Below are 144,179 nucleotides of genomic sequence, written 5' to 3' on the forward strand. Positions count from 1 at the left end.
ATCCACTCCCCACATCACTTGAAGGATCTTTTAGCTTAAAAGGGCCTTCAAACTCTCCCTACATCCAGATTTCTGTCGCCCCTCACTTCCTTTCTGGAAAACCCTAATATTATTTTCCTCCCCTGCTCTGCACTGAACCCTGCCTCACTGCTCCCAATGACTCCCATGTCTCACATACCAACTCATAATTGCTTGGAAACCCTAGATGATTTCCTCCCCTGTCATTCTTCCATTTCTGAGAGACCACTCAGCAAGCCTGACCTTATCTGGTTTACTGACAGCAGTTCCTTTAGGGAGAACGGAACTCATTACTCTGGATACGCTGTATTTTCAGCCACTGAGATTATAGAGGCCAAAGTTTTGCCTTCAGGAACTACAGACAAGTAGGCTAAACTTATAGCATCCACTCGTGCCTGCCTTCTAGCACAAGGCAAATCCCTCACCCTCTAAACTGATTCAAAATATGTCTTCCATATCTTATTATCCCATGCTGATATTTGAAAGTAGCGAGGCCTACTTACCACCAAAGGTAATGCGATCACTAATTCAGCTTTTATAACCAATCTAATAGAGGCCACTTACCCACCCAGTTGGGAGTTGTCCATTGTAGGTCCCATCAGAAGGAGGGCTTTCTTATCACTGAGGGCAATGCCAAAGCTGACCAGGCGGCACGAATGGCTGCTACCACTTTCAATTATGGCCTCCATGGGGGACATATAATGGCCACTTTAGACAGCTCATCTGAAGCCCCTACGTCTTTCAGTAAGAACAAGCATCTTTTCAAGTTCCTTCATACTCTATTCCTTTCCAATTCTCAGTCTTTGACCCTCTTTTTACAGAGTTTCTTTTCCCTCACCCCCTCTGACAAGCCATGCTACAGAATATAGCCTCTAATTGTCAGATCTGTCAGCGGACCAACCCTCATACTCCTTTAAGGCCCAAACCTTTCCCTTTCCACCAAGCCCGGGGACACATTCCCGCTGCTGACTGGCAGGTAGACTTCACCAACATGCCCACAGTATGGCGCACTAAATACCTCCTTGTCTTTGTGGACACTTTCTCTGGTTGGGTTGAGGCATTTCCCACTTCCAATAAAAAGGCTTCCACTGTAGCTTCAATCTTACTGACAGACATCATTCCCAGGTTTGGTATGCCCACTTCCCTACAATATGACAATGGCCCTGAGTTTACTTCTAGGATCACACGAAAGGTCTCTCAAGCCCTCTCCTTCAAGTGGCATTTCAACTGTCCATATTTCCCCCAGGCTTCAGGGAAAGTGGAAAGGGTAAATCGTACTCTAAAGAAGTCCTTACCAAATTGACAATGGAATTAAACATAGACTGGTTCAAACTCCTTCCCTTGGCTTTGCTTCGAATCAGAGCTCTCCCTAAGAAACCATCTTTACTGTCTCCTTTTGAGATAATGTATGGAAGACCTCTTATAACCCCTGGGTTGGTCATTTCACAAGGACCTCTCACCCGAGATTTGTCTTTGCCTCTCTTGCTCCATCTCCGCTCGGAACTCTGGAAATATCAGGGCTGGCTTCTTCCGGACCCAGTCTCCTCTCCAAACACTCCTCCCTTAACACCTGTTAGTCTAGTCTATTATTATACCCCAGAGGAGAAAGGGACTCTTACCGCAAAATGGGAAGGCCCCTATCCTGTCATTCTCTTTACCCTTACCGCCGCCAAACTCTCCTTACCAGACAACTGTCTCACTCCCTGGATTCACATGTTTAGGTTGAAGCCACATCACCAGGAGGCCCCACCTGCTGAAGACAGGGCCACCCCAGAGAAACTCCAAGAATCACCTACTGAACCTCCCCTTTACTCCTGCTCTCCACACCCATCTCACCCATTTTAGTTGTGGCTCACACGGTTTTCCTTGCAGCCCAATTCCTCTTAAAGAAGGCACAATGAGCTCTCCCAACACCCTAGTCTTCTCTAACTGCTTGTTTTTTGTGCTCTGCTTATTTTCTGTGCTCTGTCAGGACTGGTCTTTACCCTCCTCACCTACCATGCATTTATTCACTTTTCGGGAATGATACTCAGAACATGGCATGCAGAAGGTCTGCGCAGTGGATGCAACTACTTGCTTCATCCACAACTGCACCTCTATTTCCCTAAAATTGTCACCTTCAAGGACCTTCGCCCTGGTAGCTGGAACTGGCCTTTCATTTGCTTCCTTTTTGATCAAACAAAAGACTATTGTCATTGGTGGCCTGAGATATATAATGGGTGCCCCTATTGGTCATGCATGTTCCATGATGAACGTGGTAGCTATTCTTACCACTCATTTGGTTACCCTGAAGGGTGGACTTCTAGTTACATAAAGTGGCATAAAGGCTCTTCAACCAGTAACAATGGATGGTATACTTTAGATAAACCTGACCCCAAGGCCAAACGATGGGGCTATGTTGAGTTTGCTGTCTATGCTCGGACAACCTCAGTCAGACCCACAGGGTGCATGACTATTGGCCGCACCCTGATTACGCAACCTAAGGCAACCATCCAGGTAGTCGAACACATTAAGGACTCAGAATCAAAACTTCGAGATCATATCCATAGCTCATCCAAAGAGGATTCAGAGCCTTCAACCCTCTCAGGTCCCCCTCCCACATGGCTCAATTTGCTACACCAAACTTTTTGATTATTAAACTCCACCCCTCTTTCTGTGCCTACTTCTCAGTGCTTTCTCTGTGCTTCACTTAGTCGTCCACTTCTAGCAGCAGTCCCATTAGCTGCAGGAAATATTCCAGCAAAACCCTACAATTTCTCTAAAAAGGACAACCCCTACATGTGACACGTATCCCACTGTGGGAAAGTTATTCCACCAATACTTTATTTCCTTTCATCTGTTTCCACCTGCCAATAATGAATCCTTTACCCATTTGTTCCTTGAGCTACAGCACCCCATAGAGCCCTGTGTTTATGCAACCTGGACATTTCCTCTGGTGTAATGGTTCTTTAAGTACCTCAACCATCAATGTCTCTGGCGCCTGTTTCTTGGTTACTGTAGTTCCTCAGCTATCTTTGTATACTCCCACCGAATTCTGACAGTTCGCCCTACCTTCCCGCACCCGTAGGGTAGTCTTTCTGCCGGTTCTGGTAGGCCTCATTTTAACAACCTCAGTGACGGGTCTCAGACTCTCTGGTGGAGCTATAGGTCATGCTCTATGGGATCCAATGACCTTCAACAAAAACTGCAGGAAACACTCAATACCATGGCTGAGTCTCTGGGTTCCTTGCAGCGGCAGGTTACTTCATTGGCACAAGTGGCTTTACAGAACCAAAGGGCAATTGATCTTCTCACTGCAGAAAAAGGGGTTACATGCCTATTCCTCAGAGAGGAATTTTGCTATTATGTTAATGAATCTGGGCTAATAAAAAAAAATGTTGTTAAATTGCAGGAATTATCGACCCAATTGCTCAAACCTACCTCCTCCAATCCCATAACGGGGTTCTTCCTATCCTATCTTGCCATGTACTTACTACATATCTTGGGTCCCCTTATTTGGATGCTCCTTTTTTGTGCTCTCTTGCCCTGCATAATGAAGTGCCTTCAAACCCAACTGCATAAAATTCCTAATCAAACTTTCAACCAGCTTTTGCTTAGTCACTACCAGCCTCTGATGACCGATGAATCCCCAACATCTCCAAGAGAACAGTTCACTCAGTGATGAAGCTCACTACCAGGCACGATGGAATGCAACGGGTATTAGACAGCGGGAGACAACGAGCTCGGAGAACCTCTTAATCTGCCATCCTGGATTCATAGTCTTTACCACCTTCTAAGCTTTCTCATGGCCCTTGGCCTCTTCTATGTCAGTCCCCCCACATGGAACTTCTGCCAAAAATTGACATTTGCTTTAATTTTTATCTTCATTCTGTTTTTATTCGCTCTGATCTTCTTCAGGTGCTGGCGACACCATGTTCAGGCAACGCTTCCAGTATTTCCTTGAGTCTCTGTTACAGGACCAGTGGCTGATACCAACAATCTCTTCCATCCAGGACTGGTTCCATGCCATCGACATCTTTGGCTTCAGGGAACATTCATTGACTTCACCCCTATGAAAATAGCTGTCTATAGCCACTGGGTTTTATTTCTGGCTGCCATGATATCCCCATACCTGCCCCCTGAGCATTCCTCCACTTCTCTTTCTAGGCCCCACACCACCCCCACACAGCAGGAAGCAGCCAGATCTGACAAACGACGCCCCACTTCCTAAGAAAACAAAAAGAGTGGAATGTTGGGAAAAGAATAAATGGCAGCCATACCGCAGAGAAAAACCCCAACATGGCGCCTAAGGACTTCTTCTTCCTACCTTCTTCATTTCTGCAGTGGCGCAAAACGTTCCCACCCTTGTGAACTCTCCCGCCAGCGAGAATTTCAAATCTCGCATGTGGGGAACCTTAGCCCCAATTAGAACTAATTCCTGGGCTCTGGAGCTGATATTTGAAAGAACTTGTCAATAAACGGGTTGCTGCCATTTATCTAAGCCATACCATCTCCCCCTTAGTTCTATATAAGCACACAGCTTTTAGCAATAAAATTGGAATTCTCCCGGTGAAGTGTCATTGCGTGGGGAATTATTTCACTCATGTTCAGCAACAGGATATACAAAGGTTCTCCAGTGCCACCTGGTAATGGGAATTTCAGAAATTTGATAGTATTTATTTAGCCATTTTTGAAGGATGAAGTTGGAGTCACTGTGCGTTTCAATTAATGCAGGAACCATTATGTGGTGAGGAAGCTCATTTAAATGAAATCTCTGGAGAAATCTCACAGGCAAGGCTTCCCAAAAAGTGGCCAAAAGGTCACATGAAGCCAGGATCATTGAGGTCTACAATATGAGTTCCATTTGTGTTTAGACTCTCAATTATGGCTGCCAAGTCTTTCAAAATAAAATCATGTGATATCCTGGCTGAGATTCTCACTGCACTGTGGAAAGACACCCTGGCCCTCGATCTCAGTTTTCAAGGGCGCATCTCATGCGTGGCCTCCTAAAATCCCAACACATTTCATGGCAATACTTCTTTGAGGTAAATTCCAGAACTCAGTCTCTAAGAGGAATCATGGCAGAATTCAAACCCAGGTGGATCCTGTTATCTCTTCCAACCGCCAAACAAATGACCACAATTAAAACCAAACACTCCCACATGGCCCTCATCTTCTTCCATATAGACACTTATCATAACCTCTGGCTGGAGTTTTTCATGAGGGGTGCAGCCCAAGACAGTGTCAAAAATAAGCTCCCTTGCCCCTCATTTGCCTAAAGTCAAGGTGGCCTGGACACCCATCCGGTGAACCAGGAGTGATCAGATAGGCCAGCTGTTAATACTGCTCTGCATCTCCAATTTGAGGCCTACTGACTGTCAGGTATAGATTCTTTATATGATTTGGAGCCATGAGAAAACCCAAAAACCTATGGGTTAGCCTCTGCAGGGCTGTGCATAACTCATTTGAACCAAAGGATCCGTATTCTCACTTGATGGTGGTCAGGAACCTTACAAATGAATGCGAGAGACTTCATTCACAATAATTGCTCTTTTGGCCATTTTGGTTTTGGATGCACACATGGGATCTCTCTTTACATCCATCAGGTGCTGAGAATCTAAGCCACAACCTCACACAGGGCCAAGAGGCTGATTCAGACACATCCCTTTCCAAAGCAATTAAGCAAAGAGCCACAGGTGATGCCCATTCATTTTCATTTGAAAACTGTTTTCTTCAGGCTTCACAAAGGGGTGGCCTGAGGCAAAGACCTTCCTGACATTCAGGGAAACAGAACAATTGATAAGCAAAAGGCCGAAAGCATGGTTTCTCCACTGAGACTTTCTTGGTCACACTGATATCTGAGTTTTCTGAGATGCTCGCCATTCCCTTCAGCTATCCAGGACATGGCAATGTCACAGAGCTTGGAGGTGGTACATATTTTGGACACAAAACCATGAGACTATTCTGGAGAGTGGTGAGAATTCTGGAAGAAACAGGAACTTAGGAAGGTAGCAGGTGTTGCCCATGGATAAGGCAAGCTGCAGTCCATTCATAAATTGGGCAGGATGAATGCCGGGAATCTTTCTACTATACAGGACATATCAATTGTTGCATTCTATTTTCTAATGTCTACAACCACGGACACAGTGGGATACACAGAAATAGAAACACTTGCCTTGTCCAACGACTTACTAGAAGAAGACCACTCCAAATCAAACAAACCTTCTTTCCTACCTATTATCAGATCATGAGACAAAACCACAAAATCACACCCACCCCACAAAGACACCTCCTTCCCCCATGTAACTCTGTGACTATCCGGAGTTTCCTCTGAGTGGTGGGCCATACTATGTTCCCCCAAAATGGCCTGTCCTATCTCAGATCTGGTCTCCTTGGCCAACTCTGTGAAGTTGTCAGGAGCCTGCGGTGAACCACTACCTACTTTCTCAGGAAAGGCCCCTATTCAGAGCTCTCCTGGTATTTGGCCATCCTCACATATGTAGGTACCAAGAAAGACTGACACTCTCCTTGGTAAATTCAAACAAGTCAGCCTACTGGGTCTGGGACTGGACTGGCTCTGGGTGCCTGGATTCCTGGATCCCAAGTTAAGAGAGTTCCATCACCAAGGAAGTGAGGTAGATCACTTCTTCAGGAACTGAATGAGGTCATTGCCTTGACAACCACTTTGTCCTAACAGTTGCTTTCAAGAGTCCCATGAGATGGAGGCTGCCCCTACTTCCTGTGACACTTTCACAAGTTAGAATGGTATATAAACCATGGGCACCCGGGAACAGCTCTCCACCTAGGACTGGTTTGGTCCATCTTCTCTACATTAAGAAGAGAGAGGCTGATTCATACACATCCCTTCATGCTGACAAGGTTGTTTGCCATAGAAGATGACTTTTCTCTCTCAGGTCTTTCGTAGCTGCCTACATCTTCTCAAGGGATCATTTCTGCATGGACCTTTGATGTTCTCAACAGCTGGAACATGCCCTACATTCCTGTATTTTAAGAGCAACCCTGTCCCTGCTGTTCTGTAAAGTTCGATTGAGAGAACAGTGTATGGTTTGGGTTAGTAACATGTTCAATTTGGGGTTAGGAATCCTTCTGAATGACGAATAATGGTATTGGGAAACTATGATATTTACAAGAATATATAGGTGAAATATAAGTATAAAAACAGAAATCTAGGGAAGATATGAAGTCCAGAAGGGCATTGGGCCCTTAATTGGTACACTTAGCTTTGAATTATTTTCTGCAAAAATGTCTCAGATAAATCTATATACAATGGCATAGGAGCTTGTACCTTGGATGATTGAATGTCGAATAGAACACCCACTCAAAAAGGGATTGTCGGTAGGATTAGAAAGATAGTCAGTAGGTTTACAAAGAAGAGTGAGAATAGGATTTAGACCAAAAGTTCTTAAGCAATAGGGTTTCAGGTAGACAGTGAATGTAAATGTCAGCACAAGTGAAGAGTCAGTCACAATGATGAACAGGGGAAAATATGTAGGAAAATAGATATAAATAGAGACATTACTAAATCAGGCAAAGTATAAAGTGAGTGATAGGATTAGACATTTTCAACAGGCTTGAGGTTGAATATATAATCTTAGGAAGAAACAAAAATGTAGTCACCAATAAGATTGACATTTGAGAGCATTAGGCCACCTGGACATGGAAGGTTTTAGTAATCCATGCTCACTTTCCATTTAGGCTTTGGTACAAACTTAAGGGTGACCTTTGATTTTTTTGTCCAGAATATTACTGTGATAAAATGTATATATAGATCAGGTGACATGAGTAATTCTTCCACCATTTTTTGAGGAATATTTTGAAAACGTATAAATTAGTATTGAGGGTAAAAATAGGTGTACCCTGTGTCTATGAATATAGAGATAATGCATGAATAGACCATACAGTTAATAAACAATATAACTGGCTCCACTTTAAATAATGTATTGAATTGATATCTGAAAATACATAAGAAATCATATATTGATATATAATCATTCATAACAACTAGTTATACGTCTAATTATAATCCTAGGGTTATGGTTTATCATGAAGAGTGTGTGAGTTTTGCTTCAAAAGTGATTATGGAAATCAAAAATAATGTGTTTGGAAAGAAGTCTCATGAAAAGACCAGTTTGAAACATGGCGGAACACCTGTTTTCTGAAGCAGAAAGTGATTGAAAGTGAAATAAATGCCTATAAATTTGTGAACTTGTGGATGAAATATATATCCAATAATGTGCATAAACTGAAGAAATAGTAATGTACTAGTTTTCAATAAAAATGAACTTCAAAATACTTATCATGTCCCATAGGAATCTACTTGCATTGATGTGAAAATGGATCAGTTACTGTAGAAATATTAGGATTTATATGCACCATTCACTGAAGTTAGTTTTCAATACTAGGAAAAAAATACGTATATCAGGTGAATGAATATTTCTGAGAATAATCTTGTGAAAAGTTGATTATAAATCCACATACATAATCATGAATGAATTTAGGGAGTGTATAATAAGACACATATATTAAATATTTTGAAATATCTGGAGAGAATATATATATATATATATATATATATATATATATATATATATATATCCACACACAGATTTTAAAAATTAGCAATATATATGCCAATCGAATTACACCGTGAAATATGAATCATCCACAGATCCAAAAATATTCATTTTACTGGATATGGATTTATGTATAACTTTTTTCAACTAGGAAGCTCACCCATAGGTTGAATTTTCAGGTCAAACAGCGTTTAAGAGGAGTGATCTCTTCTCACACTTTGTATCTGCCAAGTCATGTAACTCACAAGAATGTACGTGTGATACCAGGTAGGATTCTATATGTGCATATAAAACTACATGTGCTGAATAGAATACAGAGAAAGGGAGACAGGAATTCACATATTTGTTAACTTTAAAAGCACATGGAAAACTATTTCAACAAAAAATTGACTAGATTTATAACTCCTACCCTATATAATGCAAAAGGCAAGTCCAAGTATACAACATGCCTCCTCTGAACTGCTTGTATTTCTATTCTGTTTCCGTTATTTTTCTCCATCATATTAGGATTAGTATTCAGAATCTAGCAGGGCATGTGTTAGTGTCAGGGATTCAGTATTTCAAATGTAAAATAGAAAAATGAATCCAATGTGTATGCAAATATGTGCTAAACAAAATCTTCCCACTCTCATCCAGAACAATTCCTTGACATTTTTTTCGCCCAAAGTAAGACACAATTAGAGGAGAAGAGTAATAAAATCTGTGAATAATATGCTCAGGAGTTTACAACCTTGGAAGTGGTAGAGGAGTTTCCCTAGTATGGGACAGGGTAAACACTCCATAAACATGGAGCTCTGCTGGCCTAAATACTTCTTGAGAAACTGCCTCTGAGTTTGGGCACTTGAAATATATGTTGTTGTCAGGAGCTTTAGCTTCTTTTTAGTGAGACTATCAAAGCTGTGTCTGCATCTATGTGACCTGGAGGACATGGTTTCTTATTTTCCAATGAACATGAGGCAGCAGTGCTGAATTCTCTCTTTGTAAGTAAACTGTGGCCACTGGGGGCTAAGGGTATTCCCATGTGGACTGGGAAGCCATTTGGTCATCCTCCACTTTTCGTGGTGTTTCTTGCTGCTGCACTGGGACTTTGGCATTTGCTTTATGAAATAAAAGAAGTTCAACTGGGACACAGTTCTGGAGGCAATTCTTTCATGTGTGGTTGGTCAGGGTCTGCAGGAGAATGCACCAACCAGGCTCCTATCCCACATAGCTTGGCCCCATGTCCATAGTAACCTGATTCTAAACATTGCCCGGAAACATCTCCATATAACCAGAAGCCTTTACATGGAAGGGTTTGCTGGCTGCACCATGTAAGTCACAAGCCATTTGGGATCCAATGGCAGATCCACATGGCCCCACCACAAATTTTTTATCACACACCTGCCTACCACTGCTCTAGGCCCACTAGTCAGCAGGTTCCAACATACTGGCATCTCTGTTCTACACCATTTTTATGAAACCCACTCAATCAAGGCACTGTCTTGCATATTTACGATCAGCAACAGGACATCCAAAGTTTCTCCAGTGCCACCTGGTCATGGGAATTTCAAAAATTTCATGGTATTTATCTAGGCATTTTTCAAGGATGACGTTGCAGGCACTGTGGGTTTCAATTCATTCAGGAACCTTTAAATGGTGAGGAAGCTCATTTCAATGAATGCTCTGTAGAACTCTCACAGGCAAGGCTTCCCAAAGAGTGGCCAAAATGTCACATGAAGCCAGGCCTATTGAGGTCTACAATGTGACGTCCATAAGTGTTGTGACTCTGAACAATGGCTGGCAAGTCTTTCAGAATTAAATCATGTGATCTTCTGGCTGAGATACCCAGGGCTCTGTGGAAAGCCACCCTGGGCCTAGATCTCAGTTTCCAAGGGTGATTCTCATGGGTGGACTCCTAAAATCCCAACAAAATTCATGGCAATACTTCTCTGAATTCAGTCTCTAAGGGGAATCACACCAGAGTTCAAGCCCAGGTGGTCCCAGTCATGTCTTCCAACCGGACACAAATGACCAAAATTAAAACCAAAACCCTCCCATATGTCCCTCATCTAATTCCATATAGACACTAATCACAACCTCTGGCTGAAGGTTTCCATGAGTGGCGGAGTCCAAGAGAGTGTCCAAAATAACTCCCTTGCCCCTCATTGGCGTAAATTCAGGGTGGTCTGGACACCCTTCATGTGAAACAGGAGTGATCAAATATGCTAGACGTTAATACTTCTATGCTTCTCCAATTTGTGGAAAACTGAGTGTCAGGTATATATTTTTATGTGATTTGCAGTCATGAGAAAACACAAGCTCCTCTGCAGGTCTTTGAAGAACCCATTTGACCCAAAGGATCCCTATTCTCACTTGATGGAGTTCAAGAACTTTAAAGAGGAAGGCGACAGACTTCATCCACAAGGACTGTTTTTTGGCCATTTTGGTTTTGGATGCACACATGGGATCTCTCTTTACATCCACCACGTGCTGAGTATCTAAGCCACAACCTCACACAGGGCCAAGAGGCTGATTCAGACACATCCCTTTTCAAAGCAATTAAGCAAAGAGCCACAGGTGATCCATATTCATTTCCATTTGAAAACTGTTTTCTTCAGGCTTAACAAAGAGGTGGCATGAGGCAAAGACCTTCCTGACATTCAGGGCAACAGAACATTAGGTTAGCAAATGGCCCAAAGCAGTGTTTCTCCACTGAGACTTTCCTGGTCACACTGATATCTGAATTTTCTGAGACGCTCGCCATTCCCTTCAGCTATCCAGTACATGGCCATGTCACAGAGCTTGGAGGTGGTACATAACTTGGTCACAAAATCATGAGCCTATTCTGGAGAGTGGCCAGAATTCAGGAAGAAAACAGGAACTTAGGAAGATAGCAGGTGTTATCCATCCATAAGACAAGCCGCATTCCTTTCATACATTGGGCAGAAAGAATTCTGGTAAGCTTTCTACTAGCCTGGACACATCCTTTGATGCATTCTCTTTTCTAATGTCTACAACCATGGACACAGTGGGATACACAGACATAAAAACACTCGCCTTGTCAAATCACTTGTTAGAAATCGTCCACTCCAAACCAAACAAACTGCCTTTCCTACCTATTCTCAGAACATGAGACAAAATCACAAACACACACTCACACCCACAAATTCACCTCCTTTCCCAAAGTAGGTCTCTGACTATCGGGTGTGACCTCTGACTGGTGGGCCGTACTATGTTCCCATCAAATGGCCTGTTCTGTCTCAGATCTGGTTTCCTTGGCCAACTCTGTGAAGTTGTCAGGAGACAACGGTGAGCCACTTCCTGCTTACTCAGCAAAGGCCACTCTTCAGAGCTTTCCTGGCATTTGGCCATCCTCACATCAGTAGATACCAAGAAAGACTGACTCTGTCTTTGGTAAATCAAAAGAAGTGAGACCACTGGGACCGGGCCTGGGACTAGATTTGTGTGCCTGGATGCCTGGATCCCAAGTTCAGAGAGTTCCATCACCAAGAATGTGAGGTGAGGTCACTTCCTTCAGTAACTGAATGAGGTCAATGCCTTGGCAAGCACGTTGTCCTAACATTTGCTTCCAAAGGTCCCATGAAATGGAGGCTGTCCCTAATTCCTTTGACACTTTCACAAGTTAGAATGGTATATCAAACATTGGTAACCGGGAACAGCTCTCCACAGAGGCCTCGTTTGGTCCTTCTTCTCTACATAAAGAAGAGAGAGGCTGATTCAGACACATCCCTTCATGCTGACCAGGTTGTTTGCAATGAAAGGTGAATTTTGCTCTCTCAGTTCCTTCATAGGTGCCTACAACTTCTCTAGGGATCATTTGCGCATAGACCTTTGAGTTTCTCAGCAGTTGGAAGATCCCCTAAATTCCTGTATTTTAAGACCAACTCTGTCCATGCTCTTCTCTAAAGTTAGATTGAGGGAACAGTGTATGGTTAGGGTTAATAACAGGTTTGATTTGGAATAGAAATCATTCTGCTGGATGAATAATGGTATTGGGAACCTGCGATATTTTCAAGAATATATAGGTAAAATATATGAATCTGAAAACAAAAATCTAGGTAAGATTTGAAGCCCAGAAGGGCATTGGGCCCTTGATTGGGTATTAAGCATAGGACCTTGTAACTTGCATGATTGATTTTCAAAGAGAACTTCCAGTCAAAATGGATAGTCAGTAGTATTAGGAAGATAGTCGGTATGTTTATAAAGGAGAGTGAGTATAGGATTTGGAACAAAAGTTCTTTAGCTATAGGGTTTCGGGTATTGAATGAATGTAAATGTCAGCACATGTGAAAAATTAATCACAATGATGAACTGGGGAAAATATGTAGGAATGCAGATATCAATAGAGACTTTAGGAAATCTGGCAAAGTATAGTCGGTAGTGAAATGTTAATAAAATAGATTCTTGTCACTTCCTGTTTTTCTGTATGCTTAATAAAACACTGTTGAAATCTTGAGAAGTGATTTCTAATCTTTTTCCCAGAATGTGCTGTCCCCAACTGCCAAACTTCAGAATGTACTCCCTCACCCAGTTGCACGCAAACTGCTCACCCGCCCAGGCCCATCAATAAACTTTCCTCCCTGCCCTCTTCAAGGAAAGTATATAAGCTCTGCATAAGCTGTTCTCAGGGTTCTCTGCTCTATTCAAATGAGCTCTGAGCCGCAGCATGCTGGACCCCCAATAAACCCTTTGTTTTTGCATGAGAGAGTCTCTTGGTGGTCTCTTCCCCCAATGCTCTTCCGATATTTATATATGGAGGTTCCACCGAAATCCAGCAGTGGTGAACGAGAGACCCCAATGGGCTACTCTCAGGGTAAGTAAGGCACCTCTTTCTGGTTTCAGGTTTCAGGTTAGGGCTCGGCAAAATGGCTGTCGATGAAGTGTGTGAGCTCTCTTTGATGGTGGCTGGCAGACGTGTCACAGAGCCACAAACCAAGTCCCTGGGGGATGCCACAGAGGACTCGGGAATCGAGGAATAATAGTCTCCTCGACTCAGTGATACTTTGTTTCAGATTCGGTATTGCCAGCCCATCGGGTTTTGCCACCTGCTCAGTCTTGGTCTCAGTGTTGGACGTCCATTGCCTGTCTTTATTGTTTTCTCTTGTCTGTGTCCTGTGTCGTTGCTTTTACTGTTTGTGTATCTTTCATTATGGGACAGATCACTTCAATGCCTCTGTCCCTGACCCTTGATCTATGGACCAAAGTCCGCTTAAGGGCTCAGAATGTTTCTTTTTCAGTAAAACGCTGGACCTGGCAGACTCTGTGTGCCACAGAATGGCCCACCTTTGGATTCGGATGGCCCCTAGAAGGATCTTTCTACTTCCCACTAATTTAAAAAGACAGAGATATTGTCTTACAGCCAGGGCCACATAGCCATACTGATAAACAGGAATATACCTTAACTTGGCAGGACCTCTGCAAATCTCCTCCTCCGTGGGTGAAGCCTTTCCTTGCTGTGTCCCCGTTCCTACTCCTTCCCCCTGGATCTCTCAACCCTTCTGCTCCTCCTCCTCCTCCACCCTCTGTTCTCCCTGAGTCACAAGATTTGACTCTACTGGACTCTCGTCGCCCTCCTTATATTCTACCCTTGTCCCACAACCCCCAACACCCTCTAAGTGATTCTCCAGCTGCTGACTCAGCCTCTCCGCAATTGGAGGAACCTAAGCCAGCCCAGGGGCCTCCAGATAACTCCCCTGCGTCACACACAGCCCCTCCTCCCCTGGAGGAAGCTGGACTTGCTAAAGGAACTCGCCGGTGGCAAATGATTGAAAACCCTGGAACTCCCGTGTTGCTTCCCTCCATTCCTAAGGACCAATGATTGACGATGGCCATAGGGAAAAAATGCAAGCCTACCAGTATTGGCCTTCTCCTCTTCAGACCTATATAAATGGAAAAATAACAATCCCCCTTTTACCGAGGACCCAACCTGGCTCTCAGGTCTGGTGAAGTCATTGATGTTTTCACACCAACCTACTTGAGATGACTGCCAACAACTCCTAGGGACTCTCTTCATGACAGAGGAACAAAAGAGAATCCTCCTGGATGCTAGAAAAAAGTATCCTCGGACCAAATGCGTGACCGACAAAACTTCCCAATATATTCAAAGCCGGCTTTCTCTTGAAACGACCCAACTGGGACCCCAACACCTTTGAAGGTAGGGAGCATCTGTCCACTTATCGCCGGGCTCTAATAGTGGGTATCTTAGTGGCCGCTAGGTGACCAACTAATTTGGCCAAGGTAAGAGAGATTATTTAAGGGCCTGATGAATCTCCCTCTATGTTCCTAGAGATAATTATGGAGGCATATAAGAGACATACTCCTTTCAATCCTCAGGCAGAGGATCAAAAGGCATCTGTCACAATGGCCTTTATTGGGAAAGCTGCCCTGGATATTAAAAGAAAGTTACAATGCTTAGATGGATTACAAGATATGACTTTGAGGGATTTAGTCAGAGAACCCGAGAAGGTATACTTTAAGAGAGAAACTGAGGAAGAGAAGGGAGCTGAGTGAGGATAAAAGAAACAAAAGACAGACTAAGGCATTGACTAAGGTCCTGGTCACAACAACAAATAGGCCAGAAATTAAGAAACAGAGAGACAGGAAGGGATACCTGGGCACACACTAGAGGCCACCCCTGGCCTCAGATCAATGTGCCTACTCTAAAGAAAAAGGACACTGGGCCAAAGAGTGCCCTAGAAAGAGACAGCCATGGCAGCCAGATATTCTGACTCTGGAGGAATACTAAGAAAGTCCGGGCTCAGATCCTCTCCCTGACCTCAAGGTAACTTTTGAAGTGGAGGGGAACACAATAAACTTTGAAGTAGATGCAGGGGGAATATACTCAGCCCGTAAGGTGCATTGGGCCCTCTACCGAATAAAAGGTCTCTAATTCAAGAGTCTAACAGAAGTAAATATCGGGCTTTGACAACTACGAGGACCATGGACCAGGGAAAAGGAAAAATCCATCACGCCTTCCTAGTAATCCCTGGCCACATTGATGGGCAGAGTTCTGCTCACCAAGCTCTGGGCCAAAATAACTTTTAACCCTGAAGGCCCCCAAGTGGAATTTTTTAATCCTTCAGTAACTACTCCTATAATCATGGCTCTAACTATGTCAGTAGCAAATGTTCATCAACTCACTCACCTTTGTTCAAAGAAACTGCATTCATTCGTGAAGGATCAAGAACACAGTTTTCCACTAACCTACTCACAGCAAAAGGAAATAACTGAATGGGTAACAAAAGCCTGTCAGGTCCATTAATTGGTTAAAGCTTACACTTCCAAGCTTCCTGCAGGAAAGCACCTATGAGGAACCAGACGAGGACAATTCTAGGAAGTGGACTTTACTGAAATTAAGCCAGTAAGGTATGGACTTAAATAACTCCTAGTCTTTGAACATACATTTTCAGGATGTATTGAAGCCTTCCCCACACACACAAAAAAAAAGAAATAAAAAAGAAGAAAAAAGAAACATTGCAAATGGTTGTAAAGAAGATCCTGGAAGATATTTATTCTCCCCTTGACGACCAGTAGTCTTAACCCTCATCAGCCCCTTAAGCTGCGATGGCTGATCACAAATCCTACTGGACACGATGTATGGCCTATCTCGAATACAGCCAGCTTACGAACCTGGTGGCCATCTCTCCACCCAGTCATTTGTCAGCTGGCTATAGGTCTTTCCTATTGGGATATCCCTGATTAACAGGATCCCACTAAAATTCCATTAAATCCCTTCCGTACCATAGATAATGGAAACAAACATTATAGATGTAGGGACACGTGAGCCAGATGCAGGTTGGCTAGCCTAGATTACTATGTTTGCCCGGCAGACTATCAAAGCCACAAACAGTCACGGCTGTGGGGGGGGAGAGCAGACTTCTATTGTAAGTCATGGGGATGTGAGCATACAGGGACTGTCAGATGGAACCCAAACTCCTCATCAAATTCTGTACACAGCATTGGCCATATTACGAATTAGATAACCAAAACCGATGGCCCCCAGTGGGGTCTCTAGATCCTCAAATTCTGTGTGACCTTTTTAACTTCTGCAAGAGCTCAAAAGGGTGAAAGGAGATTCCGCTATGTGGAGGCCTTCTCTCTCCTTTGCTCACATCCTGAACTATGCTTCTCCAATAGATGCTCACCCTCAGCCTTGTGCTCCAGACTCTCTGCTGTCACTCCCACCTCAGCAACTTGATTTCTCCCCTCCAATATCTAGATCAAAAACCCAAATCTCGACTGGTTCTCAGACCATTGCTCCCTTGCTGAGGTTGCAGGTACTGAGATACCACTCCATTCACTCACTCCTCTCCTCTCCTGTCAGTGCCGGCACCGGGTCCCACCCAGTCCTCTTACCACCTAATGCAAAGCTCAAACCTGCTGAGAAGAATCCTCAGACCCTAATACAAGATGTAATGAAAATGGCCTTTAATGTTGCTTTGTCATCACTAAAAACAGGTTACTAAGAATTTAAAGTCCCTCACAGGCTTTTTGGAATCTCACTCCCGTCTCCCCCTCTGTTCTATCTGTTCTACTGCTCAAGTTTTTGTTGCTATTAAGATCCCAAAGCCCTCTCCCAATATTCTTTTACATCTCTCCTTCCTCATTCTCAGATCCACAGAGCTGCTCTTATCCCTGCCTTCCAAATTGTCCCCCTCTGTACCAGGCCCACAGAAAAGTCTTAACTGACCTTCTCCAGAAGTCTTCACCATGGCTGATTTAGGACTTTCAGCAAAAGAGTCCCGATAAAAGAGTTCACTGTAGATAAACTTCCTATTTTTGTGTTGCCCTGGTCTCCTTGGCAACTGGCTAAAAAATTCAGCACTCCTGATCTAGACACACCCTTACTAGTTTTTCACAAAATATTTGAAAAAAAGTCCTCTGGCCTTCAGCTGGGGCTTCACAGAGATGGCTACATTTCTAAGATAAAGAAGTTACAAACTGGGCTGTATGGAAACAGCTGGAAGGGGGAAAAAAAGAAAGGGAAGACACCCCCACCCAGGTGTCCTTGAAAAGTTAACTTGCCCAAACTGAGGAAAAAACAGAAACAAAAACTGCTTTTTGTGAACTTCTGCAGACTGTGAACTTCTGAGCACCTTCCCTTACGTGTTGGGTACAAAATTCTGAAACTACGTAACTTGGGTTTCAGGGGATTAATTGATTACAACAGAAGCAATGCCCTCTGAATCTGGTTGAAACCAAAAAAGACTGTTTCCGTGTCTTTGGTGCTATCTTAGGTGCCTTGCCTTGTCCGTCCCTACAACAGTATAATTCTATATACTTAAACATTGTTTATGTTTTCATGAAATGGTCAACAGATGGGATTAATTGTGAAATGGTGCAGATGTTTCCCAGAGTGCTCTATCATGACGCAGGTTCATCTGAAGATCAAAGAGGGGGACATACAACCCGGTTCCGCTGGGAACATATGTCCCTCACCTTAGCCATTCTATTACGAATAGGAGTTGCTGCAGGGTTGGGCACAAGAACCACTGCTCTGGTCCATGGGACACAACAAGTGACCCAATTAGAAGCAGCAATAGATCAAAACTTAAAGATTTTAGAAACCTCCATCACAGCTTTGCAGGAATCTTTAACCTCTCTCTCTGAAGTTGTTTTACAGAACAGTCGAGGGTTGGACCTCTTTTTCATGACAGAGGGGGGCCTTTGTGCTTCATTGAGGGAAGAATGTTGTTTTTATGTCGACAATACTGGAGTTGTAAAAAAATCTATGAGTAAATTAAAAAGATGCCTTGAAGAGCAACAACGAGAGAGAGAGGCACAAAAAGGGTAGTTTGAGTCTTTTTTTACACAGTCCCCCTGGTTAATTACGTTTTTATCAACCCTGGCCGGTCCAATAATAATCCTCATAGTATTACTAACTATAAAACCCTGTTTCCTCAACCATGTAATTTCTTTTCTCCAAGCTCAAATTGGAAAAATTAAAATTATGGTAATACCCCACTAGCAGACATAGAATGTGACACCCCACAAAGATCACTTTTATGATTAAAAGTAGCCAGAAAAAGAAGTGGGGAATGAAAGGTTAATAAAATATGTACTTGTCACTTCCTGTTTTTCTGTACACTTAACGAAACACTGTTGAAATCTTGAGAACTCTTTGCTAATCTTGTTGCCAGAATGTGCTGTCCCCAATTGCCAAACTGCAGAATCTACTCCCTCACCCGGTTGAATAGAAACCTGAACTGTACTTGGATCATTGAATGTAGAAGAGAACATCCATTCAAAAAGTTATAGTCAGTTGGATTAGAAAGATAGTCGGTAAGTTTAGGAAGAAAAGTGAGTATAGGATTTGGAACAAAAGTTCTTTAGCAATAGGGTTTTGGTTAGAGAGTCAATGTAAACGTCAACACAAGTGAAGAGTCAGTCACAATGATGCACAGGGCAAAATATTTAGGAAAGCAGATATCAATAGAGACATTAGGAAATCAGGAAAAGAATAAAGTGAGTGATGGGATTAGATATTTTCAACAGGGTTGAGGATGAATATATGAGCTTAGGATAAAACAAATATGAAGTCAACAATAGGATTGACATTTGATAGCATTAGCGTAGCCCAAGACAGTGTCCACAATAAGCTCTGTTGCCCCTCATTTGCCTAAATTCCCAGTGGCCTGTACACCCTCCCTGTGTACCAGGAGTGATCAAAGAGGCCTGCCCTTAATACTGCTCTGCTTCTCCAATTTGAGTCCTACTGAGTGTCGGGTACAGATTCTTTATGTGAATTGGGAAGATGAGAAAACTCAAGCACCTATTGGATAGCGTCTGAATAGATTTGAAGAACTAATTTGACCCAAAAGATCCCTATTCTCACTTGATGGAATTCAGGAACCTTACAGAGGAAGGCAAAATACTTCATCAACAATGACTGCACTTTTTGCCATTTTGGATTTTATGCACCCATGGGACTTTTCTTTAGATCCATCAGGTGCTGAGAATCTAAGTCAAAGAATCACACTGGGCCAAGAGGCTGATTCACACACATCTCTTTCCTCATCAATTAAGGAAAGAGCCAAAGGTAAAGCATATTCATTTCCATTTGAAAAATCTTTCCTTCAGGATTCACAAAGGGTTGGCCTGAGACAAAGACCTTCCTGACTCTCAGGGCAACAGAACAATAGGTAAGCAAATGGCCCATAGCAGGGATTCTCCACTGAGACTTTACTGGTCACACTGATATCTGAGTTTTCTGAGATGCTCGCCATTCCATTCAGCTATCCAGTACATGGCCATGTCACAGAGCTTGGAGGTAGTACATATCTTGGACACAAAACCATGAGCCTATTCTGGAGATTGGCCATAATTCAGGAAGAAAACAGCAACTTAGGAAGGTAGCAGGTATCGCCCATCAATAAGGCAAGACGCATTCAATTCATAAATTGTGCTGGATGAATGCTGGGAAGCTTTCTATGAGACAGGACACATCCATTGATGCATTCTCTTTTCTAATGTCTACAAGCACGGACACAGTGGGATACACAGACATAGAAACACTTGCATTGTCAAACGACTTACTAGAAACAGTTCACTCCAAACCAAACAAACCGCCTTTTCTAACTATTCTCAGAACATGAGACAAAACCACAAACCCACACCCGCAATGGCACCTCCTTCCCCCAAATAGGTCTGTGACTCTCCGGAGTGTGCTCTGACTGATGGGCCATACTATGATCCTCCGAAATGGCCTGACCTGTCTCAGATCTGGTCTTCTTGGCCAACAATGTGAAGTTGTTAGAAGCCAGGAGTGAGCCACTATCTGCTTTCTCAGGAAGAGCCCCTCTTCCGAGCTTTCCTGGAATTTGGCCATCCTCACATCAGTAGGTATCAAGAAAGACTGACTCTGTCCTTTGTAAATCCAAAAAAGTGAGACCACTGGGACTAGAACTGAGACTGGCTCTGGGTGCCTGGCTTTCTGTATCCCAAGTTCAGAGAGTTCCATCACCATGGAAGTGAGATGAGATCACATCCTTCAGGAACTGAATGAGATCACTGCCTTGGCAACCACTTTGTCATAACAATTGCTTTCAACGGTCCCATGAGATGAGGGCTGCCCCTACTTCCTGTGACACTTTCACGAGTTAGAATGGTATATCACCCGTAGGCAAAAGGGAACAGCTCTCCACACAGGCCAGGTTTGGTCCATCTTCTCTACATTAAGAAGAGATAGGCTCATTCTGACTCAACCCTTAATCCTGACCAGGTTGTTTGAAATGGAAGATGATTTTTGCTCTCTCAGGTCTTACATAGCTGCCTACATCTTCTCCAGAGATCATTTCTGCATGGAGCTTTGAGGTTCTCAACAGATGGAAGATCCACTGCATTCCTGTATTGTAGACCAACACTGTCCCTGCTCTTCTGTAAACATAGATGTGAATTGGAGTCATGAGAAAACCCACGAACCTATGGGATAGCCTCTGCAGAACTTTAAAGAATTCACTTGACCCAAATGATCCCTATTCTCACTTAATGGAGGTCAGGAACCTTACAGAGGAAGGCGAGAGACTCTATCCACCATGACAGTTCTTTTGTCCATTTTGGTTTTGGATGCACACATGGGATTTTTCTTTAGACCCATCATGTGCTGTGAATCTAAGCCACAGCCTCACATAGGGCCAAGAGGCTGATTCAGACACATCCATTTCCAAAGCAATTAACCGAAGAGGCACAGGTAATGACCATTCAATTCCATTTGAAAACTATTTTCTTCAGGCTTCACAAAGTGTGGCCTGAGGCAAAGACCTTCCTGACATTCAGGGCAACAGAATAGGTAAGCAAAAGGCCCAAAGCAGGGTTTCTCCACTGAGACTTTCTTGGGCATACTAATATCTGAGTTTTCTGAGATACTCACCATTCCCATCAGCTATCCAGTACATGGCCATGTCACAGAGATTGAGGTGGTACATATCTTGGACACAAAATCATGAGCGTATTCTGGAGAGTGTCCAGAATTCAGGAAGAAAACAGGAATTTAGAAAGATACCAGGAGTTGCCCATCCATACGGCAAGCTGCAGTCCATTCATAAATTGCACAGGATGAATGCTTTGAAGCTTTCTCGTAGACAGGACACATCCATTGATGCATTCTCTTTTCTAATGTCTACAATCACGGACACAGTATGATATATAGACACAGAAACACTCACGTTGTCAAAGGACTTACTAGAAACAGTCCACTAGAAAACAAACAAACCAGCTTTCCTAACTATTCTCAGAACATGAGACAAAACCACAAACTCACACTCACACCCAAAAAGGCACCTCTTTCCCCCAAGTAGGTCTGTGTCTATCCGGAGTGTCCTCTGAATTGTGGGCCATACTATGTTCCCCAAAAATGGCGTGTCCTGTCTCCGATCTGGTCTCTTTAGCAAACTCTGTGAAGTTGTCAGGAGCCCGTGGTGAGAAACTACCTGCTTTCTCTGGAAAGGCCAGTCTTCATAGTTTCCAGGCATTTGGCTGTCCTCACATCAGTAGGTACCAAGAAAGAGTGACTCTGTCTTGTTAAATCCAAACAAGTGAGCCCACTGGGACATGGAGTTGGTTTGACTCTGTGTGCCTGGTTTCCTGGATCCCAAGATCACAGACTTTCATCACCAATAATGTAAGGTGAGGTCACTTCCTTCAAGAACTGAATGAAGTCACTACCTTGGAAACCACTTTGTTTTAACAGTTGCTTCCAAGGTTCCCAAAAGATGGAGTCTGCCTCTACTTGCTGTGACTCATTCATAAGTTAGAAAGGTATATCAACCATAGGCACCAGGGAACAGCTCTCCACACAGCCATGGTTTGGTCCATCTTCTCTACATTAGGAAGAGAGAGGCTAATTCAGACACATCCCTTCAACCTGACCAGGTTGTTTCCCATAAAAGATGACTTTTGCTCTTTCAGATCCTTCATACCTGCCTACACCTACTCAAGGGATTATTTCTGCAGGGACTTTTGAGGTTCTCAGCTGGTGGATGATACCCTACCTTCCTGGATTTTAAGACCAACTCTGTCCCTGCTCTTCTGTAAAGTGAGATTGAGGGAACAGTGTATGGTTAGTGTTAATAGCATGTTCGATTTGGGTTAGGAGTCATTCTGCTGGATGAATTATGGTATTGGGAACCTGTGATATTTATAAGAATATAAATGTGAAATATATGTATGAGATCAGAGATCTAGGAAAGATTTGAAGCCCAGAAAGGCATTGGGCCCTTGATTGGTATACTTAGATTGAATTATGTTCTGCACCGAGGTCTCAGATAAATCGATATACAATGGCATAGGACCCTATACCTCGGATGATTGAAAGTAGAAGAGAACATCCAGTCAAAAAGGGATAGTCTGTAGGATTAGGAAGATAGTCAGTAGGTTTAGGAAGAAGAGTGAGTCTCGGAGTTGGACCAAAAGTTCTTTAGCAATTGGTTTTCAGTTAGAGGGTGAATGTAAATATCAGCACATGTGAAGAGACAGTCACAATGATGAACTGGGAAAAATATGTAGGAAAGCAGATATCAATAGGGGCATTAGGAAATCAGGAAAAGTATAAAGTGAGTGATAGGATTAGATATTTTCAACAGGCTTGAGGTTAAATATATAATCTTAGGAAGAAACAAATATGTAGTAACCAATAGGATTGACATTTGAGAGCAGTAGGCACCCTGGACATAGATGCTTTTAGTAATCCATGGTCACTTTCCATTTAGGCTTTGGTACAATCATATGTGTGACCTTTGCATTTTGTGTCCAGAATACTACTGTGGTAAAATGTATATGTAGATCAGGTGACATAAGTATTTCTTCCACCATAAAGGGGAGTAATATTCTGGAAACTTATAAATTAGTACTGGGGATACAAATAGGTGTACCTTGTGTTGATGATTATTGAGATGATGCATGAATAGACCATATTGTGAATAAAGTATGTAACTGGATACAACATTAAATAATGGATTGAGTTTGCATCTGAAAATATATTGGAAATCTTATATTGATATATATACCATCATTCCAACGAGTTATATATGCAATGGTATTATTAGGGTTACGGTTTATCGTGAAGAGTGAGTTTTGCTTCAAAAATGATTATGGAATCGAAAATAATGTGTTTAGAAAGAAGTCTAGTGAAAAGACCAGTAAAGAAACATGGAGGAATACATGTGTTCTGAAGTAGTAAGTAATTGAAAGTGAACCAAATGCCAAAAAAATTTGTGAAGTTGTGGATGAAAAAATACATCCTATGATGTCCATAAACTGAAGAAATAGTAATGTACCAGTGTTGAGTAAAAATGAACTTCAAATTACACATCATGTCCCATAGCAATCTACTTGCATTGATGTTAAACTGGGTCAGTTACTGTAGAAATATTAGGATTTTTAAGCACCATCCACTGAACTTAGTTTTCAGTAGTAGGAAACCAAAATATATTTCAGGTGTATGAATATTACTGAGAATAATCTTGTGAAAATTTGAATTTAAATGAACATAAATGAATATGAATAAATTTAGGGAGTGTATAATAAGACACATATTTTTCATATTTTTTTAAAATCCGTAGAATATACACACACACACACATGCACACACACACACACACATTAATATTTAGCAATATATATGCCAATCGATATTCATCATGAAATATAATTCATTCACAAATCCAAAAATATTCATTTTACTGAACATGGATTTATGTATAGTGTTTTTCACTAGGAAGCTCACCCATAGGTGGAATTTTCAGTTCCATCATTATTTAGGGAGAGTCATCTCTTCTCACAATTTTTATATTCCAAAGTCAGTGATCTTACAAGAATGTACGTGTGATACCAGGTAGGATATTGTATATGCATAAAAAAATTACATGTGCTGAATAGGATACAGAGAAAGGGAGACAGGAATTTACATATGTGATAACTTTAAAAAATCATGGAGAAATATTAAAATGAAAAGTTTACTAAATTTAAAACACATACTCTTGATAAAGAGGAAGACAAATACAAATATACACCATGCTTCCTATAAAAGGACTGTACTTCTATTTGTTAGGTTTTTTTTTCTCCATGATATTAGGATTAGTAGTCAGAGTCTAGTAGGGTATGGGTTATTGTCAGGGATTCAGTATTTCAAATGGAAAATAGGAAAATGGATCTAATGTGTATGCAAACATGTGATACACAAAAATCTTCCCTCTCTTATCCAGAACAATACCTTGACATAACCATCGCTAAAAGTAAGACACAATTAGAGGAGAGGAGTTAGAAAACCTGTGAATACATATGTGGAATGTAAAATGCTCAGGAGTTCACAACACTGGAGGTGGTAAAACAGTTTACAAAAGTATGGGAGAGGGTAAACACTCGAGAAACATGGAGCTGTGCTGACCTAAAGACTTATTGAGAAACTTCCTTTGAGGTTAGGCACAAGAAATATATGTATGGCAATATGTAAATCAATGGTTCTGCAACAGATATGATTCTGCAATCTGTATATGGAGTAAAAATGGGAGCTCATATCCCACTTGAATCAAAGTGTGAAATTTGATATATCAAGAAGTATGTACTGTTTTGAACAACCTACAATAAAAATTAATTAAAAAAAGAAAAAGAAATATATGTAATTGTCAGGAGATTTAGCTTCGTTTGTAGTGACACCAAAAATCTGGGTCTGCATCTATGTGACCTGGAGGACATGGTTCTTTATTTTGTAATGAACATGAGGCAGCAGGTCTGAAATCTCCCTTTGTAGGTAAACTGTTGCTACTGGGAGCTAAGTGTCTTCCGGTGTGGTCTGTGAAGCCATTTGGTCATCCTCCACTTTTCAGGGTGTTTCTTACTGCTGCACTGGGAATTTGGTATTTGCTTCATGAAATACAATATGTTCAACTGGGACACAATGCTGGAGGGAGTTCTGTCATGTGTGGTTGGTCAGGGTCGGAAAGAGAATGTACGAACCAGGCTTCTATCCCACATAGCTTTCCCCTTGACTATAGCAACCTGATTCTGAACATTGCCCTGAAACCTCTACATATAACAAGATGCCTTTACATATAAAGGTCTGCTGCCTGCACCATGTCAGTCGCAAGATTTGGAAGCCAATGGAAGATCCAGGTGGTCCTACCAAAAATATTTATTTACACACCTATAGTCAACTGCTCTACGCCCACTACCCAGCAGGCTCCAACTTACTGGCATCTCTGTTCTACACCATTTTCACGAAACTCAGTCAATCAAGGCACTGTTTGTTATACTCATGATCAGCAACAGGATATCTTAAGGTTATCCAGTGCCACCTGGTCATGGGGATTTCAAAAATTTCATGGTATTAATCTAGTCATTTTTCAAGGATGAAGTTGGAGGCACTGTGGGTTTCATTTAATTCAGGAACCATTAAATGGTGAGGAAGCTCATTTCAATGAAAGCTCTGGAGAACACTCACAGGCAAGCCTTCCCAAAGAGTGGCCAAAAGGACACATGTATCCAGGCCCATTGAGGTATACAATGTGAGGTCCATGAGTGTTTGGACTCTCAACTATGGCTACCAAGTCTTTAAGAATTAAATCATGTGATATCCTGGCTCAGAATCCCTGAGCTCTGTGGAAAGCCATCCTGGGCCTAGATCTCAGTTTCCAAAAGCGATTCTCATGCCTGGTCTCCTAAAATCCCAACAATATTCATGGCAATACTTCTCTGAGGTCAGTTCCAGAACTCAGTCTCTAAGGGGAATCACACCAGAGTTCAAGCCCTGGTGGACCCAGTCATCTCTTCCAACTACCACACAAATTACCACAATTAAAACAAGAACCCTCCCATATGGCCCTCATCTTCTTTCATATAGACACTCATCATAATCTGGCTGGAGGTTTCCATGAGGGGTGCAGACCAAGACAGTGTCCCAAATAAGCTCCTTTGCCCCTCATTTGCCTAAAGTCAAGGTGGCCTGGACACCCATCCTGTGAACCAAAAGTGATCAAATAGGCCTGCCATTAATACCGCTCCAATTTGAGGACTACTGTCTGTGGGGTTTAGATTCTTTATGTGAATTTTAGTCATGAGAAAACCCAAGTACAATGGGCTAGCCTCTGCAGGTTTTGTAGAACTCTTTTGACCCAAAGGATCCCATTCTCACTTGATGGAAGTCAGGAACCTTACAGAGGAAGTCGAGAGACTTCATCCCAATAATTGCTTTTTTGGCGAATTTTCTTTTGGATGCACACATGGTAACTTTCTTTAGATCCATCAGGTGCTGAGAATCTAAGCCACAGCCACACACAGGGCCAAGGGCCTGATTCAGACACATCCCTTTCCAAAGCAATTAAGGAAAGTGCCACAGGTATGCCCATTCATTTCCATTTGAAAACTGTTTTCTTCAGGCTTCACAAAGGGGTGGCCTGAGGCAAAGACCTTCCTGACATTCAGGGCACCAGAACAATAGGTAAGCAAAAGGCCGAAAGCAGGGTTTCTCCTCTGAGACTTTCCTGGTCACACTGATATCTGAGTTTTCTGAGATGCTCGCCATCCCCTACAGCTATCCAGTACATGGCCATGTCACAGAGCTTGGAGTTGGTACATATCTTGGACACAAAACCATGGGCCTATTCTTGAGATTGGCCGGAATTCAGGACGAAAATAGAAACTTAGGAAGGTAGCAGGTGTTGCTCATCGATAAGGCAAGCTATAGTCCATTCATAAACGGGGCAATATGAATGCTGAGAAGATTTCTACTAGACACGACACATCCATTGATGGATTCTCTTTTCTAATGTCTACAACCTCGGAAACAGTGGAATACACAGACATAGAAACACTCGCCCTGTGAAAAGACTTACTAGAAACAGTCCACTTCAAATGAAACAAACCGACTGTCCTACCTATTCTCAGAAAATGAGACAAAATCACAAACCCACAACCACACCCACAAAGGCACCTCTAAGTAGGTCTGTGACTATCCAGAGTGTCCTCTGACTTGTGGGCCATAATATGTTCCCCCAAAATGGCCTTTCCTATCTCAGATCTTGTCTCCTTGGCCAACTCTGTGAACTTCTTATGAGCCAACGGTGAGCTACTACCTGCTTTCTCATGAAAAGCCCTGCATCCGAGCTTTCCTGGCATTTGGCCTTCCTCACATCTGTAGGTACCAAAAAATACTGACCCTGTCCTTGGTAAATCCAAACAAGTGAGACCACTGGGACTGGGACTGGGACTGGCTCTGTGTGCCTGGCTTCCTGGATCCCACGTTCAGAGAGTTCCATCACCAAGAAAGTGAGGTGAGGTCACTTCCTTCCTGAACTGAATGAGGGCACTGTCTTGGCAGCCACTTTGTCCTAACTGTTGCTTCCAAGGGTCCCAAGAGATTGAGGCCGCCCCTACTTCCTGTGACATTTTCACAAGTTAGAATGGTATATCAACCAAAGGCACCCAGGAATAGATCTCCACACAGGCCTGGTTTGGTCCATGATCTCTACATTAAAAAAAAATCTGATTCAGACACAACCTTTTATCCTGACCGGGTTGTTTGCCATGGAAGATGACTTTTGGTCTCTCAGGTCCTTTATTGCTTCCTACATCTTCTCCAGGGATCATTTCTGCATGGACCTTTGAGGTTCTCAGCAGGTGGAAGTTTTTCTACATTTCTGTATTGTAATATCAACTCCTTCCCTGCTCTTCTGTAAAGTTAGATTGAGGGAACAGTGTCCGGTTATGGTTAAAAACATGCTCGATTTGGGTTAGAAATCATTTTGCTGGATGAATGATCGTATTGGGAACTTGCTATGTGTAGAAGAATATATAGGTGAAATATATGTATGAAAAAAGAAATTTAAGTCTGATTTGAAGCCCAGAAGGGCATTGGGCCCTTGATAGGGATACGTGGTGTTGAATTACGTTCTGCAGAGTTGTCTCAGATAAATCGATATACAATGGCATAGCACCTTATACGTTGCATGAATTAATGTAGAAGGAACATCAAGTCAAAAAGGCATAGTCGGTAGTGAAAGGTTAATAAAATTAATAAAATAGGTACTTGTCACTTCCTGTTTTTCTGTATGCTTAACAAAACACTGTTGAAATCTTGAGAAATGTTTGCTAATCTTGTTCTAGAATGTACTGTTCCCAACAGCCGAACTGCAGAATGTACTCCCTCACTCGGTGTCATGCAAACCGCACACTCGCCCTTACCCATCACTGAACTTCCCTCTCTTCCCTCTCCAAGGAAAGTATATAAGCTCTGCTTAAGCTGTTCTCAGAGGTCTCTGCTCTATTTAATTTAGCTCTGAGCTCCAGCATGCTGGACCACAAATAAACCCTTTGCTGTTGCATGAGACAGTCTCTTGGTAGTATCTTCCTCTGACACTCGCCTGACCTTTACATATTGAGGTTCCACTGAGTTCCAGCAGTGGCGGACGAGAGACCCCAACGGGCTCCTCTCGGAGCAAGTAAGGCGCCTCTTTCTGGTTTCAGGTTTTTTGTTAGGGCTTGGCAAAATTGCTGGCGATGAAGAGCCTGGGCTCTCTCCGACGGTGGCTGAGAGACATGTCACAGAGACAAAGGGCACCTCTCTGGAGGACCCCGCAGAGAACTCGGGAAATCAAGGAACAATAGTCTTCTCGACTCAGTGATATATTTTTTTAGATTCGTTATTGCCATACCATTGGGTTTTGCCGGCTACTCATTCCTGGTCTCAGTGTTGGACGTTCATTGCCTGTCTTTATGGTCTTGTCTTATCTGTGTCGTGTGTCCTTGCTTTTACTGTTTGTGGAACTTTCATTATGGAACAGAGCACGTCAATGCCTCTGTCCCTGACCCTTGATCACTGGACCAAAGTCCGCTTAAGGGCTCAGAATCTTTCTTTTTTTAGTAAAACGCTGGACCTGGCAGAATCTCTGTGCCTCAGAATGGCCCATCTTTGGAGTCGTATGGCCCCTAGAAGGATCTTTCTACTTCCCACTAATTTAAAACGTCAGAGGTATTGTCTTTCAGCCAGCGCCACATAGCCATCCGGATCAACAGCCATATATCTTAACTTGGCAGGACCTCTACAAATCTCCTCCTCCATGGGTGAAGCCTTTCCTTGCCCCTACCTCTGCTCCTACTCCTTCCCCCATGATCTCTCAAACCCTCTCAACCTCCTCCTCCTCCACCCTCTGTTCTCCCTGAGTCACAGATTTGACTCTACTGGACTCTTCTCCCCCTCCTTATCCCCTGCCCTCGTCCCCTAACACACAACACACTCTAAGTGATTCCGCTGCTGCTGACTAAGCCTCTCTACCATTGGAGGAAGCTAAGCCGGTAATAGGATCTGACAATGAACCAATGTTTATGACCCAGGTAAGTCAGGGGTTAGCCAGGAACCTGAGGATTAATTGGAAGTTAAATTGTGCTTATAGACCACAGAGTTCAAGACAAGTAGAAAGAATGAATAGAACCATTAAAGAGACCTTAACGAAATTAAGCTTAGAGACCAGCATAAGATTGGACTATGCTCCTGCCTTATGCAATGTTTCATGCAAGAAAAAATCCCTTTGTTTCTTTGAGTAACCTTACCACATGTGAAATTCTTTATGGTGGCCCTCCTCCAGTAGGGGACCTAAGCCCAACTGTAAGACCTAAAGATCCTTTCCACACCCCCTTGCTTGACAGACTTAAAGATCTTGAAAGAACTCAGTAATACCTGTGAAAACAGCTGGCCACTGCCTACCCAACTGGGAACCAGGGGATTCCACATCCATATCAAGTAAGAGATTTCATCTATGTAAGATGATATCAGGTGTCATCCCTGGTACCCCGCTGAAAAGGACCATACCAGGTGCTATTATAACACCTACAGTGGTAAACTTAAACAGAATCACTTCCAGGATCCATACCTCTCATCTCAAGCCTGCTCCCTGTACAGAATCTTTCTGGAAACTGAAAAAGACTGGTAACAGTTTCAAATTGTGTATTCGCAATGTGAATAAGGTTATATACTCTCCCCTTGGCTACAAGTAGTCCTAACCCTCATCAGCCCATTAAGCAGTGATGGCTGATCACAAATCCTACTGGAAAAGAAGTATGGTCTATCTCGCATACAGCCCCCTTAGGGACCTGGTGGCCATCTCTCCACCCAGACATTTGTTAGCTGGCTATAGGTATTTCCTATTGTGATATCACTGATGAAGAGGATCCCACTAAAATACCATTAAATCCCTTCTGTACCATAGATAATGGAAACAAACATTATGGATGTAGGGACACGCGAGCCAGATGCAGGTTGGCTAGTCTAGATTACTAAGTTTGCCTGGCAGACTATCAAAGCCACAAAGAGTAATGGCTGTGTGGGGGAAAAGCCGACTTTTTCTGTATGTCATGGGAATGTGTGCATACAGGGGCTGCCTGATGAAACCCCAATTCTTCATCAAATTCAGTACACAGCATTGGCCACATTACCAATTAGACAACCAAAAACTATGGCACCCAGAGGGGTCTCTAGATCCTCAAATTTTGCGTGACCTTTTTGACTTCTGCAAGTGCTCAAAAGAGTGAAAGGAAATTCCCCTATGTGGAAGCCTTTTCCCTCCCTCACTCACATCCTGAACTATGCTTCTCCAATAGATCATTATCCTCAGCCTTCTGCTCCAGACCCTCTGATGTCACTCCCATCTCAGCAACTTGATTTCTCCCCTCCAATAACTAGATCAGAAACCCAAAGGTCCACCAGTTCTCAGACCATCGGCCCCTTGCTGAGGTAGCAGGTACATAGGTACCGCTCCACCGACTCATTCCTCTCATCTCCTGTCAGTGCCCTCACCGGGTCCCACCAGGTCCTCTTACCAGCTAACCCAATGCTCAAACGAGCTGAGGAGAGCCCTGAGACCCTTATCCAAGATGTAATATAATTGGCTTTTAAAGTTGCTTTGTCATCACTGAAAACAGGTTACTAAAATTTAAAGTCCCTCACAGGATTTTGGGATCCTCACTCCCGTCTTTCACTCTGCTCTACCTGATCTACTGCTCAAGTTTGCTGCTAGGAAATTCCCAATACCCTTTCGCATTATTCTTTTACATCTCTCTTTTCCCTCATTCTCAGATCCTCGGAGGTGCTCTCAGCCCCACCTTCCCCGTCTTTCCCCCTCTGTACCAGGCCCACAGAAAAGTCTTAAATGACCTTCTTCAGAAGTCTTCACCATGGCTGAGTTTTCAACTTTCAGCCAAACAGTCCCAATAAAGACTTTAATGTAGATAAACTTTCTCTTTCGTATTGCCCTGTTCTACTTGGCCACTGGCTAAAAATCTCAGTACTTCTAAGCTAGACAACCCCTAACTAGTTTTTCACAAAATATGTGAACAAGTCCTCTGGCCTTCAGCTGGGGCTTCACAGAGATGGCTACATTTCTAAGATAAAGAAATTACCAACCGGGCTCCATGGTAACAGCTGGCAGGGGGAAAATAAGAAAGGGAAGAAAAAGCTCTCCTCCTCCCAGGTGTCCTTGAAAAGTTAACTTGCCCAGAACAGAAGGAAAAACAGAAACAAATACTGCTTTTTTAAACTTCTGAAGACTGTGAACTTCTGAGCCCCATCCCTTATATGTTGGGTACAAAATTCTGAAACTACCTAAACTTGAGTTTCAGGGGATTAATTGATTACAATAGAAGCAATGCCCTCTGAATCTGGTTGCAACCAAATAGGACTGTTTCCCTCTCTTGAGTGCTATCTTATGTGCCTTGCTTTGTCAGTGCCTACAACAGCATAATTCTATATAATTAAACATCATTTATGTTTTCATGAAATGATCAAGATATGTGATAAATTGTGTAATGGTGCAGATGTTTCCCAGAGTGCTCTATCATGACGCAGGTTCATTTGAAGATCAAATAGGGGGGGCATACAACCGGTTCCACTGGGAACATATATCCCTCACTTTAGCCATCCTATTAGGAATAGGAGTTGCTGCACGGGTGGGCAGAGGAACCAGTGGCATTGTCCATGGGACACAAAAGATGACCCAATTAGAAGCAGCAATAGAGCAAAAGTAAGATATTAGAAACCTCCTTCAGGGCTTTGCATGAAACTTTAACCTCTCTCTCTGAAGTTGTTTTACAGAACAGTTGAGGGTTGGACCTCCTCTTCATTAGAGAAGGGGGCCTTTGTGCTGCATTGAGGGAAGAATGTTGTTTTTATGCTGACTATACTGGAGTCGTAATAAAATCTATGAGTAAATTTAAAAGACACCTTGAAGAGCATCAACAAGTGAGAGAGGGCCCAAAAGGGTGGCTTGAGTCTTGGTTCACACAGTCCCCCTGGTTAACTACGTTTTTATCAACCCTGGCCGGTCCAATAATAATCCTCATATTATTGCTAATTACAAAACCCTGTTTGCTCAACCGTGTAATGTCTTTTCTCCAGGCTCAAATTGGAGGAGTTAAACTTATGGTAATACCCCACTAGCAGACATTGAATGTGACACCCTCCAATGATCATTTTTATGATTAAAATTAGCCAGAAGAAGAAGTGGGGAATGAAATATTAATAAAATAGGTACTTGTCACATCTTGTTTTTCTGTATGCTTAACAGAACACTGTTGAAATCTTGAGAAATGTTTGCAAATCTTGTTCCCAGAATGTTCTATCCCCAGCTGCCAAATTGCAGAATGTACTCCCTCTCCCAGTTGCATGCAAACCGCCCACTCGCCCTGACACATCAATACAATTCCCTCCCTTCTCTCTCCAGGGAAAGTATATAAGCCCTACTTCAGCTATTCTCAGGGCTATCTGCACTATTCAGGTGAGCTCTGAACCCCAGCATTCTGGACACCCAATAAACCCTTTGATGTTGCATGAGATAGCCTGTTGGTAGTCTCCTCCTCTGAAGCTCGCACCACGTTTACTTGGATGATTGAATGTGAAGAGAACATCCAGTCAAAAAGGGATAGTCTGTAGCATTAGGAAGATAGTCAGTAAGTTTAGGAAGAAGGGTGAGTATAAGATTTGGAACAAAAGTTTCTTAGCAATAGGATTTCGATTAGAGAGTGAATGTAAATGTCAGCACAAGTGAAGAGTCAGTCACAATGATGAAGTGGGGAAAATATGTAGGAAAGCATATATCAATAGAGACATTACAAAATCAGGCAGAGTATAAAGTGTGTGATAGGATTAGACATTTTGAACAGGGTTGAGTTTAAATATATAATCTTAGGAAGATACAAATATGTAGTCACAAATAGGATTGACATTTGAGAGCATTGGGCAAATTTCAGGTGGATGAATACTTTGAGAATAATCTTGTGAAAAGTTGATTATAAATCCACATACATGAACATGAATGAATTTAGGGAGTGAATATAAGACACATATATTTCATATTTTGAAAAATCTGGAGAGTGTATATATATATATATATATATATATATATATATATATATATATACATATACATATATATATATATACATATATATACATATACATAAAACAAACACACAGACAAAAAAGTAGCAATATATATGTCAATCAAAATTCATTATAAAATATATACCATCCACAGATCTAAAAATATTCATTTTACTGAACATGGATTTATGTATAATGCTGTTCAACTAGCAAGCTCACTCATAGGTTGAATATTCAGTTCCAACAGGGTTTAGTAGGAGTGATCTCTTCTAACAATTTGTATCTGCCAAGTCAGCCACCTCACAAGAATGTACGTGTGGTACCAGATAGGAATCTATATGTGCATATAAGAATACAGAGAAAGGGAGACAGGAATTCACATATTTGTTAACCTTAAAAATACAAGGACAACTGTTTCAACAAACAATTGACTAGATTTATAACTCCAACTCTGTATCATGCTAAAGGCAAGTCCATCTATACACCATGCCTACTCTGAACTGCTTGTATTTCTATTCTTTATGGGTTATTTTCCTCCATCATATTAGGATTAGTAGTCAGAGTCTGGTAGGGTATGGGTTAGAGTCAGGTATTCAGTATTTTGAATTGAAAATAGGACACTGAATCCAATGTGTATGCAAATATATGCTACGGAAAAATCTTCCCACTCTCCTCCAGAACAATGCCTTGACATTACCTTCGCCCCAAGTAAGACACAATTAGAGTAGAAGAGTTAGAAAATCTGTGAATACATATCTAGAATGGAAAATGCTCCAGATTTCACATCTTTGGAGGTGGTAGAGGAGTTTCCAAAAGTAAGAGACAGGGTAAACACTCCACAAACATGGAGCTCTGCTGGCCAAAAGACTTTTTGAGAATCTGCCTCTGAGGTTGGGCACTTGAAATATATGTTGTTGTCAGGAGCTTTAGCTTTATTTGTAGTGAAACCATCAAAGCTGGATCTGCATCTATGTGACCTGGAGGAAATGGTTACTTATTTTCAAATAACAATGAGGCAGCAGTGATGAATTCTCTTTTTGTAGGTAAACTTTGGCCACTGAGGGCTAAGGGTCTTCCCGTGTGGACTGTGAAACCAATGGTCATCCTCCAATTTTCGTGGTGTTTCTTGCTGCTGCACTGGGAGTTTTGTATTTGCTTCATGAAATACAACGAGTTCAAATGGGACACAGTGCTGAAGGGAGTTCTGTCAGGTGTGATTGGCAGGGTCTCCAGGAGAATGCACCAACCAGGGTTCTATCTCAAGTTGCTTGCCCCCTTGACAATAGCAACATGATAGTGAACATTGCCCTGAAACCTCTCCATATAAAAATATGCCTTTACATATATGGGTGTGATGGTTGCACCATGTCAGTCACAGCCATTTGGAAGCCAATGGAAGATCCACATGGCCCCACCACAGATGTTTTATCACACATTTGCATAACACAGCTCTAGGCCCACTACTTACCATGCCCCAACTTACTGGCATCTCTGTTCTACACCATTTTCATGAAACCCAGTCAATCAAGGCCCTGTCTGGTATACTCATGATCATCAACAGGACATCAAAGGTCCTCCAGTGCCAGCTGGTCATCGGAATTTCTAAAATTTCATGGTAATTATCTAGCATTTTTTCACAGATGCATTTGGAGGCAATGTTGGTTTCAATTCATTCAGGAACCATTAAATGGTGAGGAAGCTAATTTCAGGGAAATCTCTGGAGCACTCTCACAGGCAAGTCTACCCAAAGAGTGGCCAAAAAGTCACATGAAGCCAGGCCCATTGAGGTCTACAAAGCGAGGTCCAAGTGTGTTTTGAATCTCAATTATGCCTGCCAAGTCTTTCAGAATAAAATCATGTAATATCCTGGCTGTGATTCCCAGTGTTCTGTGGAAAGCCACTCTGGGCCTTGATCCCAGGTTCCAATGGCAACTCTCATTCATGGCCTCCTAAAATCCCAACACAATTCATGTCAATACTTCTCTGAGGTCAGTTCCAGAACTCAGTCTCTAAGGGGAATCACAGCAGAATTCAAGCCCAGGTTTACCCAGTCATCTCTTCCAACTGCCACACAAATGACCACAATTATAACCAAAACACTCCTACATGGCCCTCATCTTCTACCATAAAGATACTCATCATAACATCTGGATGGAGGTTTTCATGAGAGGCACATCCCAAGACAGTGTCCAAAATAAGCTCCCTTGCCCCTCATTTGCCGAATGACAGGGTGGCTTGGACACCCTTCCTGTGAACCAGGAGTGATCAAATAGGCCTGCCCTTAATACTGCTTCGCTTCTCCAATTTGAGGCTCTCTGACTGTGGGGTCTAGATTCTTTTTGTGAATTGGAGTCATGAGAAAAGCCAAGCCCCTCTGCAGAGATTTGAAGAACTCATTTCACCCAAAGAATCCCTATTCTGACATGATGGATTTCAGAAACCTAACAAAGGAAGGCAATATAATTCATGCACATTGATTGAATGTTTTTCCATTTTGGTTTAGATGCACATATGGGATCTTTCTTTACATCCATCAGGTGCTGAGAATCTAAGTCACAGCCTAAAACAGGGCAAAGGGCCTGAATCAGACACATCCTTTTCCAATGAAATTAAGCAAAGAGCCAGAGGTGATGCACATTCATTTCCATTTGAAAACTGTTTTCTTCAGGCTTAACAAAGGGGTTGCATGAGACAAAGACCTTCCTGATATTCAGGGCAACAGAACAATAGGTAAGCAAAAGGCCGAAAGCAGGGTATCTCCACTGAGACTTTCCTGGTCACACTGATATCTGAGTTTTCTGAGATGCTGGCCATTCCATTCAGGTATCCAGTACATGGCCATGTCAAAGACCTTGGATTTGGTACATATCTTGGACACATAACCATGAGCCTATTCTAGAGAGTGGCCAGAATTCAGGAAGAAAACAGGGACTTAGGAAGGTATTAGGTGTTGCCCGTGCATAAGGCAAGCCACACTCCATTCATAAATTGTGCAGGATGAATGCTGGGAAGCTTTATACTAGACATGACACATCCATTGCTGCATTCTCTTTTCTCATGTCTACTACCACAGGCACAGTGGGATACACAGACATGGAAACACTCACCTCTTCAAACGACTTACCGGAAACAGTTCACTCCAAAAAAAAACAAACCGCCATTCCTACCTATTTTCAGAACATGAGACAAACCACAAACCCACACCCACTCCCAAAAAGGCACCTCCTTCCCCATAGGTGTATGACTAACCAGAGTGTCCTCTGACTGGTGGCCATACTCTGTTCTTCCGAAATGGCCTGTCCTCTCTCAGATCTGTTTTCCTTGGCCAACTCTGTAAAGTTGTAAGGAAAAAGTGGAGAGCCACTACCTGCTTTCTCAGGAAAGCTCCCTATTCAGAGCTCTCCAGGCATTTGGTAATCCTGACTTCAGTAGGTACCAAGAATGACTGACTCTATCTTTGGTAAATCCAAACAAGTGAGCCCACTGGGACTGGGACTGGGACTGCCTCTGGGTGCCTGGCTCCTTGGATACAAAGTTCAGAGAGTTCCATCACCAAGGAAATGAGGTATGTCACATTCTTTGGAACTGAATGAGGTCACTGCCTTGGCAAAGGTATATCTTATGATGTGCAAAAACTGAAGAAATAATAATGTACCAGTGTCGAATACAAATGAATGACAAATTACATATCATGTCCCATAGGAGTCTACTTGCATTGATGTTAGACTGGGTCAGTTACTGTAGAATAATTAGGATTTGTATGCACCATTCACTGAAGTTAGTTTTCAGTACTAGGAAACAAATATGTATTTCTGGTGGATGAATATTTCTGATTATAATCTTGTGAAAAGTTGATTATAAATCCAAATACATGAACATGAATGAATTTAGAGAGTGTATATTAGACACATATATTTCATATTTTGAAAAATTTGGAGAGTATATCTATATCTATATCTATATCTATATCTATATCTATATATACACACACACACACAAACACACACACACAACACTCACAGACATTAAAAAGTACCAATATAAATGCCAATCGAATTCATCAGTAAATATATGTCATCCACAAATGCAAAAATATTTATTTTACTGAACATGAGTTAATGTATAATGTTGTTGTACTAGGACGCTCTCCTAAAGGTTGAATTTTCATTTCCAACAGCATTTACGAGGAGTGAACTCTTCTCACAATTTGTATCTGCAAAGACAGCCACCTCACAAAAATGTACGTGTGATACCTGGTAGGATTCTATATATGCATATAAATAAACATGTGTGAATAGGCTACAGAAAAGGGAAACAAGAATTCACATATTTGTTACGTTTAAAAACACATGGAGAATATTTCAATTAAAATTTGACTAGATTTATAACTCCTACCTTATATAATGCAAATGTCAAGTCCAACTATACAACATGTCTCCTCTGAAGTACTTGTATTTCTAATGTGTTGGATTAATTTTCTCCATTATATTAGGATGAATAGTCTGAGTCTACTAGGTATGGGTTAGTGTCAGGGATTCAGTATTTCGAATGGAAAATTGGAAAATGAATCCAATGTGTATGTAAATATATGCTGCACAAATATCCTCCCGCTCTCATCCAGAACAATGCCTTGACATTACCTTCACCCCAAGTAAGACACAATTAGAGGAGAAGAGTTACAAAATTAGTGAATACATATCTGGAATGGAAATGCTCAGGAGTTCACAACCTTGGAGGTGGTAGAGGAGTTTACAAAACTAAGGGACAGGGTAAACACTCCACAAACATGGAGCTCTGCTGGCCTAAAAACTTTTTGAGAAACTGCCTCTGAGCTTCCACACTTGAACTATATGTAGTTTTCAGGAGATTTGGCTTCCTCTGTAGTGAGACCATCAAAGCTGGGTCTGCATCTATGTGACCTGGAGGACATGGTTTCTTATTTTCCAATGAACAAGATGAAGCAGTGCTGAATCCTCTCTTTGTAGGTATACTGAGGCCACTGGGGACTAAGAGTCTCCCCGTGTGGACTGTGGAGCCATTTGGTCCTCTTCCACTTTTTGTGGTGTTTTTGCTGCTGCACTGTGAGTTTGGTATTTGTTTCACGAAATACTAGGAGCTAAACTGGGACACAGTGCTGGAGGGAGTTCTGTCACGTGTGGTGGGTCAGGGTCTGCAAGAGAATGCACCAACTAGGCTCCTATCTCTCACAGCTTGCCCCATTGCCCCCTTGTCCATATCAACCTGATTCTTAATTTTCCTCTGAAAACTCTCCATATAACAAGATGCCTTTACATATAAGGGTCTGTTGGCTGCACCATGTCAGTTACAAGCCATTTGGAATCCAATGGTAGATCCACATGGCCCTACCACGGATGTTTTATCAAACACCTCCCCACCACTGCTCTAGACCCACTACTCAGCAGGCTCCAAATTTCTGGCATCTCTGTTCTACACCATTTTCATGAAACTCAGTAAATCAACGCACTGTCTGGTATACTCATGATCAGCAACAGGACATCCAATGTTTCTCCAGTGCCACCTGGTCATAGGAATTTCAAAAATTTCATGGTATTTATCTAGCCATTTTTCAAGCATGAAGTTGCAGGCACTGTGGGTTTCAGTTCATTCAGCAAACATTAAATGGTGAGGAAGCTCATTTCAATGAAATCTCTGGAGAACTCTCACAGGCATGGCTTCCCAAAGAATGGACAAAAGGTCACATTAGGCCAGGCCCATTGAGGTCTACAATGTGAGGTCCATGTGTGTTTTGACTCTCAACTATGGCTGCCATTTCTTTAAGAATAAAATCATGTGATATCCTTGCTGAGATTCCCAGGCCTCTGTGGAAATCCACCCGGGGCCTAGGTCTCAGTTTCCAAGAGCGACTTTCATGCGTGGCCTCTTAAAATCCCAACAAAATTCATGGCAATGCTTCTCTGAGTTCAGTTCCAAAACCCAGTCTCTAAGGGGAATCACACCAGAGTTCAAGCCCACGTGGACCCAGTCATTTTTTCCAATGCCACACAAATGACCAAAATTAAAACCAAAACACTCCCACATGGCCCTCATCTTATTCCATATAGTCAATCATCTTAACCTCTGGCTGGAGGTTTCCATGAGGGGGGCAGCCCAAGACAGTGTCCAAAATCAGCTCGTTTGCCCCTCATTTGCCTAAAGTCAGGGTAGCCTGGACACCATTTCTGTGAACCAGGAGTGAACAAATAAGCCTGCCGTTAATACTTCTGTGTTTCTCCAATTTGAGGCCTACTGATTTTAGGTATGGATTCTTTAGGTGATTTAGAGTCATGCGAAAACACAAGCACATCTGCAGGGCTTTGAAGAACTCATTTGACCCAAAGAATCCCTATTCTCATTTGATGGAGTGCAGGAACCTAACAGAGGAAGGCAAGAGACTTCATCCACAATGAATGATATTTTTTGCCATTTTGGTTTTGGAAGCTCACATGGGATCATTCTTAAGATCCATCAGGTGCTGAGAATCTAAGTCACAGCCACACACAGGTCCAAAGGCTGATAAAGACACATCTCTTTCCAAAGCAATTAAGCAAAGAGCCACAGGTGAGGCCCATTCATTTCCATTTGAAAACTGTTTTCTTCAGGCTTCACAAAGGGGTGGCCTGAGGCAAAGACCTTCCTGACATTCAGTGCAACACAACAATAAGTAAGCAAAAGGCCCAAAGCAGGGTTTCTGCACTGAGATTTTTCTGGTCACACTGATATCTGAGTTTTCTGAGATGCTCGCCATTCTCTTCAGCTATCCAGTACATGGCCATGTCACAGAGCTTGGCGGTGGTACATATTTTGGACACAAATCCATGAGCCTATTCTGGAGAGTGGCCAGAATTCAGGAAGAAAACAACAACTTAGAAAGATAGCAGGTGTTGCACATCGATAAGACAAGCTGCAGTCCATTCATATATTGGGCAGGATGAATTATGGGAAGATTTATACTAGACAGGACACATCCATTAATGCATTCTCTTTTCTAATGTCTACAACAACAGACACAGTGGGATACACAGAAACAGAAACACTCGCCGTGTCAAATGACTTACTAGAAACTGTCCACTCCAAACCAATCAAACCGCCTTTCCTATCTATTCTCAGAACATGAGACAAAACAACAAACCCACACCCACTCCCACAAAGGCACCTCCTTGCCCCAAGAAGGTCTGTGACTATCCGAAGTGTCCTCTGACTGGTGGGCCATACTATGTTCCCCCGAAATGGCCTGTCTTCTCTCAGACCTTCTTTCCTTGACCAACTCTGTGAAGATGTCAGGAAAAAGTGGTTAGCCACTACCTGTTTTCTCAGGAAAGGTCCATCTTCAGAGCTCTCCTGGCATTTGGCCATCCTCACATCATTAGGTACCAAGAAAACTGACTCTGTCCTTGGTAAATCCAAACAAGTGAGCCCACTGGGACTGGGACTGGGACTGCCTCTGGGTGCCTGGCTTCTTGGATACCAAGTTCAGAGAGTTCCATCACCAAGGAAATGAGGTATGTCACATTCTTTGGAACTGAATGAGGTCACTGCCTTGGCAACCACTTTGTCCTAACAGTTGCTTCCAAGGGTAACATAAGATGGAGGTTGCCCCTACTTCCTGTGACACTTTCATAAGGTAGAATGTATATCAACCATTGGCACCCGGGAACAGCTCTCCACTCAGGCCTGGTTTGGTCCATCTTCTCTACAATAAGAAGAGAGAGATTCAGATTCAGACACATCCCTTCATCCTGACCAGGTTGTTTGCCATGGAAGATGACTTTTGCTCTCTCAGGTGCTTCATACCTGCCTACAACTTCTCCAGGTATCATTTGTGCATGGACATTTGAGGTTCTCATCAGGTGGAAGGTCCCCAACTTTCCTGTATTGTAAGAACCACTCTGACAGCTCTTTTGTCCATTTTGGTTTGGGATGCACACATGGGATTTTTCTTTAGACCCATCATGTGCTGTGAATCTAAGCCACAGCCTCACATAGGGCTGAGAGGCTGAATCAGAAACATCCATTTCCAAAGCAATTAAGCAAAGAGGCACAGGTAATGACCATTCTTTTCCATTTGAAAACTATTTTCTGCAGGCTTCACAAAGTGTGGCCTGAGGCAAAGACCTTCCTGACTTTCAGGGCAACAGAATAGGTAAGCAAAAGGCCCAAAGCAGGGTTTCTCCACTGAGACTTTCTTGGGCATACTGATATCTGAGTTTTCTGAGATACTCGCCATTCCCATCAGCTATCCAGTACATGGCCATGTCACAGAGATGGAGGTGGTACATATCTTGGACACAAAATCATGAGCGTATTCTGGAGAGTGTCCAGAATTCAGGAAGAAAACAGGAATTTAGAAAGATGGCAGGAGTTGCCCATCCATAAGGCAACCTGCAGTCCATTCATAAATTGCACAGGATGAATGCTCTGAAGCTTTCTCGTAGACAGGACACATCCATTGATGCATTCTCTTTTCTAATGTCTACAATCATGGACACAGTATGATATATAGACACAGAAACACTCACCTTGTCAAAGGACTTACTAGACACAGTCCACTCCAAAACAAACAAACCAGCTTTCCTAACTATTCTCAGAACATGAGGCAAAACCACAAACTCACACTCACACCCAAAAAGTCACCTCCTTTCCCCAAGTACGTCTGTGACTATCCGGAGTGTCCTCTGACTTGTGGGCCATACTATGTTCCCCCAAAATGGCGTGTCCTGTCTCCAATCTGTTCTCTTTGGCCAACTCTGTGAAGTTGTCAGGAGCCCATGGTGAGAAACTACCTGCTTTCTCTGGAAAGGCCAGTCTTCATAGTTTCCAGGCATTTGGCTGTCCTCACATCAGTAGGTACAAAGAAAGAGTAACTCTGTCTTGTTAAATCCAAACAAGTTAGCCCACTGGGACATGGAGTGGGTTTGACTCTGTGTGCCTGGTTTCCTGGATCCCAAGATCACAGACTTTCATTACCAAATCTGTAAGGTGATGTCACTTTCTTCAAGATCTGAATGAAGTCACTGCCTTGGAAACCACTTTGTTTTAACAGTTGCTTACATGGTTCCCAAAAGATGGAGGCTGCCTCTACTTGCTGTGACTCATTCATATGTTAGAATGGTATATCAACCATAGGCACTGGGGAACAGCTCTCCACACAGGCATGGTTTGGTCCATCTTCTCTACATTAGGAAGAGAGAGGCTAATTCAGAAACATCCCATCAACCTGAGCAGGTTGTTTGCCATGGAAGATGACTTTTGCTCTCTCATGTCCTTCATAGCTGCCTACATCTTCTCCAAGGATCATTTCAGCATGGACCTTTTAGGTTTTCAGCAGCTGGAAGATCGCCTATATTCCTGTATTGTAAGACCAACTCTGTCCCTGCTCTTCTGTAAAATTAGATTGAGGGAAATGTGTATGGTTAGGGTTAATAACATGTTCAATTTGGGTTAGGAATCATTCTCTGGAATGAATATTTGTATTAGGAACCTGCGATATTTATAAGAATATATAGGTGAAATATAAGTATGAAAACAGAAATCTAGGTAAGTTTTGAAGCCCAGAAGGGCATTGGGCCCTTGATTGGGATACTTAGCATTGATTTATGTCCTGCACAGTAGTCTCAGTTAAATCAATATACTATGGCATAGGACCTTCTAATTTGGATGATTGAATGTGGAAGAGAACATCCAGTCCAAAAGGGATATTCGGTAGGAATAGGAAAATAGTCGGTCAGTTTAGATAAAAGAGTGAGTATAGGATTTGGACCAAAAGTTCTTTAGCAATAGGGTTTCAGGTAGAGAGTGATTGTAAATGTCAGCACATGTGAAGAGTCAGTCACAATGATGAACTGGGTAAAATATGTAGGAAAGCAATATTTTGAAGACGTATAAATTAATTGGGGGTACAAATAGGTGTACCTTGTGCCTATGAATATAGAGATAATGCATGAATAGACCATACTGTGAATAAATAATATAACTGGTTCGAACTTTAAATAATGGATTGAATTGATTTCTGAAAATATAGAGGAAACCTAATATTGATATACAATCATCCATTCCAAACAGTTATGCATCTAATGGTGGTATTAGATTTATGGTTTATCATGAAAAGTGTGTGAGTTTTGCTTCAAAACTGATTATGAAATTAAAAAAAAATGTGTTTGCAGAGAAGTCTCATGAAAAGACCAGTCAAGAAACCGGGAGGAATACATGTGTTCTGAAGCAGGAAATGATTAAAAGTGAAAAAATACCTATAAAGTTGTGAACTTGTGGATGAAATATATATCCTATGATGTGCAAAAACTGCAGAAATATTAATGTAGCAGTGTTGAATATAAATGAACGTCAAAATACACATCATGTCCCATAGGAATCTACTTGCATTGATGTTAAACTGGGTCAGATACTGTAGAATTATTAGGATTTGTATGCACCATTCACAGAAGTGAGTTGTCAGTACAAGGAAACAAATATGTATTTCAGGTGGATGAATATTTCCAATAATAATCTTGAGAAAAGTTGATTATATTTCCTCATGCATGAACATGAATGAATGTATGAATGTAGAGAGTGTATATAAGACACATATATTTCATGTTTTGATAAATCAGGAGAGTATATATATATATATATATATATATATATATATATATATATATATATACCAAAAAAACACACAGAGAAACATAAAAAAGTAGCAATATATGCCAAATGAAATTTATAATGAAATATATAACATCTACTGATGCAAAAATATATACTTTACTGAACATGGAATTATTTATAATGTTGTTGTACTAGGAAGCTCACCCATAGGTTGAATTTTTAGTTCCAACAGCGTTTAAGAGGGGTAGTCTCTTCACACAATTTATATCTGCCGAGTCAGCAACCTCACAAAAATGTACGTGTGATACCAGGTAGGATTCTATATGTACATATAAAAATACATGTGCTGTATAGGCTACAGAGAAAGGGAGGCAGGGATTCACATATTTGTTAATTTTAAAAACACATGAAAAACTATTCCAAATAAAAATTCACTAGATTTATAACACCTACCATTTATTATGCAAAAGAAAAGTTCAAAAATACACCATGCCTCCTCTGACCTGCTTGTATTTCTGTTCTATTTGGGTTATTTTTCTCCATCATATTAGGATTAGTAGTCAGAGTCTAGTAGGGTATGTGTTAGTGTCAGGGATTCAGTATTTTGAATGGAAAATAGGAAAAAGAATCCAATGTCTATCAAATATGTGCTACACAAAATATTTCCCTCTCTCATCCAGAACAATGCCTTGACATTACCTTCGCCCGAAGTAAGACACAATTAGTGGAGAAGAGTTATAAAATCTGTGAATATATAACTGGAATGGAAAATGCTCAGGAGTTCATAACCTTGGATGTGGTAGAGAAGTTTCCATAAGTAAGGGACAGGTTAAAAACTCCACAAACATGGAGCTCTGCTGGCCTAAAGGACTTCTTGATAAACTGCCTCTGAGGTTGGGCACTTGAAATATATGTTGTTTTCAGGAGCTTTTGCTTCCTTTGTCGTGAGACCATCAAAGCTGGGTCTGATTCTATGTGACCTGGAGGACATGGTTTCTTATTTTCTAATGAACATGAGGCAGCAGTGGTGAATTCTCTCTTTTAAGTAAAATGTGACCAGTGCGTGCTAAGTCTCTCCCCATCTGGGCTGTGAAGCCATTTGGTCATCCTCCACTTTTTCATGGTTTTTCTTTCTCCTGCATTGGGAGTTTGGTATTTGCTTCACGAAATACAAGGAGTTCAAAAGGGACACAGTGCTGGATGGAGTTCTGCCACATGTGGTGGGTCAGGGTCTGCAGGAGAATGCACCAACCAGGCTTCTATCCCACATAGCTTTTTCCCTTGTCTATTGCAACCTGATTCTTAACATTGCCATGAAACCTCTCCATATAACAAGACGCCCTTACATATTAGTGTCTGCTGGCCTCACCATGTCTGTCACAAGCCATTTGGAAGCAAATGGCAAATCCATATGGCCACATCAGAGATGTATTATGACACACATACACACCACTGCTCTAGGCACACTACTCAGCAGGCACCAACTTACTGGCATGTTTGTTCTAGATCATTTTCATGAAACACAGTCAATCAAGGCACTGTCTAGTATACTCATGCTAAACAACAGGACATCCAAAGGTTCTCCAGAGACATGTTGTATAGTTGGACTTGACATTTGCATTATATAAGGTAGGAGTTATAAATCTAGTCAAATTTTAATTGAAATATTCTCCATGTGTTTTTAAACTTAACAAATATGTGAATTCTTGTTTCCCTTTTCTGTAGCCGATTCACACATGTATATTTATATGCATATATAGAATCCTACCAGGTATCACACGTACATTTTTGTGAGATGGCTGTCTTGGCAGATACAAATTGTGAGAAGAGTTCACTCCTCCTAAATGCTGTTGGAAATGAAAATTCAACCTATAGGAGAGAGTCCTAGTAGAACAACATTATACATTAACTCATGTTCAGTAAAATAAATATTTTTGCATTTGTGGATGATACATATTTACTGATGAATTTCGATTGGCATTTATATTGGTATTTTTAATGTCTGTGAGTTGTTTGTGTTTGTGTGTGTGTGTGTGTGTGTGTGTATAGATATAGATATAGATATAGATATACTCTCCAAATTTTTCAAAATATGAAATATATGCGTCTAATATACACTCTCTAAATTCATTCATGTTCATGTATGTGGATTTATAATCCACTTTTCAGAAGATTATAATCAGAAATATTCATCCACCTGAAATACATATTTGTTTTCTAGTACTGAAAACTAACTTCAGTGAATGGTGCATACAAATCCTAATTATTCTACAGTAACTGACCCAGTCTAACATCAATGCAAGTAGACTCCTATGGGACATGATATGTAATTTGTCATTCATTTGTATTCGACACTGGTACATTATTGTTTCTTCAGTTTTTGCACATCACAGGATATACATTTCATCCACAAGTTCACAAATTAATAAGCATTTGTTTCAACTTTAATCATCTTGCTTCAGAACACATGTATTGTCAGGGTTTCTTGACTGGTCTTTTCATGAGAATTATTTCCAAACACATTATTTTGAATTTCCATAATCATTTTGAAGCAAAACTCACACACTCTTCATAATAAACCAAAACACTAATATTTCCATTAGATATATACCTGGTTGGAATGAATGATTGTATATCAATATATGATTTCCTTTAATTTTTCAGATATCAGTTCAATTCATTATTTAAAGTTCAAAAAAGTTATATTATTTATTCACAGTATGGTCTATTCATGCTTTTTCTCTATGTTCCTAGAAACAGGGTACACCTCTTTGTACCCCCGATTCTCATTTTACATCTTCAATATATTGCTCCCAGAAATGGTGAAAGAAATACTCATGTCACCTCATTATCACAGTAATATTCTGGACAAAAAATGGAAAGGTCACACTTATGATTGTACCAAAGCCTAAATGGAAAGTGAACATGGATTTCTAAAAACATCCATGTCCAGGTTGCCAAATGCTGTCAATTGTCAATCCTATTGGTGACTACATATTTGTTTTTTTCCTAATTTATATATTCAAACTCAACCCTGTTGAAAATGTCTAATTCTATCACTCACTTTATACTTTGCCTGATTTCGTAATGTTTCTATTGATATCTGCTTTTCTACATATTTTCCCCAGTTCAACATAGTGACTGACTCTTCATATGTGCTGACATTTACATTCACTCTACAACCGAAAGTCTATTGCTAAAGAACTTTTGGTCCAAATCCTATACTCACTCTTCTTCCTAAACCTACCGACTATCTTCCTAATCCTACTGAATATCCCTTTTTGACTGGATGTTCTCTTCTAAATTCAATCATCTAATGTACAAGGTCCTATGCCATTGTATATCGAATTATCTGAGGCATCTTTGCAGAACATCATTCAAAGCTAAGTATCCCAATCAAGGGCAAAACCCTTCTGGGCTTCAAATCATACCTAGATTTCTGTTTTCCTACTTATAATTCACCTCAATATTCTTGTAAATATTGCAGGTTCCCAATACCATGATTCATCACACAGAATCACTCGTAAACCAAATCAAACCTGTTTTTAACCCCAAGTGTACACTGTTCCCTCAATCATTCTACAGAAGAGCAGGGACAGAGTGGTTCTTACAATACAGGAAAGTTGGGGACCTTCCACCTGATGAGAACCTCAAATGTCCATGCACAAATGATACCTGGAGAAGTTGTAGGCAGGTATGAAGCACCTGAGAGAGCAAAAGTCATCTTCCATGCAAACAACCTGGTCAGGATGAAGGGATGTGTCTGAATCTGAATCTCTCTCTTCTTATTGTAGAGAAGATGGACCAAACCAGGCCTGAGTGGGGAGCTGTTCCCGGGTTCCAATGGTTGATATACATTCTACCTTATGAAAGTGTCACAGGAAGTAGGGGCAACCTCCATCTTATGTTACCCTTGGAAGCAACTGTTAGGACAAAGTGGTTGCCAAGGCAGTGACCTCATTCAGTTCCAAAGAATGTGACATACCTCATTTCCTTGATGATGGAACTCTCTGAACTTGGTATCCAAGAAGCCAGGCACCCAGAGGCAGTCCCAGTCCCAGTCCCAGTGGGCTCACTTGTTTGGATTTACCAAGGACAGAGTCAGTTTTCTTGGTACCTAATGATGTGAGGATGGCGAAATGCCAGGAGAGCTCTGAAGATGGACCTTTCCTGAGAAAACAGGTAGTGGCTAACCACTTTTTCCTGACATCTTCACAGAGTTGGTCAAGGAAACAAGATCTGAGAGAAGACAGGCCATTTCGGGGGAACATAGTATGGCCCACCAGTCAGAGGGCACTCCGGATAGTCACAGACCTACTTGGGGGAAGGAGGTGCCTTTGTGGGAGTGGGTGTGGGTTTGTTGTTTTGTCTCATGTTCTGAGAATAGATAGGAAAGGTGGTTTGTTTGGTTTGGAGTGGACAGTTTCTAGTAAGTCATTTGACACGGCGAGTGTTTCTGTGTATCCCACTGTGTCCGTTGTTGTAGACATTAGAAAAGAGAATGCATTAATGAATGTGTCCTGTCTAGTATAAATCTTCCCATAATTCATCCTGCCCAATGTATGAATGGACTGCAGCTTGTCTTATCAATGTGCAACACCTGCTAACTTTCTAAGTTGTTGTTTTCTTCATGAATTCTGGCCACTCTCCAGAATAGGCTCATGGATTTGTGTCCAAAATATGTACCACCTAGAAGCTCTGTGACATGGCCATGTACTGGATAGCTGAAGAGAATGGCGAGCATCTCAGAAAACTCAGATATCAGTGTGACCAGGAAAGTCTCAGTGCAGAAACCCTGCTTTGGGCCTTTTGCTTACTTATTGTTGTGTTGCACTGAATGTCAGGAAGGTCTTTGCCTCAGGCCACCCCTTTGTGAAGCCTGAAGAAAACAGTTTTCAAATGGAAATGAATGGGCCTCACCTGTGGCTCTTTGCTTAATTGCTTTGGAAAGAGATGTGTCTTTATCAGCCTCTTGGACCTGTGTGTGGCTGTGACTTAGATTTTCAGCACCTGATGGATCTTAAGAATGATCCCATGTGAGCTTCCAAAAACAAAATGTCAAAAAATATCATTCATTGTGGATGAAGTCTCTTGCCTTCCTCTGTTAGGTTCCTGCACTCCATCAAATGAGAATATGGATTCTTTGGGTCAAATGAGTTCTTCAAAGCCCTGCAGAGGTGCTTGTGTTTTTGCATGACTCTAAATCACCTAAAGAAATGATACCTAAAATCAGTAGGCCTCAAATTGGAGAAACACAGAAGTATTAACGGCAGGCTTATTTGTTCACTCCTGGTTCAGAGAAAAGGTGTCCAGGCTACCCTGACTTTAGGCAAATGAGGGGCAAACGAGCAGATTTTGGACACTGTCTTGGGCTGCGCCCCTCATGGAAACCTCCAGACAGAGGTTAAGATGATTGACTATATGGAATAAGATGAGGGCCATGTGGGAGTGTTTTGGTTTTAATTTTGGTCATTTGTGTGGCATTGGAAAAAATGACTGGGTCCACGTGGACTTGAACTCTGGTGTGATTCCCCTTAGAAACTGGGTTTTTGGAACTGAACTCAGAGAAGCATTGCCATGAATTTTGTTGGGATTTTAAGAGGCCACGCATGAAAGTCGCTCTTGGAAACTGAGACCTAGGCCCCGGGTGGATTTCCACAGAGGCCTGGGAATCTCAGCAAGGATATCACATGATTTTATTCTTAAAGAAATGGCAGCCATAGTTGAGAGTCAAAACACACATGGACCTCACATTGTAGACCTCAATGGGCCTGGCCTAATGTGACCTTTTGTCCACTCTTTGGGAAGCCGTGCCTGTGAGAGTTCTCCAGAGATTTCATTGAAATGAGCTTCCTCACCATTTAATGTTTGCTGAATGAACTGAAACCCACAGTGCCTGCAACTTCATGCTTGAAAAATGGCTAGATAAATACCATGAAATTTTTGAAATTCCTATGACCAGGTGGCACTGGAGAAACATTGGATGTCCTGTTGCTCATCATGAGTATACCAGACAGTGCCTTGATTTACTGAGTTTCATGAAAATGGTGTAGAACAGAGATGCCAGTAAGTTGGAGCCTGCTGAGTAGTGGGTCTAGAGCAGTGGTGGGGAGGTGTTTGATAAAACATCCGTGGTAGGGCCATGTGGATCTACCATTGGATTCCAAATGGCTTGTAACTGACATGGTGCAGCCAACAGACCCTTGTATGTAAAGGCATGTTGTTATATGGAGAGTTTTCAGAGGAAAATTAAGAATCAGGTTGATATGGACAAGGGGGCAATGGGGCAAGCTGTGAGAGATAGGAGCCTAGTTGGTGCATTCTCTTGCAGACCCTGACCCACCACACGTGACAGAACTCCCTCCAGCACTGTGTCCCAGGTTAGCTCCTAGTATTTCGTGAAACAAATACCAAACTCACAGTGCAGCAGCAAAAACACCACAAAAAGTGGAGGAGGACCAAATGGCTTCACAGTCCACACGGGGAGACTCTTTGTCCCCATTGGCCTCAGTTTACCTACAAAGAGAGGATTCAGCACTGCTTCATCTTGTTCATTGGAAAATAAGAAACCATGTCCTCCAGGTCACATAGATGCAGACCCAGCTTTGACGTTCTCACTACAGAGGAAGCCAAATCTCCTGAAAACAACATATATTTCAAGTGTGGAAGCTCAGAGGCTGTTTCTCAAAAAGTTTTTAGGCCAGCAGAGCTCCATGTTTGTGGAGTGTTTACCCTGTCCCTTAGTTTTGTAAACTCCTCTACCACCTCCAAGGTTGTGAACTCCTGAGCATTTTCCATTCCAGATATGTATTCACTGATTTTGTAACTCTTCTCCTCTAATTGTGTCTTACTTGGGGTGAAGGTAATGTCAAGGCATTGTTCTGGATGAGAGCGGGAGGATATTTGTGCAGCATATATTTACATACACATTGGATTCATTTTCCAATTTTCCATTCGAAATACTGAATCCCTGACACTAACCCATACCTAGTAGACTCAGACTATTCATCCTAATATAATGGAGAAAATAACCCAACACATTAGAAATACAAGTACTTCAGAGGAGACATGTTGTATAGTTGGAATTGACATTTGCATTATATAAGGTAGGAGTTATAAATCTAGTCAAATTTTAATTGAAATATTCTCCATGTGTTTTTAAACTTAACAAATATGTGAATTCATGTTTCCATTTTCTGTAGCCTATTCACACATGTATATTTATATGCATATATAGAATCCTACCAGGTATCACACGTACATTTTTGTGAGGTGGCTGTCTTGGCAGATACAAATTGTGAGAAGAGTTCACTCCTCCTAAATGCTGTTGGAAATGAAAATTCAACCTATAGGAGAGCGTCCTAGTAGAACAACATTATACATTAACTCATGTTCAGTAAAATAAATATTTTTGCATTTGTGGATGATACATATTTACTGATGAATTTCGATTGGCATTTATATTGGTATTTTTAATGTCTGTGAGTTGTTTGTGTTTGTGTGTGTGTGTGTGTGTGTGTGTGTGTATAGATATAGATATAGATATAGATATACTCTCTAAATTTTTCAAAATATGAAATATATGCGTCTAATATACACTCTCTAAATTCATTCATGTTCATGTATGTGGATTTATAATCCACTTTTCAGAAGATTATAATCAGAAATATTCATCCACCTGAAATACATATTTGTTTTCTAGTACTGAAAACTAACTTCAGTGAATGGTGCATACAAATCCTAATTATTCTACAGTAACTGACCCAGTCTAACATCAATGCAAGTAGACTCCTATGGGACATGATATGTAATTTGTCATTCATTTGTATTCGACACTGGTACATTATTGTTTCTTCAGTTTTTGCACATCACAGGATATACATTTCATCCACAAGTTCACAAATTAATAAGCATTTGTTTCAACTTTCACCACTTCTTGCTTCAGAACACATGTATTGTCAGGGTTTCTTGACTGGTCTTTTCATGAGAATTATTTCCAAACACATTATTTTGAATTTCCATAATCATTTTGAAGCAAAACTCACACACTCTTCATGATAAACCAAAACACAAATATTTCCATTACATATATACCTGGTTGGAATGAATGATTGTATATCAATATACGATTTCCTTTAATTTTTCAGATATCAGTTCAATTCATTATTTAAAGTTCAAAAAAGTTATATTATTTATTCACAGTATGGTCTATTCATGCTTTTTCTCTATGTTCCTAGAAACAGGGTACACCTCTTTGTACCCCCGATTCTCATTTTACATCTTCAATATATTGCTCCCAGAAATGGTGAAAGAAATACTCATGTCACCTCATTATCACAGTAATATTCTGGACAAAAATTGGAAAGGTCACACTTATGATTGTACCAAAGCCTAAATGGAAAGTGAACATGGATTTCTAAAAACATCCATGTCCAGGTTGCCTAATGCTGTCAATTGTCAGTCCTATTGGTGACTACATATTTGTTTTTTTCCTAATTTATATATTCAAACTCAACCCTGTTGAAAATGTCTAATTCTATCACTCACTTTATACTTTGCCTGATTTCGTAATGTATCTATTGATATCTGCTTTTCTACATATTTTCCCCAGTTCAACATAGTGACTGACTCTTCATATGTGCTGACATTTACATTCACTCAACAACCGAAAGTCTATTGCTAAAGAACTTTTGGTCCAAATCCTGTACTCACTCTTCTTCCTAAACCTACCGACTATCTTCCTAATCCTACTGAATATCCCTTTTTGACTGGATGTTCTCTTCTAAATTCAATCATCCAATGTACAAGGTCCTATGCCATTGTATATCGAATTATCTGAGGCATCTTTGCAGAACATCATTCAAAGCTAAGTATCCCAATCAAGGGCAAAACCCTTCTGGGCTTCAAATCATACCTAGATTTCTGTTTTCCTACTTATAATTCACCTCAATATTCTTGTAAATATTGCAGGTTCCCAATACCATGATTCATCACACAGAATCACTCGTAAACCAAATCAAACCTGTTTTTAACCCCAAGTGTACACTGTTCCCTCAATCATTTTACAGAAGAGCAGGGACAGAGTGGTTCTTACAATACAGGAAAGTTGGGGACCTTCCACCTCATGAGAACCTCAAATGTCCATGCACAAATGATACCTGGAGAAGTTGTAGGCAGGTATGAAGCACCTGAGAGAGCAAAAGTCATCTTCCATGGCAAACAACCTGGTCAGGATGAAGGGATGTGTCTGAATCTGCCTCTCTCTCTTCTTATTGTACAGAAGATGGACCAAACCAGGGCTGAGTGGAGAGCTGTTCTCGGGTGCCAATGGTGATATACATTCTACCTTATGAAAGTGTCACAGGAAGTAGGGGCAACATCCATCTTATGTTACCCTTGGAAGCAACTGTTAGGACAAAGTGGTTGCCAAGGCAGTGACCTCATTCAGTTCCAAAGAATGTGACATACCTCATTTCCTTGGTGATGGAACTCTCTGAACTTGGTATCCAAGAAGCCAGGCACCCAGAGGCAGTCCCAGTCCCAGTCCCAGTGGGCTCACTTGTTTGGATTTACCAAGGACAGAGTCAGTTTTCTTGGTACCTAATGATGTGAGGATGGCCAAATGCCAGGAGAGCTCTGAAGATGGACCTTTCCTGAGAAAACAAGTAGTGGCTAACCACTTTTTCCTGACATCTTCACAGAGTTGGTCAAGGAAACAAGATCTGAGAGAAGACAGGCCATTTCGGAGGAACATAGTATGGCCCACCAGTCAGAGGACACTCCGGATAGTCACAGACCTACTTGGGTGAAGGAGGTGCCTTTGTGGGAGTGGGTGTGGGTTTGTTGTTTTGTCTCATGTTCTGAGAATAGATAGAAAAGGCGGTTTGTTTGGTTTGGAGTGGACAGTTTCTAATAAGTCATTTGACACGGCGAGTGTTTCTGTTTCTGTGTATCCCACTGTGTTCGTTGTTGTAGACATTAGAAAAGACAGTGCATTAATGGATGTGTCCTGTCTAGTATAAATCTTCCCATAATTCATCCTGCCCAATATATGAATGGACTGCAGCTTGTCTTATCGATGTGCAACACCTGCAATCTTTCTAAGTTGTTGTTTTCTTCATGAATTCTGGCCACTCTCCAGAATAGGCTCATGGATTTGTGTCCAAAATATGTACCACCTCCAAGCTCTGTGACATGGCCATGTACTGAATATCTAAAGAGAATGGCGAGCATCTCAGAAAACTCAGATATCAGTGTGACCAGGAAAGTCTCAGTGCAGAAACCCTGCTTTGGGCGTTTTGCTTACTTATTGTTGTGTTGCTCTGAATGTCAGGAAGGTCTTTGCCTCAGGCCACCCCTTTGTGAAGCCTGAAGAAAACAGTTTTCAAATGGAAATGAATGGGCCTCACCTGTGGCTCTTTGCTTAATTGCTTTGGAAAGGGATGTGTCTTTATCAGCCTCTTGTGCCTGTGTGTGGCTGTGACTTAGATTCTCAGCACCTGATGGATCTTAATAATGATCCCATGTGAGCTTCCAAAACCAAAATGGCAAAAAATATCATTCATTGTGGATGAAGTCTCTTGCCTTCCTCTGTTAGGTTCCTGCACTCCATCAAATGAGAATAGGGATTCTTTGGGTCAAATGAGTTCTTCAAAGCCCTGCAGATGTGCTTGTGTTTTCGCATGACTCTAAATCACCTAAAGAATCCATACCTAAAATCAGTAGGCCTCAAATTGGAGAAACACAGAAGTATTAACGGCAGGCTTATTTGTTCACTCCTGGTTCACAGAAATGGTGTCCAGGCTACCCTGACTTTAGGCAAATGAGGGGCAAACGAGCTGATTTTGGACACTGTCTTGGGCTTCCCCCCTCATGGAAACCTCCAGCCAGAGGTTAAGATGATTGACTATATGGAATAAGATGAGGGCCATGTGGGAGTGTTTTGGTTTTAATTTTGGTCATTTGTGTGGCATTGGAAAAAATGACTGGGTCCACGTGGGCTTGAACTCTGGTGTGATTCCCCTTAGAGACTGGGTTTTGGAACTGAACTCAGAGAAGCATTGCCATGAATTTTGTTGGGATTTTAAGAGGCCACGCATGAAAGTCGCTCTTGGAAACTGAGACCTAGGCCCCGGGTGGATTTCCACAGAGGCCTGGGAATCTCAGCAAGGATATCACATGATTTTATTCTTAAAGAAATGGCAGCCATAGTTGAGAGTCAAAACACACATGGACCTCACATTGTAGACCTCAATGGGCCTGGCCTAATGTGACCTTTTGTCCATTCTTTGGGAAGCCATGCCTGTGAGAGTTCTCCAGAGATTTCATTGAAATGAGCTTCCTCACCATTTAATGTTTGCTGAATGAACTGAAACCCACAGTGCCTGCAACTTCATGCTTGAAAAATGGCTAGATAAATACCATGAAATTTTTGAAATTCCTATGACCAGGTGGCACTGGAGAAACATTGGATGTCCTGTTGCTGATCATGAGTATACCAGACAGTGCGTTGATTTACTGAGTTTCATGAAAATGGTGTAGAACAGAGATGCCAGAAATTTGGAGCCTGCTGAGTAGTGGGTCTAGAGCAGTGGTGGGGAGGTGTTTGATAAAACATCCGTGGTAGGGCCATGTGGATCTACCATTGGATTCCAAATGGCTTGTAACTGACATGGTGCAGCCAACAGACCCTTATATGTAAAGGCATCTTGTTATATGGAGAGTTTTCAGAGGAAAATTAAGAATCAGGTTGATATGGACAAGGGGGCAATGGGGCAAGCTGTGAGAGATAGGAGCCTAGTTGGTGCATTCTCTTGCAGACCCTGACCCACCACACGTGACAGAACTCCCTCCAGCACTGTGTCCCAGTTTAGCTCCTAGTATTTCGTGAAACAAATACCAAACTCACAGTGCAGCAGCAAAAACACCACAAAAAGTGGAAGAGGACCAAATGGCTCCACAGTCCACACGGGGAGACTCTTAGTCCCCAGTGGCCTCAGTATACCTACAAAGAGAGGATTCAGCACTGCTTCATCTTGTTCATTGGAAAATAAGAAACCATGTCCTCCAGGTCACATAGATGCAGACCCAGCTTTGATGGTCTCACTTCAGAGGAAGCCAAATCTCCTGAAAACTACATATAGTTCAAGTGTGGAAGCTCAGAGGCAGTTTCTCAAAAAGTTTTTAGGCCAGCAGAGCTCCATGTTTGTGGAGTGTTTACCCTGTCCCTTAGTTTTGTAAACTCCTCTACCACCTCCAAGGTTGTGAACTCCTGAGCATTTCCATTCCAGATATGTATTCACTGATTTTGTAACTCTTCTCCTCTAATTGTGTCTTACTTGGGGTGAAGGTAATGTCAAGGCATTGTTCTGGATGAGAGCGGGAGGATATTTGTGCAGCATATATTTACATACACATTGGATTCATTTTCCAATTTTCCATTCGAAATACTGAATCCCTGACACTAACCCATACCTAGTAGACTCAGACTATTCATCCTAATATAATGGAGAAAATTAATCCAACACATTAGAAATACAAGTACTTCAGAGGAGACATGTTGTATAGTTGGACTTGACATTTGCATTATATAAGGTAGGAGTTATAAATCTAGTCAAATTTTAATTGAAATATTCTCCATGTGTTTTTAAACTTAACAAATATGTGAATTCTTGTTTCCCTTTTCTGTAGCCTATTCACACATGTTTATTTATATGCATATATAGAATCCTACCAGGTATCACACGTACATTTTTGTGAGGTGGCTATCTTGGCAGATACAAATTGTGAGAAGAGTTCACTCCTCCTAAATGCTGTTGGAAATGAAAATTCAACCTGTAGGAGAGCGTCCTAGTAGAACAACATTATACATTAACTCATGTTCAGTAAAATAAATATTTTTGCATTTGTGGATGATACATATTTACTGATGAATTTCGATTGGCATTTATATTGGTACTTTTTAATGTCTGTGAGGGTTGTGTGTGTGTGTGTGTGTGTGTGTGTGTATATATAGATATAGATATAGATATACTCTCCAAATTTTTCAAAATATGAAAAATATGTGTCTAATATACACTCTCTAAATTCATTCATGTTCATGTATGTGGATTTATAATCCACTTTTCAGAAGATTATAATCAGAAATATTCATCCACCTGAAATACATATTTGTTTCCTAGTACTGAAAACTAACTTCAGTGAATGGTGCATACAAATCCTAATTATTCTACAGTAACTGACCCAGTCTAACATCAATGCAAGTAGACTCCTATGGGACATGATATGTAATTTGTCATTCATTTGTATTCGACACTGGTACATTATTGTTTCTTCAGTTTTTGCACAATACAGGATATACATTTCATCCACAAGTTCACAAATTAATAAGCATTTGTTTCAACTTTCACCACTTCTTGCTTCAGAACACATGTATTGTCAGGGTTTCTTCACCGGTCTTTTCATGAGACTTCTTTCCAAACACATTATGTTGAATTTCCATAATCATTTTGAAGCAAAACTCACACACTCTTCATGATAAACCAAAACACTAATATTTCCATTACATATATACCTGGTTGGAATGAATGATTGTATATCAGTATACAATTTCCTATAATTTTTCAGATATCAGTTCATTTCATTATTTAAAGTTCAAAAAGTTATATTATTTATTCACAGTATGGTCTATTCATGCTTTTTCTCTATGTTCCTAGAAACAGGGTACACCTCTTTGTACCCCCGATTCTCATTTTACATCTTCAATATATTGCTCCCAGAAATGGTGAAAGAAATACTCATGTCACCTCATTATCACAGTAATATTCTGGACAAAACATGGAAAGGTCACACTTATGATTGTACCAAAGCCTAAATGGAAAGTGAACATGGATTTCTAAAAACTTCCATGTCCAGGTTGCCTAATGCTGTCAATTGTCAATCCTATTGGTGACTACATATTTGTTTTTTTCCTAATTTATATATTCAAACTCAACCATGTTGAAAATGTCTAATTCTATCACTCACTTTATACTTTGCCTGATTTCGTAATGTTTCTATTGATATCTGCTTTTCTACATATTTCCCCAGTTCAACATAGTGACTGACTCTTCATATGTGCTGACATTTACATTCACTCAACAACCGAAAGTCTATTGCTAAAGAACTTTTGGTCCAAATCCTATACTCACTCTTCTTCCTAAACCTACCGACTATCTTCCTAATCCTACTGAATATCCCTTTTTGACTGGATGTTCTCTTCTAAATTAAATCATCCAATGTACAAGGTCCTATGCCGTTGTATATCGAATTATCTGAGGCATCTTTGCAGAACATAATTCAAAGCTAAGTATCCCAATCAAGGGCAAAACCCTTCTTTGCTTCAAATCATACCTAGATTTCTGTTTTCCTCCTTATATTTCACCTCTATATTCTTGTAAATATTGCAGGTTCCCAATACCATTATTCATCACACAGAATCACTCGTAACCCAAATCAAACCTGTTTTTAACCCCAAGTATACACTGTTCCCTCAATCATTTTACAGAAGAGCAGGGACAGAGTGGTTCTTACAATACAGGAAAGTTGGGGACCTTCCATCTGATGAGAACCTCAAATGTCCATGCACAAATGATACCTGGAGAAGTTGTAGGCAGGTATGAAGCACCTGAGAGAGCAAAAGTCATCTTCCATGGCAAACAACCTGGTCAGGATGAAGGGATGTGTCTGAATCTGCCTCTCTCTCTTCTTATTGTACAGAAGATGGACCAAACCAGGGCTGAGTGGAGAGCTGTTCTCGGGTGCCAATGGTGATATACATTCTACCTTATGAAAGTGTCACAGGAAGTAGGGGCAATCTCCATCTTATGTTACCCTTGGAAGCAACTGTTAGGACAAAGTGGTTGCCAAGGCAGTGACCTCATTCAGTTCCAAAGAATGTGACATACCTCATTTCCTTGGTGATGGAACTCTCTGAACTTGGTATCCAAGAAGCCAGGCACCCAGAGGCAGTCCCAGTCCCAGTCCCAGTGGGCTCACTTGTTTGGATTTACCAAGGACAGTGTCAGTTTTCTTGGTACCTAATGATGTGAGGATGGCCAAATGCCAGGAGAGCTCTGAAGATGGACCTTTCCTGAGAAAACAGGTAGTGGCTAACCACTTTTTCCTGACATCTTCACAGAGTTGGTCAAGGAAACAAGATCTGAGAGAAGACAGGCCATTTCATGGGAACATAGTATGGCCCACCAGTCAGAGGACACTCCGGATTGTCACATACCTATTTGGGGGAAGGAGGTGCCTTTGTTTGAGTGGGTGTGGGTTTGTTGTTTTGTCTCATGTTCTGAGAATAGATAGGAAAGGCGGTTTGTTTGGTTTGGAGTGGACAGTATCTCGTAAGTCATTTGACACGGCGAGTGTTTCTGTTTCTGTGTATCCCACTGTGTCCGTTGTTGTAGACATTAGAAAAGAGAATGCATTAATGGATGTGTCCTGTCTAGTATAAATCTTCCCATAATTCATCCTGCCCAATATGTGAATGGACTGCAGCTTGTCTTATCGATGTGCAACACCTGCTATCTTTCTAAGTTGTTGTTTTCTTCCTGAATTCTGGCCACTGTCCAGAATAGGCTCATGGATTTGTGTCCAAAATATGTACCACCTCCAAGCTCTGTGACATGGCCATGTACTGGATAGCTGAAGAGAATGGCGAGCATCTCAGAAAACTCAGATATCAGTGTGACCAAGAAAGTCTCAGTGCAGAAACCCTGCTTTGGGCCTTTTGCTTACTTATTGTTGTGTTGCACTGAATGTCAGGAAGGTCTTTGCCTCAGGCCACCCCTTTGTGAAGCCTGAAGAAAACAGTTTTCAAATGGAAATGAATGGGCCTCACCTGTGGCTCTTTGCTTAATTGCTTTGGAAAGCGATGTGTCTTTATCAGCATCTTGGACCTGTGTGTGGCTGTGACTTAGATTCTCAGCACCTGATGGATCTTAAGAATGATCCCATGTGAGCTTCCAAAACCAAAATGGCAAAAAATATCATTCATTGTGGATGAAGTCTCTTGCCTTCCTCTGTTAGGTTCCTGCACTCCATCAAATGAGAATAGGGATTCTTTGGGTCAAATGAGTTCTTCAAAGCCCTGCAGATGTGCTTGTGTTTTCGCATGACTCTAAATCACCTAAAGAATCCATACCTAAAATCAGTAGGCCTCAAATTGGAGAAACACAGAAGTATTAACGGCAGGCTTATTTGTTCACTCCTGGTTCACAGAAATGGTGTCCAGGCTACCCTGATTTTAGGCAAATGAGGGGCAAACGAGCTGATTTTGGACACTGTCTTGGGCTGCGCCCCTCATGGAAACCTCCAGCCAGAGGTTAAGATGATTGACTATATGGAATAAGATGAGGGCCATGTGGGAGTGTTTTGGTTTTAATTTTGGTCATTTGTGTGGCATTGGAAAAAATGACTGGGTCCACGTGGGCTTGAACTCTGGTGTGATTCCCCTTAGAGACTGGGTTTTGGAACTGAACTCAGAGAAGCATTGCCATGAATTTTGTTGGGATTTTAAGAGGCCACGCATGAAAGTCGCTCTTGGAAACTGAGACCTAGGCCCCGGGTGGATTTCCACAGAGGCCTGGGAATCTCAGCAAGGATATCACATGATTTTATTCTTAAAGAAATGGCAGCCATAGTTGAGAGTCAAAACACACATGGACCTCACATTGTAGACCTCAATGGGCCTGGCCTAATGTGACCTTTTGTCCACTCTTTGGGAAGCCGTGCCTGTGAGAGTTCTCCAGAGATTTCATTGAAATGAGCTTCCTCACCATTTAATGTTTGCTGAATGAACTGAAACCCACAGTGCCTGCAACTTCATGCTTGAAAAATGGCTAGATAAATACCATGAAATTTTTGAAATTCCTATGACCAGGTGGCACTGGAGAAACATTGGATGTCCTGTTGCTGATCATGAGTATACCAGACAGTGTGTTGATTTACTGAGTTTCATGAAAATGGTGTAGAACAGAGATGCCAGAAATTTGGAGCCTGCTGAGTAGTGGGTCTAGAGCAGTGGTGGGGAGGTGTTTGATAAAACATCCGTGGTAGGGCCATGTGGATCTACCATTGGATTCCAAATGGCTTGTAACTGACATGGTGCAGCCAACAGACCCTTATATGTAAAGGCATCTTGTTATATGGAGAGTTTTCAGAGGAAAATTAAGAATCAGGTTGATATGGACAAGGGGGCAATGGGGCAAGCTGTGAGAGATAGGAGCCTAGTTGGTGCATTCTCTTGCAGACCCTGACCCACCACACGTGACAGAACTCCCTCCAGCACTGTGTCCCAGTTTAGCTCCTAGTATTTCGTGAAACAAATACCAAACTCACAGTGCAGCAGCAAAAACACCACAAAAAGTGGAAGAGGACCAAATGGCTCCACAGTCCACACGGGGAGACTCTTAGTCCCCAGTGGCCTCAGTATACCTACAAAGAGAGGATTCAGCACTGCTTCATCTTGTTCATTGGAAAATAAGAAACCATGTCCTCCAGGTCACATAGATGCAGACCCAGCTTTGATGGTCTCACTACAGAGGAAGCCAAATCTCCTGAAAACTACATATAGTTCAAGTGTGGAAGCTCAGAGGCAGTTTCTCAAAAAGTTTTTAGGCCAGCAGAGCTCCATGTTTGTGGAGTGTTTACCCTGTCCCTTAGTTTTGTAAACTCCTCTACCACCTCCAAGGTTGTGAACTCCTGAGCATTTACATTCCAGATATGTATTCACTGATTTTGTAACTCTTCTCCTCTAATAGTGTCTTACTTGGGGTGAAGGTAATGTCAAGGCATTGTTCTGGATGAGAGCGGGATGATATTTGTGCAGCATATATTTACATACACATTGGATTCATTTTCCAATTTTCCATTGGAAATACTGAATCCCTGACACTAACCCATACCTAGTAGACTCAGACTATTCATCCTAATATAATGGAGAAAATTAATCCAACACATTAGAAATACAAGTACTTCAGAGGAGACATGTTGTATAGTTGGACTTGACATTTGCATTATATAAGGTAGGAGTTATAAATCTAGTCAAATTTTAATTGAAATATTCTCCATGTGTTTTTAAACTTAACAAATATGTGAATTCTTGTTTCCCTTTTCTGTAGCCTATTCACACATGTTTATTTATATGCATATATAGAATCCTACCAGGTATCACACGTACATTTTTGTGAGGTGGCTATCTTGGCAGATACAAATTGTGAGAAGAGTTCACTCCTCCTAAATGCTGTTGGAAATGAAAATTCAACCTGTAGGAGAGCGTCCTAGTAGAACAACTTTATACATTAACTCATGTTCAGTAAAATAAATATTTTTGCATTTGTGGATGATACATATTTACTGATGAATTTCGATTGGCATTTATATTGGTACTTTTTAATGTCTGTGAGGGTTGTGTGTGTGTGTGTGTGTGTGTGTGTGTGTATATATACATATAGATATAGATATACTCTCCAAATTTTTCAAAATATGAAAAATATGTGTCTAATATACACTCTCTAAATTCATTCATGTTCATGTATGTGGATTTATAATCCACTTTTCACAAGATTATAATCAGAAATATTCATCCACCTGAAATACATATTTGTTTCCTAGTACTGAAAACTAACTTCAGTGAATGGTGCATACAAATCCTAATTATTCTACAGTAACTGACCCAGTCTAACATCAATGCAAGTAGACTCCTATGGGACATGATATGTAAATTGTCATTCATTTGTATTCGACACTGGTACATTATTGTTTCTTCAGTTTTTGCACATCACAGGATATACATTTCATCCACAAGTTCACAAATTAATAAGCATTTGTTTCAACTTTCACCACTTCTTGCTTCAGAACACATGTATTGTCAGGGTTTCTTCACCGGTCTTTTCATGAGACTTCTTTCCAAACACATTATTTTGAATTTCCATAATCATTTTGAAGCAAAACTCACACACTCTTCATGATAAACCAAAACACTAATATTTCCATTACATATATACCTGGTTGGAATGAATGATTGTATATCAGTATACGATTTCCTTTAATTTTTCAGATATCAGTTCAATTCATTATTTAAAGTTCAAAAAGTTATATTATTTATTCACAGTATGGTCTATTCATGCATTTTCTCTATGTTCCTAGAAACAGGGTACACCTCTTTGTACCCCCGATTCTCATTTTACATCTTCAATATATTGCTCCCAGAAATGGTGAAAGAAATACTCATGTCACCTCATTATCACAGTAATATTCTGGACAAAACATGGAAAGGTCACACTTATGATTGTACCAAAGCCTAAATGGAAAGTGAACATGGATTTCTAAAAACATCCATGTCCAGGTTGCCTAATGCTGTCAATTGTCAATCCTATTGGTGACTACATATTTGTTTTTTTCCTAATTTATATATTCAAACTCAACCATGTTGAAAATGTCTAATTCTATCACTCACTTTATACTTTGCCTGATTTCGTAATGTTTCTATTGATATCTGCTTTTCTACATATTTCCCCAGTTCAACATAGTGACTGACTCTTCATATGTGCTGACATTTACATTCACTCAACAACCGAAAGTCTATTGCTAAAGAACTTTTGGTCCAAATCCTATACTCACTCTTCTTCCTAAACCTACCGACTATCTTCCTAATCCTACTGAATATCCCTTTTTGACTGGATGTTCTCTTCTAAATTCAATCATCCAATGTACAAGGTCCTATGCCATTGTATATCGAATTATCTGAGGCATCTTTGCAGAACATCATTCAAAGCTAAGTATCCCAATCAAGGGCAAAACCCTTCTTTGCTTCAAATCATACCTAGATTTCTGTTTTCCTCCTTATATTTCACCTCTATATTCTTGTAAATATTGCAGGTTCCCAATACCATTATTCATCACACAGAATCACTCGTAACCCAAATCAAACCTGTTTTTAACCCCAAGTATACACTGTTCCCTCAATCATTTTACAGAAGAGCAGGGACAGAGTGGTTCTTACAATACAGGAAAGTTGGGGACCATCCATCTGATGAGAACCTCAAATGTCCATGCACAAATGATACCTGGAGAAGTTGTAGGCAGGTATGAAGCACCTGAGAGAGCAAAAGTCATCTTCCATGGCAAACAACCTGGTCAGGATGAAGGGATGTGTCTGAATCTGCCTCTCTCTCTTCTTATTGTACAGAAGATGGACCAAACCAGGGCTGAGTGGAGAGCTGTTCTCGGGTGCCAATGGTGATATACATTCTACCTTATGAAAGTGTCACAGGAAGTAGGGGCAATCTCCATCTTATGTTACCCTTGGAAGCAACTGTTAGGACAAAGTGGTTGCCAAGGCAGTGACCTCATTCAGTTCCAAAGAATGTGACATACCTCATTTCCTTGGTGATGGAACTCTCTGAACTTGGTATCCAAGAAGCCAGGCACCCAGAGGCAGTCCCAGTCCCAGTCCCAGTGGGCTCACTTGTTTGGATTTACCAAGGACAGTGTCAGTTTTCTTGGTACCTAATGATGTGAGGATGGCCAAATGCCAGGAGAGCTCTGAAGATGGACCTTTCCTGAGAAAACAGGTAGTGGCTAACCACTTTTTCCTGACATCTTCACAGAGTTGGTCAAGGAAACAAGATCTGAGAGAAGACAGGCCATTTCATGGGAACATAGTATGGCCCACCAGTCAGAGGACACTCCGGATAGTCACATACCTATTTGGGGGAAGGAGGTGCCTTTGTGGGAGTGGGTGTGGGTTTGTTGTTTTGTCTCATGTTCTGAGAATAGATAGGAAAGGCGGTTTGTTTGGTTTGGAGTGGACAGTATCTCGTAAGTCATTTGACACGGCGAGTGTTTCTGTTTCTGTGTATCCCACTGTGTCCGTTGTTGTAGACATTAGAAAAGAGAATGCATTAATGGATGTGTCCTGTCTAGTATAAATCTTCCCATAATTCATCCTGCCCAATATGTGAATGGACTGCAGCTTGTCTTATCGATGTGCAACACCTGCTATCTTTCTAAGTTGTTGTTTTCTTCCTGAATTCTGGCCACTGTCCAGAATAGGCTCATGGATTTGTGTCCAAAATATGTACCACCTCCAAGCTCTGTGACATGGCCATGTACTGGATAGCTGAAGAGAATGGCGAGCATCTCAGAAAACTCAGATATCAGTGTGACCAAGAAAGTCTCAGTGCAGAAACCCTGCTTTGGGCCTTTTGCTTACTTATTGTTGTGTTGCACTGAATGTCAGGAAGGTCTTTGCCTCAGGCCACCCCTTTGTGAAGCCTGAAGAAAACAGTTTTCAAATGGAAATGAATGGGCCTCACCTGTGGCTCTTTGCTTAATTGCTTTGGAAAGCGATGTGTCTTTATCAGCATCTTGGACCTGTGTGTGGCTGTGACTTAGATTCTCAGCACCTGATGGATCTTAAGAATGATCCCATGTGAGCTTCCAAAACCAAAATGGCAAAAAATATCATTCATTGTGGATGAAGTCTCTTGCCTTCCTCTGTTAGGTTCCTGCACTCCATCAAATGAGAATAGGGATTCTTTGGGTCAAATGAGTTCTTCAAAGCCCTGCAGATGTGCTTGTGTTTTCGCATGACTCTAAATCACCTAAAGAATCCATACCTAAAATCAGTAGGCCTCAAATTGGAGAAACACAGAAGTATTAACGGCAGGCTTATTTGTTCACTCCTGGTTCACAGAAATGGTGTCCAGGCTACCCTGATTTTAGGCAAATGAGGGGCAAACGAGCTGATTTTGGACACTGTCTTGGGCTGCGCCCCTCATGGAAACCTCCAGCCAGAGGTTAAGATGATTGACTATATGGAATAAGATGAGGGCCATGTGGGAGTGTTTTGGTTTTAATTTTGGTCATTTGTGTGGCATTGGAAAAAATGACTGGGTCCACGTGGGCTTGAACTCTGGTGTGATTCCCCTTAGAGACTGGGTTTTGGAACTGAACTCAGAGAAGCATTGCCATGAATTTTGTTGGGATTTTAAGAGGCCACGCATGAAAGTCGCTCTTGGAAACTGAGACCTAGGCCCCGGGTGGATTTCCACAGAGGCCTGGGAATCTCAGCAAGGATATCACATGATTTTATTCTTAAAGAAATGGCAGCCATAGTTGAGAGTCAAAACACACATGGACCTCACATTGTAGACCTCAATGGGCCTGGCCTAATGTGACCTTTTGTCCACTCTTTGGGAAGCCGTGCCTGTGAGAGTTCTCCAGAGATTTCATTGAAATGAGCTTCCTCACCATTTAATGTTTGCTGAATGAACTGAAACCCACAGTGCCTCCAACTTCATGCTTGAAAAGTGGCTAGATAAATACCATGAAATTTTTGAAATTCCTATGACCAGGTGGCACTGGAGAAACATTGGATGTCCTGTTGCTCATCATGAGTATACCAGACAGTGCCTTGATTTACTGAGTTTCATGAAAATGGTGTAGAACAGAGATGCCAGTAAGTTGGAGCCTGCTGAGTAGTGGGTCTAGAGCAGTGGTGGGGAGGTGTTTGATAAAACATCCGTGGTAGGGCCATGTGGATCTACCATTGGATTCCAAATGGCTTGTAACTGACATGGTGCAGCCAGCAGACCCTTATATGTAAAGGCATGTTGTTATATGGAGAGTTTTCAGAGGAAAATTAGGAATCAGGTTGATATGGACAAGGGGGCAATGGGGCAAGCTGTGAGAGATAGGAGCCTAGTTGGTGCATTCTCTTGCAGACCCTGACCCACCACACGTGACAGAACTCCCTCCAGCACTGTGTCCCAGTTTAGCTCCTAGTATTTCGTGAAACAAATACCAAACTCACAGTGCAGCAGCAAAAACACCACAAACAGTGGAGGAGGACCAAATGGCATCACAGTCCACACGGGGAGACACTTAGTCCCCAGTGGCCTCAGTTTACCTACAAAGAGAGGATTCAGCACTGCTTCATCTTGTTCATTGGAAAATAAGAAACCATGTCCTCCAGGTCACATAGATGCAGACCCAGCATTGATGTTCTCACTATAGAGGAAGCCAAGTCTCCTGAAAACAACATATATTTCAAGTGTGGAAGCTCAGAGGCAGTCTCAAAAAGTTTTTAGGCCAGCAGAGCTCCATGTTTGTGGAGTGTTTACCCTGTCCCTTAGTTTTGGAAACTCCTCTACCAGCTCCAAGGTTGTGAACTCCTGAGCATTTTCCATTCCAGATATGTATTCACTGATTTTGTAACTCTTCTCCTCTAATTGTGTCTTACTTGGGGTGAAGGTAATGTCAAGGCATTGTTCTGGATGAGAGCGGGAGGATATTTGTGCAGCATATTTTTACATACACATTGGATTCATTTTCCAAATTTCCATTCGAAGTACTGAATCCCTGACACTAACCCATACCTAGTAGACTCAGACTATTCATCCTAATATAATGGAGAAAATTGACCCAACACATTAGAAATACAAGTACTTCAGAGGAGACATGTTGTATAGTTGGACTTGACATTTGCATTATATTAGGTAGGAGTTATAAATCTAGTCAAATTTTAATTGAAATATTCTCCATGTGCTTTTAAGCTTAACAAATATGTGAATTCTTATTTCCCTTTTCTGTAGCCTATTCACACATGTATATTTATATGCATATATAGAATCCTACCAGGTATCACACGTACATTTTTGTGAGGTGGCTGTCTTGGCAGATACAAATTGTGAGAAGTGTTCACTCCTCCTTAATGCTGTTGGAAATGAAAATTCAACCTATAGGAGAGCGTCCTAGTAGAACAACATTATACATTAACTCATGTTCAGTAAAATAAATATTTTTGCATTTGTGGATGATATATATTTACTGATGAATTTCGATTGGCATTTATATTGGTACTTTTTAATGTCTGTGAGTGTTGTGTGTGTGTGTGTGTGTGTGTGTGTGTGTGTATATAGATGTAAATATAGATATAGATATACTCTCCAAATTTTTCAAAATATGAAATATATGTGTCTAATATACACTCTCTAAATTCATTCATGTTCATGTATGTGGATTTATAATCCACTTTTCACAAGATTATAATCAGAAATATTCATCCACCTGAAATACATATTTGTTTCTTAGTACTGAAAACTAACTTCAGTGAATGGTGCATACAAATCCTAATTATTCTACAGTAACTGACGCAGTCTAACATCAATGCAAGTAGAATCCTATGGGACATGATATGTAATTTGTCATTCATTTGTATTCGACACTGGTACATTATTATTTCTTCAGTTTTTGCACATCATAAGATATACATTTGCCAAGGCAGTGACCTCATTCAGTTACAAAGAATGTGACATACCTCATTTCCTTGGTGATGGAACTCTCTGAACTTTGTATTTAAGGAGCCAGGCACCCAGAGGCAGTTTCAGTCCCAGTCCCAGTGGGCTCACTTGTTTGGATTTAGCAAGGATAGAGTCAGTCATTCTTGGTACCTACTGAAGTGAGGATTACCAAATGCCTGGAGAGCTCTGAAGAGGGAACTTTCCTGAGAAAGCAGGTAGTAGCTCTCCATTTTTTCCTTACTACTTTACAGAGTTCGCCAAGGAAAACAGATCTGAGAGAGGACAGGCCATTTCGGAAGAACAGAGTATGGCCACCAGTCAGAGGACACTCTGGTTAGTCACAGAGCTACTTGGGGAAGGAGGTGCCTTTTTGGGAGTGGGTGTGGGTTTGTGGTTTGTCTCATGTTCTGAAAATAGGTAGGAATGGCGGTTTGTTTGTTTTGGAGTGAACTGTTTCCGGTAAGTCGTTTGAAGAGGTGAGTGTTTCCATGTCTGTGTATCCCACTGTGCCTGTGGTAGTAGACATGAGAAAAGAGAATGCAGCAATGGATGTGTCATGTCTAGTATAAAGCTTCCCAGCATTCATCCTGCCCAATTTATGAATGGAGTGTGGCTTGCCTTATGCACGGGCAACACCTAATACCTTCCTAAGTCCCTGTTTTTTTCCTGAATTCTGGCCACTCTCTAGAATAGGCTCATGGTTATGTGTCCAAGATACGTACCAAATCCAAGGTCTTTGACATGGCCATGTACTGGATACCTGAATGGAATGGCCCGCATCTCAGAAAACTCAGATATCAGTGTGACCAGGAAAGTCTCAGTGGAGATACCCTGCTTTGGGCCTTTTGCTTACCTATTGTTCTGTTGCCCTGAATATCAGAAAGGTCTATGTCTCATGCAACCCCTTTGTTAAGCCTGAAGAAAACAGTTTTCAAATGGAAATGAATGTGCATCACCTCTGGCTCTTTGCTTAATTTCATTGGAAAAGGATGTGTCTGATTCAGGCCCTTTGCCCTGTTTTAGGCTGTGACTTAAATTCTCAGCACCTGATGGATGTAAAGAAAGATCCCATATGTGCATCTAAACCAAAATGGAAAAACGTTCAATCAATGTGCATGAATTATATTGCCTTCCTTTGTTAGGTTTCTGAAATCCATCATGTCAGAATAGGGATCCTTTGGGTGAAATGAGTTCTTTAAATCTCTGCAGAGGTGCTTGGCTTTTCTCATGACTCCAATTCACAAAAAGAATCTAGACCCCACAGTCAGAGAGCCTCAAATTGGAGAAGCGAAGCAGTATTAAGGGCAGGCCTATTTGATCACTCCTGGTTCACAGGAAGGGTGTCCAAGCCACCCTGTCATTCGGCAAATGAGGGGCAAGGGAGCTTATTTTGGACACTGTCTTGGGATGTGCCTCTCATGAAAACCTCCATCCAGATGTTATGATGAGTATCTTTATGGTAGAAGATGAGGGCCATGTAGGAGTGTTTTGGTTATAATTGTGGTCATTTGTGTGGCAGTTGGAAGAGATGACTGGGTCCACCTGGGCATGAATTCTGCTGTGATTCCCTTTAGAGACTGAGTTCTGGAATTGAACTCAGAGAAGTATTGACATGAATTGTGTGGGGATTTTAGGAGGCCAGGAATGAGAGTTGCCATTGGAACCTGGGATCAAGGCCCAGAGTGGCTTTCCACAGAACACTGGGAATCACAGCCAGGATATTACATGATTTTATTCTGAAAGACTTGGCAGGCATAATTGAGATTCAAAACACACTTGGACCTCGCTTTGTAGACCTCAATGGGCCTGGCTTCATGTGACTTTTTGGCCACTCTTTGGGTAGACTTGCCTGTGAGAGTGCTCCAGAGATTTCCCTGAAATTAGCTTCCTCACCATTTAATGGTTCCTGAATGAATTGAAACCAACATTGCCTCCAAATGCATCTGTGAAAAAATGCTAGATAATTACCATGAAATTTTAGAAATTCCGATGACCAGCTGGCACTGGAGGACCTTTGATGTCCTGTTGATGATCATGAGTATACCAGACAGGGCCTTGATTGACTGGGTTTCATGAAAATGGTGTAGAACAGAGATGCCAGTAAGTTGGGGCCTGGTAAGTAGTGGGCCTAGAGCTGTGTTATGCAAATGTGTGATAAAACATCTGTGGTGGGGCCATGTGGATCTTCCATTGGCTTCCAAATGGCTGTGACTGACATGGTGCAACCATCACACCCATATATGTAAAGGCATATTTTTATATGGAGAGGTTTCAGAGCAATGTTCAGTATCATGTTGCTATTGTCAAGGGGGCAAGCTACTTGAGATAGAACCCTGGTTGGTGCATTCTCCTGGAGACCCTGCCAACCACACCTGACAGAACTCCCTTCAGCACTGTGTCCCATTTGAACTCTTTGTATTTCATGAAGCAAATACCAAACTCCCAGTGCAGCAGCAAGAAACACCACGAAAATTGGAGGATGACCATTGGTTTCACAGTCCACACGGGAAGACCCTTAGCCCTCAGTGGCCAAAGTTTACCTACAAAAAGAGAATTCATCACTGCTGCCTCATTGTTATTTGAAAATAAGTAACCATTTCCTCCAGGTCACATAGATGCAGATCCAGCTTTGATGGTTTCACTACAAATAAAGCTAAAGCTCCTGACAACAACATATATTTCAAGTGCCCAACCTCAGAGGCAGATTCTCAAAAAGTCTTTTGGCCAGCAGAGCTCCATGTTTGTGGAGTGTTTACCCTGTCTCTTACTTTTGGAAACTCCTCTACCACCTCCAAAGATGTGAAATCTGGAGCATTTTCCATTCTAGATATGTATTCACAGATTTTCTAACTCTTCTCCTCTAATTGTGTCTTACTTGGGGCGAAGGTAATGTCAAGGCATTGTTCTGGAGGAGAGTGGGAAGATTTTTCCGTAGCATATATTTGCATACACATTGGATTCAGTGTCCTATTTTCAATTCAAAATACTGAATACCTGACTCTAACCCATACCCTACCAGACTCTGACTACTAATCCTAATATGATGGAGAAAAATAACCCATAAAGAATAGAAATACAAGCAGTTCAGAGTAGGCATGGTGTATAGATGGACTTGCCTTTTGCATGATACAGAGTTGGAGTTATAAATCTAGTCAATTGTTTGTTGAAATAGTTGTCCTAGTATTTTTAAGGTTAACAAATATGTGAATTCCTGTCTCCCTTTCTCTGTATTCTTATATGCACATATAGATTCCTATCTGGTACCACACGTACATTCTTGTGAGGTGGCTGACTTGGCAGATACAAATTGTTAGAAGAGATCACTCCTACTAAACCCTGTTGGAACTGAATATTCAACCTATGGGTGAGCTTGCTAGTTGAACAGCATTATACATAAATCCATGTTCAGTAAAATGAATATTTTTAGATCTGTGGATGGTATATATTTTATAATGAATTTTGATTGACATATATATTGCTACTTTTTTGTCTGTGTGTGTGTTTTATGTATATGTATATATATGTGTATATATATATATATATATATATATATATATATATATATATATATACACTCTCCAATTTTTCAAAATATGAAATATATGTGTCTTATATTCACTCCCTAATTTTATTCATGTTCATGTATGTGGATTTATAATCAACTATTCACAAGATTATTCTCAGAAATATTCATCCACCTGAAATTTGCCCAATGCTCTCAAATGTCAATCCTATTTGTGACTACATATTTGTTTCTTCCTAAGATTATATATTTAAACTCAACCCTGTTCAAAATGTCTAATCCTATCACTCACTTTATACTCTGCCTGATTTTGTAATGTCTATATTGATATATGCTTTCCTACATATTTTCCCCAGTTCATCATTGTGACTGACTCTTCACCTGTGCTGACATTTACATTCACTCTCTAATCGAAATCCTATTGCTAAGAAACTTTTGTTCCAAATCTTATACTCACCCTTCTTCCTAAACTTATTGACTATCTTCCTAATGCTACAGACTATCCCTTTTTGACTGGATGTTCTCTTCTACATTTAATCATCCAAGTAAATGTGGTGCGAGCTTCAGAGGAGGAGACTACCAACAGACTATCTCATGCAACATCAAAGGGTTTATTGGGTGTCCAGCATGCTGGGGTTCAGAGCTCACCTGAATAGAGCAGATAGCCCTGAGAATAGCTGAAGTAGAGCTTATATACTTTCCCTGGAGAGGGAAGGGAGGGAATTGTATTGATGGGTCAGGGCGAGTGGGCGGTTTGCATGCAACTGGGAGAGGGAGTACATTCTGCAATTTGGCAGCTGGGGATAGAACATTCTGGGAACAAGATTTGCAAACATTTCTCAAGATTTCAACAGTGTTCTGTTAAGCATTCAGAAAAACAAGATGTGACAAGTACCTATTTTATTAATATTTCATTCCCCACTTCTTCTTCTGGCTAATTTTAATCATAAAAATGATCATTGGAGGGTGTCACATTCAATGTCTGCTAATGGGGTATTACCATACGTTTAACTCGTCCAATTTGAGCCTGGAGAAAAGACATTACACGGTTGAGCAAACAGGGTTTTATAGTTAGCAATAATATGAGGATTATTATTGGACCGGCCAGGGTTGATAAAAAAGTAGTTAACCAGGGGGACTCTGTGAACCAAGACTCAAGCCACCCTTTTTGGGCCTCTCTCACTTGTTGATGCTCTTCAAGGTGTCTTTTAAATTTACTCATAGATTTTATTACAACTCCAGTATAGTCAGCATAAAAACAACATTCTTCCATCAATGCAGCACAAAGGCCCCCTTCTCTAATGAAGAGGAGGTCCAACCCTCAATTGTTCTGTAAAACAACTTCAGAGAGAGAGGTTAAAGTTTCATGCAAAGCCCTGAAGGAGGTTTCTAATATCTTACTTTTGCTCTATTGCTGCTTCTAATTGGGTCATCTTTTGTGTCCCATGGACAATGCCACTGGTTCCTCTGCCCACCCGTGCAGCAACTCCTATTCCTAATAGGATGGCTAAAGTGAGGGACATATGTTCCCAGTGGAACCGGTTGAATGCCCCCCCTATTTGATCCTCAAATGAACCTGCGTCATGATAGAGCACTCTGGGAAACATCTGCACCATTACACAATTTATCACATATCTTGATCATTTCATGAAAACATAAACGATGTTTAAGTATATAGAATTATGCTGTTGTAGGCACTGACAAAGCAAGGCACCTAAGATAGCACTCAAGAGAGGGAAACAGTCCTATTTGGTTGCAACCAGATTCAGAGGGCATTGCTTCTATTGTAATCAATTAATCCCCTGAAACTCAAGTTTAGGTAGTTTCAGAAATTTGTACCCAACATATAAGGGATGGGGCTCAGAAGTTCACAGTCTTCAGAAGTTTAAAAAAGCAGTATTTGTTTCTGTTTTTCCTTCTGTTCTGGGCAAGTTAACTTTTCAAGGTCACCTGGGAGGAGGAGAGCTTTTTCTTCCCTTTCTTATTTTCCCCCTGCCAGCTGTTACCATGGAGCCCGGTTGGTAATTTCTTTATCTTAGAAATGTAGCCATCTCTGTGAAGCCCCAGCTGAAGGCCAGAGGACTTGTTCACATATTTTGTGAAAAACTAGTTAGGGGTTGTCTAGCTTAGAAGTACTGAGATTTTTAGCCAGTGGCCAAGTAGAACAGGGCAATACAAAAGAGAATGTTTATCTACATTAAAGTCTTTATTGGGACTGTTTGGCTGAAAGTTGAAAACTCAGCCATGGTGAAGACTTCTGAAGAAGGTCATTTAAGACTTTTCTGTGGACCTGGTACAGAGGGGGAAAGACGGGGAAGTTGGGGCTGAGAGCACCTCCGAGGATCTGAGAATGAGGGAAAAGAGAGATGTAAAAGAATAATGCGAAAGTGTATTGGGAATTTCCTAGCAGAAAACTTGAGCAGTAGATCAGGTAGAGCAGAGTGAAAGACGGGAGTGAGGATCCCAAAATCCTGTGAGGGACTTTAAATTTTAGTAACCTGTTTTCAGTGATGACAAAGCAACTTTAAAGGCCAATTATATTACATCTTGGATAAGGGTCTCAGGGCTCTCCTCAGCTCGTTTGAGCATTGGGTTAGCTGGTAAGAGGACCTGGTGGGACCCGGTGAGGGCACTGACAGGAGATGAGAGGAATGAGTCGGTGGAGCGGTACCTATGTACCTGCTACCTCAGCAAGGGGGCGATGGTCAGAGAACTGGTGGAGCTTTGGGCTTCTGATCTAGTTATTGGAGGGGAGAAATCAAGTTGCTGAGATGGGAGTGACATCAGAGGGTCTGGAGCAGAAGGCTGAGGATAATGATCTATTGGAGAAGCATAGTTCAGGATGTGAGTGAAGGAGGGAAAAGGCTTCCACATAGGGGAATTTCCTTTCACTCTTTTGAGCACTTGCAGAAGTCAAAAAGGTCACGCAAAATTTGAGGATCTAGAGACCCCTCTGGGTGCCATAGTTTTTGGTTGTCTAATTGGTAATGTGGCCAATGCTGTGTACTGAATTTGATGAAGAATTGGGGTTCCATCAGGCAGCCCCTGTATGCACACATTCCCATGACATACAGAAAAAGTCGGCTTTTCCCCCACACAGCCAGTACTCTTTGTGGCTTTGATAGTCTGCCAGGCAAACTTGGTAATCTAGACTAGCCAACCTGCCTCTGGCTCGCGTGTCCCTACATCCATAATGTTTGTTTCCATTATCTATGGTACAGAAGGGATTTAATGGTATTTTAGTGGGATCCTCTTCATCAGTGATATCACAATAGGAAATACCTATAGCCAGCTAACAAATGTCTGGGTGGAGAGATGGCCACCTGGTCCCTAAGGGGGCTGTATGCGAGATAGACTATACTTCTTTTCCAGTAGGATTTGTGATCAGCCATCACTGCTTAATGGGCTGATGAGGGTTAGGACTACTTGTAGCCAAGGGGAGAGTATATAACCTTATTCACATTGCGAATACACAATTTGAAACTGTTACCAGTCTTTTTCAGTTTCCAGAAAGATTCTGTACAGGGAGCAGGCTTGAGATGAGAGGTATGGATCCTGGAAGTGATTCTGTTTACGTTTACCACTGTAGGTGTTATAATAGCACCTGGTATGGTCCTTTTCAGCGGGGTACCAGGGATGACACCTGATATCATCTTACATAGATGAAATCTCTTACTTGATATGGATGTGGAATCCCCTGGTTCCCAGTTGGGTAGGCAGTGGCCAGCTGTTTTCACAGGTATTACTGAGTTCTTTCAAGATCTTTAAGTCTGTCAAGCAAGGGGGTGTGGAAAGGATCTTTAGGTCTTACAGTTGGGCTTAGGTCCCCGACTGGAGGAGGGCCACCATAAAGAATTTCACACGTGGTAAGGTTACTCAAAGAAACAAAGGGATTTTTTCTTGCATGAAACATTGCATAAGGCAGGAGCATAGTCCAATCCTATGCTGGTCTCTAAGCTTAATTTCGTTAAGGTCTCTTTAATGGTTCTATTCATTCTTTCTACTTGTCTTGAACTCTGTGGTCTATAAGCACAATTTAACTTCCAATTAATCCCCAGGTTCCTGGCTAACCCCTGAGTTACCTGGGCCATGAACATCGGTCCATTGTCAGATCCTATTACCGGCTTAGCTTCCTCCAATGGTAGAGAGGCTTAGTCAGCAGCAGTGGAATCACTTAGAGTGTGTTGTGTGTTAGGGGACGAGGGCAGGGGATAAGGAGGGGGAGAAGAGTCCAGTAGAGTCAAATCTGTGACTCAGGGAGAACAGAGGGTGGAGGAGGAGGAGGTTGAGAGGGTTTGAGAGATCATGGGGGAAGGAGTAGGAGCAGAGGTAGGGGCAAGGAAAGGCTTCACCCATGGAGGAGGAGATTTGCAGAGGTCCTGCCAAGTTAAGATATATGGCTGTTGATCCGGATGGCTATGTGGCGCTGGCTGAAAGACAATACCTCTGACTTTTTAAATTAGTGGGAAGTAGAAAGATCCTTCTAGGGGCCATACGACTCCAAAGATGGGCCATTCTGAGGCACAGAGATTCTGCCAGGTCCAGCGTTTTACTAAAAAAAGAAAGATTCTGAGCCCTTAAGCGGACTTTGGTCCAGTGATCAAGGGTCAGGGACAGAGGCATTGACGTGCTCTGTTCCATAATGAAAGTTCCACAAACAGTAAAAGCAAGGACACACGACACAGATAAGACAAGACCATAAAGACAGGCAATGAACGTCCAACACTGAGACCAGGAATGAGTAGCCGGCAAAACCCAATGGTATGGCAATAACGAATCTAAAAGAAAATATCACTGAGTCGAGAAGACTATTGTTCCTTGATTTCCCGAGTTCTCTGCGGGGTCCTCCAGAGAGGTGCCCTTTGTCTCTGTGACACGTCTCTCAGCCACCGTCGGAGAGAGCCCAGGCTCTTCATCGCCAGCAATTTTGCCAAGCCCTAACAAGAAACCTGAAACCAGAAAGAGGCGCCTTACTTGCTCCGAGAGGAGCCCGTTGGGGTCTCTCGTCCGCCACTGCTGGAACTCGGTGGAACCTCAATATGTAAAGGTCAGGCGAGTGTCAGAGGAAGATACTATCAAGAGACTGTCTCATGCAACAGCAAAGGGTTTATTTGTGGTCCAGCATGCTGGAGCTCAGAGCTAAATTAAATAGAGCAGAGACCTCTGAGAACAGCTTAAGCAGAGCTTATATACTTTCCTTGGAGAGGGAAGAGAGGGAAGTTTAGTGATGGGTAAGGGCGAGTGGGCGGTTTGCATGACACCGAGTGAGGGAGTACATTCTGCAGTTCGGCTGTTGGGAACAGTACATTCTAGAACAAGATTAGCAAACATTTCTCAAGATTTCAAAAGTGTTTTGTTAAGCATACAGAAAAACAGGAAGTGACAAGTACCTATTTTATTAATTTTATTAATCTCTCACTACCGACTATGCCTTTTTGACTTGATGTTCCTTCTACATTAATTCATGCAACGTACAAGGTGCTATGCCATTGTATATCGATTTATCTGAGACAACTCTGCAGAACGTAATTCAACACCACGTATCCCTATCAAGGGCCCAATGCCCTTCTGGGCTTCAAATCAGACTTAGATTTCTTTTTTCATACATATATTTCACCTATATATTCTTCTACACATAGCAAGTTCTCAATACGATCATTCATCCAGCAAAATGATTTCTAACCCAAATCGATCATGTTTTTAACCATAACCAGACACTGTTCCCTCAATCTAACTTTACAGAAGAGCAGGGAAGGAGTTGATATTACAATACAGAAAAACTTCCACCTGCTGAGAACCTCAAAGGTCCATGCAGAAATGATCCCTGTAGAAGATGTAGGAAGCAATAAAGGACCTGAGAGACCAAAAGTCATCTTCCATGGCAAACAACCCGGTCAGGATAAAAGGTTGTGTCTGAATCAGATTTTTTTTAATGTAGAGATCATGGACCAAACCAGGCCTGTGTGGAGATCTATTCCTGGGTGCCTTTGGTTGATATACCATTCTAACTTGTGAAAATGTCACAGGAAGTAGGGGCAGCCTCAATCTCTTGGGACCCTTGGAAGCAACAGTTAGGACAAAGTGACTGCCAAGACAGTGCCCTCATTCAGTTCAGGAAGGAAGTGACCTCACCTCACTTTCTTGGTGATGGAACTCTCTGAACGTGGGATCCAGGAAGCCAGGCACACAGAGCCAATCCAAGTCCCAGTCCCAGTGGTCTCACTTGTTTGGATTTACCAAGGACAGGGTCAGTATTTTTTGGTACCTACAGATGTGATGAAGGCCAAATGCCAGGAAAGCTCGGATGCAGGGTTTTTCATGAGAAAGCAGGTAGTTGCTCACCGTTGGCTCCTAAGAAGTTCACAGAGTTGGCCAAGGAGACAAGATCTGAGACAGGAAAGGCCATTTTGGGGGAACATATTATGGCCCACAAGTCAGAGGACACTCTGGATATTCACAGACCTACTTAGGGGAAGGAGGTGCCTTTGTGGGTGTGGTTGTGGGTTTGTGGTTTTGTCTCATTTTCTGAGAATAGGTAGGACAGTCGGTTTGTTTCATTTGAAGTGGTCTGTTTCTAGTAAGTCTTTTCACAGGGCGAGTGTTTCTATGTCTGTGTATTCTACTGTTTCCGTGGTTGTAGACATTAGAAAAGAGAATTCATCAATGGATGTGTCGTGTCTAGTAGAAAGCTTCTCAGCATTCATATTGCCCCGTTTATGAATGGACTGTAGCTTGCCTTATCGATGAGCAACACCTGCTACCTTCCTAAGTTTCTATTTTCGTCCTGAATTCCGGCCAATCTCAAGAATAGGCCCATGGTTTTGTGTCCAAGATATGTCCCACCTCCAAGCTCTGTGACATGTCCATGTACTGGATAGCTGTAGGTGATGGCGAGCATCTCAGAAAACTCAGATATCAGTGTGACGAGGAAAGTCTCAGAGGAGAAATCCTGCTTTGGGCCTTTTGCTTACCTATTGTTCTGTTGCCCTGAATGTCAGGAAGGTCTTTGCCTCAGGCCACCCCTTTGTGAAGCCTGAAGAAAACAGTTTTCAAATGGAAATGAATGGGCATACCTGTGGCACTTTCCTTAATTGCTTTGGAAAGGGATGTGTCTGAATCAGGCCCTTGGCCCTGTGTGTGGCTGTGGCTTAGATTCTCAGCACCTGATGGATCTAAAGAAAGTTACCATGTGTGCATCCAAAAGAAAATTCGCCAAAAGAACAATTATTGGGATGAAGTCTCTCGACTTCCTCTGTAAGGTTCCTGACCTCCATCAAGTGAGAATGGGATCCTTTGGGTCAAAAGAGTTCTACAAAACCTGCAGAGGATAGCCCATTGTGCTTGGGTTTTCTCATGACTAAAATTCACATAAAGAATCTAAATCCCACAGACAGTAGTCCTCAAATTGGAGCGGTATTAATGGCAGGCCTATTTGATCACTTTTGGTTCACAGGATGGGTGTCCAGGCCACCTTGACTTTAGGCAAATGAGGGGCAAAGGAGCTTATTTGGGACACTGTCTTGGTCTGCGCCCCTCATGGAATCCTCCAGCCAGATTATGATGAGTGTCTATATGAAAGAAGATGAGGGCCATATGGGAGGGTTCTTGTTTTAATTGTGGTAATTTGTGTGGTAGTTGGAAGAGATGACTGGGTCCACCAGGGCTTGAACTCTGGTGTGATTCCCCTTAGAGACTGAGTTCTGGAACTGACCTCAGAGAAGTATTGCCATGAATAGTGTTGGGATTTTAGGAGACCACGCATGAGAATCGGTTTTGGAAACTGAGATCTAGGCCCAGGATGGCTTTCCACAGAGCTCAGGGATTCTGAGCCAGGATATCACATGATTTAATTCTTAAAGACTTGGTAGCCATAGTTGAGAGTCCAAACACACATGGACCTCACATTGTATACCTCAATGGGCCTGTATTCATGTGTCCTTTTGGCCACTCTTTGGGAAGGCTTGCCTGTGAGTGTTCTCCAGAGCTTTCATTGAAATGAGCTTCCTCACCATTTAATGGTTCCTGAATTAAATGAAACCCACAGTGCCTCCAACTTCATCGTTGAAAAATGACTAGATTAATACCATGAAATTTTTGAAATCCCCATGACCAGGTGGCACTGGATAACCTTTAGATATCCTGTTGCTGATCATGAGTATAACAAACAGTGCCTTGATTGACTGAGTTTCGTGAAAATGGTGTAGAACAGAAATGCCAGTAAGTTGGAGCCTGCTGGGTAGTGGGTGTAGAGCAGTGGACTGTAGGTGTGTAAATAAATATTTTTGGTAGGACCACCTGGATCTTCCATTGGCTTCCAAAACTTGCGACTGACATGGTGGAGGCAGCAGACCTTTATATGTAAAGGCATCTTGTTATATGTAGAGGTTTCAGGGCAATGTTCAGAATCAGGTTGCTATAGTCAAGGGGAAAGCTATGTGGGATAGAAGCCTGGTTCGTACATTCTCTTTCCGACCCTGACCAACCACACATGACAGAACTCCCTCCAGCATTGTGTCCCAGTTGAACATATTGTATTTCGTGAAGCAAATACCAAATTCCCAGTGCAGCAGTAAGAAACACCCTGAAAAGTGGAGGATGACCAAATGGCTTCACAGACCACACGGGAAGACACTTAGCTCCCAGTGGCAACAGTTTACCTACAAAGGGAGAATTCAGACCTGCTGCCTCATGTTCATTACAAAATAAAGAACCATGTCCTCCAGGTCACATAGATGCAGACCCAGATTTTTAGTGTCACTATAAACGAAGCTAAATCTCCTGACAATTACATATATTTCTTTTTCTTTTTTTAATTAATTTTCATTGTAGGTTGTTCAAAACATTACATACTTCTTGATATATCATATTTCACACTTTGATTCAAGTGGGATATGAGCTCCCATTTTTACTCCCTATACAGATTGCAGAATCATATCAGTTGCAGAACCATTGATTTACATATTGCCATACATATATTTCTTGTGCCTAACCTCAGAGGAAGTTTCTCAATAAGTCTTTAGGTCAGCACAGCTCCATGTTTCTGGAGTGTTTACCCTCTCCCATACTTTTGTAAACTCTTTTACCACCTCCAGTGTTGTGAACTCCTGACCATTTTTTATTCCACATATGTATTCACAGGTTTTCTAACTCCTCTCCTCTAATTGTGTCTTACTTTTAGCGATGGTTATATCAAGGCATTGTTCTGCATAAGAGAGGGAAGATTTTTGTGTATCACATGTTTGCATACACATTAGATTCATTTTCCTATTTTCCATTTGAAATACTGAATCCCTGACACTAACCCATACCCTACTAGACTCTGACTACTAATCCTAATATCATGGAGAAAAAAAAAACCTAACTGAATAGAAGTACAGTCCTTTCATAGGAAGCATGGTGTATATTTGTATTTGTCTTCTGCTTTATCAAGATTATGTGTTTTAAATTTAGTAAACTTTTCATTTTAATATTTCTCCATGATTTTTTAAAGTTATCACATATGTAAATTCCTGTCTCCCTTTCTCTGTATCCTATTCAGCACATGTAATTTTTTTATGCATATACAATATCCTACCTGGTATCACATGTACATTCTTGAAAGATCACTGGCTTTGGAATATAAAAATTGTGAGAAGAGATGACTTTCCCTAAATAATGATGGAACTGAAAATTCCACCTATGGGTGAGCTTCCTAGTGAAAAACACTATACATAAATCCATGTTCAGTAAAATGACTATTTTTGGATTTGTGAATGAATTATATTTCATGATGAATATCGATTGGCATATATATTGCTAAATATTAATGTGTGTGTGTGTGCGTGTGTGTGTGTGTGTGTGTGTGTGTGTATTCTCCAGATTTTAAAAAAATATGAAAAATATGTGTCTTATTATACACTCCCTAAATTCATTCATATTCATTTATGTTCATTTAAATTCAAATTTTCACAAGATTATTCTCAGTAATATTCATACACCTGAAATATATTTTGGTTTCCTACTACTGAAAACTAAGTTCAGTGGATGGTGCTTAAAAATCCTAATATTTCTACAGTAACTGACCCAGTTTAACATTAATGCAAGTAGATTGCTATGGGAGATGATGTGTAATTTGAAGTTCATTTTTACTCAACACTGGTACATTACTATTTCTTCAGTTTATGGACATCATAGGATGTATTTTTTCATCCACAACTTCACAAATTTTTTTGGCATTTGGTTCACTTTCAATTACTTACTACTTCAGAACACATGTATTCCTCCATGTTTCTTTACTGGTCTTTTCACTAGACTTCTTTCTAAACACATTATTTTCGATTCCATAATCATTTTTGAAGCAAAACTCACTCTTCACGATAAACCGTAACCCTAATAATACCATTGCATATATAACTCGTTGGAATGATGGTATATATATCAATATAAGATTTCCAATATATTTTCAGATGCAAACTCAAACCATTATTTAATGTTGTATCCAGTTACATACTTTATTCACAATATGGTCTATTCATGCATCATCTCAATAATCATCAACACAAGGTACACCTATTTGTATCCCCAGTACTAATTTATAAGTTTCCAGAATATTACTCCCCTTTATGGTGCAAGAAATACTCATGTCACCTGATCTACATATACATTTTACCACAGTAGTATTCTGTACACAAAATGCAAAGGTCACACATATGATTGTACCAAAGCCTAAATGGGAAGTGACCATGGATTACTAAAAGCATCTATGTCCAGGGTGCCTACTGCTCTCAAATGTCAATCCTATTGGTTACTACATATTTGTTTCTTCCTAAGATTATATATTTAACCTCAAGCCTTTTGAAAATATCTAATCCTATCACTCACTTTATACGTTTCCTGATTTCCTAATGCCCCTATTGATATCTGCTTTCCTACATATTTTTCCCAGTTCATCATTGTGACTGTCTCTTCACATGTGCTGACATTTACATTCACCCTCTAACTGAAAACCAATTGCTAAAGAACTTTTGGTCCAACTCCGAGACTCACTCTTCTTCCTAAACCTACTTACTATCTTCCTAATCCTACAGACTATCCCTTTTGACTGGATGTTCTCTTCTACTTTCAATCATCCGAGGTATAGGGTCCTATGCCATTGTATATCGATTTATCTGAGACCTCGGTGCAGAACATGATTCAATCTAAGTATACCAATCAAGGGCCCAATGCCTTTCTGGGCTTCAAATCTTTCCTAGATCTCTGTTCTCATACATATATTTCACATTTATATTGTTATAAATATCACAGGTTCCCAATACCATAATTCATCCAGCAGAATGACTCCTAACCCAAATCGAACATGCTATTAACACTAACCATACACTGTTCCCTCAATCTCACTTTACAGAAGAGCAGGGACAGAGTTGGTCTTAAAATCCAGGAAGGTAGGGTATCATCCACCAGCTGAGAACCTCAAAAGTCCCTGCAGAAATAATCCTTGGAGAAGGTGTAGGCAGGTATGAAGGATTTGAGAGAGCAAAAGTCATCTTCCATGGCAAACAACCTGGTCAGGTTGAAGGGATGTGTCTGAATCAGCCTCTCTCTTCCTAATGTAGAGAAGATGGACCAAACCATGGCTGTGTGGAGAGCTGTTCCCCGGTGCCTATGGTTGATATACCATTCTAACTTATGAATGAGTCACAGCAAGTAGAGGCAGACTCCATCTTTTGAGAACCTTGGAAGCAACTGTTAAAACAAAGTGGTTTCCAAGGCAGTGACTTCATTCAGTTCTTGAAGGAAGTGACCTCACCTTACATTATTGGTGATGAAAGTCTGTGATCTTGGGATCCAGGAAACCAGGCACACAGAGTCAAACCCACTCCATGTCCCAGTGGGCTCACTTGTTTGGATTTAACAAGACAGAGTCACTCTTTCTTGGTACCTAAAGATGTGAGGACAGTCAAATGCCTGGATACTATGAAGACTGGCCTTTCCAGAGAAAGCAGGTAGTTTCTCACCACGGGCTCCTGACAACTTCACAGAGTTGGCTAAAGAGACCAGATTGAAGACAGGACACGCCATTTTTGGGGAACATAGTATGGCCCACAAGTCAGAGGACACTCCGGATAGACACAGACCTACTTGGGGGAAAGAGGTACCATTTTGGGTGTGAGTGTGAGTTTGTGGTTTTGTCTCATGTTCTGAGAATAGTTAGGAAAGCTGGTTTGTTTGTTTTGGAGTGAACTGTTTCTAGTAAGTCCTTTGACAACGTGAGTGTTTCTGTGTCTATATATCATACTGTGTCCGTGATTTTAGACAGTAGAAAAGAGAATGCATCAATGGATGTGTCCTGTCTACGAGAAAGCTTCAAAGCATTCATCCTGTGCAATTTATGAATGGACTGCAGCTTGCCGTATGGATGGGCAATTCCTGCCATCTTTCTAAATTCCTGTTTTCTTCCTGAATTCTGGACACTCTCCAGAATACGCTCATGATTTTGTGTCCAAGATATGTACCACCTCCATCTCTGTGACATGGCCATGTACTGGATAGCTGATGGGAATGGTGAGTATCTCAGAAAACTCAGATATCAGTATGCCCAAGAAAGTCTCAGTGGAGAAACCCTGCTTTGGGCCTTTTGCTTACCTATTCTGTTGCCCTGAATGTCAGGAAGGTCTTTGCCTCAGGCCACACTTTGTGAAGCCTGAAGAAAATAGTTTTCAAATGGAATTGAATGGTCATTACCTGTGCCTCTTCGGTTAATTGCTTTGGAAATGGATGTGTCTGAATCAGCCTCTTGGCCCTATGTGAGGCTGTGGCTTACATTCACAGTACATGATGGGTCTAAAGAAAAATCCCATGTGTGCATCCAAAACCAAAATGGACAAAAGAACTGTCATGGTGGATAGAGTCTCTTGCCTTCGTCTGTAAGGTTCCTGACCTCCATTAAGTGAGAATAGGGATCATTTGGGTCAAGTGAATTCTTTAAAGCCCTGCAGAGGCTATCCCATAGGTTCGTGGGTTTTCTCATGACTCCAATTCACATCTATGTTTACTGAAGAGCAGGGACAGTGTTGGTCTTACAATACAGGAATGCAGTGGATCTTCCATCTGTTGAGAACCTCAGAGCTCCATGCAGAAATGATCTCTGGAGTAGATGTAGGCAGCTATGTAAGACCTGAGAGAGCAAAAATCATCTTCCATGGCAAACAACCTGGTCAGGATTAAGGGTTGCGTCAGAATGAGCCTATCTCTTCTTAATGTAGAGAAGATGGACCAAACCCGGCCTGTGTGGAGAGCTGTTCCCTTTTGCCTACGGGTGATATACCATTTTAACTTGTGAAGTGTCACAGGAAGTAGGGGCAGCCCTCATCTCCTGGGACCGTTGGGAGCAATTGTTATGACAAAGTGGTTGCCAAGGCAGTGATCTCATTCAGTTCCTGAAGGAAGTGATCTCATCTCACCTCCTTGGTGATGGAACTCTCTGAACTTGGTATACAGAAAGCCAGGCACCCAGAGCCAGTCCCAGTTCTAGTCCCAGTGGTCTCACTTTTTTGGATTTACAAAGGACAGAGTCAGTCTTTCTTGATACCTACTGATGTGAGGATGGCCAAATGCCAGGAAAACTCAGAAGAGGGGCTCTTCCTGAGAAAGCAGATAGTGGCTCACTCCTGGCTTCTAACAACTTCACATTGGTGGCCAAGAAGATCAGATCTGAGACAGGGCAGGCCATTTCGGAGGATCATAGTATGGCCCATCAGTCAGAGCACACTCCGGAGAGTCACAGACCTATTTGGGGGAAGGAGGTGCCATTGCGGGTGTGGGTTTGTGGTTTTGTCTCATGTTCTGAGAATAGGTAGAAAAGGCAGTTTGTTTGGTTTGGAGTGAACTGTTTCTAGTAAGTCGTTTGACAATGCAAGTGTTTCTATGTCTGTGTATCCCACTGTGTCCGTGGTTGTAGACATTAGAAAAGAGAATGCATCAATGGATGTGTCCTGTCTCATAGAAAGCTTCCCAGCATTCATCCAGCACAATTTGTGAATTGACTGTGGCTTGCCTTATTGATGGGCGATACCTGCTACCTTCCTAAGTTGCTGTTTTCTTCCTGAATTATGGCCAATCTCCAGAATAGGCTCATGGTTTTGTGTCCAAGATATGTACTACCTCCAAGCTCTGTGACATGGCCATGTACTGGATAGCTGAATGGAATGGCGAGCATCTCAGAAAACTCAGATATCAGTGTGACCAGTAAAGTCTCAGTTTAGAATCCCTGCTTTGGGCCATTTGCTTACCTATTGTTCTGTTGCCCTGAGAGTCAGGAAGGTCTTTGTCTCAGGCCAACCCTTTGTGAATCCTGAAGGAAAGATTTTTCAAATGGAAATGAATATGCTTTACCTTTGGCTCTTTCCTTAATTGATTTGGAAAGAGATGAGTGTGAATCAGCCTCTTGGCCCAGTGTGATTCTTTGACTTAGATTCTCAGCACCTGATGGATCTAAAGAAAGATCCCATGGGTGCATAAAATCCAAAATGGCAAAAAGAGCAGTCATTGTTGATGAAGTATTTTGCCTTCCTCTGTAAGGTTCCTGAATTCCATCAAGTGAGAATAGGGATCTTTTGGGTCAAATTAGTTCTTCAAATCTATTCAGAGGCTATCCAATAGGTGCTTGAGTTTTCTCATCTTTCCAATTCACATAAAGAATCTGTACCCGACACTCAGTAGGACTCAAATTGGAGAAGCAGAGCAGTATTAAGTGCAGGCCTATTTGATCACTCCTGGTACACAGGAAGGGTGTACAGGCCACTGGGAATTTAGGCAAATGAGGGGCAACAGAGCTTATTTTGGACACTGTCTTGGGCTACGCTAATGCTATCAAATGTCAATCCTATTGTTGACTTCATATTTGTTTTATCCTAAGCTCACATATTCATCCTCAACCCTGTTGAAAATATCTAATCCCATCACTCACTTTATTCTTTTCCTGATTTCCTAATGTCTCTATTGATATCTGCTTTCCTACATATTTTGCCCTGTGCATCATTGTGACTGACTCTTCACTTGTGTTGACATTTACATTGACTCTCTAACCAAAACCCTATTGCTAAAGAACTTTTGTTCCAAATCCTATACTCACTTTTCTTCCTAAACTTACCGACTATCTTTCTAATCCAACTGACTATAACTTTTTGAATGGATGTTCTCTTCTACATTCAATGATCCAAGTACAGTTCAGGTTTCTATTCAACCGGGTGAGGGAGTAGATTCTGCAGTTTGGCAATTGGGGACAGCACATTCTGGCAACAAGATTAGCAAAGAGTTCTCAAGATTTCAACAGTGTTTCGTTAAGTGTACAGAAAAACAGGAAGTGACAAGTACATATTTTATTAACCTTTCATTCCCCACTTCTTTTTCTGGCTACTTTTAATCATAAAAGTGATCTTTGTGGGGTGTCACATTCTATGTCTGCTAGTGGGGTATTACCATAATTTTAATTTTTCCAATTTGAGCTTGGAGAAAAGAAATTACATGGTTGAGGAAACAGGGTTTTATAGTTAGTAATACTATGAGGATTATTATTGGACCGGCCAGGGTTGATAAAAACGTAATTAACCAGGGGGACTGTGTAAAAAAAGACTCAAACTACCCTTTTTGTGCCTCTCTCTCTCGTTGTTGCTCTTCAAGGCATCTTTTTAATTTACTCATAGATTTTTTTACAACTCCAGTATTGTCGACATAAAAACAACATTCTTCCCTCAATGAAGCACAAGGCCCCCCTCTGTCATGAAAAGGAGGTCCAACCCTCGACTGTTCTGTAAAACAACTTCAGAGAGAAAGGTTAAAGATTCCTGCAAAGCTGTGATGGAGGTTTCTAAAATCTTTAAGTTTTGATCTATTGCTGCTTCTAATTGGGTCACTTGTTGTGTCCCATGGACCAGAGCAGTGGTTCTTGTGCCCAACCCTGCAGCAACTCCTATTCATAATAGAATGGCTAAGGTGAGGGACATATGTTCCCAGCGGAACCGGGTTGTATGTCCCCCTCTTTGATCTTCAGATGAACCTGCGTCATGATAGAGCACTCTGGGAAACATCTGCACCATTTCACAATTAATCACATCTGTTGACCATTTCATGAAAACATAAACAATGTTTAAGTATATAGAATTATACTGTTGTAGGGACGGACAAGGCAAGGCACCTAAGATAGCACCAAAGACACGGAAACAGTCTTTTTTGGTTTCAACCAGATTCAGAGGGCATTGCTTCTGTTGTGATCAATTAATCCCCTGAAACCCAAGTTACGTAGTTTCAGAATTTTGTACCCAACACGTAAGGGAAGGGGCTCAGAAGTTCACAGTCTGCAGAAGTTCACAAAAAGCAGTTTTTGCTTCTGTTTTTTCCTCAGTTTGGGCAAGTTAACTTTTCAAGGACACCTGGGTGGGGGTGTCTTCCCTTTCTTTTTTTTCCCCTTCCAGCTGTTTCCATACAGCCCAGTTTGTAACTTCTTTATCTTAGAAATGTAGCCATCTCTGTGAAGCCCCAGCTCAAGGCCAGAGGACTTTTTTTCAAATATTTTGTGAAAAACTAGTAAGGGTGTGTCTAGATCAGGAGTGCTGAATTTTTTAGCCAGTTGCCAAGGAGACCAGGGCAACACAAAAATAGGAAGTTTATCTACAGTGAACTCTTTTATCGGGACTCTTTTGCTGAAAGTCCTAAATCAGCCATGGTGAAGACTTCTGGAGAAGGTCAGTTAAGACTTTTCTGTGGGCCTGGTACAGAGGGGGACAATTTGGAAGGCAGGGATAAGAGCAGCTCTGTGGATCTGAGAATGAGGAAGGAGAGATGTAAAAGAATATTGGGAGAGGGCTTTGGGATCTTAATAGCAACAAAAACTTGAGCAGTAGAACAGATAGAACAGAGGGGGAGACGGGAGTGAGATTCCAAAAAGCCTGTGAGGGACTTTAAATTCTTAGTAACCTGTTTTTAGTGATGACAAAGCAACATTAAAGGCCATTTTCATTACATCTTGTATTAGGGTCTGAGGATTCTTCTCAGCGGGTTTGAGCTTTGCATTAGGTGGTAAGAGGACTGGGTGGGACCCGGTGCGGGCACTGACAGGAGAGGAGAGGAGTGAGTGAATGGAGTGGTACCTCAGTACCTGCAACCTCAGCAAGGGAGCAATGGTCTGAGAACCAGTCGAGATTTGGGTTTTTGATCTAGATATTGGAGGGGAGAAATCAAGTTGCTGAGGTGGGAGTGACAGCAGAGAGTCTGGAGCACAAGGCTGAGGGTGAGCATCTATTGGAGAAGCATAGTTCAGGATGTGAGCAAAGGAGAGAGAAGGCCTCCACATAGCGGAATCTCCTTTCACCCTTTTGAGCACTTGCAGAAGTTAAAAAGGTCACACAGAATTTGAGGATCTAGAGACCCCTCTGGGGGCCATCGGTTTTGGTTATCTAATTCGTAATATGGCCAATGCTGTGTACAGAATTTGATGAGGAGTTTGGGTTCCATCTGACAGTCCCTGTATGCTCACATCCCCATGACTTACAATAGAAGTCTGCTCTCCCCCCCCACAGCCGTGACTGTTTGTGGCTTTGATAGTCTGCCGGGCAAACATAGTAATCTAGGCTAGCCAACCTGCATCTGGCTCACGTGTCCCTACATCTATAATGTTTGTTTCCATTATCTATGGTACGGAAGGGATTTAATGGAATTTTAGTGGGATCCTGTTAATCAGGGATATCCCAATAGGAAAGACCTATAGCCAGCTGACAAATGACTGGGTGGAGAGATGGCCACCAGGTTCGTAAGCTGGCTGTATTCGAGATAGGCCATACATCGTGTCCAGTAGGATTTGTGATCAGCCATCGCAGCTTAAGGGGCTGATGAGGGTTAAGACTACTGGTCGTCAAGGGAGAATAAATATCTTCCAGGATCTTCTTTACAACCATTTGCAATGATTCTTTTTTCTTCTTTTTTATTTCTTTTTTTTTTTGTGTGTGGGAAGGCTTCAATACATCCTGAAAATGTATGTTCAAAGACTAGGAGTTATTTAAGTCCATACCTTACTGGCTTAATTTCAGTAAAGTCCACTTCCCAGAATTGTCCTCGTCTGGTTCCTCATAGGTGCTTTCCTGCAGGAAGCTTGGAAGTGTAAGCTTTAACCAATTAATGGACCTGACAGGCTTTTGTTACCCATTCAGTTATTTCCTTTTGCTGTGAGTAGGTTAGTGGAAAACTGTGTTCTTGATCCTTCACGAATGAATGCAGTTTCTTTGAACAAAGGTGAGTGAGTTGATGAACATTTGCTACTGACATAGTTAGAGCCATGATTATAGGAGTAGTTACTGAAGGATTAAAAAATTCCACTTGGGGGCCTTCAGGGTTAAAAGTTATTTTGGCCCAGAGCTTGGTGAGCAGAACTCTGCCCATCAATGGGGCCAGGCATTCTGGGATTACTAGGAAGGAGTGATGGATTTTTCCTTTTCCCTGGTCCATGGTCCTCTTAGTTGTCAAAGCCCGATATTTACTTCTGTTAGACTCTTGAATTAGAGACCTTTTATTCGGTAGAGGGCCCAATGGGCCTTATGGGCTGAGTATATTGCCCCTGTATCTACTTCAAAGTTTATTGTGTTCCCCTCCACTTCAAAAGTAACCTTGAGGTCAGGGAGAGGATCTGAGCCCGGACTTTCTTAGTATTCCTCCAGAGTCAGAATATCTGGCTGGCATGGCTGTCTCTTTCTAGGGCACTCTTTGGCCCAGTGTCCTTTTTCTTTAGAGTAGGCACATTGATCTGAGGCCAGGGGTGGCCTCTAGTGTGTGCCCAGGTATCCCTTCCTGTCTCTCTGTTTCTTAGTTTCTGGCCTATTTGTTGTTGTGACCAGGACCTTAGTCAATGCCTTAGTCTGTCTTTTGTTTCTTTTATCCTCACTCAGCTCCCTTCTCTTCCTCAGTTTCTCTCTTAAAGTATACCTTCTCGGGTTCTCTGACTAAATCCCTCAAAGTCATATCTTGTAATCCATCTAAGCATTGTAACTTTCTTTTAATATCCAGGGCAGCTTTCCCAAAAAAGGCCATTGTGACAGATGCCTTTTGATCCTCTGCCTGAGGATTGAAAGGAGTATGTCTCTTATATGCCTCCATAATTATCTCTAGGAACATACAGGGAGATTCATCAGGCCCTTAAATAATCTCTCTTACCTTGGCCAAATTAGTTGTTCACCTGGCGGCCACTAAGATACCCACTATTAGAGCCCGGCGATAAGTGGACAGATGCTCCCTACCTTCAAAGGTGTTGGGGTCCCAGTTGGGTCGTTTCAAGAGAAAGCCGGCTTTGAATATGTTGGGAAGTTGTGTCGGTCACGCATTTGGTCCGAGGATACTTTTTTCTAGCCTCTAGGAGGATTCTCTTTTGTTCCTCTGTCATGAAGAGAGTCCCTAGGAGTTGTTGGCAGTCATCCCAAGTAGGTTGGTGTGAAAACATCAATGACTTCACCAGACCTGAGAGCCAGGTTGGGTCCTCGGTAAAAGGGGGATTGTTATTTTTCCATTTATATAGGTCTGAAGAGGAGAAGGCCAATACTCGTAGGCTTCCATTTTTTTCCCCATGGCCATCGTCAATCATTGGCCCTTAGGGATGGAGGGAAGCAACACGGGAGTTCCAGGGTTTTCAATCATTTGCCACCGGCGAGTTCCTTTAGCAAGTCCAGCTTCCTCCAGGGGAGGAGGGGCTGTGTGTGACGCAGGGGAGTTATCTGGAGGGCCCTGGGCTGGCTTAGCGTCCTCCAATTGCGGAGAGGCTGAGTCAGCAGCTGGAGAATCACTTAGAGGGTGTTGGGGGTTGTGGGACAAGGGTAGAATATAAGGAGGGCGACGAGAGTCCAGTAGAGTCAAATCTTGTGACTCAGGGAGAACAGAGGGTGGAGGAGGAGGAGGAGCAGAGGGGTTGAGAGATCGTGGGGGAAGGAGTAGGAACGGGGACACAGCAAGGAAAGGCTTCACCCATGGAAGAGGAGATTTGCAGAGGTCCTGCCAAGTTAAGGTATATTCCTGTTTATCAGTATGGCTATGTGGCCCTGGCTGTAAGACAATATCTCTGTCTTTTTAAATTAGTGGGAAGTAGAAAGATCCTTCTAGGGGCCATCCGAATCCAAAGGTGGGCCATTCTGAGGCACACAGAGTCTGCCAGGTCCAGCGTTTTACTGAAAAAGAAACATTCTGAGCCCTTAAGCGGACTTTGGTCCATAGATCAAGGGTCAGGGACAGAGGCATTGAAGTGATCTGTCCCATAATGAAAGATACACAAACAGTAAAAGCAACGACACAGGACACAGACAAGAGAAAACAATAAAGACAGGCAATGGACGTCCAACACTGAGACCAAGACTGAGCAGGCGGCAAAACCCGATGGGCTGGCAATACCGAATCTGAAACAAAGTATCACTGAGTCGAGGGGACTATTATTCCTTGATTCCCGAGTCCTGTGTGGCGTCCCCCAGGGACTTGGCTTGTGGCTTTGTGACACGTCTGCCAGCCACCATCAAAGAGAGCTCACACACTTCATCGACAGCCATTTTGCCAAGCCCTAACCTGAAACCTGAAACCAGAAAGAGGCGCCTTACTTACCCTGAGAGTAGCCCATTGGGGTCTCTCGTTCACCGCTGCTGGATTTCGGTGGAACCTCCATATATAAAGATCGGAAGAGCATTGGGGGAAGAGACCACTAAGAGACTCTCTCATGCAAAAACAAAGGGTTTATCGGGGGTCCAGCATGCTGGGGCTCAGAGCTCATTTGAATAGAGCAGAGAACCCTGAGAACAGCTTAAGCAGAGCTTATATACTTTCCTTGAAGAGGGCAGGGAGGAAAGTTTATTGATGGGCCTGGGCGGGTGAGCAGTTTGCGTGCAACTGGGTGAGGGAGTACATTCTGAAGTTTGGCAGTTGGGGACAGCACATTCTGGGAAAAAGTTTAGAAAACACTTCTCAAGATTTCAACAGTGTTTTATTAAGCATACAGAAAAACAGGAAGTGACAAGAATCTATTTTATTAACATTTCACTACCGACTATACTTTGCCAGATTTCCTAAAGTCTCTATTGATATCTGCATTCCTACATATTTTCCCCAGTTCATCATTGTGATTAATTCTTCACATGTGCTGACATTTACATTCACTCAATACCCGAAACCCTATAGCTAAAGAACTTTTGGTCCAAATCCTATACTCACTCTCCTTTATAAACATACCGACTATCTTCCTAATACTACTGACTTCCATTTTGACTGGAAGTTCTCTTTGAAAATCAATCATCCAAGTTACAAGGTCCTATGCTTAATACCGCAATCAAGGGCCCAATGCCCTTCTGGGCTTCAAATCTTACCTAGATTTCTGTTTTCAGATTCCTATATTTTACCTATATATTCTTGAAAATATCGCAGATTCCCAATACCATTATTCATCCAGCAGAATGATTTCTATTCCAAATCAAACCTGTTATTAACCCTAACCATACACTGTTCCCTCAATCTAACTTTAGAGAAGAGCAAGGACAGAGTTGGTCTTAAAATCCAGGAATGTAGGGGATCTTCCAACTGCTGAGAAACTCAAAGGTCTATGCGCAAATGATCCCTAGAGAAGCTGTAGGCACCTATGAAGGAACTGAGAGAGCAAAAGTCATCTTTCATTGCAAACAACCTGGTCAGCATGAAGGGATGTGTCTGAATCAGCCTCTCTCTTCTTTATGTAGAGAAGAAGGACAAAACGAGGCCTCTGTGGAGAGCTGTTCCTGGTTACCAATGTTTGATATACCAGTCTAACTTGTGAAAGTGTCAAAGGAATTAGGGACAGCCTCCATTTCATGGGACCTTTGGAAGCAAATGTTAGGACAATGTGCTTGCCAAGGCATTGACCTCATTCAGTTCCTGAAGGAAGTGACCTCACCTCACATTCTTGGTGATGGAACTCTCTGAACTTGGGATCCAGGCATCCAGGCACACAAATCTAGTCCCAGGCCCAGTCCCAGTGGTCTCCCTTCTTTTGATTTACCAAGGACAGAGTCAGTCTTTCTTGGTATCTACTGATGTGAGGATGGCCAAATGCCAGGAAAGCTCTGAAGAGTGGCCTTTCCTGAGTAAGCAGGAAGTGGCTCACCACTGTCTCCTGACAACTTCACAGAGTTGGCCAAGGAAACCAGATCTGAGACAGAATAGGCCATTTGATGGGAACATAGTACGGCCCACCAGTCAGAGGTCACACCCGATAGTCAGAGACCTACTTTGGGAAAGGAGGTGAATTTGTGGGTGTGAGTGTGTGTTTGTGATTTTGTCTCATGTTTTGAGAATAGGTAGGAAAGGCAGTTTGGTTTGGAGTGGACGATTTCTAACAAGTGATTTGACAAGGCGAGTGTTTTTAAGTCTGTGTATCCCACTGTGTCCATGGTTGTAGACATTAGAAAAGAGAATGCATCAAAGGATGTGTCCAGGCTAGTAGAAAGCTTACCAGAATTCTTTCTGTCCAAAGTATGAAAGGAATGCGGCTTGCCTTATGGATGGGTAACACCTGCTATCTTCCTAAGTTCCTGTTTTCTTCCTGAATTCTGGCCACTCTCCAGAATAGGCTCATGATTTTGTGACCAAGATAAGTACCACCTCCAAGCTCTGTGACATGGCCATGTACTGGATAGCTGAAGGGAATGGTGAGCATCTCAGAAAATTCAGATATCAGTGTGACCAGGAAAGTCTCAGTGGAGAAACACTGCTTTGGGCCATTTGCTAACCTATTGTTCTGTTCCCCTGAATGTCAGGAAGGTCTTTGCCTCAGGCCACCCCTTTGTGAAGCCTAAAGAAAACAGTTTTCAAATGGAAATGAATGGGCATCACCTGTGGCTCTTTGCTTAATTGCTTTGGAAAGGGATGTGTCTGAATCAGCCTCTTGGCCCTGTGTGAGGTTGTGGCTTAGATTCTCAGCACCTGGTGGATGTAAAGAGAGATCCCATGTGTGCATCCAAAACCAAAATGGCCAAAAAGCAGTCCTTGTGGATGAAGTCTGTCGCCTTCCTCTTTAAAGTTCTTGAACTTCATCAAGTGAGAATAGGGATCCTTTGGGTCAAATGGGTTCTTCAAAGACCTGCAGAGGTGCTTGTGATTTCTCATGACTGCAAATCACATAAAAATATATACCTGACACTCAGTTTTCCACAAATTGGAGAAGCATAGAAGTATTAACGTCTAGCATATTTGATCACTCCTGTTTCACATGAAGGGTGTCCAGACCACCCTGAATTTACGCCAATGAGGGGCAAGGGAGTTATTTTGGACACTCTCTTGGACTCCGCCACTCATGGAAACCTTCCACCAGAGGTTGTGATTAGTGTCTATATGGAAGAAGATGAGGGCCATATGGGAGGGTTTTGGTTTTAAATTTGGTCATTTGTGTCCAGTATGAAGACATGACCTGGACCACCTGGGCTTGAACTCTGGTGTGATTCCCCTTAGAGACTGAATTCAGAGAAGTATTGCCATGAATTTTGTTGGGATTTTAGGAGTCCACCCATGAGAATCACCCTTGGAAACTGAGATCTAGGCCCAGGTTGGCTTTCCACAGAGCCCTGGGTATCTCAGCCAGGATATCACATGATTTAATTCTGAAAGACTTGGCAGCCATAGTTGAGAGTCACAATACCCATGGACGTCACATTGTAGACCTCAATGGGCCTGGCTTCATGTGACATTTTGGCCACTCTTTGGGAAGCCTTGCCTGTGAGAGTTCTACAGAGCATTCATTGAAATGAGCTTCCTCACCATTTAATGGTTCCTGAATGAATTGAAACCCACAGTGCCTGCAACGTCATCCTTGAAAAATGCCTAGATAAATACCATGAAATTTTTGAAATTCCCATGACCAGGTGGCACTGGAGAAACTTTGGATGTCCTGTTGCTGATCGTAAATATGCAAGACAGTGCCTTGATTGAGTGGGTTTCATGAAAATGGTGTAGAACAGAGATGCCAGTATGTTGGAACCTGCTGAGTAGTGGGCCTAGAGCAGTGGTAGGCAGATGTGTGATAAAAAATTTGTGGTGGGGCCATGTGGATCTGCCATTGGCTTCCAAATGGCTTGTGACTGACATGGTGCAGCCAGCAGACCCTTCCATGTAAAGGCTTATTGTTATATGGAGATGTTTCCGGGCAATGTTCAGAATCAGGTTGCTATGGACATGTGGCCAAGCTATGTGGGATAGAAGCCTGGTTGGTGCATTCTCCTGCAGACCCTGACCAACCACACATGAAAGAATTGCCTCCAGAACTGTGTCCCAGTTGAACTTCTTTTATTTCATGAAGCAAATGCCAAAGTCCCAGTGCAGCAGCAAGAAACACCACGAAAAGTGGAGGATGACCAAATGGCTTCCCAGTCCACATGGGAATACCCTTAGCCCCCAGTGGCCACAGTTTACTTACAAAGAGAGAATTCAGCACTGCTGCCTCATGTTCATTGGAAAATAAGAAACCATGTCCTCCAGGTCACATAGATGCAGACACAGCTTTGATAGTCTCACTAAAAAGAAGCTAAAGCTCCTGACAACAACATATATTTCAAGTGCCCAAACTCAGAGGCAGTTTCTCAAGAAGTATTTAGGCCAGCAGAGCTCCATGTTTATGGAGTGTTTACCCTGTCCCATACTAGGAAAACTCCTCTACCACTTCCAAGGTTGTAAACTCCTGAGAATATTATTCACAGATTTTATTACTCTACTCCTCTAATTGTGTCTTACTTTGGGGGAAGGAAATGTCAAAGGAATTGTTCTGGATGAGAGTGGGAAGATTTTGTTTAGCACATATTTGCATACACATTGGTTTCATTTTTCTATTTTACATTTGATATACTGAATCCCTGACACTAACACATACCCTACTAGATTCTGAATACTAATCCTAATATGATGGAGAAAAATAACCGAAACAGAATAGAAATACAAGCAGTTCAGAGGAGGCACCTTGTATACTTGGACTTGCCTTTTGCATTATATAGGGTAGGAGTTATAAATCTAGTAAATTTTTTGTTGAAATAGTTTTCCATGTGCTTTTACAGTTAACAAATATGTGAATTCCTGTCTCCCTTTCTCTGTATTCTATTCAGCACATGTATTTTTATATGCACATTTAGAATCCTACCTGGTATCACACGTACATTCTTGTGAGTTACATAACTTGGCAGATACAAAGTGTGAGAAGAGATCACTCCTCCTAAACGCTGTTTGAACTGAAAATTCAAACTATGGGTGAGCTTCCTTGTTGAAAAAAGTTATACATAAATCCATATCCAGTAAAATGAATATTTTTGGATCTGTGGATGATATGTATTTCACGGTGTAATTCGATTGGCATATATATTGCTAATTTTTAAAATCTGTGTGGTTATATATATATATATATATATATATATATATATATATATATATTCTCTCCAGATATTTCAAAATATTTAATATATGTGTCTTATTATACACTCCCTAAATTCATTCATGAATATGTATGTGGATTTATAAAAAACTTTTCACAAGATTATTCTCAGAAATATTCATTCACCTGATATACGTATTTTTTTCCTAGTATTGAAAACTAACTTCAGTGAATGGTGCATATGAATCCTAATATTTCTACAGTAACTGATCCAGTTTCACATCAATGCAAGTAGATTCCTATGGGACATGATGAGTATTTTGAAGTTCATTTTTATTTCAACACTGGTACATTACTATTTCTTCAGTTTATGCACATTATAGGATATATATTTCATCCACAATTTCACAAATTTATAGGCATATATTTCACTTTCAATCACTTTCTGCTTCAGAAAACACGTGTTCCGCCATGTTTCAAACTGGTCTTTTCATGAGACTTCTTTCAAAACACATTATTTTTGATTTCCATAATCACTTTTGAAGCAAAACTCACACACTCTTCATGATAAACCATAAGCCTAGGATTACAATTAGACGTATAACTAGTTGTTATGAATGATTCTATATCAATATATGATTTCTTGAGAGGCAAGATGGCCGCAAAGGGAGTGCAGTAACTCCGTGTACTGCGTCACTGTGAGGGAAAATGACGAGTTAGAACGGCTAAAAGCTATCTTGTTAGGAATTTCCAGCAAAATTGGGGTGCTCCAAAACCTAGTGGAAGGATTTTCATCGCACGAGGATCAGCTTCAGGGGCTCAAATGCGAGCGATCTGTCCGTCTGTATGGAGCGCTGCTTGTTCGGCAGATCACCCCATGGCTGGAGTCTGCGGCGCGCGCTGGGAAACGATAGGCTGGTGGCGCAGAGATACAGCGATGCTGATTCTGTGGGCTCCTGCCAGCTAGGCATTTGCTGAGCTCGGAGCTGAATTCTGGGTTGGAGACGGGGAAAGGAAACGGTCCAGTTTGGTTCTCCACACCGGTCAGACCACGGAGGAAGCCAGCGGCCACCATCTTGGAGAGCTGACGTCACCATCCTTGTTTTCGACTGATTGCAGCTCTTTCAGCTATAGAACAGGTAATTTCAGGCTGACAATTGTCTGCATCTCGCAGACAAATTGCTCAGACTTAGTGCTAAATAACCCGCGGAAACTGCTTCTTGGAGCCTGCTCCTATCAGAACACGCACCGAGCCCGGAGTGTCGGAGTTCCGGCTCCCGGAGCTGCTCTGGCCCAGGGCTATAGAACCCGCTGAAACTGCTTCTTGGAGCCTGCTCCTGTCGGAGCATGCACCAAGTCTGGAGAGGCCGAATTCTGGCTCCCGGAACTGTTTTGGCCCGGTGATAAAGAACCCGCGGAAACTGTTTCTCGGTCCGGGTCATGCTGAATACTGTGGAGGCCAGAGGGGCCGAACAGAGCCGCTGCCCGGGCCCGGAACAGGTCCAGCGACCTGCCGGCGTGGTAGTCAAGAAAACCCGGAGGCAGCACTGGCACAGGAGCCGGCGGGAGCTGCGCGGCGCGGGTCTCCCAGCTACCGCTCCCACCAGTGCTGACAACTGAGGTCTCTTGCACCGACTCGCCTCGGCGTGGGACTCACGGCTACCGCTCCCACCAGTGCTGACAACTGAGGTTTCTTGCACCAGATACGGGGGCATGGCTACCAGAAGGTAAGCAAATTGGCTGGGGGTTCTCAGCCCCAAGCTCTACAAACTTAGGGCCTGAGGGAGGCCAACAAGAAGAGTGTGCCCAGGCACTAATGAAACAGCTGCTCCACGCGTGTGCAAGGTAGGCGGAACTGTGAACACCGACAAAACAGGCCCAGTGAACCGCCAGACACATCCCTCCGGTTGGGGGAGGGGCAGAGCCACCGGGCGCCTGCAAGGTAGGCGGACCCGCGACCCACCAGCAGAACAGGCACAGCAATCCACAAAGAGGCATAGCCACCCCCCGAGCCTACAAGGTAGGCAGACCTGTGACCTACCGGCAGGTCATGCCCAAAAACCTGCGGAGGGGCACAGCTGCCCCACGTGCCTGCTAGGTAGGCTGAACCGTGACCACCAACAGAACAGGCCCAGCGGCCGGCCAGACACATCGCCCCGCCCAGGTTGGGGGAGGGGCAGAGCCGCCGGGCGCCTGCAAGTTCGGCATACCTGCGAATCACCAGCAGATCAGGCCCAGCAACCGCGGAGCAGCAGAGCCACCCCCGGGCCTGCAAGGTAGGCACACTTGCCACCCACCGGCAGGTCAGGCCCAACAAACTGCGGAGGGGCACAGCTGCCCCACGAGCCTGCTAGGTAGGCAGAACCCTGACCACCGACAGAACAGGCCCAGAGGCCGGCCAGATACATCGCCCCGCCCCGGTTGGGGGAGGGGCAGAGCAGCCGGGCGCCTGCAAGGTAGGCAGACCTGCGACTCACCAGCAGATCAGGCCCAGCAACTGTGGAGCGGCAGAGCCACCCCCGGGCCTGCAAGATAGGCGCATTTGCCACCCACCAGCAGGTCAGGCCCAAGAAACTGCGGAGGGGCACAGCTGCCCCACGAGCCTGCTAGGTAGGCAGAACCCTGACCACCAACAGAACAGGCTCAGAGGCCGGCCAGACACATTGCCCCACCCCGGTTGGGGGAGGGGCAGAGCCGCCGGGCGACTGCAAGTTAGGCAGACCTGCATCTCACCAGCATATCAGGCCCAGCAACCCGCGGAGCGGCAGAGCCACCCCCGGGCCTGCAAGGTAGGCGCACTTGCCACCCACCGACAGGTCAGGCCCAGCAACTCTCAGAGAGACACAGCTGTTCCACGCGCGTGCAGGGTAGGCGGAACCGTGACCACCGACAAAAGAGGCCCAGTGGACCACCAGACACATAGCTCCGGTTGGGGGAGGGGCAGAGCCGCCGGGTGCCTGCAAGGTAGGCGGACCCGCGACCCACCAGCAGAACAGGCACAGCAATCCACAGAGCGGCAGAGCCACCCCCCGAGCCTACAAGGTAGGCAGACCTGCGACCCACCGACAGGTCAGGCCCAAAAACCTGCGGAGGGACACAGCTACCCCACGTGCCTGCTAGGTAGGCTGAACCGTGACCACCAACGGAACAGGCCCAGCGGACGGCCAGACACATCGCCCCGCCCTGGTTGGGGGAGGGGCAGAGCCGCCGGGCGCCTGCAAGTTAGGCAGACCTGCAACTCACCAGCAGATCAGGCCCAGTGACCCGCGGAGCGGCAGAGACACCCCTGCGCCTGCAAGGTAGGCACACTTGCCATCCACCGGCAGGTCAGGCTCAGCAACTCTCAGAGGGACACAGCTGCTCCACGCACGTGCAATGTAGGCGGAACCGTGACCACCGACAAAACAGGCCCAGTGGCCCGCCAGATACATCACCCCGGTTGGGGGAGGGGCAGAGCCGCCACCAGCGCCTTTTAGGTAGACAGACCTGCAACCGACAGACAGAACAGGCCTAGTGGCCAGCGGAGGGGCAAAACCGCTGCTCACTCCTGCAAGGTAGGCGGACCTGTGACCACCGAAAGAACAGGCCCATCGAAAGTACAGGCACGGCGGCCTCCCGGCGTGGTAGGCACATTGCCTCAATTGAAGGAGGGGCAGAACCACCGCCAAAGCCTGCAAGGGAGACGATGCAGCTATACAAAAGCAATATAAATATATAGGGGGAAAAATCAATAACACAACAGTTTCACCAAGCAGAAAGAAACGCGATCAGTATGAAAAGACAAGGAAAAAAAGGACCACAAGCAATGCAGGTCAATTCAACTTTAGAAGAGGTAATATCTGCAGCAGATGGAATGTCAGATAAAGAATTCAGGATATACATGCTTCAGATGATCTGGAGTCTCAAGGAAGACATTAGACAGCAAAATCAGACAATGAAAGACCACTTCGACCACTTCGACAATGAATTACATAAACAAATCCAAGAAGCAAAAGATCAATTATTCAGGGAGATAGAGGTTATAAAAAACAAACAAACAGAAATCCTGGAAATGCAGGAAACAATAAACCAACTTAAAAACTCAATTGAGAATACTACCATCAGAGTAGAACACTTAGAAGATAGAACATCAGACAATGAAGACAAAGTATTTCAACTGGAGAAGAACATAGACAGCTCAGCAAAGCTGTTAAGAAACCATGAGCAGAACATTCAAGAAATATGGGATAACATAAAGAGACCAAACTTAAGAGTCATTGGGATACAGGAAGGTATTGAGGTCCAAACCAAAGGAATGAGCAATCTATTCAACGAAATAATACGAGAAAACTTCCCAGACTTGAAGAATGAGACAGAATCCCAAATCCTAGAAGCCTACAGGATGCCGAATGTGCAAAATCATAAGAGATCCACACCTAGACACATTATAATGAAGATGCCCAACATACAGAATAAGGAGAGAATTTTAAAAGCTACAAGAGAAAGGAAGCAGATTACATTTAGGGGTAAACCAATCAGTATAACAGCTGATCTTTTAACACAGACTCTGAAAGCTAGAAGATCCTGGAATAACATATTTCATACACTAAAAGAAAATGGGTTCCAACCAAGAATTGTGTATCCCGTGAAATTAAGCTTCAGGATGGAAGATGAAATTAAAACCTTTCATGATAAACAAAAGTTAAAAGAATTTGCAGCTAGAAAACCATCTCTTCAAAACATCCTCGGCAAAATATTACAGGAAGAGGAAATGGAAAATGTCAGTGAAAACCAACAGCGGGAGGTAGTACAGTGAAGGGGGGGGGAATAATCAAAGAGGAAAACAAACCATGTTTAGTAACATAAATAAACCAATATGGCTGGAAGAACACCCATATCTCAATAATAACCCTAAAAGTTAATGGCTTAAACTCACCAATTAAGAGACACAGGCTAGTAGAATGGATCACAAAACAAGACCCAACAATATGCTGCCTTCAGGAGACGCATTTGATAGGAAAAGACATACTTAGACTGAAGGTGAAAGGTTGGGAAAAATCATATCACTCATATGGACTTCGGAAACAAGCAGGAGTGTCCATATTCATATCAAATAAAATAGATTTCAAGCCAAAGTTAATCAAAAGGGATGAAGATGGACACTACATACTTCTCAAGGGAACCATACACCAACAAGACATAACAATCATATATATATATGCCCCAAACAATGGTGCAGCTATGTTCATCAAACAAACACTTCTCAAGTTCAAGAGTCTAATAGACCACCATACAATAATCATGGGAGACTTCAACACACATCTCTCACCACTGGACAGATCTTCCAAACAAAAGTTGAATAAGGAAACTATAGAGCTCAATAACACAATTAATAACCTAGACTTAATTGACATATATAGAATATACCACCCAACATCAAGCAGTTACACTTTTTTCTCAGCAGCACATGGATCCTTCTCAAAAATAGATCATATATTATGTCACAGGGCAACTCTTAGACAATATAAAGGAGTAGAGATAATACTATGCATCTTATCTGATCATAATGGAATGAAATTGAAAATTAACGATAAAAGAAGTAAGGAAAAATCATGCATCACTTGGAGAATGAACAATAGGTTACTGAATGATCAATGGGTTATAGAAGACATCAAGGAGGAAATTAAAAAATTCTTAAAGATAAATGAAAACACAGACACAACATATTGGAATCTATGGGACACATTGAAAGCAGTTCTAAGAGGAAAATTTATTGCTTGGAGTTCATTCCTTAAAAAAAGAAAAAACCAATAAATAAATGATCTAATACTTCAACTCAAAATCCTAGAAAAAGCAGAGAAAAACAACAGCAAAAGAAGTAGAAGACAAGAAATAATTAACATCAGAGCTGAAATTAATGAAATCGAAACGAAAGAAACAATAGAAAAAATTGACAAAACTAAAAGTTGGTTCTTTGAAAAAATAAAAAAAATCGACAGACCCTTAGCCACGCTAACAAAGAGAAGAAGAGAGAGAACTCATATTACCAGCATACGGGATGAAAAAGGCAATATCACAACAGACACTTCAGAAATACAGAAGATTATCAGAAATTATTTTGAATCCTTATACTCCAACAAAATAGAAGATAGTGAAGGCATCGATAAATTTCTTAAGTCATATGATTTGCCCAGATTGAGTCAGGAGGATATTGACAACCTAAACAGACCAATATCAATTGAGGAAATAGAAGATACCATCAAAAGACTACCAACTAAGAAAAGCCCAGGACCGGATGGGTATACAGCAGAGTTTTACAAAACCTTTAAAGAGGAACTAATACCAATACTTTTCAAGCTATTTCAGGAAATAGAAAAAGAGGGAGAACTTCCAAATTCATTCTATGAGGCCAACATCACCCTGATTCCTAAATCAGACAAAGACACTTCAAAGAAAGAAAACTACAGACCAATATCTCTAATGAACCTAGATGCAAAAATCCTCAATAAACTTCTGGCGAACCAGATACAAAAACATATGAAAAAAATTGTGCAACAAGATCTGGTAGGATTTATCCCTGGGATGCAAGGTTGGTTCAATATACGGAAATCAATAAATGTTATTCACCACATCAATAGGCTTAAAAATAAGAACCATATGATCATCTCGATAGATGCGGAAAAAGCATTCGACAAAGTAGAGCATCCCTTTATATTCAAAACTCTAGAAAAACTAGGGATAACAGGAACATACCTCAATATTGTAAAAGCAATCTATGCTAAGCCTCAGGCTAGCATCATTCTGAATGGAGAAAAACTGAAGGCATTCCCTCTAAAATCTGGAACAAGACAGGGATGCCCTCTCTCACCACTTCTGTTCAACATAGTTCTCGAATCACTGGCCAGAGCAATTAGACAGACGAAAGAAAATAAAGGCATAAAAATAGAAAAGAAGAACTCAAATTATCACTATTTGCAGATGACATGATTCGATACCTAGCAGACCCAAAAGGGTCTACAAAGAAACTATTAGAGCTAATAAATGAATTCAGCAAAGTGTCAGGCTATAAAATCAACACGCATAAATCAAAGGCATTCCTGTATATCAGCGACAAATCCTCTGAAATGGAAATGATGACAACCACCCCATTCACAATATCCTCAATAAAAGTAAAATACTTGGGAATCAACCTAACAAAAGAGGTGAAAGACTTATACAATGAAAACTACAGAACCCTAAAGAAAGAAATAGAAGAAGATCTTAGAAGATGGAAAAATATACCCTGTTCATGGATAGGTAGAAGTAACAACATCAAAATGGCGATATTACCAAAAGTTCTCTATAGGTTTAATCCAATGCCAATCAAAATCCCAACGGCATTTCTTGTAGAAATAGAGAAAGCAATCATGAAATTCATATGGAAAAATAAAAGACCCAGAATAGCAAAAACAATGCTAAGCAGGAAGTGTGAATCAGGCGGGATAGCTATACCAGACTTCAAACTATACTACAGAGCAATAGTAACAAAAACACCATGGTACTGGTAACAAAACCGGCGGGTGGACCAATGGTACAGAATAGAGGACACAGAAGCCAATCCACAAAACTACAACTATCTTATATTCGATAAAGGGGCTAAAAGCATGCAATGGAAGAAGGATAGCATCTTCAACAAATGGTGTTGGGAAAACTGGAAATCCATTTGCAACAAAATGAAACTGAATCCCTTTCTCTCGCCATGCACAAAATTTAACTCAAAGTGGATCAAGGAACTTGATATCAAATCAGACACATGGCATTTGATAGAAGAAAAAGTTGGCTATGATCTACATACTGTGGGGTCGGGCTCCAAATTCCTCAATAGGACACTCATAGCACAACAGTTAATAACTAGAATCAACAAATGGGACTTACTCAAACTAAAAAGTTTTTTCTCAGCAAAAGAAACAATAAGAGAGGTAAATAGGGAGCCTACGTCCTGGGAACAAATCTTTACTCCTCACACTTCAGACAGAGCCATAATATCCAGAATATACAAAGAACTAAAAAAATTAGACAATGAGATAACGAATAACCCAATCAACAAATGGGCCTAGGACCTGAACAGAAATTTCTCAGAGGAGGACATACAATCAATCAACAAGTATATGAAAAAATGCTCACCATCTCTAGCAGTCAGAGAAATGCAAATCAAAACCACCCTAAGATACCATCTCACTCCAGTAAGATTGGCAGCCATTAGGAAGTCAAACAGCATCAAGTGCTGGCGACGATGTGGGGAAAAGGGTACTCTTGTACATTGCTGGTGGGACTGCAAATTGGTGCGGCCAATTTGGAAAGCAGTATGGAGATTTCTTGGAAAGCTCGGAATGGAACCACCATTTGATCCAGCTATTCCCCTACTCGGTCTATTCCCTAAAGACCTAAAAAGAGCACACTATAGGGACACTGCTACATCCATGTTCATAGAAGCACAATTCACAATAGCAAGACTGTGGAACCAACCTAGATGCCCTTCAATAGAAGAATGGATAAAAAAAATGTGGCATTTATACACAATGGAGTATTACTCTGCATTAAGAAATGACAAAATCATAGAATTTGGAGGGAAATGGATGGCATTAGAGCAGATTATGCTAAGTGAAGCTAGCCAATCCCTTAAAAACAAATGCCAAATGTCTTCTTTGATATAAGGAGAGTAACTAAGAACAGAGTAGGGACGAAGAGCATGAGAAGAAGATTAACATTAAAGAGGGATGAGAGGTGGGAGGGAAAGGGAGAGAGAAGGGAAATTGCATGTAAATGGAAGAAGACCCTTAGGGGTATACAAAATTACATACAAGAGGATGTGAGGGGAAAGGAGGAAAATATAAGGGGGAGAAATGAACTACAGTAGAGGGGGTAGAGAGGGAAGAGGGGAGGGGAGGGGGGAGGGGGGATAGTAGAGGATAGAAAAGGCAGCAGAATACAACAGACACCAGAATGGCAATATGTAAATCAATGGTTCTGCAACTGATGTGATTCTGCAATCTGTATATGGGGTAAAAATGGGAGCTCATATCCCACTTGAATCAAAGTGTGAAATATGATATATCAAGAACTATGTAATGTTTTGAACAACCTACAATAAAAATTAATTAAAAAAAATATATGATTTCTTATATATTTTCAGATATCAATTCAATACATTATTTAAAGGGGAACCAGTTATATTATTTATTAACTGTATGATCTATTCATGCATTATCTCTATATTCATAGACACAGGGTACACCTATTTTTACCCTCAATACTAATTTATACGTTTTCAAAATATTCCTCAAAAAATGGTGGAAGAAATACTCATGTCACCTGATCTATATATACATTTTATCACAGTAATATTCTGGACAAAAAAAATCAAAGGTCACCCTTAAGTTTGTACCAAAGCCTAAATGGAAAGTGAGCATGGATTACTAAAACCTTCCATGTCCAGGTGGCCTAATGCTCTCAAATGTCAATCTTATTGGTGACTACATTTTTGTTTCTTCCTAAGATTATATATTCAACCTCAAGCCTGTTGAAAATGTCTAATCCTATCACTCACTTTATACTTTGCCTGATTTAGTAATGTCTCTATTTATATCTATTTTCCTACATATTTTCCCCTGTTCATCATTGTGACTGACTCTTCACTTGTGCTGACATTTACATTCACTGTCTACCTGAAACCCTATTGCTTAAGAACTTTTGGTCTAAATCCTATTCTCACTCTTCTTTGTAAACCTACTGACTATCTTCCTAATCCTACCGACTATCCCTTTTTGAGTGGATGTTCTCTTCGACATTCAATCATCCAAGGTACAAGCTCCTATGCCATTGTATATAGATTTATCTGAGGGTCTCCTTTTATTTCCAAGCAATTTCCCTTAAATAATTCAAAGCTAAGTGTACCAATTAAGGGCCCAATGCCCTTCTGGACTTCATATCTTCCATAGATTTCTGTTTTTATACTTATATTTCACCTATATATTCTTGTAAATATCATAGTTTCCCAATACCATTATTCGTCATGCAGAAGGATTCTTAACCCCAAATTGAACATGTTACTAACCCAAAACCATACATTGTTCTCTCAATCGAACTTTACAGAACAGCAGGGACAGGGTTCCTCTTAAAATACAGGAATGTAGGGCATGTTCCAGCTGTTGAGAACATCAAAGGTCCATGCAGAAATGATCCCTTGAGAAGATGTAGGCAGCTACGAAAGACCTGAGAGAGAAAAGTCATCTTCTATGGCAAACAACCTTGTCAGCATGAAGGGATGTGTATGAATCAGCCTCTCTCTTCTTAATGTAGAGAAGATGGACCAAAACAGTGCTAGGTGGAGAGCTGTTCCCGGGTGCCCATGGTTTATATACCATTCTAACTTGTGAAAGTGTCACAGGAAGTAGGGGCAGCCTCCATCTCATGGGACTCTTGAAAGCAACTGTTAGGACAAAGTGGTTGTCAAGGCAATGACCTCATTCAGTTCCTGAAGAAGTGATCTACCTCACTTCCTTGGTGATGGAACTCTCTTAACTTGGGATCCAGGAAGCCAGGCACCCGGAGCCAGTCCAGTCCCAGACCCAGTAGGCTCACTTGTTTGAATTTACCAAGGAGAGTGTCAGTCTTTCTTGGTACCTACAGATGTGAGGATGGCCAAATACCAGGAGAGCTCTGCATAGGGGCCTTTCCTGAGAAAGTAGGTAGTGGTTCACCGCAGGCTCCTGACAACTTCACAGAGTTGGCCAAGGAGACCAGATCTGAGATAGGACAGGCCATTTTGGGGGAACATAGTATGGCCCACCACTCAGAGGAAACTCCGGATAGTCACAGAGTTACATGGGGGAAGGAGGTGTCTTTGTGGGTGTGGGTGTGATTTTGTGGTTTTGTCTCATGATCTGAGAATAGGTAGGAAAGACGGTTTGTTTGATTTGGAGTGGTCTTCTTCTAGTAAGTCGTTGGACAAGGCAAGTGTTTCTATGTCTGTGTATCCCACTGTGTCCGTGGTTGTAGACATTAGAAAATAGAATGCAACAATTGATATGTCCTGTATAGTAGAAAGATTCCCGGCATTCATCCTGCCCAATTTATGAATGGACTGCAGCTTGCCTTATCCATGGGCAACACCTGCTACCTTCCCAAGTTCCTGTTTCTTCCAGAATTCTCACCACTCTCCAGAATAGTCTCATGGTTTTGTGTCCAAAATATGTACCACCTGCAAGCTCTGTGACATTGCCATGTCCTGGATAGCTGAAGGGAATGGCGAGCATCTCAGAAAACACATATATCAGTGTGACCAAGAAAGTCTCAGTTGAGAAACCATGCTTTTGGCCTTTTGCTTATCAATTGTTCTGTTTCCCTGAATGTCAGGAAGGTCTTTGCCTCAGGCCACCCCTTTGTGAAGCCTGAAGAAAACAGTTTTCAAATGAAAATGAATGGGCACCACCTGTGGCTCTTTGCTTAATTGCTTTGGAAAGGGATTTGTCTAAATCAGCCTCTTGGCCCTGTGTGAGGTTGTGGCTTAGATTCTCAGCACCTGATGGATATAAAGAGAGATCCCATGTGTGCATCCAAAACCAAAATGGCCAAAAGAGCAATTATTGTGAATGAAGTCTCTCGCATTCATTTGTAAGGTTCCTGACCACCATCAAGTGAGAATACGGATCCTTTGGGTCAAATGAGTTATGCACAGCCCTGCAGAGGCTAGCCCATAGGTTTTTGGGTTTTCTCATGGCTCCAAATCATATAAAGAATCTATACCTGACAGTCAGTAGGCCTCAAATTGGAGATGCAGAGCAGTATTAACAGCTAGCCTATCTGATCACTCCTGGTTCACCGGATGGGTGTCCAGGCCACCTTGACTTTAGGCAAATGAGGGGCAAGGGAGCTTATTTTTGACACTGTCTTGGGCTGCACCCCTCATGAAAAACTCCAGCCAGAGGTTATGATAAGTGTCCATATGGAAGAAGATGAGGGCCATGTGGGAGTGTTTGGTTTAATTGTGGTCATTTGTTTGGCGGTTGGAAGAGATAACTGGATCCACCTGGGCTTGAACTCTGGCATGATTCCTCTTAGAGACTGAGTTCTGGAATTTACCTCAAAGAAGTATTGCCATGAAATGTGTTGGGATTTTAGGAGGCCACGCATGAGAAGCCTCCCTTGAAAACTGAGATCGAGTGCCAGGGTGTCTTTCCACAGTGCAGTGAGAATCTCAGCCAGGATATCACATGATTTTATTCTGAAAGACTTGGCAGCCATAGTTGAGAGTCTAAACACATATGGAACTCATATTGCAGACCTCAATGATCCTGGCTTCATGTGACCTTTTGGCCACTCTTTGGGAAGCCTTGCCTGTGAGATTTCTCCAGAGTTTTAATTTAAATGAGCTTCCTCACCACATAATGGTTCCTGCATTAATTGAAACGTACAGTGACTCCAACTTCATCCTTCAAAAATGGCTAAATAAATACCATCAAATTTCTGAAATTCCCATGACCAGGTGGCACTGGAGAACCTTTGGATATCCTGTTGCTGATCATGAGTGAAATAATTCCCCACGCAATGACACTTCACCAGGAGAATTCCAGTTTTATTGCTCAAAGCTGTGTGCTTATATAGAACTAAGGGGGAGATGGTAGGGCTTAGATAAATGGCAGCAACCCGTTTATTGGCAAGTTCTTTCAGATATCAGCTCCAGAGCCCAGGAATTAGTTCTCATTGGGGCTAAGGTTCCCCACAAGTGAGATTTGAAATTGGCGCTGACGTGAGAGTTCACAAGGGTGGGAACTTTTTGCGCCACTGCAGAAATGAAGAAGGTAGGAAGAAGAAGTCCTTAGGCGCCATGTTGAGGTTTTTCTCTGGGGTATGGCTGCCATTTATTCTTTTCCCAACATTCCACCCTTTTTGTTTTCTTAGGAAGTGGGGCGTCATTTGTCAGATCCAGCTGCTTCCTGCTGTGTGGGGGTGGTGTGGGGCCTAGAAAGAGAAGTGGAGGAATGTTCAGGGAGCAGGTTTGGGATTATTATGGCAGCCAGAAATAAAACCCAGTGGCTATAGACAGCTACTTTCGTAGGGGTGAAGTCAATGAATGTTCCCTGAAGCCAAAGTTGTCGATGGCATGGAACTAGTCCTGGATGGAAGAGATTGTTGGTATCAGCCACTGGTCCTGTAACAGAGACTCTAGGAAATACTGGAAGCGTTGCCTGGACATGGCGTCACCAGCACCTGAAGAAGATCAGAGCAAATAAAAACAGAATGAAGATAAAAATTAAAGGAAATGTCATTTTTTGGCAGAAGTTCCATGTTGGGGGACTGACATAGAAGAGGCCAAGGGCCATGAGAAATCTTAGAAGGTGGTAAAGACTCATGAATCCAGGATGGCAGATTAAGAGGTTCTCAGAGCTCGTTGTCTCCCGCTGTCTGATACCCATTGCATTCCATCATGCCTGGTAGTGAGCTTCATCACTGAGTTACTGTTCTCTTGGAGATGTTGGGGGTTCATCGGTCATCAGAGGCTGGTAGTGCCTAAGCAAAAGCTGGTTGAAAGTTTGATTAGGAATTTTTTGCAGTTGGGTTTGAAGGCACTTCATTTTGCAGGGCAAGAGAGCACAAAAGAGGAGCATCCCAATAAGGGGCCCCAAGATATGTAGTAAGTACATGGCAAGATAGGATTGGAAGAACCCCATGATGGGATTGGAGGAGGTATGTTTGAGAAATTCGGTCGATAATTCCTGCAATTTAACAACATTTTTTTTATTAGCCCAGATTCATTAACATAATAGCAAAATTCCTCTCTGAGGAATAGGCATGCAACCCCTTTCTCTGCAGTGAGAAGATCAATTGCCCTTTGGTTCTGTAAAGCCACTTGTGCCAATGATGTAACCTGCCGCTGCAAGGAACCCATAGACTCAGCCATGGTATTGAGTGTTTCCTGCAGTTTTTGTTGAAGGTCATTGGATGCCCATAGAGCATGACCTATAGCTCCACCAGAGAGTCCGAGACTCGTCACTGAGGTTGTTAAAATGAGGCCTACCAGAACCGGCAGAAAGACTACCCTACGGGTGCAGGAAGGTAGGGCCAACTGTCGGAATTCGGTGGGAGTATACAAAGATAGCTGAGGAACTACAGTAACCAAGAAACAGGTGCCAGAGACATTGATCGTTGAGGTACTTAAAGACCCATTACACCAGAGGAAATGTTCAGGTTGCCTAAACACAGGGCTCTATGGGGTGTTGTAGCTCAAGGAACAAACGGGTAAAGGATTCATTATTGGCAGGTGGAAACAGATGAAAGGAAATAAAGTATTGGTGGAATAACTTTCCCACAGTGGGATACGTGTCACATGTAGGGGTTGTCCTTTTTAGCGAAATTGTAGGGTTTTGCTGGAATATTTTCTGCCGCTAATGGGACTGCTGCTAGAAGTGGACGACTAAGTGAAGCACAGAGAAAGCACTGAGAAGTAGGCAAAGAAAGACGGGTGGAGTTTAATAATCAAAACGTTTGGTGTAGCAAATTGAGCCATGTGGGAGGGGGACCTGAGGGGGTTGAAGGCTCTGAATCCTCTTTGGATGAGCTATGGATACGATCTCGAAGTTTTGATTCTGAGTCCTTAATGTGTTCGACTACCTGGATGGTTGCCTTAGGTGGCGTAATCAGGGTGCGGCCAATAGTCATCCACCCTGTGGGTCTGACTGAGGTTGTCTGAGCATAGACAGCAAACTCAACATAGCCCCAACGTTTGGCCTTGGGGTCAGGTTTATCTAAAGTATACCATCCATTGTTATTGGATGAAGAGCCTTTATGCCACTTTATGTAACTAGAAGTCCACCCTTCAGGGTAACCGAGTGAGTGGTAAGAATAGCTACCACGTTCATCATGGAACCTGCATGACCAATAGGGGCACCCATTATATATCTCAGGCCACCAATGACAATAATCTTTTGTTTGATCAAAAAGGAAGCAAATGAAAGGCCAGTTCCAGCTACCAGGGACGAAGGTCCTTGAAGGTGACAATTTTAGGGAAATAGAGGTGCAGTTGTGGATGAAGCAAGTAGTTGCATCCACTCCGCGGACCTTCTGCATGCCATGTTCTGAGTATCGTTCCCGAAGAGTGAATAAATGCATGGTAGGTGAGGAGGGTAAAGACCAGTCCTGACAGAGCACAGAAAATAAGCAGAGCACAAAAAACAAGCAGTTAGAGAAGACTAGGGTGTTGGGAGAGCTCATTGTGCCTTCTTTAAGAGGAATTGGGCTGCAAGGAAAACCGTGTGAGCCGCAACTTAAATGGGTGAGATGGGTGTGGAGAGCAGGAGTAAAGGGGAGGTTCAGGAGGTGATTCTTGGAGTTCCTCTGGGGTGGCCCTGTCGTCAGCATGTGGGGCCTCCTGGTGATGTGGCTTCAACCTAGACATGTGATTCCAGGGAGTGAGACGGTTGTCTGGTAAGGAGAGTTTGGCGGCGGTGGGGGTACAGAGAATGACAGGATAGGGGCCTTCCCATTTTGGGGCAAGAGTCCCTTTCTCCTCTGGGGTATTATAATTGACTAGACTAACAAGTGTTAAGGAAGGAGTGTTTGGAGAGGAGACTGGGTCCGGAAGAAGCCAGTCCTGATATTTCCAGAGTTCCGAGCGGAGATGAAGCAAGAGAGGCAAAGACAAATCTCGGGTGAGAGGTCCTTGTGAAATGACCAATGCAGGGGTTATAAGATGTCTTTCATACATTATCTCAAAAGGAGACAGTAAAGATGGTTTCTTAGGGAGAGCTCTGATTCGAAGCAAAGCCAAGGGAAGGAGTTTGATCCAGTCTATGTTTAATTCCATTGTCAATTTGGTAAGGACTTCCTTTAGAGTACGATTTACCCTTTCCACATTCCCTGAAGCCTGGGGGAAATATGGACAGTTGAAATGCCACTTGAAGGAGAGGGCTTGAGAGACCTTTTGTGTGATCCTAGAAGTAAACTCAGGGCCATTGTCATATTGTAGGGAAGTGGGCATACCAAACCTGGGGATGATGTCTGTCAGTAAGATTGAAGCTAAAGTGGAAGCCTTTTTATTGGAAGTGGGAAATGCCTCAACCAAACCAGAGAAAGTGTCCACAAAGACAAGGAGGTATTTAGTGTGCCATACTGTGGGCATGTTGGTGAAGTCTACCTGCCAGTCAGCAGAGGAAATGTGTCCCCGGGCTTGTTGGGAAGGGAAACGTTTGGGCCTTAAAGGAGTATGAGGGTTGGTCCGCTGACAGATCTGACAATTAGAGGCTATATTCTGTAGCATGGCTTGTCAGAGGGAGTGAGGAAGAAGAAACTCTGTAAAAAGAGGGTCAAAGACTGAGAATTGGAAAGGAATAGAGTATGAAGGAACTTGAAAAGATGCTTGTTCTTACTGAAAGAAGTAGGGGCTTCAGATGAGCTGTCTAAAGTGGCCATTATATGTCCATCATGGGGGCCATGATTGGAAGTGGTAGCAGCCATTCGTGCCACCTGGTCAGCTTTGGCATTGCCCTCAGTGATAAGAGAGCCGTCCTTCTGATGGGACCTACAATGGACATCTCCCAACTGGGTGGGTAAGTGGGAGGCCTCTATCAGATTGGTTATAAGAGCTGAATTAGTGATCGCATTACCTTTGGTGGTAAGTAGCCCTCGCTTCTTTCAAATTGCAGCATGGGATAATAAGATATGGAAGACATATTTTGAATCAGTTTAGAGGGTGAGGGATTTGCCTTGTGCTAGAAGGCAGGCACGAGTGGATGCTATAAAATCAGCCTGCTGGTCTGTAGTTCCTGAAGGCAAAACTTTGGCCTCTATAATCTCAGTGGCTGAAAATACAGCGTATCCAGAGTAATGAGTTCCATTCTGACTAAAGGAACTGCTGTCAGTAAACCAGATAAGGTCAGGCTTGGTGAGTGGTCTCTCAAAAATGGAAGAATGACAGGGGAGGAAATCATCTAAGTTTTCCAAGCAATTATGAGTTGGTGTGTGAGACATGGGAGTCATTGGGAGCAGTGAGGCAGGGTTCAGTGCAGAGCAGGGGAGGAAAATAATATTAGGGTTTTCCAGAAAGGAAGTGAGGAGCGACAGAACTCTGGATGTAGGGAGGGTTTGAAGGCCCTTTTAAGGTAAAAGATCTTTCAAGTGATGTGGGGAGTAGATAGTTCAAGGGGCCCCAAAAGTCAGATTAGAGGCTTCTTTGTGTAAAATTTGTCCAGTAGCCAGAGCTCTTAAGCAAGGGGCCCACCCACGGATGGAAAATAAGAAACCATGTCCTCCAGGTCACATAGATGCAGACCCAGGTTGATGGTTTCACTAGAAAGGAAGCTAAAGCACGTGACAACAACATATATTTCAAGTGCCCAACCTCACAGGCAGTATCTCAAGAAGTCTCTAGGACAACAGACCTCCATGTTTTTGAAGTGTTTACCCTGTCCCTTACTTTTGGAAACTCCTCTAACACTTCCAAGGTTGTGAACTCCTGATCGCATTCCATTCCAGATATGTATTCATGGATTTTCTAACTCTTCTCCTCTAATTGTGTCTTACATGGGGTGAAGGTGTTGTCAAGGTATTGTTCTGGATGAGAGTGGGAAGATTTTTGTGTAGCACATATTTACATACACATTGGATTCATTTTCCAATTTTCCATTCGAAATACTGAATCCCTGTCAGTAACCCATACCCTAATAGACTCTGACTACTAATCCTAATATGATGGAGACAAATAACCCAAACATAATATTAATACAAGCAGTTCAGAGGAGGCATGGTGTATAGTTGGTCTTGCCTTTTGCATGATATAGTGTAGGAGTTATAAATCTTGTCAATTGTTTGTTGAAATAGTACTCCATGTGTTTTTAAAGTTAACACATATGTGAATTTCTGTCTCCTTTTTTCTGTAGCCAATTCAGCACATGCATTTTTATATGCACATATAAAATCATTCCTGGTATCACACGTACATTTTTGTGAGGTGGCTAACTTGGCAGAAACAAAGTATGAGAAGAGATCACCCCTCCTAAACGCTTTTGGAACTGAAAATTCAAACTATGAGTGAGATTTTTAGTTGAACAACATTATACATAAATCCATGTTCAGTAAAATTAATATTTTTGGATCGGTGGATGATATATATTTCACGATGAATTTTGATTGGCATATATATTGCTACTTCCTAATGTTTCTCTGTGTGATATATATATATATATATATATTTTTTTTTCCAAATATAAAATATATGTGTCTTATTATACACTCCCTTAATAATTCACTCATGCTCATGTATGTGGTTTTATAATCAAATTTTCATACGATTATTTTCAGAAATATTCATCCACCTGAAATACATATTTGTTTTCTAGTACTGAAAACTCACTTCACTGAATGGTGCAAACAAATCCTTATATTTCTACAGTAACTGACCCAATTTAACATCAATGCATGTAGATTCCAATGGGGCATGATGTGTATTTTGACGTTCATTTTATTTAACACTGGTACATTACTATTTCTTCAGTTTTTGTACATCATAGTATAAACATTTCATCCATAAGTTCACAAATTTAAAGACATTTGAAACACATTCAATCACTTCCTGCTTTAGTACACATGTATTCCTCCTTGCTTTTGACTGGTCATTTCATGAGACTTCTTTCCAAACACATTATTTTCGATTTCCATAATCAATTTTGAAGCAAAACTCACACACTTTATGATAAACCACAACCCTAATATTACCATTAGATGTATAACTTGTTGGAATGAATGTATGTATATCAATATAACATTTACTGTGTATTTTCAGATATCAATTTATTCCAATTTCTAAAGTTGGAATCAGTTATATTATATATTCACACATGGTACACCTATTTGTGCCCCCAATACTAATTTATATCTCTTCTAAATATTGCTCCCAGAAATGGTGCAAGAAATACTCATGTCACCTGATCTACATATACATTTTATCACAGTAATATTCTGGCCACAAAATGCAAAGTCACACTTACAATTGTACTAAAGCCTAAATGGAATGTGAGTATGGATTATGAAAATCACCCATGTCCATGTTGCCTAATGCTCTCAAATGTCAATCCTATTGGTGACTACATATTTGTTTCTTCCTAAGATTATGTATTCAACCTCAAGCCTGTTGAAAATGTCTAATCCTATCAATCACTTCATCATTTGCCTGATTTCCTAATGTCTCTAATGATATCTGCTTTCCTACATATTTTCCCCAGTTCATCATTGTGACTGACTCTTCAAATGTGCTGACATTTACAATTTCTGTCTACCTGAAACCCTATTGCTAAAGAACTTTTTGTCCAAATCCTATACTGACTCTTTTTTCTAATCCTATCAAGTATCTTCCTAATCCTACCAACTATCCTTTTTTGACTGGATGTTCTCTTCAACATTCAATTATCCAAGGTACAAGGTCCTATGCCATTATGTATAGATTTATCTGAGACACATGTGCACAACATAATTCAGAGTAAAGTATCCCAATCAAGGATCCAATGCCCTTTTGGGCTTCAAATCTTACCTAGATTTGTGTTTTCATACATATATTTCACCTCTATATATCCTTATAAATATTGCAGGTTCCCAATACCATTATTCATGCAGCAGAATGATTCCTAACCCAAATCAATCATGTTATTAACCCTAACCATACTTTGTTTCCTCAACCTAACTTTACAGAAAAGCAAGGACAAACTTGGTCTTATATAGAAATGTAAGAGATCTTCCACCTGCTGGGAACCTCAAAGGTCCATGCAGAAGTGAACCCTGGGGAAGATATAGAAAGCTATGAAGGACCTGAGAGAGCGAAAGTCATCTTTCATGACAAAAAAAAAAAAAAAAACAGGTCAGGATGAAGGGGTGTGTCTGAAGCAGTCTCTCTCTTCTTAATGTAGAGAAGATGGACCAAACCAGGCTTGTGTGGAGAGCTGTTTACGGGTGCCTATGTTTGATATACCATTCTTACTTGTGAAAGTGTCACAGGAAGTAGGGGCAGCCTCCATCTATTGGGACACTTGGAAGCAACTGTTAGGACAAAGATGTTGCCAAGGCAGTGACCTCATTCAGTTCCTGAAGGAAGTGACCTATATAACTTTCTTGGTGATGGAACTCTCTGAACTTGGGATCCAGGAAGCCAGGCACCCAGAGTCATTCCCAGTTTCAGTCCCAGTGGCCACACATGTTTGGATTTACCAAGGACAGAATCGGTCTTTCTGTGTAACTACTGATGTGAGGATAGCCAAATTCCAGGACAGCTCTGAAGAGGGGCCTTTCCTGAGAAAGCAGGTAGTGTCTCACTACTGGCACCTGACAACTTCACAGTGTTGGCCAAGGAGACCAGATGTGACATAGGACAGCCCATTTCAGGGAAACGTAGTATGTCCCATAAGTCAGAGCACACTCCGGATAGTCACAGACCTACTTGGGGGAAGGAGTTGACTTTGTGGGTGTGCGTGTGAGTTTGTGGTTTTGTCTCATGATCTGAGAATATATTGGAAAGTCGGTTTGTTTGATTTGGAGTGGACTGTTTCTAGTAAGTCTTTTGACAATGCGAGTGTTTCTATGTCTGTTTATCCCACTGTGTCCGTGGTTGTAGACATTAGAAAAGAGAATGCATCGATGGATGTGTCTTGTCTAGTAGAAAACTTCACAGCATTCATCCTGCCCAATTTATGAATGGACTGTGGCTTTCCTAATGGATGGGCAACAACTACTATCTTCCTAAGTTCCTGTATGTCTTCTTGAATTCTGGCCACTCTCCAGAATAGGTTCAGGGTTTTGTGTCCACGATATGTACCACCTCCAAGCTCTGTGACATGGCCATGTACTGGATAGCTGAAGGGAATGGGATCATCTCAGAAAACTCAGATATCATTCGAGAAACCCTGCAATGGGCCATTTGCTTATCTATTGTTCTGTTGCCCTGAATGTCAGAAAGGTCTTTGCCTCAGGCCACTCCTTTGTGAAACCTGAAGGAAACGGTTTTCAAGGGGAATTAATGGGCATCACCTGTTGCTCTTTGCTTAATTGCTTTGGAAAGGAATGTGTCTGCATCAGACTCTTGGCCATGTGTGAGGCTGTTGCATAGATTCTCAGCACCTGATGGATCTAAAGAAAGTTCCCACGTGTGCTTCCAAAACCAAAATGGCCAAAAAAGCAGTCATTGTGGACGAAGTCTCTCGCCTTCCTCTGTAACGTTCCTAACCTCCATCAAGTGAAAATAGGGATCCTTTGTGTCAAATGAGTTCTCAAAACCCTGCAGATGATAGCCCATATGTGCTTGGGTTTTCTCATGATTCCAATTCACATAAAGAGTCTATTCCCGAGAGTCAGTAGGCCTCAAATTGGAGAAGCAGAGCAGTATTTATGGCAGGCTTATTTGATCACTCCTGGTTCTCAGGAAGGGTGTCCAGGCAACCCTGACTTTAGGCAAATTTTGGGCAAGGGAGTTTATTTTGTACACTGTCTTGGGCTGAGCCCCTCATGGAAACCTCCAGCCACAGGTTATGATGAGTGTCTATATGGAAGAAGATGAGGGCCTTGTGGGAGTGTTTTGGTTTTAATTGTGGTCATTTGTGTAGTGCTTGGAAGTGATGACAGGGTCTACCTGGGCTTGAACTCTGGTGTGATTCCCCTTAGAGTCTGAGTTCTGGAACTGATCTCAGAGAAATATTGCCATGAACTGTGTTCAGATTTTAGGAGGCCACGCATTGGATTTCCCCTTGGAAACTGAGATCAAAAAAGAAGGGTGACTTTCCACAGAGCCTTGGAATCTCAGCTAAGATATCACATGATTTTATTCTGAAAGATGTGGCAGCCATAGTTGACAGTCAGAACACCCATGGACGTCACATTGAAGACCTCAATGGGCCTGGCTTCATGTGACCTTTTGACCACTCTATGGGATGACTTGCCTGTGAGATTTCTCCAGAGATTTCATTGAAATGAGTTTCCTCACCATTTAATGGTTCCTGAATAAACTGAAACCCACAATGCCTCCAACTTCATCCATGAAAAATGGCTAAATAAATACAATAAAATTTTTGAAATTCCCTTAACCAGGTGGCACTGGAGAACCTTTGGATGTCTTTTTCCTGATCATGAGTGTACAAGAGAATGCCATGATTGACGGGGTTTCATGAAAATGGTGTAGAACAACGATGCCAGTAAGTTGGACCCTGCTGAGTAGTGGGCCTATTGCAGTGGTGGGCAGGTGTGTGATAATACATCTGTGGTGTGGCCAGGAGGATTTTCCATTGCCTTCAAAATGGCTTGTGACTGATATGGTGCAGCCAGCAGACCCTTCTTGTTACATGGAGAGGTTTCTGGGCAAAGTTCAGAGTCAGATTTCTATGGACAAAGGGGCAAGCTTTGTGAGATAGAAGCCTGGTTGGTGCATTCTCTGTCACCACAAGTGACAGAACTCCCTCCAATACTGCGTCCCAGTTGAACTCGTTGTATTTCATGAAGCAAATACCAAACTCCCAGTGCAGCAGCAAGAAACACCACGAAAAGTGGAGGATGACCAAATGGCTTCACAGTTCACATGGGGAGACACTTAGCACCAAGTGGCCACAGTTTACCTACAAATACAAAATTCAGCACTGCTGCCTCATGTTCATTAGAATACAAAAAACCATGTCCTCCAGGTCACGTAGATGCAGACCCAGCTTTTATGGTGTCACTAGAAAGGAAGCTAAATCTCCTTACAACAACATATATTTCAAGTGCCCAACCTCAGAGGAAGTTTCTCAAGAAGTCTTTAGGCCGGCAGAGCTCCACGTCTTTGGAGTGTTTACCTGTTAGACCAGGACGCTAGAAAAGACCACTGACTCAAATTAAAATCAAATAAAATTAAACTTATTATTTCCACCGGCCGTGCTGCCTCTCCCTCCCAAAATGGTGGGAACAAGACAGCATCCCCAGCTTTCCTACAGCCCAGTTTTATAGCCCAGAAAGTTACACAAAAGGGGGGTTACAGATAACAGAACTCTGATAAACATCACATCAAAGGTAGTTTACAATTTTTTTGCTGTCGCTACATCAGAATTCATGAGGACCATTAGAGCCTCAGAGAGGGTTGTTGTCTGGCCAGAGAAGGCAAATATTTATGATGTGTCACTAAAGTTTCAGAGAGGGCTGCTATCTGGTCAGAGAGCTGGGCATGCATGAGTTCACGGCGTGGGCAGGCATTCCACGCAGGTTCAGAATTTGAAGTAATTTATGGTAAAGCCAAAATTATCTTTTCATGGCTTTGTGGCATGATGGCTCCCAATTTTAATAAAAGATCAGGTTGGGTCTACAATTTCCCCCTTTTCTCTGTGTCCCTTTCAAATCTTTGATAGATTATGGGAAGAACACTGAGGAAATTTTAATCCCTCAGATAAGAGTCTCCAAATTTTTACAACTCACCCAAAACCGATCTCCCTGATTTTACCTGACTTAATTAATTATTTATATTGATAGTCTATTTATCTTTCTCTCCATTGTTGTAAAAAGAGTGGCATCACTAATTTTTTCTTCTTCTGTCCTGAGACAGGGTGACGTGAGTGGGCTCATCGTGAGGGACATGAGTTGCCTATTAGAAGTCAGTTGAGAGACATGAGTTGCCCTTTAGAAGTCAGTTCGGTTTGAAGTCAGGCTGGGGAACAACAGGTTGTAAAGTCATCTGTGAATGGATTCTTCTATGAGTGAAACAAAAACCATGAGTACTGAATAAATGTTGCAGCAGCTGGAACATGTCACTGTATAGAAATTCCCTCACCAGTCTTTAATATCCCCAATTATCAGGACTGTCAACTTAATATTTAACTTTAAGTGTTACAGTTGGCCCTCCCAATAAGACACAGTTTAATAATTTAATGTCATCTGATCTTGTAAAAATCCTTTTACTAGTATGACCTCTGCGTCTAATAGAGAAACCTTTAATTCTGTTACTCAGGGCTGGATAATCGTACTAGCAAACACCAAGCCTACCTGTGTAGGTTAGGAATATCTGTAGGTCTTAAACTGAAAACTTCTGCCTGTGGCAGCTCTTCTTGATAGTCTCTTTTTATAAGTATTAGGCATTCCTGTGTGAGAATCCTTCTTTGTAGCCTCCAGTCTTACTTATTTTGGGAGGATAAGATAAAGTGCATACCTTAAAATTTTATTATTATTATTATTATTATTATTATTTAAAATGCCCAGGAGTGGCTGTATTTTGGTCTTAACTGTCTTTGCTAAGTGTTTAAGATGAAGCAGTCAAACTGACTTTTGTTTCTATCTATTGTTAACAGTCAGCTGAGCTTTTGTGGGAATCAATTCTGGGGAAACTTGAGAAGAGATTCTCAGTTCTGCTAGTGCCATTTGCGCTAGGTGGGTCTAGGTCTTGCTTGACCATTTGGCTTCCCTCAGAAGCATCATGGATGTCTCCTTTCTATGATGACTCTCCTCTTTGTAACAAATGCACTGATTGGCTTTCTGTTCTCCAGTGGTCTCATTAATCTCCCTGATCAGGAGGTTATGTGGCTCAGAGTTGCAAAGCTCTTTAGAGAAGTCCCCTGTTCCCTGGATTCAGACTGACTCAGAGGGCAAGAGCCAAATATTGGTTTTCTTGACCCTTTTCATTTAACATTCATTTTAAATCCTAATCTTAAAAATCCAGCAAATAAATTTTAACAGCCTTACATTAAGAGTACTGGGCTTTAATGTCTATAACTTTATAATTACCTTTTTATTAATTGGGATCTGTATTATTCTGTCTGTATTGTAGTTGATGACTTATTATCTTGAATAAACCCATGTTGTGTTCTTAAAGCAACACATTTGTAAAACACTAACAGGGAATCTTTAGATCACTTATAAGAAAATTTCAAACTAAAATTAACAAAAGTAAAAATACTTAGTTCGTGTAATATCTTCCCTGAATTTTTTGGCTTAATTATACATTATATCCCCTGTTTGAGATCCTAGGAATATTGACAATAAAAAAAAACTTTTTAACATAACTTTAAAGAAATATTATCTGACCTAATGGTTTCATAGTCATTCTCACATGTAGTAAGATGGGACACACAGCCTTATCTCAGGTAAGGCAGGGCTCTTTATAAATCTTAACTATTTTAGTTCTAAAGCTGATCTTTATTTTTAAATATCATTTGACAATGTTTAAATAAATTGTTTGAGGTCACATGAACATTAGCTAACACCATATGATATCACATTTAAAACATGAATTAAAGAAAGGCTGAAAGTTTTTAACCTTTACAAAGATTAGGCTCTAATTAACTTAAAAATACATTTAAATTGTTCCCCAATGTAAAAAGTAACATAAAATTTACATATCTTGTTGATAACAGGTAAATAAATCCACAATATATTTTTTACCACACAACTTCAGAGCACCAGCTTGATATAATACTCTTTAAACGTTTCTACCTTACAGACTTGCATACCTGTAAGATATGAAAACATTAATAGCATAACAATTACATTTATGTTTCTACATTAATCAAGTTTGGCTTTTAAAGAAATGGCAGTACAGTGCTCTAAAATAACAGTTTTTATTTAATCAGTTGTTTAATTTTTATGGTTGCTTGCTCTAGAAAACATAAATCTTAATAAACTCAATGTTATAGGTAAACTTATGTTTTAAGAAATTTTTGTCTCATTAACACATGACTGATTTTTACAATCTTATACAAAGTTTACTAAAAAAAATACAGATCTTAGTAAATCAATCAGATATCTAACAAAAGTACTCATGAATGAGTAATCAAATATCAAATTTACTTTACTTATTTATCAAAAAGTTAGAGAACAGTGTAAACCATTTTTATGTTGAAGGAAAGGTACTAGAGCCAAGGCATATTAGACATTTTGTAGATGTTAATATTTTGTTAGATGTTTGAACACCTAGAAAACTTTGTAAGCTTAAATTTAAAGACATTTGTTTTTATCTCTTTATCCAATTTAAATTGAAACATTTAAATCACGTGAATTAAAGATCTTTGGATCCACTTTTTTAAAATTTGTTTTTACGAGCGCTATTTTTTTATGAGCGCTCCTTATATATGTTAATTTGTGTATCATATATATGATATACGGACATATGTATATATAGACATACAACACATAACAATTTGTGCACACATAATAATAGTAAAGGCCTTGTAGCTTTTCGTAGTTGAAATCTTTATTGCAATGTTTCAAGAAGTCCACAGTTGGTCAAAGATAGAACTGATCAGAAAAACATTAACCTAGGTCTGTATGCTCAAAATCATGAGGTCAAAAAACATAAAGTATCTAAGAAAAAAAATAAGAGTCCTAGAAAAAATGACTTGCCAGTAATTAGTAAATAACATACAATTTACCTTTTTTTCCCTTAGACCTCAAATCACTCTCCTACAAAGCTTGCAGGCTTCTTTCATTTGCATTTCAACATAAGTCATGGCTGAGGTCTGGAAGGAGCAGCAAAAAAACTGCTATTCTGAACAGACATCTCAGGACTAAGGCATTTTAACCATAATTTTCAGGTTCAGATGTTGAAAATTATGATACAAGTTTAAGATACAATTCACAAAATTTTATATCTTTACATCTTGTTTTGTCAACAGACACCATACTATGATTTACTATTTATGTCCAAATTAATGCACTGGTACACACAGTGACATTTTCCCAGGCTACCCAATTCAAAATTGGTGAAAAAAAAAAAAAAAGACCGTATGATTGGGAAGTTTCTTGCCAACTTGGAAGTAGAGTTCTTCAGTTATCCATCCTAAGTATTTAAGTTCTCTGGCATGAATTTTCTGAAATCATAAACTAAACAATTACCTAAACCCGACTTTTTACTCCAAGATTGTGCAATGCTTCAAAAACCCATTCAGATACCAGATTGTTAAAATAAAACATCATCATTTAGACACACATTCAGCTAAGATCATTCCCCAAAAACAATTTATAATATCAACACATTATTGCAGATGCCTTAAAGGGCCAGAAACTAAGACACAATACAGACAGAAAGGAGGTCCAGACTATGGCTGTCAGACAGAACCCTTTAAACCAGAGCAGATAAGAGAAAAATCTCCTACAGCAGTGGCACCATAGATGTCCCCACAAGGGGACCAGATGTTTTCACAGAAGGGCAACCTGAAATGTAAAATAAAGTGTCTCCATGGTGACTTTACTGCATTTAGTGTCACCTTTTTCTTTTTCTCTTTTTTTAACAAGACAGAGGTGGCATAATCCTTACAGTGCAGGGAAGGAAGGAGGTAATTCCCTGAATCAACAGGGCTTTGGCATCTGCTGGGAGTCCCTCAGTTTCCCCTTTTACATACAGGATTAGCTCCTCTGATTCAGTTCCACATCAAGCATGCTCTATCTCCTAACATTTCAGTAGATAGCTCTCACAAAGTTCCGGGGCGGAGGGTGGGTACAAGATTTGTAACTTAAAGTTTGGTTCCTGACCTTGAAGCCAATTAATACAAATTTAATAATGAGGACTGGGTTTTGAGAAAAAGAAAAAAAGGAGTTTTATTGCTTGGCTAACAAAGGAGAAACACAGGGGACTCTGCCAAAGTTGTGACTCTCTTTATCTGGAGGGACAAGGGGTTTTAAAGGAGTTTCACTTGTTAACCTGGGAGATACTCAGTTCTTAGGTCCCCAGCAGGCATAGCCCTCTGCAATCGGTGTGCTCCAGGCAGCCAGCTAGGGGCTTCTATCATCCTGCTTTACAATGGGGGATAAAGTTCATTGCAGTTCCTTAAAACACAGTCCAAAGGGGTGTCAGGCTTAATCTCTTTATTTCTGATTTTCACGTCCAATATACTTAAGTTTTTACCACCAAAATCACACAACAAAACAAACAAAAACAAACAAACAAAAAACCAAAAAATAGAACACAGAACACAAAAAAACAGAAACCCAGCGCCTAAACACAGAAACAGGGCAAGAGTGCAACATCTTGCTAAAGCTCCAGGGTAGGAGCGCATGCGTGCCCGTCGGCACCTCTCTACAGTTCCAGAGGAATTCCCTACAGAACAGAACAGAGGACAGAAAGATTCTCGTTACTGTCCTGGACAGAAGTATATGTGAGCCTCCCCATGCCACATCTCTGTCATCAGAAGAGATCTCCCTTAACCAGATATCAGATGTTATAAAGGAGCCACTTACCTATGGAGGCGTCCTCCATCAGGTGCTTGCTAATAGTTTTAGTGCAGAGGTTCACTGCAGTGCTCCCTGGACTAAAGGCTCTCTTCCAAATATAAAGAAGATGGACCAATTCAGGCCTGTGTGGAGAGCGGTTCCTTGGTGCCTATGGTTGATATACCATTCTAATTTGTGAAAGTGCCACAGAAAATAGGGTAAGCCTCCTTCTCATGGTACGCTTGAAAGCAACTGTTTGGACAAAGTGGTTGCCAAGGCAGTGACCTCATTCAGTTCCTGAAGGATGTGACCTCACTTCAATCCCTTGGTAATGGAACTCTCTGAACTTGGGATCCAGGAAGCCAGGCACACAGAGTCAGTCTCAGTCCCAGTCCCAGTGTCTCACTTGCTTCGATTTAGCAACACAGAGTCAGTCTTTCTTGGTACCTACTGATGTGAGGATGGCCAAATGCCAGGAGTTCTCTGAAGAGGGGCCTTTCCTGAAAAAGTAGGTAGTGGCTCACAGCTGGCTCCTGACCACTTCACAGAGTTGGACAAGGAGACCAGATCTGAGACAGGAAACGCCATATCGGGGGAACATAGTATGGCCCAGCAGTAAGAGGATACTCTGGAGAGTGAGAGACCTACTTGGGGAAGGAGGTGCCTTTGTGGGTGTGGATGTGTGTTTGTGGTTTTGTCTCATGTTCTGAGAATAGGCAGGAAAGTCGGTTTGTTTGGTTTGGAGTGAACTGTTTCTAGTAAGTTGTTTCACAAGGCGAGTGTTTCTATGTCTGTGTATCCCACTGTGTCCGTGCTTGTAGACATTAGAAAAGAGAATGCATCAATGGATGTTTCCTGTCAAGTAGAAAGCTTCCCAGCATTCATCCTGCCCAATTTATGAATGCACTAGGGCTTGCCTTATCGATGGGCAACACCTGCTATTTTCCTAAGTTCCTGTTTTCTTCCTGAAATCTAGCCACTCTCCAGAATAGGTTCATGCATTTGCATCCACGATATGTACCACCTCCAAGCACTGTGACATGGACATGTACTGGATAGCTGAAGAGAATGGCAAGCATCTCAGAAAAGTCAGATATCACTGTGACCCAGAAAGTCTCAGTAGAGAAACCCTGCGAAGGGCCTTTTGATTACCTATTGTTCTGTTGCCCTGAATGTCAGGAAGGTCTTTGCCTCAGGCCACGCTTTTGTGAAGCCTGAAGAAAACAGTTTTTAAACGGAAATGAATGGGCATCACCTGTGGTTCTTTGCTTAAATGCATTGTAAAGGGATGTGTCTGAATCAGCTTCTTGGCTCTGTGTGAGCCTGTGGCTTAGATTATCAGCACCTGATGGATCTAAAGAAAGATCCCATGTGTGGATCCAAAATCAAAATGGCCAAAAAATCAGTCATTGTTGATGAAGTCTCTCGCATTCCTCTGTAAGGTTCCTGACCTCAATCAAGTGAGAAAAGGGATCCATTGGGTCAATTGAGTTCTTCAAAGCCTTGCAGATGCTAGCCCATAGGTTCTTGGGTTTTCTTATGAATCCAATTCAAATAAAGAATCTAAACCCCACCGTCAGTAGGCCTCAAATTGAAGAACAGAGCTGTATTAATGGCAGGCATATTTGATCACTCCTGGTTCACAGGAAGGGTGTCCAGGCCACTCTGACTTTTGGCAAATGAGGGGAAAGGGAGATTATTTGGGACACTGTCTTGTGCTGCGCCTCTCATGGAATCCTCCTGCCAGAAGTTATGATGAGTGTCTATTTGGAAGAAGATGAGTGCCATTTGGGAGTGTTTTGGTTTTAATTGTGGTCATTTGTGTGGTGGTTGGTAGAGATAATTGAGTCCATCTTGTCTTGAACTTTGGTGTGATTCCCCTTAGAGACTGTGTTTTGGAACTGACCTCTGAGAAGGTACAAGGTCCTGTGTCATTGTATATCCATATTTCTGGGACATCTCTACGGAACGTAATTCAAAGCTAAGTATACCAATCAAGGGCCAAATGAACTTCTGGGCTTCAAATCTAACCTAGATTTCTGTTTTCATACTTATATTGAAAGGTTAATAAAATAGGTACTTGTCACTTCCTGTTTTTCTGTATGCTTAATAAAACACTGTTGAAATCTTGAGAACTGTTTGCTCTTCTTGTTCCCAGAATGTGCTGCCCCCAACTGCCAAACTGCAGAATGTACTCCATCAACCATTTGCACGCAAACCGCCCACTCGCCCTTACCCATCAATAAACTTCCCTCCCTGCCCTCTCCAAGGAAAATATATAAGCACTTCTTAAGCTGTTCTCAGGGCTCTCTGCTCTATTCAATCGAGCTCTGAGCCCTTGCATGCCGGACTCCCAATAAACCCTTTGCTGTTGCATTAGACAGTCTCTTGGTGGTCTCTTTCATCGATGCTCACCCGACCTTTACTTCTGGTGGCCCCAGCGAGATCCGGCAGCTGCAGATGAAAGACCCCCAACGGGATGCTCTGGGGGTAAATAAGGCCCCTCTTTCTGGTTTCAGGATTCAGGTTAGGGTTTGACAAAATGGCTATTGGTAAAGAGCGTGAGCTCTCTCCCACGGTGGCTGACACACATGTCACAGAGCCACAGGCCATGTCCCTGGGGGATGGACTCGGGAAATCGAGGAACCATAGTCTCCTCGACTCAGTGATATTTTCTTTCAGATTCGGAATTGCCAGCCCATCAGGTTTTGCCGGCTACTCAGTCCTGGTCTCAGTATTGGACGTCCATTGCCTGTCTTTATTGTCTTGTCTTGTCTGTGTCATGTGTTGTTGCTTTCACTGTCTGTGTATATTTCATTATGGGACAGAGCACTTCAATGCCTCTGTCCCTGACCCTTAATCACTGGACCAAAGTCTGCTTAAGGGCTCAGAATCTTTCTTTTTCATTAAAACACCAGACCTGGCAGATTCTGTGTCTCAGAATAACCCACCTTTGTAGTCAGATGGCCTCTAGAAGGATGTTTCTACTTCGCACTAATTTGAAAAGTCTGAGATATTGTCTTTCAGCCGGGGCCACATAGACATCCAGATCAATAGCCATATATCTTAACTTGTCAGGACCTCTGCAAATCTCCTCCTCCATGGGTGAAGCCTTTCCTTGTCCCTGCACCCACTCCTACTCCTTCCCCTATGATTCTATCTCTCAAACTCTCTGTTCCTCAACCTCCACCCTCTGTTCTCCCTGAGTCTCAAGACTCTACTCGTCCTTATCCTCTGCCCTTGTCCCCCAACACCCAAAACCCTGTAAGTAATTCCCCTGCTGCTGACTCAGCCTCTCCACCATTCGAGGAAGCCAGAATGGCCCAGCGCCCTCCAGATGACTGTCCCATGACACACACAGTGCCTCCTTCCCTGGAGGAAGCTGGCCCGGCTAAAAAAACTCAGAGAACTCGCCAACGTTTTCACACCTGCCTACTTGGAATGACTGCCAACAACTCCTAGGGACTCTCTTCATGACAGAGGAATGAGAGAAAACCTCCTGGAAGCTAGAAAAAAATATCCTCGGACCTGATGGGCGACCAACACAACTTCCCCAGCAGATCAAAAGGCATCTGTCACGATGGCCTTAATTGTTGAAGCTGCCATGGATATTAAAAAAAAAAAGTTAAAAGAGAGATTTAGTCAGAGAAGCCGAAAAAGTATACTATAAGAGAGAAACAGGGAAAAAGAAAGGGAGCAGAGGGAGGATGAGAGAAGCAAAAGAAAGACTAAGGCATTGACTAAGATCCTGGTCACAACAAGAAAGAGGCCAGAAATTAAGACATAAGGTGACAGGAAGCGATACCTGGGCCCGTGCCACAGGCCACCCCTGGCCTCAGATCAATGTGCCTACTGTAAGAAAAAAGGACACTGGGCCAAAGAGTGCCCTATAAAGAGACAGACATGCCAGCCAGCCATTCTGACTCTGGGGGATGACTAAGAAAGTTGGGGCTCAGATTCTTTCCCCTAGCTCAGGGTAAGATTTGAAGTGTAGGGGACCCCAGTAAACTTTGAAGTGAATACAGGAGCAGTATCCTCAGCCCTTAAGGCCCCATTGGGCCATCTATCAAATAAAAGGTCTGTAGTTCAAAGGGCTAATGGCAGTAAATATCGGGCTTAGACTACTAAGAGGACCATGGACATGGGGAAAGGAAAAATCCATCACTCCTTCCTAGTAATCCCAGAATGCCCGCACCCATTGATGGGCAGAGATCTGCTCACCAAGCTCTGGGCCAAAATAACTTTTAACCCTGAAGGCCCCCAAATGAAATTTCTAAATCCTTCAGTAAAAACTCCTATAGTCACGGCTTTAACTATATTAGTAGAAGGTGAACGTCCACTCTTCACACCCCCCAAGACTGATCAAACAGGCAAGCTACCCCAGAAATGGATAACAGATTACCGAGATGCCTGGGCAAAAACTGCTGTGTTAGGCCTGGCCGTGAAACAACCTCCAATAACAGTGGAGTTAAAAACCTCAGCCTCCCCAATCAATGTCAAATAATATCTTCTAAGCATAAAAAGCTAAAGATGGGATAAGGCCCTATATTCAGAAATATCTGGCCTTAGGGGTCCTAAGGCCCTGTCAATTGGCCTGGAACACTCCCCTGCTATTAGAAGAAAAAGCCAGGAACCAGGGACTATCACCATGTTAAAGACCTAAGAGAGATCAACAACAGAGTGCAGGACATTTACCCCACGGTACCTAATCTGTTCAATCTGCTTTGCACTCTGAACCCTGAGCAGAAATGGTATACTGTTCTGGACTTAAAACAAGCTTTCTTTTGCTTGCCTCTGCATAAAGATAGTCAGTTGCTGTTTGCTTTTGGGTGGGTAGACCCAGAAACCGGAAAGTCTAGTCAACTAACTTGGACTAGACTCGCAGAGGGGTTCAAAAACTCCCCCACTCTCTTTGATGAAGCCCTTCACAGAGATCTCAACAATTTCTGAACTACACACCGCGAATTCACCCAGCTTCAATATGTGGATCACCTGCTACTGGCATCCAACACCAAGGAAAACTGTGAACTGGGAACCAAGCACTATTATCCGAGCTTGCTCAACTCGGGTATAGAGCTTCGGCCAAAATTGCCCAATTTGCCAGCAAGAAGTAATCTTCCTCGACTATTTCCTTAGGGGCGGTAAACGATGGCTCACTGAGCCCAGAAAACAAACCATTGAGCAGATACCAACCCCATCTTACAGCAGACAACTAAGAGTTTCTTGGGATTGCTGGGTTTTGCAGGTTATGGATAAATGGGTTTGAGTCCTTAGCTGCTCCTTTATACCCGCTGTTAAAGGGAGATGCCCAATTCCAATGGACCCCTAAGTACCAGAAATTTTTAGATAACATCTAAGGACACTGAAATTGATCGCCTCAACTTTACTGAGCTCAGCCTGCAATTACAGAAAGCCCTACACTACGTTAAAAATGTACATCAACTCACTCACCTTGGTTCAAAGAAACTGCAGGCATTCCTGTAGGATTAAGAACAGAGTTTTCCACTAACTGACTCACAGCGAAAGGAAATAATTGAACTGGTAACAAAAGCCTGTCGGGTCAGTCAATTGTTTAATGCTTACCCTTCCAAGTTTCTTAGACGAAAGCACCTACGAGGAACCAGACCAGGACAATTCTGGGAAGTGGACATTACTGAAATTAAGCCAGCAAGGTATGGACTTAAATATCTCCTAGTCTTTGTGGATACATTCTCAGGATGGATTGAAGCCTTACACACACACACACACACACACACACACACACAGAAAAAAAAAAAAAACGGCGCAAATGGTTCTCAAGAAGATCCTGGAAGATATTTTTCCAAGATACGGTCTGTCTAAGAAAATAGGGTCTAATAATGGACTTGTGTTCATGGCCCAGGTAAGTCAGGTGTGGATTAATTGTAAGTTACATTATGCTTATATACCCCAGAGCTCAGGAGAGGTAGAAAAAATAAATAGAACCATTAAACAGACCTTAACAAAATTAAGCTTAGAGACCGGCATAAAAGATTGGACTATGCTCCTGCCTTATGCACTGTTTCATGCGAGAAATACTCCCTCAGTTTCTTTGTGTAACCTCACCCCCTATGAAATTCTCTATGATGCCCATCATCCAGTAAGGGACCTAATCCCCAACTCTAAGGCCTAACAATCCCTTCCACACCCCTTGCTTGACAGACTTAAAGCCATTGAAAGAACTCAGTGATAACTGTGGAAACAGCTGGCCACTGCCTACCAACCTGGGGACGAGGGGATTCCACATCAATATCAAGTAAGAGACTTCGTCAACATAAGACAACATCAGGTGTTATCCCTAGAACCCCGCTGGAAAGGAACATACCAGGTGCTACTTATAACACCTACAGCCATAAAAGTAGACAGAATCACTTTTTGGATCCATGCCTCTCATCTGAAGCCTTCGCTGTGTCCAGACTCTGGTTGGAAACTGGAAAAAAACTGGTAACCATTTCAAATTGCGTATTCGCTATGTGGACAAGACTATAGACTCTCCCCTTGGCCACCAGTACTCCTAACCCTCATCAGCCTGTTCAGCAGTGAAGGCTGATCTGAAATCCTACTAGACAAGAAGTATGGTCTATCTCGCATACAGCCCCCTTAGGGACCTGGTGGCTATCTCTCCACCCAGACATTTTTCAGCTTGGTATAGGTCTTTCCTATTGAGATTACCCCAATGAAGAGGATCCCACTAAAGTTCCATTAAATCCCTTCCATACCATAGATAATTGAAACAAACATTATGGATGCACGGAAACGCGAGCCAGATTCAGGTTGGTTAGCCTAGATTACTATATATGCCCGGCGGACTATCAAAGCCACAAACAGCCATGGCTGTGTGGGGGGAAAGCCAACTTCTTGTGTAATTCATGGGGATGTGAGCATACCGGGGCTGCCTGGTGGAACCCAAACTCCTCATCAAATTCAGTACACAGCATTGGCCATATAACCAATTAGACAACCAAAAACTATGGCCCCCAGAGGGTTCTCTAGATCCTCAAATTCTGCGTGACATTTTTAACTTCGGCAAGTGCTCAAAAGGGGAAAATTCCCCTATGTGGAATCCTTTTCCCTCCTTCACTCACATCCTGTACTATGCTTCTCCAATAGTTCCTCACCCTCAGCCTTCTGCTCTAGACTCTCTGCTGTCACTCCCACCTCAGCAACCTGATTTCTTCCCTCCAATTACTACATCAAAAACCCAAACCTCCACCAGTTCTCAGACCATTGCCCCCTTGCTGAGGTAGCAGGTACCGAGGTACCCCTCCACTCACTCACTCCTCTCTTTTTCTGTCTGTGCCTGCACTAGGTCCCACCAAGTCCTCTAAGAAGCTAAACCAAAGCTCAAACCAGCTGAGAAGAGCCCTCAGACCCCTATCCAAGATGTAATAAAAATAGCCTTTAAAGTTGCTTTGTCATCACTGAAAACAGGTTACTAAGAATTTAAAGTCCCTCACAGGCTTTTTGGAATACTCACTCCCATCTTCACCTCTGCTCTACCTGTTCTACTGCTCAAGTTTTGTTCTAGGAAAATCCCAAACCCCTTTTCCATTATTCTTTTACATCTCATCTTCCTCATTCTCAGATCCACGGAGCTGCTCTCAGCCTCGCCTTCCCCGTCTTCCCCCTCTGTACCAGGTCCATAGATATGTCTTAAATAACCTTCTCCAGAAGTCTTCACCGAGGCTTACATTAGGTCTTTCAGCAAAAGAGTCCCTCTGAAAGAGTTCAATGTAGATAAACTTCCACTTTTCGTGTTGCCCTGTTCTACTTGGCCACTGGCTGGAAAAATCACCACCCCTAAGCTTGACACCGCCTTACTAGATTTTCACAAAATATGTGAACAAGGCCTCTGGCCTTGAGCTGGGGCTTCACAGAGATGGCTAGATTTCTAAGATAAAAAAGTTACCAATTGGGCTTCATGGTGACAGCTGGCAGGGAGAAAAAAAAGAGACAAAAAAGCTCTCCCTTTCCAAGGTGTCTTTGAAAAGTTAACTTGCCCAGAACAGAGGAACAAAAACAGAAACAAAAACTGATTTCTGTGAATTTCTACAGACTGTGAACTTCTGAGCCACTTCCCTTACATGTTGGGTACAAATTCTAAAACTACCAAAACTTGGGGTTCAGGGGATTAATTGATTACAACAGAAGCAATGCCCTCTAAATCCGGATGCAACCAAATAAGACTGTTTTCCTGTGTTTGGTGCTATCTTAGGTCCCTTTCCTTGTCCGTCCCTACAACAGTATAATTCTATACACTTTAACATTATTTATGTTTTCATAAAATTGTCAATATATGTGATTAATTATGTAATGATGCAGATGTTTTCCAGAGTTCTCTATCATGACTTAGGTTCATTTAAAGATCAAATAGGGGGGCATACAACCCGGTTCCACTGGGAACCTGTATCCCTCACTTTAGCCATCCTATTAGAAATAATAGTTGCTGAAGGGGTGGGCTAGTCCATGAGACACAACAAAGACACAATTAGAAGCAGAAATATGCCAAAGTTTAAAGACATTAAAAACCGACATCACAGCTTTACAGGAATTTTAACCTCTCTCTTTCTGAAGTTGTTTTACAAAGCAGGCGAGTGTTGGACCTCCTCTTTATGAGAGAAAGGTGCCTTTTTGCTTGCATTGAGGGAAGAATGTTGTTTTTATGCCGACAATACTGGAGTTGTAAAAGAATCTATGAGTAAATTAAGAAAACGACTTGAAGAGCGTCAAAGAGAGACAGAGGCCCCAAAAGGGAGGTTTGAGTATTGGTTCACATAGTGACCTGATTAACTACGCTTTTATCTGCCATGGTCGGTCCATTAAAAATCCTCATATTATTGCTAACGTTAGGACCCTGTTTGCTCAACCGTGTAGTTTCCTTTCTAAACCAAATCGAACCTGTTATTAATCCTAACCATACACTGTTCTCTCAATCTAATTTTACAGAAGAGCAGGGACAGAATTGGTATTAAAATACAGAATTATAGAGGATCTTCCACCTGCTGAAAACCTCAAAGGTCCACGCAGAAATGATCCCTGGAGAAGATGTAGGCAAGTACGAAGGACCTGAGAGAGCAAAAGTCTTCCATGGCAAACAACCTGCTCAGGATGAAAGGATGTGTCTGAATCAGCCACTCTCTTCTTAATGTAGAGAAGGTGGACCAAAGCAGGCATGTGTTGAGAGCTGCTCCTGCATGCCTATGGTTGACATACCACTCTGACCTGTGAAAGTGTCACAGGAAGTAGGAGCAGCCTCCTTCTCATGGTAACCTTGGAAGCAACTGTTAAGACAAAGTTGTTGCCAAGGCAGTGACCTCATTCAGTTCCAAAAGGAAGTGACCACACCTAACTTCCTTGGTGATGGAACTCTCTGAACTTGGAATCCAGGAAGCCAGGCACCCAGAGCCAGTCCCAGTCCCAGTCCCAGTGGTCAAACTTATTTTGATTTACCAAGGACAGACTCAGTCTTTCTTGGGACCTACTGATGTAAGGATGGCCAAATGCAAGGAAAGCTATGAAGAGGGGCCTTTCCTGAGAAAGCAGGCAGTGGCTCACCGCTGGCTCCTGACAACTTCACAGAGTTGGCCAAAAAGACCAGATTTGAGACAGAACAGGCTATTTCCAGGGAACATAGTAAGGCCCACCAGTCAGAGGACACTCCGGATAGTCACAGACCTACTTGGGGAAAGGAGCTGCCTTTGTTGTGTGGATGTGGGTTTGTGGTTTTGTCTCATGTTCTGAGAATAGGTATGAAAGGCAGTTTGTTTTGTTTGGAGTGAACTGTTTCTTGTAAGTCGTTTGACAAGGCGAGAATTTCTATGTCTGTGTATCCCACTGTGTCCGTGGTTGTAGACATTAGAAAAGAGAATGCATCAATGAATATGTCCTGTCTAGTAGAAAGCTTCACAGCATTCATCCTGCCCTATTTATGAATGGACTGCAGCTTGCCTTATTGATGTGCAACACCTGCTATCTTCCTTAGTTCCTGTTTTATTCCTGAATTCTGGCCACTCTCCATAATAGGTTCATGGTTTTCTGTTTAAGATATGTACAACCTCGAAGCTCTGTGACATGACCATGTACTGAAGGGAATGATGAGCATCTCAGAAAACTCAGATATCAGTGTGACCAGGAAAGTCTCAGTGGAGAAACCCTGCTTGGGGCCTTTTGTTTACCTATTCTTCTGTTGCCCTGAATGTCAGGAAGGTCTTTTCCTCAGTCCACCACTTTTTGAAGCCTGAAGAAAACAGTTTTCAAATGGAAATGAATGGGCATTACCTGTGGCTCTTTGCTTAATTGCTTTGGAAAGGATGTGTCTGAATCAGCCTATTTACCCTGTGTGAGGCTGTGACTTAGATTCTCAGCTCCTGATGGATCTAAAGAAAGATCCCATGTTTACATCCAAAAACAAAATGGCCAAAAGAGCAGTCCTTGTGGATGAAGTCTCTCGCCTTCCTCTGTAACTTTCCTGACCTCCATCAAGTCAGATTAGGGATCCTTTGGGTCAAATGAGTTCTTCAAAGCCCTGCAGAGGCTAGCCCATATTTGCTTGGGTTTTCTTAAGACTCCAATTCACATAAAGAATCCAAACCCCACAGTCATTTGGCCTCAAATTGAAGAAGCGGAGCAGTATTAACGGGAGGCCTACTTAATCTCTCCTGGTTCACAAGAAGGGTGTCCAGGCCACCCTGAATTTAGGCAAATTAGGTGCAAGAGAGCTTATTTTGGACACGGTCTTGGGGTGTGCCCCTCATGGAAAACTCCAGCCATAGGTTATTGTGAGTGTCTATATGGAAGAAGATGAGCGCCACGTTGGAGTGTTTTGGTTTAAATTGTGGTCATTTGGGTGGCGGTTGGAAGAGATTACTTGGTCCACATGTTCTTGAACTCTGGCGTGACTCCCTTAGAGTCTGAGTTCTGGAACTGACCTCAGAGAAGTATTGCCATAAATAGTGTTGAGATTTTAGGAAGCCAGGCATGAGCGTTGCCCTTGGAAACTGAGTTCTAGGCCCAGGGTGGCTTTCCACTGAGCACTGAGCCTCTCAGCCAGGATACCACAAATTTTATTCTGAAAGACTTGGCACCCATAGTTGAGAGTCAAAACTCATATGGACCTCACATTGTAGACCTAAATGGGCATAACATCATATGATCTTTTGGCCACTCTTTGGGAAGCCTTACCTGTGAGTGTTCTCCAGAGATTTCATTGAAATGAGCTTCCTAACCATTTAATGGTTCCTGAAAGAATTGAAACTCACAGTGCCTCCAACTTCATCCTTGAAAAATGGCTAGATAAATACCATGAAATTTTTGAACTTCCCCATCACCAGGTGGCACTGGAAAAGCTTTTGATGTCCTGTTGCTGATCATGAATATACCAGACAGTGCCTTGATTGACTGGGTTTCATGTAAATGGTGTAGAACAGAGATGCCAGTAAGTTGGACTCTGTTGAGTAGTAGGTTAGAGCAGTGGTGGGCAGGTATGTGATAAAACATCTGTGGTGGGGCCATGTGTATCTTCCATTGGTTTCAAATGCCTTGTGACTGACATGGTGCAGCCAGCAGAACCTTCCATGTAAAGGCAAGTTGTTATTTGGAGAGGTTTCAGGACATTGTTCAGAATCAGGGTGCTATGGTCAAGGGGGCAAGATATATAGGATAGGATCCTAGTTCTTGGATCCTCCTGCAAAACCTGACCCACCATACATGACAGAACTTCCTCTTGCACTGTGACCCAGTTGAACTCTTTGTATTTCGTGAAGCAAATACCAAACACCCAGTGCAGCAGGAAGAAACACCACGAAAATGGAAGATGACCATATGGCTTCACAGTGCACACTGGCACACATTTATCCCCCAGTGGCCACAGTTTACCTAAAAAGAGAATTCAGCACTGCTGCCTCATGTACATTGGGAAATAAGAAACCATGTCCTCCAGGTCTCATAGATCCAGACCAAGCTTTTATGGTCTCCCTAGAAAGGAAGCTAAAGCTCCTGACAACAACATATTTTTCAAGTGCCCAAACTCACAGGCAGTTTCTCTAGAAATCTCTAGGCCAGCAGACCTCCATGTTTGTGGAGTTTTTACCCTGTCCCATACTTTTGGAAACTACTCTACCACTTCAAAGGTTGTGAGCTCCTGAGCATATTCCATTTAACATATTTATTCACAGATTTTCTAAATCTTCTCCTCTAATTGTGTCTTACTTGGGGTGAAGGAATTGTCAAGGCATTGTTCTGGATGAGAGTGGGAATAATTTTGTGTAGCACATATTTACATACACATTGGATTCATTGTTCAATTTTCCATTCGAAATGCTGAATCTTTGACACTAACCCATACCCTACTAGACTCTGACTACTAATTCTAATATGATGGAGAAAAGTAACCCAAACAGAATAGAAATACTAGCACTTCAGAGGAGGCATGGTGGATAGTTGGTTTGCCTTTTGCATGATATAGGGTAGGAGTTATAAATCTTGTCAATTTTTTGTTGAAATAGTTCTGCATGTGTTTTTAAAGTTAACACATATGTGAATTCCTGTCTCCATTTTTCTGTAGCCTATTCAGCACATGTATTTTTATATGCACATATAGAATCCTACCTGGTATCACACGTATATTCTTGAGAGGTGGCTAACTTGGCAGATACAAAGTGTGAGAAGAGATCACTCCTCATTAATGCTTTTGGAACTGAAAATTCAGATTATGAGTGAGCTTCTTAGTTGAAAAACATTATACATAAATCCATGTTCAGTAAAATTAATATTTTGGATCTGTGGATGATATATATTTCACAATGAATTTTAATTGGCATATATATTGCTACTATTTAATGTCTCTGTGTGTGTTTTGTGTGTGTGTGTGTATATATATATATATATATATATATATATATATATATATATACTCTCTAGATTTTTCAAAATATAAAATATATGTGTCCTATTATACACTCCCTAAATTCATTCTTGTTTATGTATGTGGTTTTATATTAAACTTTTCATAAGATTATTTTAAAAATATTCATCCACCTGAAATACATATTTGTTTTCTAGTACTAAAAAGTTACTTCAGTGAATGGTGCAAACAAATCCTTATATTTTTACAGTAGCTGACCCACTTTAACATCAATGCAAGTAGATTCCTATGGAACATGATGTGTATTTTGACGTTCATTTTTATTAAACACTGGTACATTACTATTTCTGCAGTTTTTATACATTATAGAATATACATTTCATCCACAAGTTCACAAATTTAAAGAAATTTGTAACATATTCAATCACTTCCTGCTTCAGAACATATGTATTCCTCCTTGTTTTTGAGTGGTCATTTCATGAGATTTCTTTCCAAACACATTATTTTCGATTTCCATAATCAAATTTGAAGCAAAATTCACACACTCTTGGTGATAAACCACAACCGTAATATTACCATTAGATGTATTACTGGTTGGAATGAATGTATGTATATCAATATATGATTCCTGTGTATTTTCAGATATCAATTCAATCCATTATTTAAAGTTGGAACAAGTTATATTATTTATTCGCAGTATGGTCTATTCATGCATTATCTCTATATTCATACATACATGGTACACCTATATGTACCCCCAATACTAATTTATACCCCTTCAAAATATTGCTCAAAGAAATGGTGCAAGAAATACTCATGTCACCTGATCTACATATACGTTTTATCACAGTAATATTCTGGCCACAAAATGCAAAGTCACACTTACGATTGTACCAAAGCCTAAATGGAATGTGAGTATGGATTATGAAAATAACCCATGTCCAGGTTGCCTAATGCTCTCAAATGTCAATCCTATTGGTGACTACATATTTGTTACTTCCTAAGATTATATATTCAATCTCAAGCCTGTTGAAAATGTCTTTTGCTATCACTCACTTTATACTTTGCCTGATTTCCTAATGTCTCTATTGATATCTGCTTTCCTACATATTTTCCCCAGTTCATCACTGTGACTGACTCTTCACATATGCTGACATTTACATTTTCTGTCTACCTGAAAACCTATTGCTAAAGAACTATTTGTCCAAATGCTATACTCACACTTTTTTATAATCCTACCAACTATCTTCCTAATCCTACCGACTCTCCCTCTTGAATGGTTGTTCTCCTCAACATTCAATCATCCAAGGTATCAGATCTTATGCCATTGTGTATAGATTTATCTAAGACATCTGTGCAGAACATAATTAAAAGCTAAGTATCCCAATCAAGGACCCAATGCCCTTCTGGGCTTCAAATGTTACCGAGATTTCTGTTTTCATTCATATATTTTACCTATATAATCTTATAAATATTGCAGGTTCCCAATACCATTATTCATCCAGCAGAATGATCCTAACCCAAATCAAACATGTTATTAACTGTAACCATACACTGTTCCCTCAATCTAACTTTACAGAAGAGCAGGGACAGAGTTGGTCTTACAATACAGGAATGTAGGAGATCTTCAACTTCCGGAGAACTTCAAAGGTCCATGCAGAAATGATCCCTAAAAAAAGATGTAGGCAGCTATGATGGACCTGAGAGTGCGAAAGTCATCTTTCATGACAAAAAAAAAAAAAAACAGGTCAGGATGAAGGGGTGTGTCTGAAGCAGTCTCTCTCTTCTTAATGTAGAGAAGATGGACCAAACCAGGCTTGTGTGGAGAGCTGTTCCCGGGTGCCTATGGTTGATATTCCATTCTAACTTGTGAAAGTGTCATAGGAAGTAGGGGCAGGATCCATCTCATGGACCCTTGGAAGCAACTGTTAGGACAAAGTGGTTGCCAAGGCAGTGACCTCATTCAGTTCTAGACGAAGTGACCCATGTCACTTTCTTGTTGATGGAACACTCTGAACTTGGAATCCAGGAAGCCAGGCACCCTGAGGCAGTCCCAGTCTAAGTCCCAGTGGTCTCAAATTTTTGGATTTAAGAAGGATAGAGTAAGTCTTTCTTGGCAACTACTAAATTGAAGATGGACAAATGCCAGGAAAGCTCTGAAGAGGGGCTTTACCTGAGAAAACAGGCAGTGGCTCACCGCTGGCTCCTGATAACTTCACAGTTTTGGCCAAGAAGACCAGATCTGACATAGGACAGCCCATTTCGGGGAAACATAGTATGGCCCACCAGTCAGAGGACGCTCCGGATAGTCACAGACCTATTTGGGAAAGAAGGTGCCTTTGTGGGTGTGTGTGTGTGTGTTTGAGTGTTTGTGATTTTGTCTCAAGTTTTGAGAATATGTAGGAAAGTCGGTTTGTTTGGTTTGGAGTGGACTGTTTCTAGTAAGTCCTTTGAGAAGGTGAGTGTTTCTATGTCTGGGTATCCCACTGTATTTGTGGTTGTAGACAATAGAAAAGAGAATGCATCAATAGATGTGTCCTGTCTAGTAGAATTCTTCGCAGAATTCATCCTGTCCAATTTATGAATGGACTGCAGGTTACCTTATGGATGGGCAACACCTATTACCTTCCTACATTCCTGATATCTTCCTTAATCTGGTCACTCTCCCATAGGCTCATGGTTTTGTGATCAAGATATGTATCTCCTCCACAATCTGGGACATGGCCATGTACTGGATAGCTGAGGAGAATGGTGAATATCTCAGAAAACTCAGATATCAGTGTGACCAGGAAAGTCTCAGTGGAGAAAATCTGCTTTGGTATTTTGCTTACCTATTGTTCTGTTGCCCTGAATGAAAGGAAGGACTTTGCCTAAGGCCACACATTTCCAAAGCCTGAAAAAACAGTTTTCAAATGGAAATAAATGGGCATCACCTGTGGCTCCTGGCTTAATTGCTTTGCAAAGGGATATGTCTGAATCAGCCTCTTAGTGCAGTGTGAGATTATCGCTTAGATTCTCAGCACCTGATGGATCTAAAGAAAGATCCCATGTGTGCATCCAAATCCAAAATGGCCAAAAGAGAAGTCACTGTGATGAAGTCTCTTGCCTTCCTCTGTAAGATTCCTGATCTCCATCAAGTGATAACAGGGATCTTTGGGTCAACTGAGTTCTTCAAGCCATGGAGAGGCTAGCCCATAGGTGCTTGGGTTTTCTCATGACTGCAAATCACATAAAGAAACTATACCCGACAGTCTGTATGCCTCAAATTGGAAAAGCAGAACAGTATTAATGGCAGACCTCTTTGATCAGTCCTGGTTCACAGGAACGTTGTCCAGGAAACACTGACTTTAGACAAATGAAGGGCAAGGGAGCTTATTTTGACTTTGTCTTGGGCTGTGTGCCTCATAAAAACTTCCAGCCAAGGTTATGATGAGTGTCTATATGGAAGAAAATGAGGGCCATGTGGGAGTGTTTTGGTTTTAATTCTGGTCATTGGTGTGGCGGTTGGAAGAGATGACTGGGTCAACTGGGCTTGAACTCTGGTGTGTTTCCACTTAGAGACTGAGATCTGAAACTGATCTCAGAGAAGAATTGCCATGAATTGTGTTGGGATTTTAGGAGGCCACGCATGAGAGTCGCCCTTGGAACCTGAGATCTAGGACCAGGGTGGCTTTCCACAAAGAACTGGGAATCTCAGCCTGGATATCACATGATTTTATTCTGAAAGACTTGGCAGCCATAGTTGAGAGTCAAAAGACATAGGACCTCACATTGTAGATCTCAATGGTCCTGGCTTCATGTGACCTTTTGTCCACTCTTTGGAAAGCCTTGCCTGTGAGAGTTCTCTAGAATTTTCTTTGAAATGAACTTTCTCAACATTTAATGGTTCCTGAATAATTGTGCATCCAACGTCATCCTTGAAAAATGGCTAGATAAATACCACGAAATTTTTGAATTTTCCATGACCAGGTGGAACTGCAGAAACTTTCGATGTCCTGTTGCTTACCATGAGTGTACCAGACAGTGCCTTGATTGACAGGGTTTCATGAAAATTGTTTAGAACAGAGATGCCAGTATTTTGGAGCCTGCTGAGTAGTGGGCCTAGAGCAGTGGTGGACAGGTGTGTGATAAAACATCATGGTGGGGCCATTTGGATCTGCCATTGGCTTCCAAATGGCTTGTAACTGACAGAGTGCAGACATCAGACCCTTATATGTAAAGGCATCTTGTTATATGGCGTAGTTTCAGGGCAATGTTCAGAATCAGGTTGCTATGGACAAGGGGGCAATCTTTGAGAGATAGAAGCCTGGTTGGTGAATTTTCTTGCAGACCCTGACCCACCACACGTGACAGAAATACCTCAAGCACTGTTTCCCAGTTGAACTCCTTGTATTTTGTGAAGCATGAACCAAACTCCAAGTGCAGCAGCAAGAAACACCACGAAAAGTGGAGGATGACCAAATTGTTTCACATTCCACACAGGGAGGCACAGTTTACCTACAAAGAGAGAATTGAGCACTGCTGCCTCGTGTTCATTGGAAAATAGGAAACGATGTCCTCCAGGTCACATAGATAAAGACCCAGCTTTGAGGGTCTCACTACAAAGGAAGCTTAACTCCTGACAACAACCTATATTTCAGTGCCCAACTTCACTGGCAGTTTCTCAAAAAGTTTTAGGCAAGCAGAGCTTCATGTTTGTGGAGTTTGTACCCTGTCCTTACTTTTGGAAACTCCTATACCACCTCCAAGTTTGTGCACTCCTGAGCATTTTCGATTCCAGAAATGTAATCACAGATTTTGTAACTCTTCTACTCTAATTGTGTCTTCCTTGGGGCGAAGGTAATGACAAGGCATTGTTCTGGATGAGAGTTGGAAGATTAATTTTCCTTTTTTCCATTTGAAATTCTGAATCCCTGACACTAACCCATATTCTACTAGACTCTGACTACTAATCCTAATATGATGGAAGAAAGTAACCCAAACAGTACATAAATACTTGCAGTTCAGAGTTGGACTTGCCTTTTGCATGATAAAGGGTAGGTGTTATAAATCTATTCAATATTTAATTGAAATAGTTCTCAATGTGTTTTTAAAGTTAACAAATATGTGAATTACGGTCTCCCATTCTCTGGAGCCTATTCAGCACATGTATTTTTATATGCACAAATAGAATCCTACAAGGTATCACACGTACATCCTTGTAAGATATATGACTTAGCAGATACAAACTGTGAGAAGTGATCACTCCTCCTAAACGCTGTTGGAACTGAAAATTCAACCTATGGGTGAGCTTCCCAGTGGAACAACATTATACATAAACCCATGTTCACTAAA

This window comes from Callospermophilus lateralis, unplaced genomic scaffold (assembly GCF_048772815.1).
Source record: "Callospermophilus lateralis isolate mCalLat2 unplaced genomic scaffold, mCalLat2.hap1 Scaffold_281, whole genome shotgun sequence".
NCBI classification, from domain to species: Eukaryota; Metazoa; Chordata; class Mammalia; order Rodentia; family Sciuridae; genus Callospermophilus; species Callospermophilus lateralis.